At 43.9% G+C, this 144,179-nt stretch overlaps 5 protein-coding genes and 1 pseudogene across 11 annotated transcripts; 3 read left to right on the top strand and 3 right to left on the bottom strand.

The window, feature by feature from the left end:
• Positions 1 to 2,777: 2,777 nt before the first annotated feature.
• On the bottom strand, positions 2,778 to 14,992 carry LOC129851069 (transcription initiation factor TFIID subunit 4-like). 3 transcript variants are annotated; one of them, XM_055917255.1, is made up of 16 exons: positions 14,253 to 14,984; positions 13,320 to 14,123; positions 11,985 to 12,139; positions 11,703 to 11,849; positions 11,015 to 11,128; positions 10,639 to 10,761; positions 8,324 to 8,413; positions 7,987 to 8,172; positions 6,091 to 6,226; positions 5,880 to 6,000; positions 5,607 to 5,776; positions 5,282 to 5,412; positions 5,069 to 5,194; positions 4,857 to 4,913; positions 4,620 to 4,739; positions 2,778 to 4,419 (listed from the first exon to the last, which is right to left on the bottom strand). In XM_055917255.1, exons 1-16 carry the CDS (start codon positions 14,476 to 14,478, stop codon positions 4,252 to 4,254), a joined length of 2,874 nt encoding a protein of 957 aa, XP_055773230.1. In that variant the 5' UTR covers positions 14,479 to 14,984; the 3' UTR covers positions 2,778 to 4,251. The 3 variants fall into 3 exon arrangements, with proteins under 3 accessions (XP_055773230.1, XP_055773231.1, XP_055773232.1); XM_055917256.1 differs by having other exon boundaries at positions 5,889 to 6,000; positions 14,253 to 14,980; XM_055917257.1 differs by lacking the exon at positions 11,015 to 11,128 and having other exon boundaries at positions 14,253 to 14,992.
• An 11,941-nt stretch (positions 14,993 to 26,933) lies between these two features.
• On the bottom strand, positions 26,934 to 58,281 carry LOC129851068 (dysbindin-like). 2 transcript variants are annotated; one of them, XM_055917254.1, is made up of 4 exons: positions 57,908 to 58,281; positions 35,372 to 35,524; positions 33,761 to 33,904; positions 26,934 to 33,588 (listed from the first exon to the last, which is right to left on the bottom strand). In XM_055917254.1, the coding sequence occupies exons 1-4, from the start codon at positions 57,948 to 57,950 to the stop codon at positions 33,338 to 33,340; spliced, it is 591 nt and encodes a 196-aa protein (XP_055773229.1). In that variant the 5' UTR covers positions 57,951 to 58,281; the 3' UTR covers positions 26,934 to 33,337. The 2 variants fall into 2 exon arrangements, with proteins under 2 accessions (XP_055773229.1, XP_055773228.1); XM_055917253.1 differs by having other exon boundaries at positions 33,755 to 33,904; positions 57,908 to 58,276.
• Positions 58,282 to 60,415: 2,134 nt separating this feature from the next.
• Positions 60,416 to 66,875, top strand: LOC129851067 (uncharacterized). Its single transcript, XM_055917252.1, has 3 exons — positions 60,416 to 60,756; positions 62,546 to 63,802; positions 64,112 to 66,875. Exons 2-3 carry the CDS (start codon positions 62,723 to 62,725, stop codon positions 64,466 to 64,468), a joined length of 1,437 nt encoding a protein of 478 aa, XP_055773227.1. The 5' UTR covers positions 60,416 to 60,756; positions 62,546 to 62,722; the 3' UTR covers positions 64,469 to 66,875.
• Positions 66,876 to 69,600: 2,725 nt separating this feature from the next.
• LOC129834727 (bone morphogenetic protein 7-like) lies at positions 69,601 to 88,744 on the bottom strand. Of its 4 annotated transcripts, XM_055899993.1 has the most exons (8): positions 88,725 to 88,744; positions 82,146 to 82,555; positions 72,245 to 72,434; positions 71,012 to 71,160; positions 70,647 to 70,853; positions 70,384 to 70,460; positions 70,070 to 70,180; positions 69,601 to 69,817 (listed from the first exon to the last, which is right to left on the bottom strand). In XM_055899993.1, the coding sequence occupies exons 2-8, from the start codon at positions 82,543 to 82,545 to the stop codon at positions 69,668 to 69,670; spliced, it is 1,284 nt and encodes a 427-aa protein (XP_055755968.1). In that variant the 5' UTR covers positions 82,546 to 82,555; positions 88,725 to 88,744; the 3' UTR covers positions 69,601 to 69,667. The 4 variants fall into 4 exon arrangements, with proteins under 4 accessions (XP_055755968.1, XP_055755941.1, XP_055755951.1 ...); XM_055899966.1 differs by lacking the exon at positions 88,725 to 88,744 and having other exon boundaries at positions 82,146 to 82,660; XM_055899976.1 differs by lacking the exon at positions 88,725 to 88,744 and having other exon boundaries at positions 70,384 to 70,458; positions 70,657 to 70,853; positions 82,146 to 82,660.
• Positions 84,581 to 116,141, top strand: LOC129851558 (mRNA export factor-like; annotated as a pseudogene).
• Positions 116,142 to 127,215: 11,074 nt separating this feature from the next.
• Positions 127,216 to 137,069, top strand: LOC129851066 (RNA-binding protein 38-like). Its single transcript, XM_055917250.1, has 4 exons — positions 127,216 to 127,711; positions 130,100 to 130,238; positions 132,177 to 132,231; positions 136,468 to 137,069. Exons 1-4 carry the CDS (start codon positions 127,499 to 127,501, stop codon positions 136,787 to 136,789), a joined length of 729 nt encoding a protein of 242 aa, XP_055773225.1. The 5' UTR covers positions 127,216 to 127,498; the 3' UTR covers positions 136,790 to 137,069.
• The last annotated feature ends 7,110 nt before the right edge of the window (positions 137,070 to 144,179 follow it).

The raw sequence follows: 144,179 nt of genomic DNA, 5'->3' as shown, positions 1-144,179 counted from the left end.
GGCAACAACATCACCAATGGGCACAAACTCACCGTCGCTGGACCAGACAGGACTGGCAAAAAGTGCTCTTCGCTGACAAGTTGCGGTTTTGTCTCACCAGGGGTGATGGTCGGATTCACGTTTATCGTCGAAGGAATGAACGTTACACAGAGGCCTGTACTCTGGAGCGGGATCGTTTGGAGGTGGAGGGTCCGTCATGGTCTGGAGCGGTGTGTCACAGCATCATCAGCCTGCACTTGTTGTCATTGCAGACAATCTCAATGCTGTGCGTTACAGGGAAGACATCCTCCTCCCTCATGTGGTACCTTTCCTGCAGGCTCATCCTGACATGACCCTCCAGCATGGCAATGCCACCAGCCATACTGCTCGTTCTGTGCGTGATTTCTTGCAAGACAGGAATGTCAGTGTTCTGCCATGGCCAGCGAAGATCCCAGATCTCAATTCCATTGAGCACATCTGGGACCTGTTGGATCGGAGGGTGGGGGCTAGGGACATTCCCCCCAGAAATGTCCGGGAACTTGCAGGTGCCTTGGTGGAAGAGTGGGGTAACATCTCACAGCAAGAACTGGAAAATCTGGAGCAGTCCATGAGGAGGAGATGCACTGCAGTACTTAATGCAGCTGGTGGCCACACCAGATACTGACTGTTACTTTTGATTTGCCCTCCCCCCCTTTGTTCAGGAACACATTATTAAATTTCTGTTAGTCGCATGTCTGTGGAACTTGTTCAGTTTATGTCTCAGTTGTTGAATCTTGTTATGTTCATACAAATATTCGACATGTGAAGTTTGCTTAAAATAAATGCAGTTGACAGTGAGAGGATGTTTGTTTTTTTGCTGAGTTTACATTCATGATCTCTTACCCAAAAGGGCGTAAGTTCTTTTGCAGAGTAAATTATTACTTTGAGGGTAGTTTCCACATGTATCAACGAAAGTTTGACTCTCTCTTTGTCTCTCCCTCTCCCTATCTACCCCTGTCTCTTGTGTTAACCAAGCAGTCATGCTGTTGTTAGTCCACTAGGGACTTTTTCTCATGTGTTAAGTGTTTATGTTATTCTGTGTTATTATTTTGTTAGCTAGTAAATAAATAATTAAACTAATTTTGTTTAGTGCTGAATCATAAGTAAAGCTGGGGTTCTTGCGGATCCAAGGAGTATGCAACGTTCAGAATGACCCTGATATGAGGTAATGATTAAGTGACTTTTATCGATATATAACTTATATATCTTTTAGAGTTTAATTCGTGATATGGTAACTCTATATACAACTTCTTCTGTGGTGCCCCAAATTCCTAATGAGTTAATTGTTACATGATTAATTTAATTGTGTAACAATTAAACATAGTTAGCTGATTCGATAAATAACAGTCATCACATTAATGAAAGTCACGTCACGACAGCGGGTGCAGTTTCCCTATAACAAATGAGAGGTTGTAAACAAACATGTTCTTTGACACTTATCACAGGAAGCAGTGATGTCACTTCAACCCCCTTGAAGGCTCAGGGTATTTACCCACCACCTCCAGGTGCACTCACTGAGATGTCGCTAAGCAACTACAGTCCTCGTTCTGTTTCTGGCACTCAAGTGGGAGATTATGTGGACTTAACTCTGAAAGAGCAGCCATGTCATGCAGTAGAAGGGAATTACCAGGGAAAATATTGGATTGGGCTGAAGCACAAAGGGCAGGTGAGCCTGAAACACCAGAGCTGTACTCAGATGCCCTGTCTGTCTGGCACCAAGGAAGCAACCAACAATGACTCACATCCCAGCATTGAGAGCTCTGCTCACTTGAGGGAGTGCCACACACTTGTGTAAGTTATTGACACTGTATACAATCATCACTATTCAATGAAAAGATGTGTGTTGTTCAGGAATATGCTCAGCAAGAGCATCCATGAGATGATGCTTTATAGGTCACAGACACTGAGCACCGGCCTCTCCCTCTGGCTGTCTTAGATTGGAGATTGAACTGAGTAAACAGTTCAGTGATAAAGGGATAAATTAAGTCACAGCCATGCGGCTTACAATTTATAATGAAATCCACATTGAGCAGATCTTGCTCTGCTGAGGTTACCTGAAAACATACACCTGTCAATAGCTTAAGTTACTACTGCCATCTTGTGGAATTGAACAGCATGACCATTGAACAGAGTGGAAATAGAATGAATCAGTATTGAAAGCTGCAGCTGTCCATTATATGAATTGTTCTGCATGCATGTTGAAGCAGGTCACAATCAGTGTAACATCCGGCCTATGTACCAACAGACACTCCGAATGTTGTAATTGTTTTAATCCCCCAGTTGTGGTGAACGTTACTTGGCATCTGATGTAGCATCTGTTTCCAATACATCAGGCACACTATGCAGCCCATTCCTGTCTTTTAATAATAGTGGATGACTGAACCGAGCCGAACCGACACAGAACAGAATGACAGACTGGTGTGCTGCTGTGTCTGTCTGTTCTGTTGAGCTGGAGGACAGATATTGATTATGACAGATGTTGGTTTTATAGATGCTAGCAGACAGGAAATGGGTCAGGAGAATGTGAAAATGTCTCAATCCTATTGGTTCAACCAGACGATTAGGACCACCTAGATTAAAATGAGCTACATGGAAAGTCTGTACAGTATATTGACCTTGCAAAACTACAGCTCTACTACAACACTGTTCATCCAAGATCTGCAAAAACCAAATAATAATTGTATTTCATAAACTGAACATGCAGACGTCAGTGATGTAGCATTTTCCTCTAGTGCATGAATATGAAAATTTGGCAAATATTTGCACTTATATTGAAGGAGTTTATTATCTTTCAATCCTATACAAAACCATTGCAGTTAAAAAACTTTAGGTAAAATATTTACATATGAACAAGTGTCTGTGCAAAATGTACAAGAAATAAGGGAGACATGCATTGCTTCCCCCTTACTTTGATTTCTCTGTAAGAGACAAATATGGAAAGTAACATGTACCGAAAAATCTTCATCTAAAATCAAAGTGATCAGGAAAATATACCACAGAGCTCTAGCCAGGGCTGTCCAATGGGGCATCAGAACAGAAGCACAGATTATAGAACAGATAGGACAGCTTTAAAAATAATAACATCACCATTCATACATCAGAATATCATCAAGTCTAGGGTCAGAATAGAAGAATAATGCAATGATTTATAATAATTAAGTTATTTGAGAAATGGTAGAATACTACATGCAGTCCAATAAAACTAATAAAAATGAAAATTTCCTACATGCATGTGCACAGTTGTTTTGTGGTAACAAAGGGGTCTTTGAGTTTTGTCTATTTTAAAATAGTTTTTACTATTGTTGAAATCCAATAATTCATCAATGCAAATACCTAAATTTCCCAAAAATGCATATATTTTTTAAAATCATTAAAATACAATTGTAGAGACTATCAACTCATTCCCTCTAAAATACAATTTTTCACACCTTAACCCGTGCAGAAACACAGGAGATGTGATCTCAAAAAGACAAATGGAGACCGAAAAGAAAAACATGTTTGATCTGATTACAGAATATAAATACAAGACATTGAATTCAAGACAAGCTCAAACAGAGACACTAAAGAGACACATCGACTGCTTCAGATTTCAGAATGAATCACTAGATAAATTGCTTTGCTGTTCAACATTATATTAAAATATATGGCTTCTTTTGTCAGGAAGGCAAGAAGAAATCAGAAGTGTTCAAACTACTTCAGAGGCCAATAGAATACCAAAAACAAAATAAGGATAATTGTTCTTAACAAATCGCTAGAAACACTGATGATTAATTATTAAAAATATTTTTTTTCATATAAACAGAATTATAAAATGAATTGAATATGAATATTTTGTAGAATCGCACTACAAAATGGCCTTCCAAGTAAATTGTATAATAATGTGTATTAATTTATTTACAGCTTCATTAAAAGGGGATTCTAAAACAAAGTCAATAAAAAGGAAATAAAAACAGTAGAAAATGTGAGAGTTCCAGGATTGCTCTGATGGAAGGTGGAGGAGTGTAGAGAGAGCGGTCGAGCCTAGAACCAGATGAAGAGCAAAAGGACAACCAGAGTATACAGGGGAGACAAACGTTCCAGTCACTTTAGTTAGCTCCATTCACTGTGGCCTGGAGAATCTTGACATCGTTGTATTACTGTCCTCTTTATCCAATTCTAGGGTACAGCCCTATTTGAGGGAGTTGCTTTAGTGGAGGTTAGGGTGACAGCTCTCTGGTCTGGCTCTCTGGGTGTCTATTTGAGGAAGCCTTTGTAGAGGAGATGGGAGTGACTGGTGTCTCTCTCATTCTCCAAACAGAAGAGCAGGTCCCTGAGGTTGACACGCGTGATGCGCTGGCGGATAAACTGTCTGGATGCTCCTGAACTACCACTACCAGACGCAGAGGGACTGGACCCTGAGCCCTGAGAGAGAGATGGGTGAGGGAGAGTGACAGTCAGAGAACAAAAGGGAGTTTGAGGCAGAAAGTGAGAAAGTGGCAGAGAGTTGGGGGGGAGTTTGAGGGCAAAAGACAAATAAAAAAGGAAACAGAGAAGCTTGTGATTTGATTACATGAAGAAACAGCCCAAAACCACACTTTGAGAGAAGGTGGAGACCATGTTACCTCAGCTCCAGCTGCAGCGGCTGCAGCCTCCATTTTCCTCTTCTTCCTGGGGCCGATGGCTGCCAGCGCCGTCAGGTTAGCTTCCTTCTGTCTCAACTGAAACAGCTCCTGCTGCTGCATCTGGAGACAAACACATATACACGAGATAGGCCTACACAAACACACCCCTACTATGGACACTTCGGTGACACATATTTTGTCATGCCAAATTGTCATAACCCTTTCCATCCCTCTTACCTCTTTGGCCTTCTGTTTCAACCGCAGCTGCTCAGGGTCTTCTTGACGAGAACGAGACTGAAAGGACACCCATCAGAAAACAGATCGGAATGTATTAACTGGGTCTCCAGAATAAAGTCATTAATGTCCACCCTCTAACCATTAGTGGCCCTAAAAGTCTAATATAATGGGAGTGATAGTGGAATGGGTCTGTGCTGAAACAGCTCCAGTACCTTTGCTGCCTTCATCAGAATCTCTCTCTCCTGCTCCTCTTTCCTCTGTTTCTCCATCTGATCCAGCTGCTCAAAGAACTTGATCTGGGCACGCATGTCGCTCGTCTGCTCGTACCGACTGTCCTCCTATCAACACATACATTCATTCACCATAAAGTACCAGACCATAGGAACACATGCTAAAGATGCAAATATGCACAAAACTGTGCAGACCTTGAAGTTGATGTTCCTCTGCTGGGCCACCTCAGAGACTTTCTCCAACAGGTTCTGCAGCCTGGTCTGGGAGGCGTGGGACACGTAGTTTACTACCTCCGGCCCCAGATCACTCACACCAAACTTCTTACCTGAGGAGGGGAAACACTTGCAGTCAGTGAAAGCTAAGCTCAAAGGTGCATGTTTCAGTCTGTGTAACTGTGTGTGTGTGTGTGTGTGTGTGTGTGTGTGTGTGTGTGTGTGTGTGTGTGTGTGTGTGTGTGTGTGTGTGTGTGTGTGTGTGTGTGTGTGTGTGTGTGTGTGTGTGTGTGTGTGTTAGTCTCACCTATTTCCAGTATTCTTCTGGTCAGTGTGGAGGTATGGAGGAAGGCCTCGTCCTTACAGGACCGTGTCACCGCTCCCACCAGCTCGGAGTTGGTTGCCAGGATACGGGCACTCTCCTCAGACAGGTTAACCCCAGCCATAGATGCCACATCATTGATGTCATCGTCATCCCTGGACACAAAAAAAAGTCAGCCAGGCAACAGCTACAGAACATTTCAATCTTTAATTTTAGTTGTGATAATTGTCCTCCTACTGGTTTGTGGATGTGACATACATAGCTGACCTGAACGTGCCCCCAGCTTCCTTCAGCTTGTTCTTCTGAACTACAGTGGCCAGAGAGGGAGCACCAGGAGACAACTTAGATCCAGTCAACACTCCAGGCTTCACCACAGGGACTGAAAGATAGACAGGAGTGAGAAAGAGATCAGACAGATAAGATTTCTTGGTTTCTCTTTTTGTATCACATGGTCTCCTCCCCCACTCACCTGTCTGTAGCTGTTTGAGCTGCACCTGTGGCTGTCCCATCATGATGTGACTGTGGGGGGGCGGACCTCTGAGGGTCACCATGGGGGTCACCTGAAGAGGCCTTACCATTGCCCCCTGCTGCTGAGACTGGAGCACCTGATGGTTCAAGGTTAGGGGTCAATGGGGCAGTTGGAAAGATGTAGGCGGGAAATCCTTTCATATACACTATATATACACAAAAGTCTTCAAACAATTATTTCAGCCACACCCGTTGCTGACAGGTGTATATAACCGAGCACACAGCCATGCAATCTCCATAGTAACATTGGCAGTAGAATGGCCTTACTGAAGAGCTCAGTGACTTTCAATGTGGCACCATCATAGGATGCCACCTTTCCAACAAGTCAGTTGTCAAATTTCGGCCCGGCTCTAGCTGCCCTGGTCAACTGTAAGTGTTGTTATTGTAAAGTGGAAATGTCTAGGAGCAACAACGGCTCAGCCGCGAAGTGCTAAGCCACACAAGCTCACAGAACGAGACCGCCGAGTGCTGAAGCGCGTAAAAATCGTCTGTCCTTGGTTGCAACATTCACTACCAAGTACCAAACTCCCTCTGGAAGCAACGTCAGCACAATAACTGTTCGACGGGAGCTTCATGAAATGGGTTTCCATGGCCAAGCAGCCGCACACGAGCCTAAGATCACCATGCGCAATGCCAAGCTTCAGCTGGAGTGATGTAAAGCTCGCCGCGTTTGGACTCAGGAGCAGTGGAAACGCGTTCCCTGGAGTGATGAATCACGTTTCACCATCTGGCAGTCTGACGGACAAACCTGGGTTTGGCGGATGCCAGGAGAACGCTACCTGCCCCAATGCATAGTGCCAACTGTAAAGTTTGGTGGTGGAGGAATAATGGTTTGAGGCTCTTCTTCATGGCTCGGGCTAGGCCCCTTAGTTCCAGTGAAGGAAACTATTTTTTGTTTGTACTTTTTACCCCTTTTTTGTGATATCCAATTGGTAGTTACAGTCTTGTCCCATCACTGCAACAACCCTACGAAGGTCGAGAGCCATGCGTCCTCCGAAACACGACCCTGCCAAGCCGCACTGCTTCCTGACACACTGCTCACTTAACTCGGAAGCCAGCCGCACCAATGTGTTGGAAGAAATAATGTCCAGCTGGCGACAGAAGTCAGCTTGCAGGCGCCCGGGCCCGCCACAAGAAGTCGCTAGAGCGCAATGGGACAAGGAAATCCCGGGCCGGCCAAACCCTCCCCTAACCCGGACGACGCTGGGCCAATTGTGCATCGCCTAATGGGTTTCCCAGTCACTGCCGGCTATGACACAGCCTGGGATCGAACCCGGGTCTGTAGTGACGCCTCAAGCACGGCGATGCAGTGAAGGGAAATCTTAACGCTACAGCATACAATGACATTCTAGACGATTCTGTGCTTCCAACTTTGTGGCAAACAGTTTGGGGAAGGCCCTTTCCAGTTTCAGCATGATAATGTCCCCGTGCACAAAGCAAGGTCCATACAGAAATGGTTTGTCAAGATCGTTGTGGAACAACTTGACTGCCCTGCACAGAGCCCTGACCTCAACTCCATCGAACACCTTTCGGATGAATTGGAACGCCGACTGCGAACCAGGCCTAATCGCCCGACATCAGTTTCCGACCTCACTAATGCCCTTGTGGCTGAATGGAAGCAAGTCCCCGCAGCAATGTTCCAACATTAGTGGAAAGCCTTCCCAGAAGGGTGGAGGCTGTTATAGCAACAAAGTTATTGCCCATTATTTTGGAATGAGATGTTCAACGAGCAGGTGTCCACATACTTTTGTTAATGTAGTGTACTTCTAATACTAACGATTTTAATCGTTTAAGAGTATAATCTATCACTAATAATAGCAATATGGTGGTATAGTACCATTGGGGTAGTCAGCCCCTGTTTGCTGATGAGGTGTGGTCTGATGGTTGGGGCTACAGGGCGCAGGGCTGGGCTGTCCAGTACCACCATGGTGGGGGTGGTGGCAGAGGCCTGCTGCTGGAGTCCACTGTGCTGGATGAAGGCTGCTGAGTCTGGGGTGAGCTGCCGCAGGGCAGGAAGGCTCCTCTGGAGGACAGACAGACACACAGACAGAAAGGCAGATAATTTGATCATTTGGCAGAATAGTTTGGTGGGTAAGCAAACTGGTGGGTGGGTGCTGAAGACTGGGTCATAACTCGGTTTTGTTAATTCAATGGTGCGTAGGAGGATTCCTTACCTTGAGGAAAGGCACGAGGTAAGGCTGAGGTGAGGAGTTGAGCTCTCTGTATAACCTGTTGGTGAAGTCCTCCACTTCAATCTTCCCTTCCTGTTGGAAATGAGAACAGACCATCAGTTCCAAAGAAATATGCTAACTGTTAATCATCAGATTGCAATCCCTGTCTATTGTGATACTCTCAGCAGCTGACACCAACAGTCCTGATCTCTACCTGGATCCCATCAGTGGTGTGTGTGGTCTAGAGGTGGCACCACCCAGAGTAGTGTGGCGAAAAAGAATTCTGGGGCCTGTAGTTTTTTTTTCTGATCTGGTAACCTAGCCCGGTGAAACTCTAGACCTTATACGGTATAATGTGATTAATCTGTCGTAAAAAGGTTTAATATGGGCTATGATGGGACCAGAGTTTTTCTAAATCAAGTCACATGGTTTAAAAAAAAAAAATCTCCTGGTCTTAGGGAGGATGAAAACTCTGTCAAACTGCATTAACCTTGTACTTGTTCATAAGAACTATATTTTAAAGGACTAGGGGGGTTTCCTATTCAGACACCTCTTAGAAAGCAACCTATTTGGACAATACAACACACAGGGCTGAGTTTGCTTTATGTAGGTTTGCATTGTGTAGTCCTGCCCTAAGCAACTGCAGGCCTAATTAAAGATGTATTCAGTCTGTCAGCTATTGTGTTTATTGATTCATTCCAGTTAATACATTTGGATTGAAAACGTCTAGGTAAACTAGTCAGCCCAAGTTTTAATATACTGAACAAAAATATAAAAACGCAACATGCAAAAATTTCAACGATTTTACTGAGTTACAATTCATATAAGGAAATCAGTCAATTGAAATACATTCATTAGTCCCTAATCTATGGATTTCACATGACTGGGCAGGGGCGCAACATACTGTGGAGCCAGGCCCAACTAATCAGAATGAGTTTTTCCCCACAAAAGGGCTTTATTACAGACAGAAATACTCCTCAGTTTAATCAGCTGTCCAGGTGGCTGGCCTCAGATGATCCCGCAGGTGAAGAAGCCAGATGTGGAGGTCCTGGGCTGGCTGTTACACGTGGTCTGCGGCTGTGAGGCCGGTTTGACGTACTGCCAAGTTCTCTAAAACAACGTTGGAGGCAGCTTATGGTAGAGAAATTAACATTAAAATGATCTGGAAACAGCTCTGGTAGACATTACTGCAGTCAGCATGCCAATTGCACGCTCTCTCAAAACTTGAGACTGTGGCATTGTGATGTGTGACAAAACTGCTGATTTTTTGTTGTTGTCCCCTGCACAAGGTGCACCTGTGTAATGATAATGCTGTTTAATCATCTTCTTTATATGGCACACCTGTCAGTTGAATGGATTATCTTGGCAGGATAAATGCTCACTAACAGCCATGTAAACAAATGTGTGCACAAAATTTGAGAGCAATAAGCTTTTTGGAACATTTCTGGGATCTTTTTTTCACTTCATGAAACATATGACAAACACTTTACATGTTGCGTTTATATTTTTGTTCAGTATATAAACCAAATTTGATCCGATTCACAATTTCTCACAAACAAAATGGGCTACAAATTCACAACGTTACCACTTTGTTTACCCTGGCCAGAGGGACAGGGCGCATAGTAGGCAGTTGCTGTTGTTAGTAGCCTAGAGTTGATCAGACTAAAAAAATAGTATTGTTTCCATACAATACCGCATGTCAGATGGCTAATGTTTAGGTGTATAGGCTACTACATTTATGGAAGAGTTTTTTTTTTTTTTTTTTTTACCTTTATTTAACTAGGCAAATCAGTTAAGAACACATTTTTATTTACAATGACAGCCTAGGAACAGTGGGTTAACTACCTTGTTCAGGGGCAGAACAGATTTTTACCTTGTCAGCTCGAGGATTCGATCTTGCAACCTTCCTGTTACTAGTCCAATGCTCTAACCACTAGACTACCTGCCGCCCCACAGAGTTTTTGCTTGTGTCTGTCGGGAGTGATGTGTTATTACAATTACTAAATAAACACTGGATAAGTTGAGATAACACCTTAAGCTTTGTGCCCTGACCATGCAACCTGCAATTTACTTGAATCTGATTGGTCAAGACACGTTAAGAGCCTGAAGCAGCATTCCGATGTGAAGACCAGAGAAATTGTGCGCGAGTTGTCAACTCATGAGGCAAAACCGTCAAGAAAACAGCACTTAACACTTTGCATCAATATATTTTATTAAACTAAATCAAGTGGTGTGACGCTGCCACACCTGATTGAAATGTGAGGTGGCAAATGCCGCCTCGACACATGTTGTCCGGCAGCCCTGGTGTGGTCACTCACCAGGAGATCTTTGACCAGGTCTTTAACGTTGGCGGCAGTCTCTGAGGATTGCTTCCCGCTGGACGCCAGCTTGATTAATGTAGACAGGAAGTTCTTGCATTTCTTCACATTCTCCATCGTCTCCTACAGCAAAACAAACAAGGGGCAGCCTTAGAAACAGAGTCAAGCTCCTTATTTCAGGAACCATCATGGTCTCTTGCTTCATCAAAAGCCATCATATCCTTCTATCATATCCTTCTAAATTTGCAGTATTTTTATTGTGTTTACCAGAGACCATCAAAGCACTAGAAATACAGCTATGGTCTAGCAAAGGAGCATTCCCTGAACAGAGGACCTAGCCCTGACCAATGGGGGTGGGTGGAACCTAGTTCCGCACCGTTGCCAAGGTGACAGTGGTCCCGGGTGATGCGGTGACGGTCCTCTGGGTGGCCCCTGGTAGCGCTGTCCCCATAGAGGTGCCTGCAGCAGCCCCTACCACAATCATGGGACTCTGGAGGGGAAATACACACACCATCCAGGTTGTTATATTCAATGCACCATAAGGTAGATCAAATGTATGACCAAAATAGTGAGCTTTGAGGAGACACCTCATTAAAGGGGAGGAGAGCTATAGCATGGGGCTCCACACACATACTATCCAGCACTGGCCGACAGCAAACACTCTTCAGATCCCTTTAAGAGAGGACCCAGTGCATACAAGACCTGACAGAACTGAAAAGGAGTCAGAAACTGTTGGCCCGGGACAAATCAGGCATTCACTGAAACCACTGGCTGTGATAATGAGTGTGTGAGAGCCTGCACTCATAGTAGATGCACAGAAAACACACATACACTAAACTGACACACCAGGAAAGCACTCTCACACACAAAAGGAGATTCAAGCTCAAAAGAGATGCCTACGTTAGAAGCGCCCCTCGAGAGAATTTTAAAAAGGCAAGTTTCACATGACTGGTGCTGTTTCTGCCTTCTGCAAAGGCCCTACTGTATAATATAACCTACTGTGTGTATCCTACTACATCTCTCCTGCTCTGCTGTAGCCCCCCACTGCCTGTCCCCCACTGTACCTGTAGGACAGGAGGCCTCTGGAGTGTGGTGGTGACAGGAGGCTTCTGGAGTGTGGTGGTGACAGGAGCAGAGGTTGGCACAGGCGAGCCCTGCTTGATGATAGTGGTGGGAGTCACCTGCCTAGTGAGGATGGGCGTTCCAGGAGCCTGAGGAAAAGAGGAAGGTTTAAGACTAATTTATCCTGGTAGGAAATTATCTGAAAAGGGGGGTGGCTGGTGGTCTGATCTGGAGAGTACTTTTGGGGGTAGCTGGGCTGAGGTGAAAGTGTCTATTGAACAAACCTGGACTGAGGTGATCTGGAAAGGAGGAGTGCTGGTGGGGGTGGCTGGGCGGGGGGCCATGACTCCCTGGGATTGGGACTGGGACTGCATCTGAGCCAGGGTCTGCTGGTGGATCATCAACAGCTGCCCACTCTCACTACGCACCAGGACCATACCTGTGAGAGAGAGAAAAGGTCATTCGACTTCCCCTAACCGTCCTGTCACCATGTTAGATTCCCTTTATAACACTGTAATACATTTGTAACAACACTCCTCTACATCAACAGAAGAGAGATTCTGTAGAACAGGTAGTACTTGGCAGCAGTTTAGCTCCGATCCTCCCACATCTGCTAACAATTAGCCGAGAGATAGAGCGCTGGATAATGACCATAAGCACTGTGCTATTTCATGCTAATCAATCTTCCTAAAGAAGCAAGGCGAGACAAGGCAAGGCGGTAGAGTTCCATACAGACCGAGGCGGCAGTGTAAACGAGTCACGCTGTAATCTACATGGTAATGCATCGGGACACCGTGCCTCGCCACAGGGGGATCAACACTGACTACGCTATGTCTCAAGAAAAAGACTGGCTGCATTACAGGCGCAGCTGGTCCTGTATTCACAGAGAGCTCGGGACAGGACATTATACACACACTTCTTAGACAGGCTGGCACTTAGGGCAGCAACAGCCTCCACTTCTGGTGGTGCTCGTCATCATCATACAGCATACAGGTAATACAGTAGTAGTGCTCTTACCAGGCCAGAACGGTGTGCTATACTTGCACATGCCATATCCCCGTCTGCCTTCCCTTATATCTGTTGGTGTTTATGAGTGATCAAACGTTTTACTGTGTTGACTAAATGTTACATGACAGAATAAATAAAGCATAGGGATAAGAGAAAATATATTGAAAAGCTCTGAGTATTTGATTATCTACTGGCATACATCAATTTCCATTTCCTGAGTGTTAACAGGAGTTGACAGGAGTGTTAATAGTGCACAGGCAGAGAACAGCGCAGCACAGACACAACAGGAGAGTGCTTGGGAGGCACAACACCGCACTCTGCATCAATTCAATGAACAACCAAGACAGATCAGCAGGGAAAGTTCGGGATTTTCTGTGCAAATGATGAAGCAATGAACAACCAGTAAGTTTTTTACCTTTGATTGAACGGTCAACATCATCAGAGAATAATCAATGAAGCAGCAAGTATACTATTACAACACCAAGTCTGCAATATACTTCTATTTGACTGTCTTTAAAACAATGCGTAGGCATAAAATTATAAATATCAGAACAATATTATGTTTTCGTATATTACGTTTTGTATTTACTTTCAAAGAGAGACAAACGTACCTGGGGGAAGCTGGATGTTCTGAACGTTGGGCTGGTTCGGGGATGTCTGGGGGTGACGAGGCGCCAACACCTGTTGCGCGATAGAACGGCTCCCTCCCGGGCTCGCAGCCACTGTCACCGGAGTGGAAGCCCTTGGTACGCTCTGGAACGACGGGTTCGTTACAGCACAAGGAGCATTCTGTATGATTGTTTTGGGCGCCTCTGCCATGATGATGTGCGACCCCGCACTGGCAGCCACAGAGGTGGGCGACTGACCATTGTTCAGGCAATCGAAAGGCAATCCCGCATTAGGACCATTCATCGCTGTACCCGATCCCGCAGTTTGCATAGATGGCCTCACAATATGTGATATGGCAGGTCCAGTGCCCAGACTCGCAGCGTGAGACGAGGTGACAACATTCTGAGAGTTCACGAATGATGTCTGGAAGATAGTGGTGTTCAATGAAGGTGGCATTACTGCGCTCGCATGTCCTTTTGACAACCCCGGCCCGTTGTTGACAACTGTGACAGCTACCGAGGCATTGCCGCTACTCGTGCAACTATTTGACAGCGGTGTCCCAGTGAGAGAGACAGCGCTTCCTGAATTGTGACAGTTCATTAAACTGCCTCCATTCAAAGTTTGAGTTGCGGAAGAGGCTACTTTCCCTCCGTGGTTTGGGAGAGGAGTTATTATACTGGCACTGACAGCAACAGTCTTTCCTTGGCGGTGTCCTGCCGATGAGTCCGACTCACTCGATGAGGCATCCATAGCTGAACCCTGGGACCTCGTATTACTAATAATGACACCCCCTTGCACTCCAGCCCCTGTTGTGGAGCGGAAACAAGGGTGAGAGAAGGGGGTGAACAATGCTAAGTAGGTACTCACAAGATAAACTAGTGTTTGCTTTCGTTTACACTTGAAACAACAAGCAAAACAACGTTACCACAGCATACCTGCTTTTGCAACCTCTTGAGCAAGTCCCCGTTTGTTCTGCTGGACATTAGCATTAAACCCTGTCCCGGAACTGGCCATGTGTTTAGCGACTGTCTGGCTACTTGCCTCAGGGCTCTCGTGACCCGAAAGCTCGGACTCAAGAGACCCCACAAGATCACAAACTACTTTCTCGTCCACCTCAGCGTTAAAGAAAACCTCATCTAGCAAATCGGAGCCTGCCGCCATCTTCACACTACTGCAAGCTATGGAGCGTCGAAAGTGACGCGCGCAGGCGCAAAATACATGCAACGTCACCCAACAGAGATTCCAAAGTGCGGTGATTGGTCGTTTCCCGGTGATAAAGGGCGGGACAAATGGCTCCTGACTGACATTACGGAGGATGTAAGGGCTGAAACAACACTGAATAACAAGAGCTAGTGGGGAGAAAATAAACTCGATAGTACATGTTGTATGACGCGTATTTGCGATCAAATTCTAGCCAACTGATTGTGGAATTACTCTATGCTATATATTCGATGATGAAATTATGGGTAGCGACAGGATTTTAACCATACATTTAGACTAATTCCCAGATGGAGTGCATCTGGGTTCTGTGCTCTCTGGCTTCAAGATGGCTACGCTGTTTTGTTCAGCTAGTTTGGAGCGCCACTGTAAAAATGCATTTGGCCACGCCTCTTACAATACAGTTTTTGCATGCTGTCAAAACCACATGGGGGGTGTCAACACAGAGCAAACGTTGGGTTCTGTGTGAAATACATTTAAGGAATTGATCAAACTTAAGAATTTGCTGTTTTTGATAGGAAATTCCTATTGTTAGGCGTGTGTATGCCTATATATAATTTTTGTCTTATTTCAGATATCTGAACAAAAAAAACAGCTCACAGACAATGCATATCTCGGGGACAAGTAGCCTATATATATATATATATACAATTAAAACAAAAAAATAAGACTATGACAATATGTTGAAGGCTATTTCATCATTGCCTTAAAACATTTAGGACAAAGCTGCCTAGTAGTATTTTTCAAAAGCACACTTAACTGAGAATCTCCAATGAAAGTGTTTTTTTTTTTTTTGGCCAGGACTATGATTAATCGTGAAATTGTCACTGAATGTTTGTGGTTATAAACGAAGATGAGCACCAGCTACAGATTTGTTGTGGTTAATTTATCCCACAAATAGGCTTGCGTGTCTCCCCTCAAAGATGGAGAGGAGAAAATAGCGCACAAAAAAAAACATATTGAACAGATTGGTTTTTAGATGCATGAACGACTGAAAAATATATTTAACATTCCACAGTGCATAGGACACTTCATGCCCCATCAATGATAGGCCTATGTGCCATGGGTAGCCTAAATCCATATTGAGTTGTCAGAAAACGTTTAGGCTATTCCCTAAATCCAATTTAAACATGGCTCTCTAGGCCTATTAAAGGGACGTGTTGCAGTGATACGACAATCATTTAATTTGTCTTTTAGGCTATAATTTTAATAGACATGTGTCCCCCAATTGGGTTTATAATATAAAGCACCAGCTTTAACAAATTGTGCACCTGCTGATACATTCGACTTTGGTGTTTGCTTCAGGGAATGCTCAAACAAGACGGCTTGTGTTGAGAAGTAGAAATAAAAGCTACTTAACAGCAACAATGAGCACTGGATTACCTTATAATGGAAGTAAAATAAGTCTAATATCCAAGGCCTGGATTCGTTAGGAGGGCATTTTGTATTCACTCGACATGGATAACTCGACGGTGGCTTTGGCAAAGGATGAGTTTCCCTCAATTTAGGTGTTGTTTGGCAATTGGTTTTGCCCCCCGAATTTAAATGGTGCTGCACGTTTGTGAATTATTAACTCTACTTCCAAAAGCCACAATATTGTCATCTTATTTTCACAGTTAAATCATTTGGGACAGAAGGCCAGACTACAAACAGACTGGTGCCACCCAAAGATTTTATGAATACATAATTTTCAGAGGGAGTGCCATTATGGAAATAAATGTGTGTGAGCCACCTAAACCACAACAAGGTTTACCTCACTACCCAGCCATTGTACAGGTAGGAGACAAGGACCAATACATCTGCTCTGCAAAAGAAAAACATGAAATAATTGGATTCCATGCATATGATCACACAGCCTAAGACTGGTCGTTGTATGCATCAACCAATTGCTATAACATATAACATACTCTGGACGGTTCTGACTTAGAATATGTGGACAACTACAAATACCTAGGTGTCTGGATAGACTGTAAACTCTCCTTCCAGACTCACATCAAACATCGCCAATCCAAAGTTAAATCTAGAATTGGCTTCCTATTTTGCAACAAAGCATCCTTCACTCATGCTGCCAAACATACCCTCGTAAAACTGACCATCCTACCGATCCTCGACTTCGGCGATGTCATTTACAGGCCACAGTGTCTCCTGACCCCTCCTGTCTCAGCCTCCAGTATTTATGCTGCAGTAGTTTATGTGTCGGGGGGCTAGGGTTAGTTTGTTATATCTGGAGTACTTCTCCTGTCTTATCCAGTGTCCTGTGTGAATTTAAGTATGCTCTCTCTAATTACCCCCCTTTCTCTCTTTCTCTCTCTCTCTCGGAGGACCTGAGCCCTAGGACCATGCCTCAGGACTACCTGGCATGATGACTCCTTGCTGTCCCCAGTCCACCTGGCCGTGCTACTGCTCCAGTTTCAACTGTTCTGCCTGCGGCTATGGAACCCTGACCTGTTCACCGGACGTGCTACCTGTCCCAGACCTGCTGTTTTCAACTCTCTAGAGACTGCTGGAGCGGTAGAGATACTCTTAATGACGGGCTATGAAAAGCCAACTGACATTTACTCCTGAGGTGCTGACTTGCTGCATCCTCGACTACTGTGATTATTATTATCTGACCATGCCGGTCATTTATGAACATTTCAACATCTTGGCCATGTTCTGTTATAATCTCCACCCGGCACAGCCAGAAGAGGACTGGCCACCCCTCATAGCCTGGTTCCTCTCTAGGTTTCTTCCTAGGTTTTGGCCTTTCTAGGGAGTTTTTCCTAGCCACCGTGCTTCTACACCTGCATTGCTTGCTGTTTGGGGTTCTAGGCTGGGTTTCTGTACAGCACTTTGAGATATCAGGTGATGTAAGGGCTATATAAATCAATTTGATTTGATTTTATTCCCCTACTGTATTTATTCATTATTCTCCTTTTCACTCCATTATTTCTATTTTTACTTTGCACATTCTTCCACTGCAAATCTACCATTCCAGTCTTTTACTTGCTATATGGTATTTACTTTGCCACCATGGCATTTTTTTGCCTTTACCTCCCATATCTCACCTCATTTGCTCACATTGTATATAGACTTATTTTTCTACTGTATTATTTACTGTATGTTTGTTTCACTCCATGTGTAACTCTGTGTTGTTGTATGTGTCGAACTGCTTTGCTTTATTTTGGCCAGGTCGCAATTGTAAATGAGAACTTGTTCTCAACTGGCCTACCTGGTTAAATAAAGGTGAAATAAAAAAAATAAAACCTTTTTTTAACCATCTTACATATAAAACCTTATTTGTTCATCGAAAATGGTGAATAACTCACCTGTTTGGTGGTCTGTTTGGTAAGTAACAAACAGAACACTACAAAATACAAAACAACAAACGAAGTGAACAAACGAACGAAACAGTACCGTGTGGCGAACAAACACCCACAACTCAAAAGTGAAACCCAGGCTACCTAAGTATGATTCTCAATCAGGGACAACGATTGACAGCTGCCACTGATTGAGAATCATACCAGGCCGAACTCAAAACCCCAACATAGAAAAACACACATAGACTACCCACCCCAACTCACGCCCTGACCATACTAAAACAAAGAAAACACAAAAGAACTATGGTCAGAACGTGACAGTATGCCGATATACTTTACATTGTAAGAGCATGGTCTATCTCAAAAAGAAAATTCCAGTTGGTTTTTCTTTGGATTTTCTCCAACCATATCTATTGTGTTATAGTCTCCTACATCATTTTAACATTTCAACAAACTTCATAGTGTTTTCTTTCCAATGGTACCAATTATATGCATATCCTGCCTTCAGAGCCTGAGCACCAGGCAGTTTGCTTTGGGCATGTCAGTCAGGCGGAAATTGAGAAAAAAAGACAGCTGATTTTTCAAGGCAGGATACTCTGAGCGCAGCCCTATCCAGAAATCTGGCAGTGGCTTCTGATTAAATTACATTTTCATAGAACCGCTTGTTGCAATTTCGATGAGGCTCTCTTATTCAGATATTGGTAAGTGGACTGGAGGCAGGGCATGAAAGGGATAACGAATCCAGTGGTTTGTGTCATCCGTTTCTGGAAAGTACCTGCATAATTGCGCACCCAACTCTCTAAGGTGCTTCGCTATATCACGTTTGACATTGTCTGTAAGCTTGAGTTCATTTGCACACACAAAAATCATTCAATGATGGAAAGACCTATGTGTTGTCCTTGTTAATGGGGGTGGCAGGTAGTCTAGTGTTTATAGCATTGAGCTGACAAGGTAAAAATCTGTCGTTCTGCCCCTGTACAAGGCAGTTAACCCACTGTTCGCCAAGTAGGCCATCATTGTAAATAAGAATTTGTTCTTAACTGACTTGCCTAGTTAAATTAAATGCAGACAGAGAAGCGCTCCAACTTCTTAATCATAGCCTCAATTTTGTCCCACACATTGAATATAGTTTAGGAGAGTCCATGTAATCCAAGATTCAGATCATTCAGGCGAGAAAAAACATCACCCAGATAGGCCAGTCGTGTGAGAAACTTGTCATTATGCAAGCAGTCAGACAAGTGAAAATTACAGTCAGTAAAGGAAACTTTAAGCTCGTCTATCAATTTAAAAAAATGTGTCAATACTTTGCCGCTTGATAACCAGTGCACTTCTGTATGTTTTAAAAGCGTTACATGGTCGCTGCCCAGATCATTGAATAATGCAGAAAATACATGAGAGTTCAGGGGCCTTGTTTTAACAAAGTTAACCATTTTCACTGTTGTGTCCAAAATGTCTTACAAGCTGTTAGGCATTCCCTTGGCAAGAAGAGCCTCTCGGTGGATGCTGCGGTGTAACCAAGTGGCGTCTGCTTGCACACTCATTACCACTCGACTATGTCTCCATGTCACGGCTTTTGCGCTATCAGTACAGATACCAACACGTCTTGACCACCAAAGTCCATTTGATGTCACCAAACTGGCCAGTACTTAAACAATATCCTCTCCTATTGTCCTGGTTTCCAGTGGTCTGCAGAAGAGGATGTCTTCCTTAATTGACCCCCCATAAACGTAACGGATATATACCAGGAGCTCTGCCAGGCCCGCCACGTCTGTTGACTCATCCAGCTATAACGCATAGAATTCACTGGTTTGTATGCGAAGCGGTAATTGTTTCAAAACATCTTCTGCCATGTCACTGATGCGTCGTGAAACAGTGTTGTTTGATGAAGGCATTGTCTGTATAGTTAATTCTTTGGGCCTTTCCCCCCAGCATTGTCACAGCCATATCCGCGACAGCACTAAGAATGAAGTCCCCCACAATAGTATGGGGCTTGCCTGTCCTAGCCACGCGGTAGCTTGCCATAGAAGATGCTTCTAGACCCTTCTTATTAATGATATCTGTTGCTTTCATACATGTCTTACTACTCAAAAGTCATCTTAATTCTCACTCAAAAAACTCCTGTGGCTTATTTTTCAAATTGGCATGTTTTGATCTCTCAATGTCTGCGCAAGAGTGAAGGTTTCATCGAGTTCTGAGATAGTACTTTTGCACATAACACACTGTGGCTGAGGAAAGGCACTACTTCCAATATAAGTGAACCCCAAATCAATGTAGTTCTCATCATATTGCGCCTCTTCTGTGGTCCAACGTCCCTGTCTGTTTTTTGGTGCTTTCCCGGGTAATGGGGAAGTAGCTCTTCGGCTGCATCAGATTCACAAATGTCAGTGTTCATGCTAGCTGGGCTAACAACAAATGTAGAGTTACTGAGCATAGCATTGGATGTGCTCGTGGAAGCAGAACAACTTGTGTCGTCGACAGGTGCAGGTGTAGTACTGTTGGTAGTAGCAGTACTACCAGTTGAGCTGGTATGTATCTCTATGGACGCGGCGGGCCTTACTAAATGGACTGTTCTAAAATGTGAAGAAAAAATGTTTAGCCCAAAAATTACAAGTATTATTATTTTTATTTTTTTCGTGAATCATATTTTTATTTGATGTACCCCCAACGGCATTGCACCCCAATTTGGGAATCCCTAAACTTGACAGACAGACAACTTCACCGTTGTCCTTTGCTTCCACCATCACAGTGTATTTTTCTGCAGTCTGTGCACAAGTGATAAACAGAGTAAAATAGGGATTGGCCCGATGGTGGTAAAGCACCAGGTGATTTGCATACAAGAACAGTAAAATCAGATACCTCACATGTTGTTGCTCTAGTGTCATGCACAACTTACAGTGCATTCAGAAAGTATTCAGACCACTTGACTTTTTCCACATTTTGTTACGTTACGGCCTTACTCTAAAATTGATTCAATCGTTTTTTTTCCCACATCAATCTACACACAATACCCCATAATGACAAAGCAAAACAGGTTTTTAGACATTATTGCAAATGTATTAAAAAACTGAAATATGACATATCCATAAGTATTTTGACCCTTTACTCAGGACTTTGCTGAAGCACCTATGACAGCATTTACAGCCTCAAGTCTTTTGGGGTATCACGCTACAAGCTTGGCACACCTGTATTTGTGAAGTTCCTCCCATTCCTCTCTGCAGATCCTCTCAAGCCCTGTCAGGTTGGATGGGGAGCGTTGCTGCACAGTTATTTTCAGGTCTCTCCAAAGATGTTTGATCGGGTTCAAGTCCGGGCTCTGGCTAGTCCACTCAAGGACATTCAGAAACTTGTCCCGAAGCCACTCCTGCGTTGTCTTGGCTGTATGCTTAGGGTCGTTGTCCTGTTGGAAGCTGAACCTTTGCACCCAGTCTGAGGTCCTGAGCGCTCTGGAGCAGGTTTTAATCAAGGGTCTCTCTGTACTTTGCTCCATTCATCTTTGCCTCGATCCTGACCACTGCCCCAGGACCTGCCGCTGAAAAACATCCCCCCAGCATGATGCTGCCACCACCATGCTTCACCGTAGGGATGGTGCTAGGTTTCCTCCAGACGTGACGCTTGGCATTCAGGGCAAAAAGTTCGATCTTGGTATCATCAAACCAGAGAATCTTGTTTCTCATGGTCTGAGAGTCTTTAGGTGCTTTTTGGCAAACGCCAAGTGGGCTCTCATGTGCCTTTTACTGAGGAGTGGCTTCCGTCTGGCCACGCTGACATAAAGGCCTGATTGGTGGAGTGTTGCAGAGATGGTTGTCCTTCTAGAAGGTTCACCCATCTCCACAGAGGAACTCTAGAGCTCTGTCAGAGTGACTATCTGGTTCTTTGTCACCTCCCTGACCAAGGCCCTTCTCTCCCGATTTCTCAGTTTGGCCGGGCGGCCAGTTCTAGGAAGCGTCTTGGTGGTTCCAAACTTCTTCCATTTAAGAATTATTGAGGCTACTGTGTTCTTGGGGACCTTCAATGCTTTAGAAATGTTTCGTTAACCTTCCCCAGATCTGTGCCTACCGGTTTAGTATTTAGTATTTATTATGATCCCCATTAGCGGCTGCCAAGGTAGCGGGTACTCTTCCTTGGGTTCAAACAGGGTTAAAACAGTTAAAGTGGCAAGAAAAAAATATGTGAACCCTTTGGAATTACCTGTATTTCTGCATAAATTAGTCATCAAATTTGATCTGATCTTCATCTTAATCACAACAATAGACAAAAACAGTGTGCTTAAACTAATATCACACAAATTATTGTATTTTTATTTTCTATACTGAATACATAATTTAAACATTCACAGTGTAGATTGGGAAAAGTATGTGAACCCCTAGGCTAATTGCTTTTCCAAAAGCTAATTGGAGTCAGGAGTCAGCTAACCTGGAGTCCAATCAATGAGACGAGATTGGAGATGTTGGTTAGAGCTGCCCTGCCCTATAAAAAACACTCACAAAATTTGAGTTTGCTATTCACAAGAAGCATTGCCTGATGTGAACCATGCCTTGAACAAAAGAGATCTCAGAAGACCTAAGATTAAGAATAGTTTCACTTGCATAATGCTGGAAAGGGTTACATAAGTATCTCTAAAAGCCTTGATGTTCATCAGTCCATGGTAAGACAAATTGTCTATAAATGGAGAAAGTTCAGCACTGTTGCTACTCTCCCTAGGAGTGGCCGTCCTGCAACGATAACTGCAAGAGCACAGTGCAGAATGCTCAATGACGTTAAGAAGAATCCTAGAGTGTCAGATAAAGACCTACAGAAATCTCTGGAACATGCTAACATCTCTTTTGACGAGTCTACGATACGTAAAACACTAAACAAGAATGGTGTTCATGGGAGGATACCATGGAAGAAGCCACTGCTGTCCAAAAAAAACATTGCTGCACATCTGAAGTTCGCAAAAGAGCAACTGGATGTTCCACAGCGCTTCTGGCAAAATATTCTGTGAACGGAATAAACTAAAGTTGAGTTGTTTGGAAGGAACACACAACACTATGTGTGGGTAAAAAAAGGCATAGCACACCAGCATCAAAACCTCATCCCAATGGTAAAGTATGTTGGAGGGAGCATTATGGTTTGGGACTGCTTTGCTGAAAAATAAAAAATAAAAAATGGAAGAAATTCACTCAGAAAAATTAATTCCCAAGTTTATCAAGACATTTTGCATGATAATGTAAGGCTATCTGTCCACCAATTGAAGTTCAACAGAAGTTGGGTGATGCGACAGGACAACAACCCAAAACACAGAAATAAATCAACAACAGGATGGCTTCAACGGAAGAAAATATGCCTTCTGGAGTGGCCAGTCAGAGTCCTGACCTCAACCCAATTTAAGATGTTGTGGCATGACCTTGAGAACGGTTCACACCAGACATCCTAAGAATATTGCTGAACTGAAACAGTTTTGTAAAGATGAATGGTCCAAAATTCCTCCTGACTGTTGTGCAGGTCTGATCCGCAACTACAGAAAACGTTTGGTTGAGTTTATTGCTGCCAAAGGAGGGTCAACCAGTTATTAAATGCAAGGGATCACATACTTTTACCCACCCTACACTGTGAATGTTTACACAGTGTGTTCAATAAAGATATGCAAATGTGTAATTGTGTGTTATTAGTTTAAGCAGACTGTGTTTGTCTATTGTTGTGACTTAGATGAAGATCAAATAAAATGTTATGACCAATTTATGTAGAAATACAGATAATTCCAACGGGTTCACATACTTTTTCTTCCCACTGTACATCACAACAAAACACAACAGCCTACATCACAAATAAAACAATACATCTTACAAGACATTACTACATTATTACTCAAATATTACAAATGTAGAATATTAAATCCACAATACAATAATTCCACAACATTACAGCGTGTGTGTGTGTGTGTGTGTGCGTGTGTGTGTGGGTGTGTCTCTTCACTGTCCGCGTTATGCCGTGAGGTATTATTTTATCTGGGTTTTTTTCAGGCGAGAAAAAACATCACCCAGATAGGCCAGTCGTGTGAGAAACTTGTCATTATGCAAGCAGTCAGACAAGTGAAAATTACAGTCAGTAAAGGAAACTTTAAGCTCGTCTATCAATTTAAAAAAATGTGTCAATACTTTGCCGCTTGATAACCAGTGCACTTCTGTATGTTTTAAAAGCGTTACATGGTCGCTGCCCAGATCATTGAATAATGCAGAAAATACATGAGAGTTCAGGGGCCTTGTTTTAACAAAGTTAACCATTTTCACTGTTGTGTCCAAAATGTCTTACAAGCTGTTAGGCATTCCCTTGGCAAGAAGAGCCTCTCGGTGGATGCTGCGGTGTAACCAAGTGGCGTCTGCTTGCACACTCATTACCACTCGACTATGTCTCCATGTCACGGCTTTTGCGCTATCAGTACAGATACCAACACGTCTTGACCACCAAAGTCCATTTGATGTCACCAAACTGGCCAGTACTTAAACAATATCCTCTCCTATTGTCCTGGTTTCCAGTGGTCTGCAGAAGAGGATGTCTTCCTTAATTGACCCCCCATAAACGTAACGGATATATACCAGGAGCTCTGCCAGGCCCGCCACGTCTGTTGACTCATCCAGCTATAACGCATAGAATTCACTGGTTTGTATGCGAAGCGGTAATTGTTTCAAAACATCTTCTGCCATGTCACTGATGCGTCGTGAAACAGTGTTGTTTGATGAAGGCATTGTCTGTATAGTTAATTCTTTGGGCCTTTCCCCCCAGCATTGTCACAGCCATATCCGCGACAGCACTAAGAATGAAGTCCCCCACAATAGTATGGGGCTTGCCTGTCCTAGCCACGCGGTAGCTTGCCATAGAAGATGCTTCTAGACCCTTCTTATTAATGATATCTGTTGCTTTCATACATGTCTTACTACTCAAAAGTCATCTTAATTCTCACTCAAAAAACTCCTGTGGCTTATTTTTCAAATTGGCATGTTTTGATCTCTCAATGTCTGCGCAAGAGTGAAGGTTTCATCGAGTTCTGAGATAGTACTTTTGCACATAACACACTGTGGCTGAGGAAAGGCACTACTTCCAATATAAGTGAACCCCAAATCAATGTAGTTCTCATCATATTGCGCCTCTTCTGTGGTCCAACGTCCCTGTCTGTTTTTTGGTGCTTTCCCGGGTAATGGGGAAGTAGCTCTTCGGCTGCATCAGATTCACAAATGTCAGTGTTCATGCTAGCTGGGCTAACAACAAATGTAGAGTTACTGAGCATAGCATTGGATGTGCTCGTGGAAGCAGAACAACTTGTGTCGTCGACAGGTGCAGGTGTAGTACTGTTGGTAGTAGCAGTACTACCAGTTGAGCTGGTATGTATCTCTATGGACGCGGCGGGCCTTACTAAATGGACTGTTCTAAAATGTGAAGAAAAAATGTTTAGCCCAAAAATTACAAGTATTATTATTTTTATTTTTTTCGTGAATCATATTTTTATTTGATGTACCCCCAACGGCATTGCACCCCAATTTGGGAATCCCTAAACTTGACAGACAGACAACTTCACCGTTGTCCTTTGCTTCCACCATCACAGTGTATTTTTCTGCAGTCTGTGCACAAGTGATAAACAGAGTAAAATAGGGATTGGCCCGATGGTGGTAAAGCACCAGGTGATTTGCATACAAGAACAGTAAAATCAGATACCTCACATGTTGTTGCTCTAGTGTCATGCACAACTTACAGTGCATTCAGAAAGTATTCAGACCACTTGACTTTTTCCACATTTTGTTACGTTACGGCCTTACTCTAAAATTGATTCAATCGTTTTTTTTCCCACATCAATCTACACACAATACCCCATAATGACAAAGCAAAACAGGTTTTTAGACATTATTGCAAATGTATTAAAAAACTGAAATATGACATATCCATAAGTATTTTGACCCTTTACTCAGGACTTTGCTGAAGCACCTATGACAGCATTTACAGCCTCAAGTCTTTTGGGGTATCACGCTACAAGCTTGGCACACCTGTATTTGTGAAGTTCCTCCCATTCCTCTCTGCAGATCCTCTCAAGCCCTGTCAGGTTGGATGGGGAGCGTTGCTGCACAGTTATTTTCAGGTCTCTCCAAAGATGTTTGATCGGGTTCAAGTCCGGGCTCTGGCTAGTCCACTCAAGGACATTCAGAAACTTGTCCCGAAGCCACTCCTGCGTTGTCTTGGCTGTATGCTTAGGGTCGTTGTCCTGTTGGAAGCTGAACCTTTGCACCCAGTCTGAGGTCCTGAGCGCTCTGGAGCAGGTTTTAATCAAGGGTCTCTCTGTACTTTGCTCCATTCATCTTTGCCTCGATCCTGACCACTGCCCCAGGACCTGCCGCTGAAAAACATCCCCCCAGCATGATGCTGCCACCACCATGCTTCACCGTAGGGATGGTGCTAGGTTTCCTCCAGACGTGACGCTTGGCATTCAGGGCAAAAAGTTCGATCTTGGTATCATCAAACCAGAGAATCTTGTTTCTCATGGTCTGAGAGTCTTTAGGTGCTTTTTGGCAAACGCCAAGTGGGCTCTCATGTGCCTTTTACTGAGGAGTGGCTTCCGTCTGGCCACGCTGACATAAAGGCCTGATTGGTGGAGTGTTGCAGAGATGGTTGTCCTTCTAGAAGGTTCACCCATCTCCACAGAGGAACTCTAGAGCTCTGTCAGAGTGACTATCTGGTTCTTTGTCACCTCCCTGACCAAGGCCCTTCTCTCCCGATTTCTCAGTTTGGCCGGGCGGCCAGTTCTAGGAAGCGTCTTGGTGGTTCCAAACTTCTTCCATTTAAGAATTATTGAGGCTACTGTGTTCTTGGGGACCTTCAATGCTTTAGAAATGTTTCGTTAACCTTCCCCAGATCTGTGCCTACCGGTTTAGTATTTAGTATTTATTATGATCCCCATTAGCGGCTGCCAAGGTAGCGGGTACTCTTCCTTGGGTTCAAACAGGGTTAAAACAGTTAAAGTGGCAAGAAAAAAATATGTGAACCCTTTGGAATTACCTGTATTTCTGCATAAATTAGTCATCAAATTTGATCTGATCTTCATCTTAATCACAACAATAGACAAAAACAGTGTGCTTAAACTAATATCACACAAATTATTGTATTTTTATTTTCTATACTGAATACATAATTTAAACATTCACAGTGTAGATTGGGAAAAGTATGTGAACCCCTAGGCTAATTGCTTTTCCAAAAGCTAATTGGAGTCAGGAGTCAGCTAACCTGGAGTCCAATCAATGAGACGAGATTGGAGATGTTGGTTAGAGCTGCCCTGCCCTATAAAAAACACTCACAAAATTTGAGTTTGCTATTCACAAGAAGCATTGCCTGATGTGAACCATGCCTTGAACAAAAGAGATCTCAGAAGACCTAAGATTAAGAATAGTTTCACTTGCATAATGCTGGAAAGGGTTACATAAGTATCTCTAAAAGCCTTGATGTTCATCAGTCCATGGTAAGACAAATTGTCTATAAATGGAGAAAGTTCAGCACTGTTGCTACTCTCCCTAGGAGTGGCCGTCCTGCAACGATAACTGCAAGAGCACAGTGCAGAATGCTCAATGACGTTAAGAAGAATCCTAGAGTGTCAGATAAAGACCTACAGAAATCTCTGGAACATGCTAACATCTCTTTTGACGAGTCTACGATACGTAAAACACTAAACAAGAATGGTGTTCATGGGAGGATACCATGGAAGAAGCCACTGCTGTCCAAAAAAAACATTGCTGCACATCTGAAGTTCGCAAAAGAGCAACTGGATGTTCCACAGCGCTTCTGGCAAAATATTCTGTGAACGGAATAAACTAAAGTTGAGTTGTTTGGAAGGAACACACAACACTATGTGTGGGTAAAAAAAGGCATAGCACACCAGCATCAAAACCTCATCCCAATGGTAAAGTATGTTGGAGGGAGCATTATGGTTTGGGACTGCTTTGCTGAAAAATAAAAAATAAAAAATGGAAGAAATTCACTCAGAAAAATTAATTCCCAAGTTTATCAAGACATTTTGCATGATAATGTAAGGCTATCTGTCCACCAATTGAAGTTCAACAGAAGTTGGGTGATGCGACAGGACAACAACCCAAAACACAGAAATAAATCAACAACAGGATGGCTTCAACGGAAGAAAATATGCCTTCTGGAGTGGCCAGTCAGAGTCCTGACCTCAACCCAATTTAAGATGTTGTGGCATGACCTTGAGAACGGTTCACACCAGACATCCTAAGAATATTGCTGAACTGAAACAGTTTTGTAAAGATGAATGGTCCAAAATTCCTCCTGACTGTTGTGCAGGTCTGATCCGCAACTACAGAAAACGTTTGGTTGAGTTTATTGCTGCCAAAGGAGGGTCAACCAGTTATTAAATGCAAGGGATCACATACTTTTACCCACCCTACACTGTGAATGTTTACACAGTGTGTTCAATAAAGATATGCAAATGTGTAATTGTGTGTTATTAGTTTAAGCAGACTGTGTTTGTCTATTGTTGTGACTTAGATGAAGATCAAATAAAATGTTATGACCAATTTATGTAGAAATACAGATAATTCCAACGGGTTCACATACTTTTTCTTCCCACTGTACATCACAACAAAACACAACAGCCTACATCACAAATAAAACAATACATCTTACAAGACATTACTACATTATTACTCAAATATTACAAATGTAGAATATTAAATCCACAATACAATAATTCCACAACATTACAGCGTGTGTGTGTGTGTGTGTGTGCGTGTGTGTGTGGGTGTGTCTCTTCACTGTCCGCGTTATGCCGTGAGGTATTATTTTATCTGGGTTTTTTTTATCTGATTTTACTGCTAGCTTCAGATACTTAATGTGGAAGAGAGTTCCATGTAGTCATGGCTCTATGTAGTACTGTGTGTTTCCTAGAGTCTGTTCTGGGGACTGTGAAGAGACCCCTGGTGGCATGTCTTGTAGGTATCTGAGCTGCGTGTTAGCTGTTTGAACAGACAGTTCAGTGCTTTCAACACATCAATACCTCTCACAAAGACAGGTAGTGATGCTGTCAATCTCTCCTCTGCTTTGAGCCAGGAGAGATTGACATGAATCTTATTGATATTAGCCCTCCGTGTACATTTAAGGGCCAGCCGTGTTGCTCTGTTCTGGGCCAACTGTAATTTGCCTATGTTCTTCTTTGTGACACTTGACCATGTAACTGGGCAGTAGTCCAGGTGTAATAAAACTAGGGCCAGTAGGACTCGTTTAAATGACTGTGATGCCAAGAAAGCAGAGCAATGCCTTATCATGGACAGACCTCTCCCAATCTTAGCTACCACTGCATCAATAAGTTTTGACCATGACAGTTTACAGTCTAGGGTTACACTAAGCAGTTTAGTCTCCTCAACTTGTTAAATTGCCACATTATTCATTATAAGATTTAGAGGAGGTTTAAGGTTTAGTGAATGATTTGTCCCAAATACAATGATTTTAGTGTTTTATATGGTTTGAGAGCTGATTATACAGTAGACTCATAAGGTTGAACTAGACCAAATTTTGTTTTGACCAAACAGACCCCAACTCCTCATAGAGAGAACACAATAAGCATGGGGTTTCATATTATGCCCAGTTAAAGGAATAGTTCACCCAAATTTCAAAATTATACATTGGTTTACCCTGTAAACAGCCTATGGACAAGGTATGACAGCAATCCATGTTTTAGTTTAGTTTCCCTTGCATTGTTTCCACATGCTAACCTTTTAGCATTCGTGGCACAAATCCCATTCAAGTCATGGGACTGACATACTGTAATCATTTTTCGTGCATCATGTCCAAATCATCCAAAAGTATCTAAAATTGATTGTGAAGCTCAACAAAGTCAAATATAAATGATTTGAACATAATGTGTGAAAAATGCTAATATCGGTCCCATGACTTGAATTGGATTTGTGCCACAAATGCTAAAACGTTTGCATTTTAGGCGGGTGCTACACAGAGTGGAAGAGGAGAAGTCCAGTGGCTATAAGACCAGAATTGCCTTCTACAAGATCAGCAGCAGCCTGCATCATCATCTAGCATCCTCTGACCAGCTCCCTTCACTCAAGCCATGATCTGACCCTCTCCATCTTTGGAGGTTGCAGCATTCAAAGACTTGGCCTCTATTGGTTGATCTGTCAGGATATATTCCTTGTTTGTTTTTTGCTCTTGAAGAGCTTTGTGATTCTATGAAAAGCTCTATAGAAGTTTAATAAATAATAATAATAATAGTTATTATTATTAGTGGAAACAATGCCAAAAAACTAAACCAAAGCACGAATTGCTGTCATACCTTGTCCATAGGCTGCTTACAGGGTAAGGCAACCAATATGTCATTTTGTAATTTGGGTGAACCATACCTTTAACGCATCACGATTAACCATCACTATTTGTGGGAATATGGAGTTACTTTGACCTGCAGGATGGTTTAAGACAGACATCAGCAATTGGATACACCTCTCCTTTACAAGCTTTTAACTGACCCTAAAGTGTATCATGAAGATTCTGTGGTAATGGGTCCTTACTGAAAGGAGTCAGTAACACTGTAGTAAGCCTGTCCTGAACATCATAAATGAACAATGTTGTATGTTTACTTATGTGATTCATAATTCTACATTTACATTTGACATGTTAGTGTTATCCAGAGCGACTGACAGTAGAGTGCATACATAAAAATAAAAATAAAATCATAGCAAACCATTCACATCTTATAATAATATGTGGGGTCAACATTGCAGAACAGCATAGATACCCTTTCTAAATTAGAATAGTACGTAGAATACATTAAAGTTCAAGCTTCCATCAATTGTTGATTTCAAACTCTGATAAAATAAGTCTAAGAATGTGCAGAGTGTACACTTTGCTAACGGCATGTTTAGGTAATTTAAGAAATTACAAGATACCAAATCACTACCATCACTTCATAGCTCTGTAGAGATAAATATGACCGATGTCATGGTAAAGCCAGACACAACAGCTGGATGACCAACCTATGGCAAAATATGTAGAACTTCAGGAAATTTGATGTTAAACTGCAAAATGTTCTATCCGCCGATGGCAAAATGAGTAGAATTGCATGAGTTGTAAAATTGCTAAATCCTCTCTCCGCCCCATGGCCCACAAGCCACTGCGGCCCCTCATGATGAGTTCCGTTTTTTTGTGGCCCCCACACCATCAAAGTTGCCCATCCCTTTGGAAATGAAGGGGAGGAGAGAGGTTAAAGAAGGATTTTTAAGCCTTGAAACAATTGAGACATGGATTGTGTGTGCCATTCAGAAGGTGTGAATGGGCAAGGCAAAAGTGCCTTTGAATGGAGTATGGTTGTAGGTCCCAGGCACACTGGTTTTAGCGTGTCAAGAACTGCAATGCTGCTGGGATTTTCACGCTCAACGGTTTGCCGTGTGAATCATGAATGGTCCACCACCCAAAAGGACATCCAGCCAACTTGACACAACTATGGGTAGCATTGGAGTCAACATGGGCCAGCATCCCTGTGGAATGCTTATCAACACCTTGTAGAGTCCATGCCCAACGAATTGAGGCTGTTCTGAGGGCAAAAGGGGGTGCAACTCAATATTAGGAAGGTGTTCCTAATATTTTATACACTCAGTGTATTCGTTCGTTAATGGCAAAGTATTTTCTCCCACTCTTCTCTGCTGTTCCTCTCAAAATCTGTCAGGTTGGATGGGGAGCGTCGCTGCACAGCTATTTTCAGGTCTCTCCAGAGATGTTTGATCGGGTTCACGTCCGGACTCTGGCTGGTCCACACAAAGACATCCAGAAACTTGTCCCGAAGCCACTCCTACGTTGTCTTGGCTGTGTGCTTAGGGTCGTTGTCCTGTTAGAAGGTGAACCTTTCCCCAGTCTGAGGTCCTGAGTGCTCTGGAGCAAGTTTTCATCAAGGATCTCTCTGTACTTTGCACCATTCATCTTTCCCTCAATCCTGACTAGTCTCCCAGTCCCTGCCACTGAAAAACATCCCCACAACATGATGCTGCCACCACCATGCTTCACCGTAGGGATGGTGCCGGGTTTCCTCCAGACGTGACGCTTGGCACTTAAGCCAAAGAGTTCAATCTTGGTTTCATCAGACCAGAGAATCTTGTTTCTCATGGTCTGAGAGTCCTTTAGGTGCCTTTAGGCAAACTTCAAGTAGGGTGTCATGTGTCTTTTACTGAGGAGAGGCATCCGTCTCTACCATAAAGGCCTGATTGGTGAAGTGCTGCATAGATGGTTGTCCTTCTGCTTCGGGACAAGTTTCTGTTAGAGTGACCATCGGGTTCTTGGTCACCTCCCTGACCAAGGCCGTTCTCCCCCGATTGCTCAGTTTGGCTGGGTGGCAAGCTCTAGGAACAGTCTTGGTGGTTCCAAACTTTTCCATTTAAGAATGATGGAGTCCACTGTGTTCTTGGGGACCTTAAATGCTGCAGAAATGTTTTGGTGTCCTTCCCCAGATCTGTGCCTCGACACAATCCTGTCCCGGAGCTCTATGGACAATTCCTTCAACCTCATGGTTTGGTTTTTGCTCTGACATGCACTGTCAACTGTGGGGCCTTATATAGACAAGTGTGCGTTAGAAAATAATGTCCAGTCAATTTAATTTACCACAGGTAGACTCCAATCAAGTTGTGGAAACATCTCAAGGATGATCAATAGAAACAGGATGCACCTGAGTTCAATTTAGAGTCTCATAGCAAAGGGTCTGAATGCTTATGTAAATAAGGTATTTCTGTTTATTTTTTTCAGACATTCGCAAAAATTTCTAAAAAATGTTTTTCACTTTGTCATTATGGGTTATTGTGTGTAGATTGATGAAGATTTTTTTATTTAATACATTTTAGGATAAGGCTGTAACATAACAAAATGTGGAAAAAGGGAAGGGGTCTGAATTCCGAATGCACTGTATATATCAAAATGAAAGCAACACTATGCAATATGTACAATACATCCTTCGTTTTTATTTGTGGCAGGTGTTTTGGGATTGGTTCAACATTTTGGGGAAAACGGGAAATAAGGGCCAGATTGACTCAGCATTGCAGTTACTCTCTAAAGAATTTTTTTGTGTGTGTAATTGCACAATTGTAAATCCCTGTCTGTAGTACAGTAATGCTTACATGGTTGCATATTTCACAACTCTGTTATGTACATGTCCTGGCTGTGGAGTACACACAGGAATGTACTTCCTCAAATGCCCGTATCACACGTCGCCAGACCCTACTAGAATCTCAAATGAGGAAATAAAAAGAAGTATCTTGTTATCTATATACCAGAAGTATATATGGAGATAAGCAAGCTTTGAGAAGATTTGGCCTTATATTTACAGTTCAGAAAAAACTAAATGAAGAGTAAAGAAAATTATGTTGTAAGTGATAGTTGCCAGTCCATGGAACACCTCTGTGTGTGAGTGTCCCGTTTCAGTGATACTTGTCAGCACCAGTATGTCCAAAATGTTAGTGAATATTGGAAGTGAAGCAAGGCCTCTATGAAGAGAAGGTGGGCCGATCCTTCTCCTCATCTTTTTGGGTTGATCCCATCAGCAAGAGTGTGCCGACATTCACATCCTCATCATCTGATTGGACTACAGGGGTTTCCCTTCCATCCTCATTGGTGTTCTGGCTGTTGGTGGAGGAAGTGGAGGAGGTGGAGGACATGCGGGACTTCCCCACACAACCGCCTGTGTTGTGGGGAGAGCGTCCCTGGCTGATGACCTCATTGTTGTTGCCATGAACTACTGTGGGTGAAATGAAAGGGATGTTAGGCCACAGATTATCAGTGCTGCACTCTGTATTGCAGTTAATGTTGCCAGCTAGTATAGGTGAGGGACAAAGCCTAGACTCTACCAAATACTACACTATCAACACGGGACTGCCTCAGATGTGAGTCTCCCCTCCACTCACCTTTACCTGGCAGAGGGGAGGTCAGCACCCCCCCATCCCCCCCAGAGCTGAGGAAGACATCCAGGGCCTCCTGGTCAGAGATGTCCATAAGGTCCATCTGCTCCAGCATGTCCACATTCACCTCCATGGACGAGACGCTGCCAATGGGAGCTAACAACAACACAAGAGACAAACGTGGTTGATTAGAGGCATTTACTGTATGTCAGCTTCACTTCTCAAAGGAAATGTTTAGCAACATTTAGTAGGGTTGTTCCACCAATTAGATGCCTTTCGAGTAGTTTAACTTGGTGGGAAATAAACATTTTATTTAACCTGATTTTAAAATTGTCATAAAAAGCACATGTTCACTTAATGACAAACAATTTTTCCCCCATCTCAGTAGGTTAAAAAAACCTATACTATAGTAAGTGACTATTAAGTGCCAAATGAAGTAACAGGGATGACCGTAAAAGAGTAGACGACTTCATCTTAAATCATCCCCAAATACCCTTGTGACAAGAGGAATGGAAGCTTGTTGTGTGCAACAGGGATGGGTATGTAAATGCAAGCTTCACAAAACAATGTACATTGTTAAAACATTTTTAGCCTTCTATCTACGGCTAACAGGGCTGACGTGTTATGCTCGACCCTCTCAGTTTTTCACCACAAAACACCAGAAAATGTCCAAAAGGAGTAGAACCAGCTCAGCTGCTTTACACTATGATTTGACTATGAAATGTTTTTTTACCTTCAAATTAATCATCTTCAGAAATGACTTTGACAACAAAATAACTAGGGCTTTACAATGACGGTGAAAACCTGGAGAAATGTTGGGATTAAGTGGGTTAAAATCTTCCTAGAAGTCATAGAGGATGCATGTCAAAACTCTGAATTTTGGCACTTTATTAAGTCTAGTCATGTAAAAAAAAAAAAAAAAAAAAAACTGATTTATTGAATTTTCAATGTGGTCTATATTAACAGGCATTTAATTTGACATAACAGTTTTTTTTATATAATTCAGCATTTCTACGTAAAATATCAAAGGGATGCAAAAGGAACTCACTTCGTGGAACGACCCAGAAACTTTCACACGTGTGTGTGTGTGTGTGTGTGTGTGTGTGTGTGTGTGTGTGTGTGTGTGTGTGTGTGTGTGTGTGTGTGAGAGAGAGAGAGAGAGAGAGAGAGAGAGAGAGAGAGAGAGAGAGAGAGAGAGAGAGAGAGAGGAGGGAGAGAGAGAGAGAGAGAGAGAGAGAGAGAGAGAGAGAGAGAGAGAGAGAGAGAGAGAGAGAGAGAGAGAGAGAGAGAGAGAGAGAAACTGCACATAGCCATAATATGACATTTGGAATGTCTCTATTACTTTCTTACTTTTGTGAGTGTAATGTTTACTGTTAATTTTTGATTATTTATTTCACTTTAGTTTATTATCTTTTTCACTTGCTTTGACAATATAAACATGTTTCCCATGCCAAATGTTTATTATTTGAATTTAATTGAGAGAGAGAGGGAGAGAGAGAATTTGAAGGTTGTGGAGTTGAATCTAGGGTTAGGATAATGGTTGAGCTGGAGTATGGACATGAAGCTTAGATTAGGGTTAGGGTACATGTGTGCATACATGTGTGTGATGCCGATTGCACTCACGTCTCTTATAGTCATGAATATGCAGGTGGGCAGAGGACAGGTAGACGTCCACATCGTGCTGAAATACCTCTTCAAAGAAGCGCTGTCTCTCTCTCAGTTTCAGCTGCTGGGCTGAGTCCAATTCCGGGACTCTCTGAGCATGCTCTGTCTCTGCTGGAACATAGGAAAACAGAACATATCAGTCAGAAACTCTAGTCTAACAGGTCTGCAGAATCAACACTTCTCCCCAAATCTGTAACAAACAATAACCAGAAGGGGGCAACAATGAGCCATGGGAACAAGAAACTGTAATCTCAGATTCTGGGGTTGAGAATTTTAGGCTTTTCATATCCTCTTGCAGACTTGGTTTCCTTGGTATAACCAAGTGTAACAGACACTTTTAGCATCATAGCACATCTGTACAACATTTCATACTGATTCCTTACGTTGAAATATGATTGGATGATTGATCCTGTAAACCACATCATAAATGCTCTCCTTTGTTCATGAAGAATATGCAATTGACAATCCACTGGGATTCAAAAACATCAACTCCACAGCTCCATGTATTTTGATTCAATCCAGATACAGCTAATGCTTTTACTGTTGCAGGTCCATAACTTACCTGACCAGTGTGGATGGCCAGAGAGATGTAGATCAATATATACGATATTCACACTTTACCGTAGTGTACTATATTCAATCCCTCCACACCCACCAATTGCTTTGCAAAGGCCAGCTGTCAATTCCCCTAGTAGATTAATCTTGTTTAGGACAGAATGCAATCACATTTTCCACCTCATCAGAACCATTGTAATAAAGCAGAGTGCTGCTAGAGCCAGGGGAGGGGACAGCACTGAAGTGTATACACAGGGAGAGAGGAAAGAGAAATGCAAGAACCCAGAATGACCTGAAGAATGCCAGTGTGTTCTGGGCACAGAGTAAACCACCCTCCAGTTTACATCACCTTTTTATGGTGGGCTCCCTGAACACATCATGTATACAGATGTCAAGAAGTCTTCTTCCACTGTTAACATATAATTCAATCTGTAAACACACTCATTAATGGGTTAGCGATGCAATATGGAACAAGTACTGTGAGATCATAAAGTGATGGGTAGTGTCGTGTCTTGACTATCATTAATGTGTTTGACTGTTATTTTATCAAATACTTACATACCACATTCAATTGTGTAACTCTGTGTTGTTGTCTGTTCACACTGCTATGCTTTATCTTGGCCAGGTCGCAGTTGCAAATGAGAACTTGTTCTCAACTAGCCTACCTGGTTAAATAAAGGTGAAATAAAAAATAAAAAAATAAAATTGTTATGCGATTAAATTAATCATATAACAATTAGTTAAGTAGTAATCTGGGGCACCACGGGAAAAGTTATTTAACCAGTTACTGACTAAACTCTAAAGATATAAATATCTCTTACATCAGTCACAGTCAATTCATTAATTCTTATTTACCTTCCGTCTCATTCTAAATGTCACAAAGCTCTTGGATATCGGCACGAACCCTATCATAAATGATGAATCAGCAATATACATTTTTTTTTGTTTAGTTTTATTTAACCTTTATTTAACTAGGCAAGTCAGTTAAGAACAGATTCTTATTTACAATGACGTCCTACCCCGCCAAACCCGGGTGACGCTGGGCCAATTGTGCACCGCCCTATGGGACTCCCAATCACGGCCAAATGTGATGCAGCCTGGATCAAATTGGCTTAGTTATTTATTACTAACTAAATAATCACACAGAATTATATTAACACACAAACAGGATAGCTTACACATTGATTACTACCCAATGCAATGAAAAGTCCCTAGTGGACTAAAACCGATATGATGGCTTGTTACACAAAATGGAGGATTCTAAAGAGAGGAAAAGGAAGAGACAAAGGAATTCCACTAACGTACATACAGCTGATAACTATGCTCATGGAAATGCAAAAACTTTGCACATGAACGGCCGCTCATTCGAAAGAATTGCAATATACATTTTCATGTGTATGTCTTTGCTGTCTCTCTGTTGAAAATACTCGATCCATCTATGGGGAGTAAGTGGACAGAAAGTCTCGGGTTGTGTATGTCTCTGGTTGTCCAGCAGAGGTCACCATGTCTTTTGTAGTCATAGCTTCTTGGTTTCAGGTGTCTGTGAGAACGTATCTTCCAGAGGAAGTGTTCGTTAGAATGGATCTTTCAAAATACCACCTGGTGGTTTTCAGTCGAGTTTACTAGACTGAAGTACTCAAACAGCTGCAGACTGAATGTTCCTGTGTAGTCTTCTTCTTCTTCTTCTTCTTCTTCTTCGAGAGAGAGAGTTTCAGAGTTTCTAACCATTTTGTACCTTTCAGCTCACACTGTTGGCCCCGCTGGTCTTGTAGAGTCTAACCATTCGTAACGTCCAGTTCAACACCGTCCACCTGCTTGTTCTAATGTGTTAATTTTCTTAACCATTTTTTACGTATTCAGCTGGCGCTGCACGTAACTGGTCTCCATTTAAATGGCAACCATTTCAGCGTGTGGACTGCGTCCTCACTTTCTCTGGTCTAATGTAAATTTCATTAGAGAGTCCATTTATAAACTCTGGAAAAAGGGGTATTCCATGGACGCCGACATAATATCTGTGCTCACGTGGGTGTGGTCACTGACTGGTTAAAACTTTTACATGAAAAACAATTCTAATTTAGAAGGCTAACATCACATTTCATCTTCTCACAAAGAGTTTCATATTTAATCACATAAGTTCCACAACATTTAGATGTAAATCTGATAACTGGGAAATATACACATTCAGAGATACAGTTATGTTGTTATACTGTCCTTAATGAGATCCCAAAACAACAACTGATCTGACATAATTGTTCTTTCAGTACCCATTCCAACAGTTTGGTTTGAAATATAGAAATATAGTTTCATTATTCAACCTTTTGATGTTACCATTTTTGCGGGAGGAATCTCCCTATAACAAAGAGGTTTCTTTCCCCTCCTGCAAATCCCAAAGGAAAAGTTTCTACAAGGTATTTACGACCGTCATAAAACGGCCAACGTCACCCCTCTCCTCCTCTGCGGGAGAGAGGGGGAGCTGTAGAGCGGACCCACTGTAACCTGATCCTTCAGATCTTCACAGGAGAGTCATGACAGTAGCCTACACACAGCAGACTGACATAGGCTACATTGGGGCTTTCGGCACAGTTCTGTAAGTGTTAAAACATGAATTGCCCTCTCTCTCCTCTCACCACATCCATATATTGACCTCCTACTGAACAAAACTGTCTGTGGATTAGGTATAGTGAGAAGCTACAGGCAGGGATTGGGCCAGTCTGCTGTGTCAGCCCCAAACTCCCCATGGGTCCTGTGGAGCCCTCTGTCTAGTGACAAAAGGAGCTATGCCTGTCACAGCAACTCCCTGTCTCCCCCAGTCTGAAAGCCCTGTCCTGGGGCCATCCGGGAAGGGGAGAAGAGACAGCAGAGGAAAGGCTTCACCTCACCCCCCTGGGCCTGACTGTCTGTCTGCACCACTGGGCACCATTGGGAATCACTGGGCAAACACTAAGACACTGATCCATGTGGGGGACAGCCTCTGACTCCAGCTGAGCTAGACCCAAGGAAAGAAATAATAAATAACCAAAAACCCCTAAGCTAGTCTTGCCTGCTTCAAGAACAGCTAGCTAACTAACCAATAAAATACAGTGGGTGGTCCGCGCAGTTCTAACTAGGATACATAGACAAAGTTTTCCTACGGGTAATGTATGCCCAAGGGCGACTTGGCTTGGTATCCCCTTTTCCCACCAACAAACAAACAGCCATACACCACCATACTCACATGATAACAGACAATGTGAGAGGTAGGCGCAAAAACAAAAGAGAGATAGCTCCAGAGTGTTATGAGAATTTTGTTATCAATGTTCATAAACTTCAATTAATCTACTCAGTCTGCAACCCAGAGTTTGTAAGATTCTGGTTTAAATGAAACAGACAGATTCCTCAGCTTACAATAGTCAAAATGTTTATTCACGAGAACGTCCTGAAGTCCATTATACAAAGACATTCATTTTATAGCTGCGCACATACTTCCACACAAACAGTAGGTATCCTACACACATACATACACACAAACAGTAGGTGAGTTTTATCCTTCTCCAGAGTTCTCACCACTGTGTACCCAGCCGACAGTTCCATTCCCCCGAGATTAGGGAAACCCTGAGAAGTACTCTCTATGCTATCATAAGTTCCTCAGAGGCCTAGCCAGGTCGGTCCAAACACAGTTTAACTGTTCTCTGTTTTTTTCTTCGGCACACACATACAAGTTCAAATCCTAAGCTACGCCTTGCTCAGACAGTCTGTGTTTTTCCACTACACAGATACATTGTTTAACCTAATTCTGACTAAAACTACACACATCATCAGATTATAATTTTATGATTCGAATCAATTTCATACAGTTATACGGTTTCAGAGTGGAATTATTTTATCATTATCTTTCAACATATACGTTATTTTATCAAGAGACAACTGATTGGGTTTCTTTTAAACCAAGGAGATGTGATTGGGTAAGGGAAAAGGAGCAGGTGTGTCTTCAGATTGGTGACTGATTAGCGACTGATTGGCGACTGATGACTGCCACCTGTGACTAGGGCAGAAGGAGAGAAAACAAATACACACAGGATACCTGTATCCGTAACAATAACGTTGGTATTGTCTGCTCTATAAATTTCAAGTTTGAAGTCATGGAATTAGGCCATGACTGTGCTTTGTCTTGGATTCTATTGCCTTCACTCACTGTGATGATTCAGATGCATATTCTTTGAACCACCCTCATGAAGCCAACTTTACCCACGACATATCAGATCTCATTAGCTATTACAACAGCTCTGTGTATGTACATGATGTAACTCGGTACAATGAGCAACATAATTTCATCCCCCGTCACGTCTATTTTCTAACGTAACTTGCAGTGATGTAGGCAGCTATCTGACCAATTCAGCCAAATTGAGGCACGTAATAAGGCCATATAATGGCAGAGATGTCTTTCGCTCCTGAAGCACTTTCACATTTCCTTTCTTCTCTTCTCATCCCCTCTCCTCTCCCTTCTCCTCCTCTCTCATCATAATTGTTTCCATGAAGTGATTAATATCAGTCCACAATCCTTAGAACTTTTTCCATTGTCAATTCCAACTCTATTTTTTCTAAAGGACAAATCTCCCAGAGCTGCTGTTTATGTAACCAGAGAGAGTAGGATATTGTCACTGGTTACTCCCCTGCGGAAAGCAAAGCACAATGTGTGTGATTAATTTAGGATTATGTAATAAAGGTGTAAAATTGGGAGCACTGAAGCACTCTCGCCATGCCGGCTGCACTTTTCTTCAGCCTCAATCAAAGAGAGCATGTTAACTTGTGGGCCTGGGGCCACAGACAGATACAAGGACAACCCCATAGGAGAACACTTTTTGGTTTCAGGCAGAACCATTTTTGGCTCCAGGTAGAAGAACCCTTTTGGGTTCCATGTAGAACCCTCTGTGGAAAGGGTTCTACATGGAACCTAAAAGGGTTATTCAAAGGGCTCTCCTCTGGGGAGAGTGTGTAATGCATCACTGGTTTATATGGAGAACTAACTCATCATAATTGTCCTTATAAAAGCATATTGCTTTCAAAAAGAAGAACAAGAATAAGATTCAAAGCCTTGCTCACATTGCTTTCAGAGAGCATCTAAGGAGTTTTTGTCTAATGTTTTTTATTGTACAAAAACTCAAGACTGAGACAAGGCTGTCAGATAAGACTGACAGCCAAATCTGCTCAGATGGGTAAATCCCAGAGTGACCCAACTGACTCTAAAGGGCAAACTGAGCAGGGGAAAAATAGTTAAAAGTGTAAAGACCAGTCCATTAATGTCCGCTTTCCAGTCTCAATACCGTGGTGTTGGCTTCAACAAGAAGGAAAAACATACAGTATCGAACTCCTCTGAACATGGAAATCTAAATGATAAGCACAGCAGACCAACGTTGTCTGTTTTAAACCGTAGGTTTATATCTGCCTCAGGAAGACAAAACAGAAAAAGACACCAGACCGGACCTCAAGACCCCAGACACCAGACCCTGACCATGGAAATGAAAGACGCTAACGACCAAGAATGCCAACCTATCTCCTTCAAACCAACCAGATCTGCCTAATCCAGACGAAGCAGGAAGAGAGATCCAGACCGGGCCTCCACAACCTGCACACCAGATCTTGACTATGACACAGCCAATGACAAAAAATCTATGGAATGAAAATCTGGCAGATCTCTGACATCAGATCCTCCCAGTCCCGGCAGATTAAAAACTCCTGTTGAGGAGATCAGGATTCTTCTAGGCTAATCTCTAACAAAAAAATGTGCTATCTAGAACCTTAAATGGTGCTTCGGCTGTCCCCATAGGATAACCATTTTAACAACCATTTTGGTTCCAGATAGAACCCTTTCTACAGAGGGTTCTACATGGAACCCAAAAGGGTTCTACCTGGAACCAAAAAGGGTTCTGCCTGGAACCAAAAATAGTTCTCTAATGGGGACAGCTGAAGAACTCTTTCGGATCCTTTTTTCTAAGAGTGTACCTCATGGCCTCCTAGCTCCATGTCACAATGCTCACTATCTTTACTGTCATCACTATCCTCCATGCTTTACGCCAAGATCCCGTATTCTCCCAGAGTTAACTCCAACTCCAACCAACTCACAATCACGGCCTCACAGCTGCTTATCTCGCTCTTCACTATCATCATTGTGGAATAGCAAAGGTCCCCGGGAGTCTCTCGCGGACTGGCAGCTATAAGGCATGCCATCTCCATCTTCAACTCCTTCAAACGACAGGAGAACCAAGACCACTGAGGAGAAACCAGCTGTTAGCCCTGACAGTGAACATTTGGTATTTTTGTTATTTTATTAGGATCCCCATTAGCTGTTGCAAAAGCAACAGCTACTCTTGCTGGGGTCCACACAAAACATGAAACATAATACAGAATGACATAATACAGAACATCATTAGGCAAGAACAGCTCAAGGACAGAACTATATAAAAAAAATTAAAGGCACACGTAGCCTACATATCAATGCATACACACAAACTATCTAGGTCAAATAGGGGAGAGGTGTTGTGCCGTGAGTTGTTGCTTTATCTGGGGGTTTTTAAACCAGGTTTGCTGTTTCTTTGAGCAATATGAGATGGAAGGAAGTTCTATGCAATAAGGGCTCTATATAATACTGTACGTTTTCATGAATTTGTTCTGGATTTGGGGACTATGAAAAGACCCCTGGTGGCATGTCTGGTGGGATAAGTGTGTGTGTCAGAGTTGTGTGTAAGTTTACTATGCAAACAATTTGGTATTTTCAACACATTAATGTTTCTTATAAGAAGAAGAAGTGTTGCAGTCAGTCTCCCCTCAAACTTAGCCAAGAGAGACTGGCATGCATAGTATTTATATCAGCCCTCTGATTACAATAATCAAGATTAGACAAAACTAGAGCCTACAGAACTTGCTTTTTGGAGTGTGGTGTCAAAAAAGCAGAGGATCTCTTTATTACGGCTAGACCTCTCCCCATCTTTGCAACCATTGAATCTATATGTTTTGACCATGACAGTTTACAATCTAAGTTAACGCCAAGTAATTTAGTCTGCTCAACTTGTTCAACCGCCACACCATTCATTACCAGTTTCAGTTGAGGTCTAGCACTTAAGGAATGATTTGTACCAAATACAATGCTCTTAGTTTTAGAGATGTTCAGGACCAGGTTATTACTGGCCACCCATTCAAAAACAGACTGCAACTCTATGTTAAGGGTTTCAGTGACTTCATTAGCTGTGGTTGCTGATGCGTATATGGTTGAATCATCAACATACATGGACACACATGCTTTGTTTAATGCCAGTGGCAGATCATTGGTAAAAAATAGAAAAGAGTAGGGCCTAGAGAACTGCCCTGCAGTACACCACACTCTACATGTTTGACATTAGAGACGCTTCCATTAAAGAAAACCCATTGAGTTCTATTAGATACATTTGAAGTCGGAAGTTCACATACACTTTTTTCAACCACTCCACAAATGTATTGTTAACAAACTTTAGTTTTGGCAAGTCAGTTAGGACCTCTACTTTGTGCATGACACAAGTAATTTTTCCAACAAATGTTGACAGACAGATTATGTCACTTATAATTCACTATATCACAATTCCAGTGGGTCAGAAGTTTACATACACTAAGTTGACTGTGCTTTTAAACAGCTTGGAAAATTCCAGAAAATTATGTCATGGCTTTATAAGCTTCTGAAAGGCTAATTGACGTCATTTGAGTAAATTGGAGGTGTACCTGTGGATGTATTTCAAGGCCTACCTTCAAACTCAGTGCCTCTTTGCTTGACATCATGGGAAAATCAAAAGAAATCAGCCAAGACCTCAGAGAAAAAATTGTAGACCTTCACAAGTCTGGTTCATGCTTGGGAGCAATAACCAAACGCCTGAAGGTGCCACGTTCATCTGTACAAACAATAGTACGCAAGTATAAACACCATGGGACCACGCAGCCGTCATACCACTCAGGAAGGAGACGCATTCTGTCTCCTAGAGATGAACGTACTTTGGTGCGAAAAGTGCAAATCAATCCCAGAACAACAGCAAGGACCTTGTGAAGATTCTGGAGGAAACAGGTACAAAATTATCTATATCCACAGTAAAACGAGTCCTCTATCAACATAACCTGAAAGGCCGCTCAGCAAGGAAGAAGCCACTGCTCCAAAACCGCCATAAAAAAGCCAGACTTTGGGTTGCAACTACACATATGGACAAAGATCGTACTTTTTGGAGAAATGCCCTCTGGTCTGATGAAACATCAATAGAAGGAGGAGGAAAATTACGTGCATATATTGAAGCAACATCTCAAGACATCAGTCAGGAAGTTAAAGCTTGGTCGCAAATGGGTCTTCAGACCCAGGGCCCAGAGCTCAATGATGAGTTTGGAGGGTACTTTGTATCATGACACAAGGTGAGACCAAGATGCAGACACAGGAGTCAGATAGTTGGAGTCGTACAATGTTTAATAATCCAAAAGGACTATGCAAGAGAATTGTCGTAGACAGGCAAAAGGTCAAAACCAGATCAGAGTCCAGGAGGTACAGAGTGCAGAAAGGTTCGTGGTCAAGGCAGGCAGAATGGTCAGACAGGTGGGTACAGAGTTCAAAACAGGTAGGGGTCAAAACCGGGAGGACTAGAAAAAAGAAAATAGCAAAGGCAGGAGTACGGGAAAAAACGCTGGTTGACCTGGAACATATAAGAAGAACTGGCACAGAGAGACAGAAAACACAGGGATAAATACACTGTGGAAAACAAGCGACACCTGGGGGGGGTGGAGACAATAATGAGGACAGGTGAAACTGATCAGGGTGTGACAGTACCCCCCCCCTCTAGGGATGCCCCCTGGCGTCCTACCTGGGCGCATACCTGGTTGACCGAGGTGTCGGCGGTGGAAGTTGGGGATGAGGGCTGGATCCAGGATATCTCTAGCGGGAACCCAGCACATCTCCGGGCCGTAACCCTCCCAGTCAACCAGGTACTGGAAACCCCTGCCCCACGGTCAAACATCCAGGAGATGTTTCTCCTTGCTTGCACATGCTTTTTCAGTTCTGCCCAAACATTTTCTGTAGGATTGAGGTCAAGGCTTTGTGATGGCCACTCCAATACCTTGACTTTGTTGTCCTTAAGCCATTTTGCCACAACTTTGGGAGTATGCTTGGGGTCATTGTCCATTTGGAAGACCCATTTGCAACTAAGCTTTGACTTCCTGACTGATGTCTTGAGATGTTGCTTCAATATATCCACATTATTTTCCTACCTCATCATGCCATCAATTTTGTGAAGTGCACCAGTCCCTCCTGCAGCAAAGCACCTCCACAACATGATGCTGCCACCCTCGTGCTTCACGGTTGGGATGGTGTTCTTCAGCTTGCAAGCGTCCCCCTTTCTCCTCCAAACATAACGATGGTCATTATGGTCAATCAGTCTATTGTTGTTTCATCAGACCAGAGGACATTTCTTCAAAAAGTACAATATTTGTCAATATTTGTGCAGTTGCAAACCGTAGTCTGGCTTTTTTATGGCAGTTTTGGAGCAGTGGCTTCTTCCTTGCTGAGCGGCCTTTCCGGTTATGTCGATATAGTACTCGTTTTACTGTGGATATAGATACTTTTGTACCTGTTTCCTCCAGCATCTTCACAAGGTCCTTTGCTGTTGTTCTGGGATTGATTTGCAAATTTCGCACCAAAGTACGTTAAGGCATTTGGAAATTGCTCCCAAGGATGAACCAGACTTGTGGAGGTCTACAATTATTTTCTGAGGTCTTGGCTGATCTCTTTTGATTTTCCCATGATGTCAAGCAAGAGACACTGAGTTTGAAAGTAGGCCTTGAAATACATCCACAAGTGCACCTCCAATTGACTCAAATTATGTAATTTAGCCTATCAGAAGATTCTAAAGCCATGACATAATTTTCTGGAATTTTCCAAGCTGTTTAATGGCACAGTCAACTTAGTGTATGTAAACTTCTGACCCACTGGAATTGTGATACAGTGAATTATAAGTGAAATAATCTGTCTGTAAACAATTGTTGTAAAAAGTACTTGTGTCATGCACAATGTAGATGTCCTAACCGACTTACCAAAACTACAGTTTGTGAATGAGAAATTTGTGGAGTGGTTGAAAACAAGTTTTAATGACTCCAACCTAAGTGTATGTTAACTTCCAACTTCAACTGTAAGTGTATTAATGTAAGATAAGTGTTAGATATTGTTAGACAAGAAAGGCTGTCTTCTGACACAACAGCACAACAACACAAACTGTATGTTAGCTCTTAACATTTGTCCCCCCCCCCAAAAAGGCAGAAAGAAAAAGAAAACTCAATGGATCAGTGTGGCTTTACTATGTCAGGTATAGATGGCATTCAACAAGGTCACTGGAGAGGTCTGTGTGCTCAGAGCAGAGCTGACACTTGACATGCGGGGAGGGAGTGACTCCTTTTTCTCTTCTCACGGTCGTATGCAATCAGACATGCCCCCGTCTTCTCTTATTATGAGGGCAGTGTGAGAGCCATGCTGACAAAGCAAGATGCCTGCTGAAATTGAGGCCAGGCATATGAGGAATATCAAAACATGCCAGGGTATATCTTAAAATACTGGCTGCATGACTGATGTCTGAATGTGTATCACAGTAATAAAGTCTGATAACAGTACATACAGTATGTCACAGCAGTTTGAGAGAACAGCAGTTTGGTACTTTAGATCACTCAGTGTTTTCCTCGTCCTCATGTTAGTGCAATAGATCCTACAACCAGGTTGACATTGATTGATTGATGCTTGATGTATTTTCTTAAGAGGCCTGGTACCTGACTTATACATGAGCTAAAGGGAGAGTAGTTAACAATGCAAATCTTCCCATTGATTTTCCTATCCCATTTTGTTACCATCTAATCACCTTTATCAATAAGGTCTAGGGAACTCACAGCTGACCTTTTTGACCTTTGACCCGTTCCCTTTTCACAAGGGAAAAAACTGGGTCACAAAATGACAGGGTCACAATGTCTCGGATTGCTGAGATCACTTTTCCGGTCAGTTATTCTCCATTCCTTACCCAAACCCCCCACTTCACACCACAAGCCATCCAGAGTGGCAGCCAGTGGGCAACACAGAGCGGCTATTCAGGAGGGAGGAAGAAGGGAGACGCAGATGAGAGAAGACTGGGACAAAACAGATGAAAGCAGATTGTCAGAGGGCTTTAAGTTTGACCTGACTTTCTTACAGAAAAGTTTTTCCATTGTTTTTACTCACTCCCTCTCTCCCCCTCAGGGAATGAGTTGTGGGTTGGACAGAGTGTGGGATTAGGGCTCAGTACCAGCTGGACGTGTGCAATGAGTCGGACTCGAACAGAGCCGGACGTGTCAGCTTTCCCACTCTGCCTCCCCACACAAAGACAAACCCAGATCCTCCACTCTGACGGGAAAAACAGAAAAAGCCCTTTCAGACAAACACAAAAGCAGGGCTGTAAGGAAGTGGGCATGGGCCTGATTCTAAAGACATGACGCCAGTGAGAGGAAGTTATTTTACTCCATAGGCATGTCGGGAAGGTTAGAAAGGGGTACACCATGACATCATCAGCACACTGTCCTTTCCAACAGGGACCTCTCTCCCTCTCTGTATCATACTCACATTAGAGCTTAGTGCTAGTCAGATACAGAGATAGTGAGAGCTGAGGGGCTGATGGCCTCGTGACTCGAAGAGCTGGCCTCAGAACGACAAACAGTGTTTGGGAACAAAACATGGACGATTAGCTTTCTAGATGATCCAGTTGCTTTTAGGTTTTAGATCTTTCACTGGGGCTGCTGGTCTGTGGCCTCCCTACATTCCCCAGCGGAGGCAGCTCTCAACACAAAAACACTATGGGAATGGCCACTTCCTTTAGTGCAAACACTGATTATAGACTAGTTTGCCAGAGTCATTTTGAGGGAATTCTCTACCACCGAGCATAAGTGGTTTCATAAAAGTGACAGACTTAATTTCCAAAATAATGAAGTAATCCTATTTAAATAATCCTTTGGAATTGACAGTAAACTGCAAAGACACAGCCATGAAAATGTAGGTTTTCTTGCGGTGGGAGACAAAATGCAGCTCTCTCTATATATATACACGTCTCTTTGGGGGCAGAGTGAGCACTGCCTGTGCTCTCTCTCCATCTCTCTCTCTCTCTTTCACAGGATGACAACATGGCACCAGGGATCAGTGTTAGATGTTGTTCAGGATAAGAAATGAATCACCTGCTGGCACATCGCCAGGCAGTGAGACAACAGCAGGCAGTGACAGTGACTCCTGATCAGATTGATCAGGACCAACTGGACGTGACGTAATGCTGTTAGGGACTGGGGGAGATGAGACTGGTTAACCTTTACGACAGGACATGTTGCTGAGGGTGTGTGGGAGGGTATCAGGAGGGATTGTATTTCACCATGCACCATCTCACTGCTTGTTCTGGAGATGTGTTTGAGGGAAGAAGTTGGGAGGAAAAGTGGATAAAAAACTAAAAGTAGTGAAATAAAAAAGGTCAACCAAAGAGTAAAAAGTTCAATGGAAGTGCAAAGAAGGTGGGTGAAAGAAGGAATGTACATATAAAAGAGAATAAAAAAGATGAGGTGTGGAGTAAGGCAGAGCCAAGAGAAAGAATGAGTAGACAGGGAGAGCAGAGAGAAAGAATGAGTAGACAGGGAGAGCCAAGAGAAAGAATGAGTAGACATGGAGAGCAGAGAGAAAGAATGAGTAGACAGGGAGAGCCTAGAGAAATAATGAGTAGACAGATAGAGCCAAGAGAAAGAATGAGTAGACATGGAGAGCAGAGAGAAAGAATGAGTAGACAGATAGAGCCAAGAGAAAGAATGAGTAGACAGGGAGAGCCGAGAGAAAGAATGAGTAGACAGGGAAAGCCGAGAGAAAGAATGAGTAGACAGGGAGAGCCGAGAGAAAGAATGAGTAGACAGGGAGAGCCGAGAGAAAGAATGAGTAGACAGGGAGAGCCGAGAGAAAGAATGAGTAGACAGGGAGAGCCGAGAGAAAGAATGAGTAGACAGGGAAAGCCGAGAGAAAGAATGTGCCGACTCTGATTGGGGCTCATTAGCTGAGATGGATGTCTTGCTGTTTTAATAGGATGTCTTTTCCGCTGCTCTCTCATCAATTCAATTAAATTCAAGGGGCTTTATTGGCATGGGAAACATGTGTTAACATTGCCAAAGCAAGTGAGGTAGATAACATACAAAAGTGAAATAAACAATAAAAATGAACAGTAAACATTACACATACAGAAGTTTCAAAACAATAAAGACATTACAAACGGCCGATGACCTCAGGCCTTGGATATTCCAGGATGATATAGTGAAGGCTTTTTGTTCCATAAATTGTCCAATGTTGTTGGTCGTGGTTTGGCCTCAGGCCAGTAAGTGTGAGCAGAGCCTGCTGAGCATCTGGTACATGCCGTTGGCTTGGGCGAGTGTAAGAGTGGGGGTTGGGCCTGTTTTCCCGCTCACTACCTGGGCGTATGTGTGACTTCCATGTTGATGCCCTCTTTGCGGGGGTGGGGTGCATGGGGTGGGCAGGAGTGGCATAGGTCTGATCTGAGGGGGCCTAAATGGGGTGTGGGCATGGTTGATGTGGGGGAGTGTTGATTGGTTGGGGTGGGGGTGTGAATGTGTCTGGGGGTGCTGTGGTCTGGATGTAAGTCCTCTTGGCGTGGGTCCTCTATGTGTAGGTCCAGGGGGGGGGGGGGTTCTGCAGGTCTTGGAGGGTGTCTCGCTGGTCTGGGTGGGTTGTCTCTTGATCTGTTGCTCCTGTGTGAAGTGTTGGGGCTGCGTTTGAGAGCAATGTCCTTTAGAGTCCGGGCAAAGGTGGGCACTGCTGCCTTGTAGAGGTGGACCTGGTCATAGAGGCTGTTCAAGTCCAGGGTGAAGTGGTGGGCCAGGAAAACATTTGGTTTTGAGGCACAGTCACGGGAAATGCTTGCGTTTACCTGCTGTATTGTAGCTGGGTGGAAGTCTTTTCGTGGTAGCAGGGTGGAGATAACCACTTGTGCGTTGGGGAAAGTAGAAGAAGCTTTTTCCATCACTCCCTTCAGTGCTGTGGCCACCCTTTCCTGCTGTGCTCTCAGGTTGTTTGTGCCTGTGTGTATTATTATGTGGCTAGGTGAGCCTAGTTTGTCCTCAGACAGAAGGTCTAGGGCGCACTGGGTGTTTGGACACCAGAGTTTAGACACACTGTGTTTGGGAAAACGTTTTTTTTCTTCTATATATTTCCCATTTGAGTCCATAAGGAGAACAATCTGTGTCTTGTGTTTGTCCTCAGTGGGTGTGGGGGGGTTGTCAGGAGAGCTATCAGGGTGGCTGACTGGGGGGGTGCTCAGAGGGGGTGAGAGCTGCTGGGCTTGGGGTTTTTCTTTTGTCTGTTCTGCTGTGATGTCAACTCTATGGTCAGGGTCTGGTGTGGACTGTTCTGCTGTGGTGTCGAGACTTTTGTCGGGTGCTGAGGTGGGCTGTTCTGCTGGCTTCTCTGTGGGGATGGCCAGCTCTCTAGTGGGTGGTTCTCTGTCGCACGCCGTCCCCCTCAACCTCTCCTCCAGCAGTCTGATCCTCTCCTCCATCCCCCTCTCCCTCTCCTCCAGCAGTCTGATCCTCTCCTCTAGTGCTCTGTTCTGCTCCTGCTCCTGCTCCTGCTCTTTCTCCTGTTGAAGATGTCTCACCACTGTCCAGAGTGCAGATATGTCTCTCTCCACCTCCAGCACTCCGGGTCTGGTTAAGGGGGTGTTGTTGTGCTGGACTGTTGTCTGGGTCTGTGCTGACTGGAGTGTAATCACCTGCTGTTCCAGCTCAACCTGCCTTACCTCCAGCTGGGTAAATTTATCCTTCATTTCAATGAGGAAAAAGTACTCTGTACTGGGAGGTTGACTGTCTGCTGAGGGTTGTTCGTCTGTGGGGTTATATGATGAAGAGGTCTGGTCTGACCCGCTTGGGGTGGGGGTATCTTTATCAAGGGAGAGCTTCTCCTGCTGGGCTAATTATTTGATTAGGTGAAAGTCCAGCTGAAACTGTTTGGGGTTGCCCTGTACAATTACTGTTCCAGACTTATAGAGATTAATATTAGCTGACTCAGAGTCCTCGTTGTCAAGTATCCTGAGTTTCCACCCCTCGTTAACCCCCCCTCTCTTAACAAAGGGGTAGTGTGCTAATATAGCACTGTGCCATGCCAGGGGATGGTTTGTGTGGAAGATAAGGTTGCTGATGTTCCCATTTTTGTAATAGTCAGCAAAAAGTGTCTCTTGATTTTCCATAAGGAGCTTCATTTTGTGATCTTTTCTTGCCTTATCAATCTTTACATACACAGGGTACTGTATTTTAATTACCTCTGAACAGCGGGAGGCAGCTTCTAAGGCCTCTCCATTTGGTTGGGGTAGACTATTCGACTCTCCTGCCATTGTTGGCTAATGGGCTTTGACATCTCTCACTTGACACGTAAGTGCTAGTTGAAGCTGTATCAAGCTTGGCAGAATTATGTTACCATTCAGTCCTTATAGAGTAATGTCATGTATTTTTCTTCTTGGCTTTTGGAAATAAAATATAGTTTCAGACTAAACATTACTCACTCAGTTCCAGGTTGGGTGGTGTTCTCAGGAACTGTTGTTTTCCAGAGAATTTGCTGTATAGAATAATTAATTCTTGGTAGATGTGAACCTTCCAGGTGATTCCGTAATTCCGTCCAAAATCAGGTTGTAGGTTTTGAGTTTTGATTTGAAGTGAGGGTTATGTTGTAGAGGGTAGCATCCTGTATGTGTTCTTGACAAAAAATCCAAGTTTATCTAAATCTAAATCTATATTTTATTAAGAAAATGCTGAAAAATGCAGGAGCTCATCTGATCATGACCTCTGCTCTGCTCCATCTCTCTCCATCTCCATCATCAAATTCCACTTTCAACAGTCTAGTTGCTGGCAAAAGCTGGCACTATGGAGATCATCAGCTGGCCATGACTGCCTCTAGGTAACTGGAAGTTCATTGGATCAATTGTTGCAATAAGGGGGCAACATAGAAACTGCTTCAGAACAAAATCAGATTATATGAAGCCCTGTGCAATTACTTTGTTTATTGAAAGAGTTTGTCAGGTGAAGCACTGTCCCTGGCTATGTAAACTGACCAGGGTGGCAGGCAGTCCTCCCTTTCATAAAACAGATGACAACATTAACAATTATGTAGAAGATGCCTCTTGTCGTTTTTTGTTTACACCGTTTATTATTGGGCTTTTTTCTTCCTCCTGCTCTCTCTCCTGAACCTCCCATCTGGGCTTGGTTCCAATTGCGAAGAGAGTGAATTATTGATGTTGAGAGTTGAGCAGTGTGTGTGCGTGTTTGGACTGTGTGCGTGTTTGGACTGTGTGTGTGTGTGTGTGTGTGTGTGTGTGTGTGTGTGTGTGTGTGTGTGTGTGTGTGTGTGTGTGTGTGTGTGTGTGTGTGTGTGTGTGTGTGTGTGTGTGTGTGTGTGTGTGTGTGTGTGTGTGTGTGTGTTTTATTTTTATTTCACCTTTATTTAACCAGGTAAGCTAGTTGAGGACAAGTTCTAATTTACAACTGCGACCTGGCCAAGATAAAGCAAAGCAGTGCGACACAAACAACAACACAGAGTTACACATGGAATAAACAAGCGTACAGTCAATAACACAATAGAAAAAAAATTAAGTCTATATACATTGTGTGCAAATGGCATGAGGAGGTAAGGCAATAAATAGGCCATAGTAGCAAAGTAATTACAATTTATCAGATTAACACTGGCGTGATAGATGAGCAGGTGATGGTGTGTAAGTAGTGATACTGGTGTGCAAAAGAGCAGCAAAGTAAATAAAAACAGTATGGGGATGAGGTAGGTAGATTGGGTGGGCTTTTTACAGATGGACTATATACAGCTGCAGCGATCAGTTAGCTGCTCAGATAGCTGATGTTTAAAGTTAGTGAGGGAAATGTAAGTCTCCAGCTTCAGCGATTTTTGCAATTTGTTCCAGTCACTGGCAGCAGAGAATTGGAAGGAAAGGTGGCCAAAGCAGGTGTTGGCTTTGGGGATGAACATTGAGATATACCTGCTGGAGTGCGTGCTACGGGTGGGTGTTGTTATCGTGACCAGTGAGCTGAGATATGGCGGAGCTTTACCTAGTGTAGACTTATAGATGGCCTGGAGCCAGTGGGTCTGGCGACGAATATGTAGCGAGGGCCAGCCGACTAGAGCATACAGGTCGTAGTGGTGGGTGGTATAAGGCACTTTGGTAACAAAACTGATGGCACTGTGATAGACTACATCCAATTTGCTGAGTAGAGTATTGGAAGCTATTTTGTAGATGACATCGCCGAAGTCGAGGATCGGTAGGATAGTCCGTTTTACTAGGGTGTGTGTGTGTGTGTGTGTGTGTGTGTGTGTGTGTGTGTGTGTGTGTGTGTGTGTGTGTGTGTGTGTGTGTGTGTGTGTGTGTGTGTGTGTGTGTGTGTGTGTGTGTGTGTGTGTGTGTGTGTGTGTGTGATTGTTGCGTGTGTGTGTTTGGACTGTGTGTGTGTATGGGGAGCTTGCAATGGGTTGAATCACAGACTGGCACCACCACATGCCCACTCTGTAAATGCTACAATGACATCATCTCTCCTCTCCCAGCACAAACATTCACACTCCGGACTGACAATAGTGCCATTTATGGGTCAGTCAGCCTCAGTCTCCTGTGCCAGTGCCCTCTATGTGGCCCATAAGCAGACTACTCGTCCACAATGAAGCCAAGAAGCTGAAAACTGAGAGACGTCTCCATTAGACTACACTCACTCACCATGAATGAGCAGAATTTGTCTGGAGTGTTGTGAGGGAGCGGATGTACTTAAAAGCATCGAACGGGTGACACTGTTGGCCAACTGAGTTCCCTCCATCATGACTCATCATGCCCTTTGGCAACACATCAACTATCACAGTGTTCACCTTTCCTGGTGTTCCTTGAACCTCTTTGTTGCTCATCCTCTTTTTGTGATGAATAGCCCACATTGCTATTTTCAAATCAATGGAGAGCATCACTGGAATGTTTGGCTGGACACAATAGAATAGTTCTGGCCTTACACTGATCTATTCTGTTGATGTTGGTATTGCATACCACTGCTGGCTTGCTTCTGAAGCTAAGCAGGGTTGGTCCTGGTCAGTCCCTGGATGGGAGACCAGATGCTGCTGGAAGTGGTGTTGGAGGGTCAGTAGGAGGCACTCTTTCCTCTGGTCTAAAATAATATCCCAATGCCCCAGGGCAGTGATTGGGGACACTGCCCTGTGTAGGGTGCCGTCTTTCGGATGGGACGTTAAAACGGGTGTCCTGACTCTCTGAGGTCATTAAAGATCCCACGGCACTTATCGTAAGAGTAGGGGTGTTAACCCCGGTGTCCTGGCTAAATTCCCAATCTGGCCCTCAAACCATCATGGTCACCTAATAATCCCCAGTTTACAATTGGCTCATTCATCCCCCTCCTCTCCCCTGTAACTATTCCCCAGGTCGTTGCTGCAAATGAGAACCTGTTCTCAGTCAACTTACCTGGTAAAATAACGGTAAAATAAAAATAAAATAAAAATCTAGTGATGTCATGAGCCTGAGTAGTTTGGCACTATCGTCGTGGGTTCATGATGAACAACAAAGACCAGAAACCCAACCAATATGTATTTCCCATACAATACTAATGATACCTGTGATACCTGTGTTGATGTGGGAGATGTGTAAGAGCTTTGTGGGTCCAGCACATACTGACAGATTTATGAATAATGGATAATAACTGTGTTGTTTTATTTAGTGAATTACAATATGCCTGTAGGCATTAACAAGTATACCTGGTCTGAACCAGGTATAGAATGGGATGATGGGAGATTTGATCCAAACTAATTAGGAGGACTTGGTTTTAGGCCTAAGGTTTTAGATTGTGTAGATTAAAGGATCTATGTGGAAATAGATATGAACAGATGGTCATTCAAGGCCTGTAGTGTGTACACATACATACTGTACATACACAAACATGCACATATACACACACCATGGGACATTGCATGTGCACAGCATCCATGGATATTGTGTGTTCATCAAGCTGTTGGTCAGCCATGCATGGGGGAAAAACTACATTATCTACAATGCAGCTGTTGCAGTCATAAAGTAATATTAGTACAGGTGGAATAAATCCAGAGGCTTTTGTTGTGGCCACCTCTCCATCCTACAGTAGGCTGCACCACCTTATCAGAAATGTACTATGCTGTGTCTGCCTCAGTGGGAGACTGGCTTTGTTTAAAATGAGCACTCTGGCAGCAGCCATCCTGTGAGCCGCTAGCATACATGGGGAACAGATAGGAGTTCCATGCAATGATGCAGGGAGAGACACCAGTCTTATCTATATAATGGAGTTAGTCCAGTCAGAAAATGAAGGGATCTACCATGGTTGGTGAAGAGTAGAATAGCTGAATGGGATACCTGGGACACACAATGTTTGATCACCGAGCATGGTTGGCACCACAACAAAACCATGTCCGCAACAAAATAAAAAATATGTGAGAATAAGTTGTGTGTTTGCAATCAGTTATGTCTTATCTGGTGTACATTCAATACGAACTGCGCATTCACTTAATCATTCCCAGCCTGTCATTGGGCACTGGGACCGGTCAACCCACAGATAGAGGATGTCTTCTCTCTCAGTCATGGTCTGATCAAATTTAGCCACTGACTGACTGACCCTATTGTGACAAATTAAATTTCCCCTTTCTGTGTTTTTCTGTGAGAGCATCGTCTGTAGGACAGTCTGTCTGTAGCCCTATGTCACTGCAGTCAATCTATAGATACAGACACACAATCTCATTAGGAGTTAGAGATTCATGTCAGTGAAACCATTGGATGTCTTTAAGGCCCCAATCCAAAATGAGAATATACTGTATCCCTTTAAGAACCCTCAACGTCTTGAGTCAAGTCCCACTGATTACAGCATTATTATGGTACATTACTCATGGGGATGATTCACCATTCTAGTCTTTATTTGGCCAGCAAAGAACATACAGTATGTCAGCCTTAGAAACATCAACAAACACCAGGTCCTTTCCACATCGGCTGAACAGTCAAAGCAGCCAACACCGACACACACAGACGCACAAAAACACACAAACACACACATTCTTTGCTTTCAATGCACACACACACACACACACACACACACACACACACACACACACACACACACACACACACACACACACACACACACACACACACACACACACACACACACACACACACACACACACACACACACACACACACAAACACATATTATTTGGGTTGGCGCCCCCTCTTGGGTTGTGCCGTAGCGGAGATCTTTGTGGGCTATACTCGGCCTTGTCTCAGGATGGTAAATTGGTGGTTGAAGTTATCCCTGTAGTGATGTGGGGGCTGTGCTTTGGCAAAGTGGGTGGGGTTATATCCTTCCTGTTTGGCCCTGTCCGGGGGTATCATCGGATGGGGCCACAGTGTCTCCTGACCCCTCCTGTCTCAGCCTCCAGTATTTATGCTGCAGTAGTTTATGTGTCGGGGGGCTAGGGTCAGTTTGTTATATCTGGAGTACTTCTCCTGTCTTATCCGGTGTCCTGTGTGAATTTAAGTATGCTCTCTCTAATTCTCTTTTTCTCTCTTTCTTTCTTTCTCTCGGAGGACCTGAGCCCTAGGACCATGCCTCGGGACTACCTGGCATGATGACTCCTTGCTGTCCCCAGTCCACGTGGCCGTGCTGCTGCTCCAGTTTCAACTGTTCTGCCTGCGGCTATGGAACCCTGACCTGTTCACCGGACATGCTACCTGTCCCAGACCTGCTGTTTTCAACTCTCTAGAGACAGCAGGAGCGGTAAAGATACTCTTAATGACGGGCTATGAAAAGCCAACTGACATTTACTCCTGAGGTGCTGACTTGCTGCACCCTCGACAACTACTGTGATTATTATTATTTGACCCTGCTGGTAATTTATGAACATTTGAATATCTTGGCCATGTTCTGTTATAATCTCCACCCGGCACAGCCAGAAGAGGACTGGCCACCCCTCATAGCCTGGTTCCTCTCTAGGTTTCTTCCTAGGTTTTGGCCTTTCTAGGGAGTTTTTCCTAGCCACCGTGCTTCTACACCTGCATTGCTTGCTGTTTGGGGTTTTAGGCTGGGTTTCTGTACAGCACTTTGAGATATCAGCTGATGTAAGAAGGGCTATATACATAAATTTGATTTGATTCAATGCACACACACACACACACACACACACACACACACACACACACACACACACACACACAACACCACCAACAACAACATCAACAACAATAACAACAGCATGAATCAATAATCACCCATAATTACTTGAACAGGTTCTGTTGATTGTGGCTTGGTTTATGTTTCTCTTCACTAAATATTTATTAAGTTTGTCTGTCTGTAAAGCTACTACAGATACCCAAATATGGACAGGAATTTTCTCTATGTAGCGTTCTGCTCAGCAATAGGGGATTACAGTGATTGAAACTACAGATGTAGGATCTTAATTTGATCACCCTGTTGCGGGAGAACTGTCCTGCAATATAAAACCTGTAGTGTATTTGAGGTTTAAAAAGCTTCTGAAGTTTGTAATTTCAACTTTGAAATGTCAGTTTATTTTCTCCTGTGAAAAATGTATCATTCCCTACAAAACTGTCCATGAATTATAATCCACATAATAATTTACATTTCCTGTTGCTGCAGGATTATTTTCCTGCTGTAGAAAACTGGCTCACATCTGTATATAGAAAATTATTTAAAAAAACAGTACAGTACAGTACAGTACAGTACAGAATAAATGACTAAAATGATATGTAATGACTTATGGAATATTCCCATTGTGACGTAGTCTTTCCAAGTCCTACACATTCGAGTAGTTTTTAGGAGAGGTAAAGATGCTTTAAAGTTACTCACAGGGTAGACGCTTGTTGTGGAGGTTTGCCCCAGACGAGCTCATGGTGCTGGCAGCTTCGGAGAGAGCTGCAGAATCAGATGTGGTGTGCTGTTGAGGAGGACTGGAGGGTCAGGTCACACAGTCAGGCACAGAGATGAGATGGGGTGTGGAACAGTCAGCCCTCCAGAGCCTCAGCAGGACAGCTCATCTCCCTCCTTCTCTCCTGGGACAGACAGAGAGTCAAAGCACTCCCAAGAAACTCACTGGCTCTCTCAAACACACTCTCTCCTTTCTCTATGGAACAGTCCAGGACCCTTCTCTCTGAGTGGACTTACTCTATCAACTACAGTATTTGGATGAGAACAGCAGGTTAGGGCTTTGTGGAGCATACCAAATGGTCATTCACAGGGGGAGGAGCTTGGTGTGAGAGGGGTGGATAGGGGAGAGTGCAGGGTCCTTTACGTAACAGTGGAAGATACCAAGTCAGTAGACAGACACTTGCTTTTGTTATTTTTGTCATCCTCTCTCTCTCCCTCTCTCCTTTCTCCTCTGTGTCCCTCTCACTTCCAGGGTCAATTGATGTGCACAAAATGCAATGCGACAGGATACAAGATCTTCTTGCCGTTAATGGAATAATATTGATGTTATTGAACAAATCAAAATCTTTTTTTAGGCTTGCCTTTTTGAAAGAGCACACACTGTTCTTCGGAGGAACAGTCAGCGGCTTTATGTATAATTCAGTTCATGGCAAAGATTCCATTTTTCATCACAAAAATAGCATTAGAAGCCAACACTTCCAAAATAACCTAATGGGTTTAGCTAGACTGAAAACAATTTATTCTAGAAATGTATCTTTATTTTAAATAAATCTTTAGAGAAATAAAAGCTTAAAATTATACTTAACTGCTTAATTGCAGGGCAGTTTTGATAGCGTACTATACATATACCGCAATGTATCAGTAGGTATTTTAGATGTAAGGGTAGTACCGTCCCATCAAATGTATGTGTTGCCTGGGACAATACTGATTGCCTGCAAATACAGAAATAATGATCACTCAGTACAAGATTGTGTGAATATCAAAGTAATTGACACCATCTAGTGGTCAAAAGATGTGTTTGCTTTTCATTGCAACCTGAGCTGTTGAAAATAGATATTATTCTGCATTTAAATAGCTAATATGAAATGTTTTATTTGCTTGATTTGAATAGGCCTTATATAGGCCTTTAATTAGCCTTGAATTATATGGTATGTAAATGGTAATATCAATGGCGTTTCATTGTATAGGATGTTTTCCTGTGAGGTGCATTCTTTCAAATGAAAGCACACACATGCTGCCACCCAGAGAGAGACATATAGAAAGAGATGGAGAGAGGGGAAGAACATATGAATAACTATCTGTCTTTGTGGAAACCTTAACAATAACAAGTCTTGGCATCCATGCATGGGTGCAGATGTAAGCTACTGACTGCAGATGCATGTATACTCTAATGGGTGTTTGGAGGACGTGGGAGTGAGAAAATGATACGTTGATTTGTATCAACAGTGATCTTCCTAAATGTCAGAGAAGTGTTGGTTGAGGTAGTGACTCCTCCAGCTTTAACTCTTGACATGTCCTGTACTGTCTGAGAGAGTGTGTGTGGGCAGAGGAAGAATGATGTGACTCAAAATGAGAAGCTCTTTTCGCCTCTCTCTAATGTGTGTGTGTGTGGGCTTCATCATGACTGGGGTTTCACCCTGCAGAGCATGGGGCATCTGGAGCTACCTGTAAATCAGATTGCTTTCCTATAGATGGGAGATGCTTGAATCAAGGGCCCTGATCACTTTTTATTCTGTAGAATGGAAGTAGGGCTGAATAGAAATACAAAGAGAGGAGAGAAAGAAGAATAGTAAAAGAGGGAACATATCTTTTGTGTCCTGAGTTAAAAAATTATGTTTGTTCTGAATGTATATAGGTCTAAATATTGATCCTTTTAACTGCTGAATAGAAAGCAATTAAGGCTGATAATTTTCTAACTTTACTGACATTCACACTGTCTGGCATTTGGTTCAGTGGCTCAGATATGTATCCTACATATGCAGCAGTGAGAAAACTAAGAGAAGACTGTTGGTGTTCACAGTAATAGAGAAGTAATAGAGGAGTAATAGAGAAGTAATAGAGAAGTAATAGAGGAGTAATAGAGAAGTAATAGAGAAGCGGGTTGCGAGAATTCACTGTGGTCATTTTCAACAACTGAGAATTGCAATAAATGTGAAGCCAACGGAAGCATTTTCAGAATGGGATGTAATTTTCAGAATGTGTCTTCCTATAGATTCCCTAGAAGGTTGTGCATTCCAGCTGGTTGAACAGGCATGAAAGCTAAAGATGTGTAATGCCCAGAACATTCTAAGCTATAGTTTCCCGCCCTCACCACAACTGGGCAGAATTCCAAGCCCATCAGGCAGCCATACGCCTACTATCAGCTGACGAGTATCACAGCGGTCTCATGTCTAATTATACACCCAGAGAGAGGGAGGGAGGGAGAGGGAAGGAGATAGGGATGGGGAGAGAGAGAGATGGAGAGAAAGTCAGAAACCAGAGAGAAGGGTTGTGAAAGGGAAAGAAGAAGGGAGGGAGAGGGAGTCAAGACTGAGCTAGAAACAGAGAAAGAGACAGAGCAACAGAGAGGAAGTGAGGGAAGGAGGGAAGGAGAGTGCACAGCAAATCTGGTAGATATGTTGAGAGGGCTAGAGATAGTGGGGGTGTAAAAGAGAGTGGGAGGAAAAAGAGAGAGTGCGTCTGTCTGATAGACATAGTGAGGCTGTCTGGATGTTCCCATTCACTCTGCAGCATGCTGTACTAAAGACTCACACCTTAACCAGAAGAGAGAGGTAAGGCGTCAAGTGTTAAGATGTATCTTGTGAATGTGATAATATGGGTGTAAGTGTGTGGGAGGAAGGTATTCATTGCCCTTGTAGTCATTTGATATGCATGGTATTCCTTTATGTTACGGTTGAAGTGGTAAAAACTCAATAGCAATAATATTGCATCAGTGATAAAGTGCATCTAACCCATCTAGATCATTAGGGTTCACATCAGTCAGAACTTACGCAACGCGATATGACCAGTTATGTTTGGGGTGTAATTTGTAACTTGGAAATGTGTTGCTTGAGAAAAAGAGCTCTGCACATAATGATAACAATACCAAAAGAAAAGTGTGTTTCAGGACTTTCCTAGCAATTACTGTTCCACTAAAAGTAACACAATTGTTTACACACAACACACCTACACACACTGTATGAAGATTGCATTTGCATAGTCGTAGTATGACATGCACAGCAAGGTGAGGTCAATTGATACCCTTAATAGGTTATACTACCTGTCTGCTGCTCTGAGTTTTTGCCCAATGATTGGCCTCTGTCAGTACAGCCCTCTGTGTAAGGAATGTTCCTCCATTTGAGGGTGTATTCTGTCCCATTCTTATGAGGTCATCTAGTCTGTACTCACAATGGAAGGTATGATCCAAGCTATGCCTCATACTTGCAAGACATGTCTGTTAGTCAGAGTGAAAGAGCATTATTCAGCAGTCAAGGGAGCTGGTGAGTGCTCTGCGGTGGTGGGATGACACCATTCAGGCCTTGGCTTTAGCTTTGCATAAGATTGCACCGTAAAGTCTTGCTCTGTTTTCTTCTATCACTTCTCTTCAGGCTTTCGGTCAAATCATTTAAATAAACAGCATGTAGATTTGAATAGGTAAATTACTGGCAAGCGTGTGCATTATGAAATATCTTTATGGTATGAGTTGTACATAGGAAATGCAAGGTTAAGCTACATTTCTATATAAGGTCATTATTTTTATACAATATTGAGAAGTATAACAGTTTTATCTGCATGTATTTTGCTCAGATTCACATGAATACATTATGCATTTTGTTGCTGTGCTGCATAGTAGGTCAGCTACAGTGAAATTAATAAATCCTGTTGATGGTAAAATCAATGACATCCCATGTATGTTGATCATTGGGTAAGAATATGATATATTATTCAGACAAAGTAGATTCATTAAGTTTTCATGAAAATTATATTTGTCATTAGTGTTGGAAAGCACAACCCAGCACCCCTGTGCAACACCTCCCCTCATCTACACTGTTCCAACAGTATGCACAGTACTATGCTGTGTTACCATAGTAACTTCTTCCTAAGTAGATCCGGTTAAAGTTTAATGTTCTAGTGAGCCAGACTTCAGCTGTCAATCACACTCTCAATGCAAAGCAGTCTGTGGTTTGAAAGGCTCTAATTTGGAGGCAATGGAGAAATTAGTGATGAGATTTCAGGGGCATAGTCACCATCTGTAACTCCATAGGGGTCTAAGAGAGACAGGGAGAACTGGCAGAGAAAGGCTCTGTCTATCACTTATGTAGCAAATTTTAAAGAGAGAGGGAGAGTAGAGAGAAAACAAGGGATATGAGAGAGAGAGGGCGTTGTGAGAGTACGTAATGAAATATAGTTTATGAAATGCATCATCAAAAGTCACATGACTATAAGCTGAAAAGCCTATGAAATGCAAGGCTATGAAATGTATAAAAGTATCTTGGTGTACCTTCCTCTTGGGCTTTTGACATAAGGATGAGGGTTAAATTATAATTTATGTCAAACAAACACCTTCCTGTCTTTTTTCAGATTGGATCATTGAGACTGAGAACACCTTTGACCTCTCTGTCAGTGATGATTCACCAGAGAGTAACGGGATCCCTTAGGGTGCCTCTTTCACATGAAGCCTATGTGACTTAACCTCTCCACAACAACCTGTAGGCCAGGGAACTGAAGTGTCATTATATGTGACGGCTGTGTGAACCAATGAGCACCACACTAACCCCAGAGACCGGCCTAGGCAGAGAGAGTCTCCCGCCCAAGAAGAGGGACCCCAGACCAGGCCTCTCAGAGCAGCCTCCTGCTGTCACGTTCAAGGTCCCCTTTCCCTACAAGAGCTATAATGAAGTCAAGCCCTACAATGCATCTTACTCAGACCTGCTCCCTCCTACACCTGCATCTGTGCGCCCGCTATACCAGCCCTGGACCCAGTCCCCCACCACAGCCTCCACCACCAGAGTCAACCCCTATCTCCCCTCTCCTGTCAACGACAGCTATGGCTGGGCTGAGTGGAAGGAGCACTATTACAAAGGTTGGGCTGCAGTGCCTTCAGGGTGGGAAGTTCCTTACATTCTCCATCACCCCTCAGAATACCCACGCCACCCCTCTATCTGCAGACACATGGCTTTGCCTACAGAAGAGCCCAGTGGGGTGGAAGCAGGGTACAGATGGCACCTTAATAAAAAAGTGAGGGAGAAGTTAAGTCCACACACCGCACAGCAAAGCAGACAGAGCGGCCCATATATGAGAAGAAGGAAACAGGGGGGCCACCAGCCACAACCCAGCTCAGGGACAGGTTCTGCCCCACTGAACACTGCTCTATCTCCTACCGCCAACAGGAACCTACACCACCACCCTGAACTGGTATACACAAACCTCTCCACAGACCCCAAGTACCATGCTTCAGGGCAAAGTCCTTTGGAGTTTGAGGCACAATCTCCCATAAGACCATCACTTATTGATCAATCAACAGAGAAATATTGGACCATTGGAGTAACAGAAAAAATATGTGTGCCTTCACATCTCTCCTCCCATCACTCTTCCTACCCTTCCACCTCTTCTGACCAGCTGCCTTGGTTGCTCCCTCACTTTGCGGCAGGCTCTTTAATCGAGCTCAAAGACGGGCGGCTGAGGAGGGTTGAGGATTTGCAGACAGAAGACTTCCTAATCGGCGCGGAGGCTTGTCCAGAGCTGCGTCTGAGCTGCTGCACTGTGCAGCACATCTCCCCCTCCACAGCCCCCTCCCTCTCCCGCCTCCTCATCCTCCTACACGAGGAACACTCTCAGGTGAGCTGGGCCTGAGCCTACTACATCATTACATCACATGAGCTCATGTCAGTGTGTTTGTCATTGTATGCTTGTCTACTGATATTTCCATAATTTATAACATGGAATTCAATATACAAGATATCATAAATATTTGCAAATAGTATAATTCTTGATGAGTCTAACCCTAAAGAAAATGAAATACATTCCTGCAGTATGCCTCATTATGACACGACATCAATGCCATTCCCCAATTTCAGAACACTAACACAACTTTAGGAGACAAACAGAGGTACTGCATTGTAACTGTAACAGTATTTTTTCCAACAGGAGTTCCTGGATGTGTATGTGGAGTACCCGTTCTTTGTACGCGGGCGTGGCTGGTCCTCCTGCTGTCCCCAGAGAACAGCCCATCTTTGTGGCCTCCGCTGCCACCAACTTAGTGTGGGTGACGTCTGCCTGGCTCTCATACCCACATCGCCCTTCGTTCCCCCACCCACCCAACCCCAGGGTCCTGGCACCCCAGCTAGAGGGCCTAAGCCCCTGCAAACATCCTTCCCCCAGGCTCCCCTTCCCCCTGCTCCAGATAGGCCAAAAGCAGGGCAGAGAGGGGGGATGGAACCAGCACGGAAGAGGCGTTGGTCAGCCCCTGAGCTGCGTGGCCCAGGCACCAACTGCCCGTACTGATAAACACCACTACCATATGGAAACGGAGCCAGCAAAGCCTAACTTTTGTTTTATTATCTTTATCTCAACCTCACACTCTTTCCACCCCTGTCTTCGGGGCTGTCTTTGGCTCATTTCTGTTTGTCTGTTTTATATAAAGGTGAGTTATGATCAAGGAGGAAAGAAATATAGATTTGACTCTCAGGATTCTGGATCCTAAGCAGAGTACAATTGCAGGTATTGGTCTAAAAGCCATAGATTATCAGGGATGTGAGAGAATATATCAGGCACAATATATTACCTTGACCCAACTCCAGAATTGCAATTTTAAAGGTGTCACCCAATATTATTAAAACTTGAAAACATAAACACTCCTAATTTTATCAATGAGACCATTCAGGGGAAATACATGTCGTTCTATGCTACCTCTATATTAGCAACTTTAATTGACGGAACTGATTTCTGTATGTAGAACAGTGAATGTTGAAGTAGGCCCCAGTGAGTGTGAATGGCTCCCTGTGTGCTGTATAGCTGAGAGTTGTTGGCATTACATTATGCACTAGATCCCCTTCATGGTGTCCGGTCTGTTCTTTTACCTCAAATTTTGCTACGGTTTGACAATCCTTTATGTTCTGATATTCAAATTCAAATATTTCTGTTGATTAAGAATAAAACATGTTAAAGGGCTCTATTCAATCCGTATGGCAGAAATTCAGCGTTACAGCATGATAAACATTTCAAATGGATTGTTCTGCGGAAGCAGAGACTGTATTCACGGTAAATGCTGCATACAGTGCGCTCCAAATGTATTAGGACAGCGACACAATTTTTGTTGTTTTGGCTCTGTATTCTAGCACTTTGGATTTGAAACTGTCAGCTTTAATTTGAGGGTATTTCCATTCATATCTGGTGAACCATTAAGAGATTACAGTGCTTTTTGTACATAGTCCCCCATTTTAAGGGACCAAAATTATCGTCCAAATTCACTTACACAGTATGTGTATTAAAGTAGTAAAAAGTGAAGTATTTGGTCCCGTATTCATAGAACACAATGACTACATCAAGCTTGTTACTCTGCAAATTTGTTGAATGCATTTCCTGTTTGTTTTGATTGTGTTTTAGATTAGTTTGTGACCAATAGAAATGAATGGTAAATAATGTATTGTGTCATTTTGGAGTAACTTTTATTGTAAATAAGAATAGAGTATTTTCTAAACACTTCTAAATTAATGTGGATGCTACCATGACTACGGATAATCCTGAATGAATCGTGAATAATGATGAGTGAGAAAGTAACGGACGCACAAATATCATACCCTCCTCCCCCCCAAAAATGCTAATCTGCCGTTATTGTAATTGTGAGGTTAGCATATCTTGGGGGTATGACATTTCTAGCACACAATCTGTAACGCTTCGGCAATACAGACTGAATAGAGCCCTAAAGTAGGCTACATTTACTATATTTTACCTCACCAGCTGACGTTTACAATATTTATATACATATGCTTATTGAGCCTATGATAGATTATACATAAACCATCAACGTCTTCAGTTACCATATTTTGGTTGTGTGAGAAAATGCTTTTCTGGCCAAGTGATATAAATGTATTACATCTGCTATGTCTATGAGAGTTTCTGTGCAATTTGTTGCTGTAATCTGACATTTAGTTTTTACAGAAAATATGGCCTCGATCGCCCACCTGCAGGTCTGGAAGGACATCAAAAGGAAGCTGGAACAGAATGATAGCTCAGAGTTCTCTTGTGGGCAAAACCAATGGCATCTCTGGGACCACATGCCTTTCTTGTGCTGTGCAGAGCTTGGTGATATATGTCTGTGCCACCTCCTCCAGGAAACTCAACCCAAAAGGGCATATTCTATCAATCCCACACAGTCTCGTATTAACCGTCAGCTCTGCCATCTCTCACAGCAGCAGCCTCTGAATCTGCACACAGACAGTCTTACACCTGACCTCTGCTCCGCAAAATACATCATCACCTACATGCTGTTAAAAGGAAAAACAGACAGCCATTTTGTTCTCATCGAAATCAAAGTAAAACCAGCTGTTTGTGGAAAAAATTAACTATGCTGTAAAAAAGCAACGTGTCAAAGTAAACCCATTTCAGAGACTGTCTAATGCAATCAGATGCAGCAGTTTTATCCAGCAATTGTTTTACACAGAGGCGCTGGGTACACACAGCAGAACTGTCCAAACAGGATTTATCTTTTTCAAAGGCACATCTTAAAATGTCTACTCATGGATAAACAAGCAATTGCTAAATTCTTAATTCTGCTCCGTTTTGGAGCATCTTTAGCATTTCATTTGAGTCTCATACCTCTATCCAGGGGGCTATCTTTTTGTATTCATCAATACTTTCCTTTCTTTGTTCACTTAAGTAAAATGAGATTATAAATAAATGGATGACAGTTCAGTGTCTGTGATGTTTCATTCCTCCACGGTACTGACTGTGAATTATATTGTGGTCTCTAGATGAGTAGCCTTGTACCTATCTTTAATGCACCATGTAGTGGAGACAATCCAGATGCCAAAGATCTTCTTCGTAGTTGGGCTAGAGCAGTATGTCTCTACTGCTAGGGCAGTATGTCTCTACTGCTAGGGCAGTATGTCTACTGCTAGAGCAGTATGTCTCTACTGATATGGCAGTATGTCTCTACTGCTAGGGCAGTATGTCTCTAATGCTAGGGCAGTATGCCTCTACTGCTAGGGCAGTATGTCTACTGCTAGGGCAGTATGTCTCTACTGCTAGGGCAGTATGTCTACTGCTAGGGCAGTATGTCTCTACTGATATGGCAGTATGTCTCTACTGCTAGGGCAGTATGTCTCTAATGCTAGGGTAGTATGCCTCTACTGCTAGGGCAGTATGTCTACTGCTAGGGCAGTATGTCTCTACTGCTAGGGCAGTATGTCTACTGCTAGGGCAGTATGTCTCTACTGCTAGGGCAGTATGTCTCTAATGCTAGGGCAGTATGTCTACTGCTAGGGCAGTATGTCTCTACTGCTAGGGCAGTATGTCTACTGCTAGGGCAGTATGTCTCTACTGCTAGGGCAGTATGTCTACTGCTAGGGCAGTATGTCTCTACTGCTAGGGCAGTATGTCTCTACTGCTAGGGCAGTATGTCTCTACTGCTAGGGCAGTATGTCTACTGCTAGAGCAGTATGTCTCTACTGCTAGGGCTGTATGTCTCTACTGCTAGGGCAGTATGTCTCTAATGCTAGGGCAGTATGCCTCTACTGCTAGGGCAGTATGTCTACTGCTAGGGAAGTATGTCTCTACTGCTAGCGCAGTATGTCTACTGCTAGGGCAGTATGTCTCTACTGCTAGGGCAGTATGTCTCTAATGCTAGGGCAGTATGTCTACTGCTAGGGCAGTATGTCTCTACTGCTAGGGCAGTATGTCTCTAATGCTAGGGCAGTATGTCTCTACTGCTAGGGCAGTATGTCTACTGCTAGGGCAGAGTGTCTCTACTGCTAGGGCAGTATGTCTACTGCTAGGGCAGTATGTCTCTAATGCTAGGGCAGTAAATCTCTACTGCTAGGGCAGTATGTCTCTAATGCTAGGGCAGTATGTCTCTACTGCTAGGGCAGTATGTCTACTGCTAGGGCAGTATGTCTCTACTGCTAGGGCAGTATGTCTACTGCTAGGGAAGTATGTCTCTAATGCTAGGGCAGTATGTCTCTACTGCTAGGGCAGTATGTCTCTAATGCTAGGGCAGTATGTCTCTACTGCTAGGGCAGTATGTCTACTGCTAGGGCAGTATGTCTCTACTGCTAGGGCAGTATGTCTACTGCTAGGGCAGTATGTCTCTACTGCTAGGGAAGTATGTCTACTGCTAGGGAAGTATGTCTCTACTGCTAGGGCAGTATGTCTCTACTGCTAGAGCAGTATGTCTCTACTGCTAGAGCAGTATGCCTCTACTGCTAGGGCAGTATGCCTCTACTGCTAGAGCAGTATGCCTCTACTGCTAGAGCAGTATGTCTCTAGCAGCATAATCCCCATTTCCTCCTCTTCCTCATCTTCATCCACTAGTCCCAGTGTATCCTGAGAAGGGGAAGTCTAATGGCGGTCAGTGACAGCCATGTCTCTATGTCTCTAATGCTAGGGCAGTATGCCTCTACTGCTAGGGCAGTATGTCTACTGCTAGGGCAGTATGTCTCTACTGCTAGGGCAGTATGTCTACTGCTAGGGCAGTATGTCTCTACTGCTAGGGCAGTATGTCTACTGCTAGGGCAGTATGTCTCTACTGCTAGGGCAGTATGTCTACTGCTAGGGCAGTATGTCTCTACTGCTAGGGCAGTATGTCTACTGCTAGGGCAGTATGTCTCTACTGCTAGGGCAGTATGTCTCTAATGCTAGGGCAGTATGTCTCTACTGCTAGGGCAGTATGTCTACTGCTAGGGCAGTATGTCTCTACTGCTAGGGCAGTATGTCTACTGCTAGGGCAGTATGTCTCTACTGCTAGGGCAGTATGTCTACTGCTAGGGCAGTATGTCTCTAATGCTAGGGCAGTATGTCTCTACTGCTAGGGCAGTATGTCTACTGCTAGGGCAGTATGTCTCTAATGCTAGGGCAGTATGTCTCTACTGCTAGGGCAATATGTCTACTGCTAGGGCAGTATGTCTCTACTGCTAGGGCAGTATGTCTACTGCTAGGGCAGTATGTCTCTAATGCTAGGGCAGTATGTCTCTACTGCTAGGGCAGTATGTCTACTGCTAGGGCAGTATGTCTCTAATGCTAGGGCAGTATGTCTCTAATGCTAGGGCAGTATGTCTCTACTGCTAGGGCAGTATGTCTACTGCTAGGGCAGTATGTCTCTACTGCTAGGGCAGTATGTCTCTAATGCTAGGGCAGTATGTCTCTACTGCTAGGGCAGTATGTCTACTGCTAGGGCAGTATGTCTCTACTGCTAGGGCAGTATGTCTACTGCTAGGGCAGTATGTCTCTACTGCTAGGGAAGTATGTCTACTGCTAGAGCAGTATGTCTCTACTGCTAGAGCAGTATGTCTCTACTGCTAGAGCAGTATGTCTCTACTGCTAGAGCAGTATGCCTCTACTGCTAGGGCAGTATGCCTCTACTGCTAGAGCAGTATGCCTCTACTGCTAGAGCAGTATGTCTCTAGCAGCATAATCCCCATTTCCTCCTCTTCCTCATCTTCCTCCACTAGCCCCAGTGTATCCTGAGAAGGGGAAGTCTAATGGCGGTCAGTGACAGCCGCAGGCTCTGACCACCATGTTCCGGTACTTCTTCAGAATGACATTGGAGCTGTCGTCAAAGTAGAGGACTGAGATGCCGTGGAGCTGGGTGGGGGCACAGCAGGGTCTGGGCACTGTCTCTGAGTTTATGAAGTGGACCTGAGGGGGGGGGGGGGGGGGGGTAGAATAAAGCACTGTTATTAGAAATATTCAAGTGTGGGGTAAAATGTGCATTGATACTTTAGCAGTTTTCTTTACAGGATGCAGGACATCAAAGAGTGCTTTGATAAAACATTTAAAAAATTCAAATAATTTACCATTTAAAGTAAAGACTCTACAGTGAAACCCTGAGAAAATGCCATATTCAACCCCCTCAGAAATGTATTATATGAAAGATATAAATATTCTTGCCAGAGTCTGCACAATGGCATGATTGGTAGCATTCATGTAGGAGTTGAGGGGAAAAGCGCATTCGCCCTGGCAGTAGTACGCTGCATAGCCCTCTGGTGCAATGATCCAGTCCTGAGGGGACAATTGAAAAAATGAATTTCTCATAACAACATCCAACAAATGGGAGATGAAGATAATGTCAGATTGAATCTATTCAAGTCATACTCCTATCTAAGTGGGTGAATAAAAAAGAAGAGGGGGTGCTCAGATCATTACAGTACAGAACAGAGATATCAGGACCTGGTGTGACATAAGGAGTCGTCATATTACTGTACCTGCCATCCCAGATCTCTGAAGCTGACATACAGCTCATGCTTCTTACAGCCCTGTTTGGGGTCTGTGCTGATGGTCTCTGAATACAAAGGGGGAAATTAACAGCATACAGATTAATCAGCACAATCAACTGTCATCACTGTCACTTAAACACTATATAATAGATGTATTCCTAGTTAAATATTATTCATAGCCTGAATATGAAGTTTACAAGTTTATAAAATGTTGACTGGCTCATTAACCTCCAAGTGGGTAATTTGTGTACCTGCTGCAGCCTCAGCAACCTTCAGTGCGTCCTGGGCATTCCTGGGGTTTTTAGAGCGGTTGGGGTTGCGCCCCTTGTGGCCTTGGGCAGAGCGGACGCTGCGGGGGCGAACCTCAGTTCCCTTAAAGAAGGCCACCATAAAGGGCTGCTTGTCCTGTAGCCCACTGCCCCACACCAGCCCTACTAGCCTGGGGTTCACACTCTGACCTGTAGAGGGAGACAGAAATACATGCACATGTCAGTCCAGGGTACATGTTGATATTTTTAAATTCAATGTTATGTGGTGAGTGTACCAGCCCTAGAGATCTATCTCTGTTGGACCAGCGGCCATTCAGTACTCTTATAACTCTATGACAGTGACTCACCGTCCATGCTCTCTAGAGCCAGCTGCAGGCCCAGGTTCTGGTCCAGGTTCACCACCCACTGGTTACTGGTGGCTGTGATGTCAAACACCAGCCAGCCTTCCTCTATAGCCCACACTACACGCGTGTCCAGCAGGAACAGGTCCTCCTCACTGAGGGGCACATTGACTACAAACATTAGATACACAGCACATAAAGTCTCAGTTAGATACACAACAAAGAGTTACAGACCTAGGAAGTGTGTTCTTCTAAATTCTAACATTAGTTGCCACAAGTCTGGATAAACGTATATAGCCTTGCCACTTCACATTGCATTTCAAACCATTCTCCTCAGTGGCAGTTTGGGTTGCTGCTATGTAGTGCAGTATGTAAAAGTAAAGTAGTTATATAAAAGTTGATAGATAGCTGATACATATTCCAATAAATAGCAGAGACAGAAGAGATTAGCCACCCAGAGAGAACCCAGGATACAGTAAATCCAAAACAAGAGATGACATGCAGTGTCGATCTAACCTCACCGATAGCCATTATTAAAAGAGGTATCTTTATCACAGATGAGAATTCCCAGACTGATTGAAGCAGATATCACAGCTCTGGGGCAGATCTCACAGACAATGGATTTGCTTACAGATTGAGTTTCAGGCCCCCAGGCCCACAACACAGACTATTTATTTTTCTTGTCGCCTTGTTGTCTGTATGGAAGGCATGTGTGTCTCTGAATGACAATGGTGTTGTTCTTAGCACCGACATAGCCTCACTGTCACCTCTGTGGAACAGGCCATGCCTATACATGACTGGGCTCTGATGTCACCTAGTAGGACAAGCTGTGTGTGTGTGTGTGTGTGTGTGTGTGTGTGTGTGTGTGTGTGTGTGTGTGTGTGTGTGTGTGTGTGTGTGTGTGTGTGTGTGTGTGTGTGTGTGTGTGTGTGTGTGTGTGTGTGTGTGTGTGTGTGTGTGTGTGTGTGTGTGTGTGTGTTTTTCCTAGGTGGACAAATCAAACTGTTGTTCACTACAATCAAAACGCGTAGTGTGACCAAGAAGAGAGGGGTTGGGTGGAGGGAGGAGAGGGTTGCTAGGTATTAGAAAAGGAGGATTAAGTGAATGATGGCGGTGTGGGGAGTGAGGGTGGTGTTTGAGGGGGTGTTCTATATGGTCAAGGTGGGTCTCTGCAGTTTTAGGGAGTGGTATAGTGTTTTATAAGGCCACACACACAAAGATTAATGGAAGAGGTGTCACCTGTCAGGGGGCACCTGTAGCACCTGGTACACGCTCACATGGAAGGTCTCATTCTCATAGTGTTCTCCGATGTAGTCCTTGTAGATTCTGAACTCTGCAGCGGAGACAGCTTCCCCCTCTGGGATATGGGACAAGTCAAAGCGGAAATCCCTGTTGTGCCGAGAAGACGGGACGTTCTGATCCAGCTCAACTGTTGAGAGGGGATAGTGGGAGAAAAGAGGTTACTCACTACCCATACCAACTTATCCCGGATCAGCTTTTTCCAACAGCTAACCTCACCCATTAAAAGCTGCACAACTAACACAACGAACACTGACCCTGGAGGGTTAAAGGCACATCCCTTTTCTCCCCATATTCCCTGGTCTGTTGAAACAGTGGGGGGTGCATGTGTACCAACACACTCAGTGCTGTGAATACACTCCGATCAGCAGCCAGGTGGTGGTTTAATTCTGCCAAAGAAAGTTGCTGAATCAAAGTCTTCTGATCCACATTGCTCCGTCCACATCTCAGAAGCACTGTGTCAAAAATAGGAAACTCCTGCTTCCATGAGAGAGCTGATTGATCTTAACATCAGTCTGCATAAGGCGCCAATGGGGGGGGGGGGGGGGGGGGTTTAAATTACACACGTGCTGACCACAAGAAAAGCCCCGTCAAAGCGATGCCAGAAAAACCACAGCAGCCTATCCAATGCCCATACATACATCCTGAAGAAACACTATGGTCCTAATGTCATAATCCTCAAAATGTTATCCATGATCAACCATAGGAGAATACATTTAACCACTATACATGAAGTACTATATTCTGGAGGGGAATGATAATAGAATATTTATGTGAATGGTCTTTCTGAGAGTAGGCTAGGCCTGATATCAGTCCCCCAACTGAGATCAACGGTGTCCCACCCTGCCCTGAAACAGCTGAGCCACTCCCAGAGTTTCCACAATAATGGTGGTGGGGCAGAGCCAAAGATTTCCTGAAGGTTTCCAGCGCTGTGTTTTTACAGCGTTACCCAATGTGTTTGTCCTTGGAAAGCTTAGTGGAGGTCTCTTGAGCAACGGGGGACTTCCCACACTGGAGGTGTGCAGAGTGGAGCGATGATTACCCATCTTAAACACATCCTGCACACTAGCAGCCCCCGTGACATCATAAGTCTGTCTCACTGGTGCCTTGGTATTGTTTCAGTACCGAATAACACACACACACACACACACACACAACTTAATGCAGCACACATGCACCCAGGCCTTAAAGCCCAGAAAACAACTTTTAACCACACACACACCGTAAAGAGCATTCTGAACCATGCTAGTCATTTGTTAAACGATGGAAAGAAACCAGGACGTTTTTATGAAGGCAATAATTGCTCGTAAGGTCTTGGTGTGTTGACGTTAGGGACCATTAGCTCCAGAGATCAGCCCTCAGATATGCAAACTTCTCTTTGTGAGGCATTTCAACACTTTTCTTAGTTCATGACACAGGGTTCAACGTGCGGCGCTGGCGTGGCACAATCAATAGCCTGTTTGTTTATAATGAATCATTTTCAGCTGCCAATCAAAATGTATGGGTGAAGTTTATGAATATCTTACATCAGAGGCAAAACTAAAACCTAGAAAATCTACTTGGTATAAAATAAAGTCAGCTGGAACACAATGAAAATGCCTAATGAAAAAAACACTTTCTTAATCAGATGTCTAAAATAACCCATTTCACAGCACCTATCCGGTGGTGTATGTGACAATAAAACATTTGATTTTTGACTTTTTTAACCTCTCCAACTACCCTGTCTTAGGTTCCATTAAAAATGTCTATATGCAAGTATGACGAAATTCAGTGGCTTATGTTCCAAGACCCTATTTCTGAGATCAGATTATTTTATTCACGAAACAGGCTTTGTTAAACAAACCTTACACCTTGCTTAGCATTTCAGTTGAAACCGCGTCTTAGAAAAAAAGGAAACCATCTTTAAAGAAGGGATTAAAAAATGATTAGAGGAATTATACAATTTTGAGTATCAAGAACAAATACCCTGCATGAGCCGCTTATTTCCTCCCCAAATCAGATTACTATGACAGTCAGCTTTCAATTTAGCCTGTTGGGTTCACAAACCTGTTACAAGGCAAACTTTGACCATACAGCACCATCTTCTTAATTTAATTTCACATGGAGCAATGTGAAAGATAACTGATAAGCCTGTCTCTTATTCCCATATGCGGCAGGTGTGTTCTCATGGAAGCAAGAACATCCCAAAGACATCTGTGTCAGCCTATGGCAGAGTCCCAACAAGAGGACCTAGCAGTACAGGAATGCAGGTCAACTAAGTCCAACCAGGAACCAGGCAGTCAGGTTATAGTCAGATTGCTTCAGCAGTGTAAAGTCAGAGCTCTCCACTCCACAGTATGGCTAAAGCTCCATTATAACAACACAGATGTGCAGGCAAGCTACAGATGTGTGCGGTCAAACTGCAGCTGTATAGTCAGATGTGTTGCATAGTCATGGACATGAAATGAATACATATTGATAGTGGGCAGACTGGATGGTGGTTGGGGATTCTAACAGTCCTGACTCTATGTGGGGAAATGGTATATATACACACAAAGCAAATGAGTAAAAAACGGATACCCTACAGCAGTTTCATTTCAATATATTAAATTCACTTAGGGGAAAGAAGAAAAAATATGTCTACCATTCCACAAGAACAGGGCATGGGAAGCCAAAGCTTTTTCCACCGTTAATTAGTTTAGGAAATGAAGGAAGCAAGACTAATAAAACTGAACTGATTCCATCATTTCCGAGATGCGTCAACATTGGCCACCTAAAAACCTGCACATTGAGAGAGGGGGTAGAAAAGTTATCTTTCCCTCACTGGAAGCTGCGGTCTATCGAGGGGAAATTACCTTATCGAGTTTGGCTTTAAGTTATCACTCCAGAGGTCGACCGATTAGGATTTTTCAAGGCCGATACCGATACCGATTATTGGAGGACCAAATAAAGCCAATACCGATTAATCGGCCGATTTTTTTAATGTATTTATTTATTTGTAATAATGACAATTACAACAATACTGAATGAACACTTTTAGTTTAACTTAATATAATACATCAATAAAATCAATTTAGCCTCAAATAAATAATCAAACATGTTCAATTTGGTTTAAATAATGCAAAAACAAAGTGTGGAGAAGAAAGTAAAAATGCAATATGTGCCATGTAAAAAAGCTAACGTTTACATTCCTTGCTCAGAACATGAGAACATATGAAAGCTGATGGTTCCTTTTAACATGAGTCTTCAATATTCCCAGGTAAGGACTTTTAGGTTGTAGTTATTATAGGACTGGGAGGCGCACTGGAGGCCTGGTGCGTGGAGCCGGCACAGGTGGCACCGAACTGGTGACACGCACTTCAGGGCGAGTGCAGGGAACTGGCACAGGACGTACCGGACTGGGGAGGCGCACTGGCGGCCTGGTGCGTGGAGCCGGCACAGGTGGCACCGGACTGGTGACACGCACTTCAGGGCGAGTGCGGGGAGCTGGCACAGGATGTACCGGACTGGGGAGGCGCACTGGAGGCCTGGTGCATGGAGCTGGCACAGGTGGCACCGGACTGGTGACACTCACTTCAGGTCGAGTGCGGGGAACTGGCACAGAACGTACCAGACTGGGGAGGTGCACTGGCGGCCTGGTGAGTGGAGCCGGCACAGGTGGCACCGGACTGGTGACACACACTTCAGCGTGAGTGCGGGGAGCTGACACAGGACGTACCGGACTGGGGATGCGCACTGGCGGCCTGGTGCGTGGAGCCAGCACAGGTGGCACCGGACTGTTGACACGCACTTCAGGAAGGGTGCGGGGAGCTGGCACAGGACGTACCGGACTGGGAAGGCGCACTGGAGGCCAGATGCGTGAAGCCGGCACAGACTTCACCAGACTGCTGACAGGCTCTTCAGGTCGAATGTTGAGCAGAACACACTTGACAAACATCTCTCTCCTCTCTCTCTCCCCCAACTCTCCATCGCCTCCCTGACGGTCTCTGGCTCTTCCTTCTGCTCAGCCGCCAGCTCCATGTTCCCCCCCCCCCCAAAAAGAATCTTGGGGTTTCTGTGGCAGCGGACTGAAGACACGCTCCTCATGGCGAGTGCGAGGAACCAGCAGAGGACATACCGGGCTGGGAAGGCGCACTGGTGGCCTGGTGCATGGAGCCGGCACAGATGGCACCGGACTGATGACACGCTCTTCAGCACGCCTGCGCTGTAGCCTACTCCTTGCCTCCACCTCTCTCCGGTATCCCCCATTGAATTCATCCACCGTCTGCCATTCGGGCTCTGGCACTCCCCGCTGCTCAGTCGACCACCCCATGTGCCTCCCCCCAACAAAAATCGTGGGGTTTCTGTGGCCGCGGCTCCCGGCGTCGTCGTTGTCCTTCCTGATCTTTATGCGACTCCCGCCAAGAAAGGGTCTCGCATCCACTCCTAATCTCCTCCCAGGACCAACTCACCTTCTCCTCCTTGGCACGCTGCTTGGTCCTTGCTTGGTGGGATATTCTGTCACGATCGTGATGAAAAACGGACCAAGGCGCAGCGTGATTATAGTTCCACATCTTTATTGAAGTGAAACTTCTACAAAACAATAAAACAACAACGAAACATGAAAGTAGTGGTGCTACATGCACATACACAAAACAATATCCCACAAAGCAGGTGGGAGAAAGGGCTTCCTAAATATGATCCCCAATTAGAGGCAACGATTACCAGCTGCCTCTAATTGGGAACCCTACAAGTCACCAACATAGAAAATAAATGACTAGAACATATACCTTTCATATACCTTTGACTATTGGATGTTCTTATAGGCACTTTAGTATTGCCAGTGTAACAGTATAGCTTCCGTCCCTCTCCTCGCCCCTACCTGGGCTCGAACCAGGAACACATCGACAACAGCTACCCTCGAAGCATCGTTACCCATCGCTCCACAAAAGCCGCGGCCCTTGCAGAGCAAGGGGAACAACGACTTCAAGGTCTCAGAGCGAGTGACGTCACCGATTGAAACGATATTAGCGCGCACCCCACTAACTAGCTCCGGAGTTGATAGGCTTGAAGTCATAAACAGCTCAATGCTTGAAGCACAGTGAAGAGCTGCTGGCAAACGCACGAAAGTGCTGTTTGAATGAATGCTAACGAGCCTGCTGCTGCCTACCACCGCTCAGTCAGACTGCTCTATCAAATATCAAATCATATACTTATTTATAACATAATAACACACAGAAAAACTAGCCTTAGGTCATTAATATAGTAAAATCCGGAAACTATCACTTGGAAAAGATACGTTTATTCTTTCAGTGAAATACGGAACCGTTCCGTATTTTATCTAACGGGTGGCATAAATAAGTCTAAATATTCCTGTTACATTGCACAACCTTCAATGTTATGTCATAATTACGTAAAATTCTGGCAAATTAGTTCGCAACGAGCCAGCCAGGCGGCCTAAACTGTTGCATATACCCTGACTCTGCATGCAATGAACACAAGAGAAGTGACACAATTTCCCTAGTTTAATATTGCCTGCTAACCTGGATTTCTTTCAACTAAATATGCAGGTTTAATCAAATATACGTCTGTGTATTGATTTTAAGAAAGGCGTTGATGTTTATGGTTAGGTACATTCGTGCAACGATTGTGCTTTTTTCGCAAATGTGCTTTTGTTAAATTATCCCCCGTTTGGCAAAGTTGGCTGTCTTTGTTAGGAATAAACAGTCTTCACACAGTTCGCAACGAGCCAGGCGGCCCAAACTGCTGCATATAACCTGACTCTGTTGCACAGAACGCAAGAGAAGTGACACAATTTCCCTAGTTAAAAGAAATTCATGTTAGCAGGCAATATTAACTAAATATGCAGGTTTAAAAATATATACTTGTGTATTGATTTTAAGAAAGGCGTTGATGTTTATGGTTAGGTACACATTGGTGCAAAGACAGTGCTTTTTTCGCGAATGTGCTTGTTAAATCACCCATTTGGCGAAGTAGGCTATGATTCAATGATAAATTAACAGGCAAAATTAACATTGATTATATGCAACGCAGGACAAGCTAGATAAACTAGTAATATCATCAACCATGTGTAGTTAACTAGTGATTATGTTAAGATTGATTGTTTTTTATAATATACGTTTAATGCTAGCTAGCACCTTACCTTGGCTCCTTGCAGCACTTGCATAACAGGTAGTCAGCCTGCCTGTCACGCCCTGACCTTAGAGAGCCTTTTTATTTCTCTATTTGTTTAGGTCAGGGTGTGATTTGGGTGGGCATTCTAGTTTTCTATTTATTTGTTGGCCGGGTATGGTTCCCAATCAGAGGCAGCTGTCTATCGTTATCTCTGATTGGGAATCATACTTAGGCAGCCTGTTTTCCACCCTAGTTTGTGGGACGGTGTTTTTGCACAGTAGCTGTTTAGCCCTGCAGAACTTTACATTCGTTTATCCTTTGTGTTTTTTTTGGTGTTCAGTAAAGTACGATGAACACTTTCCACGCTGCGCTTTGGTCTCATTCCGAAGACGGATGTAACACTGCCACTCAGTCTCCTCGTGGAGTGCAATGTAATCGGCCATGATCGGTGTCCAAAAATGCTGATTACCGGTTGTTATGAAAACTTGAAATCGGCCCTAATTAATCGCCAATTCCGATTAATCTGTCGATCTCTACCAGGGACCTCCAGGACTGGCTTTTTACAACATGGTGTAACCCACAGCTGGAAACAGACTGCAAATCAAATGGAGAGAGGGGCCATGGGTTTATGAGAGGAACGGGAACCCTGCATCCTTCTCATTCTTTCTCTTTTCTCTGCACTTTATATGCACTTACTTCTTCCCCCTTTCTCTATCCCGGTCACTCCACCCTGCATCACATACATGCAGACATGTATGTGATGTATGTTATCTCAGTTCACTGGTCACGATGGCTACACCCACCCGTAGCACGCGCTCCAGCAGGTGTATCTCACTGATCATCCCTAAAGCCAAAACCTCATTTGGACGCCTTTCCTTCCAGTTCTCTGCTGCCTGCGACTGGAACCAATTGCAAAAATCTCTGAAGTTGGAGACTTTTATCTCCCTCAACAACTTTAAAAATCTGCTATCCGAGCAGCTAACCGATCCTGCAGCTGTACATAGTCCATCTGTAAACTACCCACCCAATTTACCTACCTCACCCCCCATACTGCTTTTATTTATTTACTTTTCTGCTCTTTTGCACACCAGTATCTCTTCTTGCACATGATCATCTGATGATTTATCACTCCAGTGTTAATCTGCTAAATTGTAATTACTCGATTTATTGCCTACCTCATGCCTTTTGCACACATTGTATATAGATTCTCTTTTTTTCTACCATGTTATTGACTTGTTTATTGTTTACTCCATGTGTAACTCTGTGTTATTGTCTGTTCACACTGTTATGCTTTATCTTGGCCAGGTCGCAGTTGCAAATGAGAACTTGTTCTCAACTAGCCTACCTGGTTAAATAAAGGTGAAATAAAATAAAATAAAAAGACATAGACTGATGAATGGGATAGGAAGGTTAAAAGTGCCAAATCTATTCCTGATGATAAATTGAGAACCTTACACACACACACAATAGGCCATGAAGCCCAACCTGTATCCCTCCTGTAAGCCCTGAGGCAGGACAACGAAGGGGAAAGGGTTGACTTTGGATGAAAAGCCCCAGCCGGATGGGAGCCACAGTCACCACACTGTCTGCTGTTTCACCATAGTGATATTAGACCCGCGATGAGATCTCCAAAGGAAACAAAAGCAGGATTTGGGTTTTATAAACGCAATAATGTCCAAGGAAGCCCCCCCTACTCCTCCCACCCTACCCCCCTTGATTTACGCCCACACACACACACACACACACACACACACACACACACACACACACACACACACACACACACACACACACACACACACACACACACACACACACACACACACACACACACACACACACACACACACAGCCAGCTTAGATGCAGTACCTGCGACCAAAAACACTAAGGTAACCTGCCTAAATGACTACCAACCTGTGGCACTCACGTCTGCAGCCATCAAGTGCTTTGAAAGGCTGGTCATGGCTCACATCACGACTCCAACACCATCAAGTTTGCCGATGACACAACAGTGGTAGGCCTGATCGCAGAAAACGATGAGACAGCCTATAGGGAGGAGGTCAGAGACCTGGCCGTGTGGTGCCTGGACAACAACCTCTCCCTCAACGTGATAACGACAAAGGGGATGATTGTGGACTACAGGAAAAGGAGGTACGAGCACACCCCCATTCTCATCGATGGGGCTGTAGTAGAGCAGGTTGAGAGCTTCAAGTTCCCTGGTGTCCACATCACCAACAAACTATCATGGTCCAAACACACTTAGACAGTCGTGAAGAGGGCACGACAAAGCCTATTCCCCCTCAGGAGACTGAAAAGATTTGGTATCCTCAAAAGGTTCTACAGCTACACCATCGAGAGCATCCCGACTGGTTGCATCACTGCCTGGTATGGCAACTGCTCAGCCTCCGACCGCAAGGCACTGCAGAGGGTAGTGCGTACGGCTCAGTACATCACTGGGGCCAAGGTCCTGCCATCCAGGACCTCTATACCAGGCGTTGTCAGAGGAAGGCCCTAAAAATTGTCACTGGCTCCAGCCACCGTTGTCATAGACTGTTCTCTCTGCTACCGCACGGCAAGCGGTACCGGAGCCCCAAGTCTAGGTCCAAAAGGCTTCTTAACAGCTTCTACACATCTATGCTAAACAACGCCTTGCTAAAGCCAGTCTCCCAGAGCACTGACGGGATTCAGGGGAAATCAGATACAGCCATGTTATCATAACATTTACAACTCAGAAGGCAGAACAGTCTTATCTAAAGAGAACGTTACCATAAGCCTCCACGTTTAGAAGCTGCACACAAATGGAACGTCACTCACACACAAACACTTAGCTCATGCACTCGGTTCAACAGTATAGTTATTTCTGCAAAGTGCTCACAAACAACAAAATGGCAATAGAAGAAAGCTTTCACCCTTTAATACTTATATCAACAGGTAAACTGGGAGTAAGCCTGCTTTCTACAGTCAACTCCTGTGATTTAAGGCAAGGTTAAGCCAGAGAGACTGACTCCTAACTTGAGCATCTACTGGATCCCCAGCAGTGCTCTGTCTGATCAGCACAACACAACCACCCTTCACCTTGCCTGACCTCTGCTCTCCTGGTCAGTATTCCTACAGACCAGACAGGTCCAAAAAGAAACCATGGTAGGAAGTTTTGTTAAAAAACTGGAAAACAATGTTTTTCACTGAGTAGAAGGCTACCCTACACTCTAAAGAAAAAATATCACCTAGAACCTAAAACAGTTATTTGGCTGTCCCATAGTAGTTTGGTTACAGGTAGAACGTTTTGGCTTCCATGTAAAACCCTTTCCACAGAGAGTTCTACGTGGAACCCAAAAGGGTTCTCCTATGGGGATGGCCAGAAAACCATTTTTTCTGCGATTGTATGAGCAATTGAGACACTGAATGAGTCAAAGTAAGCATAATGAGTGTATTAGCATTACAGTGCAGTGTCAGATAAATCAGGGTAAACCTAAACAAGCAGCTGTTTAATTATTGTGTTTAGGTCATGTTCATGTGAGATGTGTTGAGAAAAAACGATTTAGAAGTTATTGTAAGATAAGAGCGCTTCTGTGTAATACTGGGTCATCGTTTGCGCAAAGGTGAAATAAACTTTTTTTGCTTTTAAAAATAAAGTGAGCAATCATGAAATATATTTTTTATATCATGTAGGCTTAACAATAACTTATCAATTAATATCCATCGAAATTAATGGATACGTCTCTGGATATGGTGATAAGGAGGACATACCAAGATTGACAAAGCTCATCACCATGTCCGCGTCATTGAGGAAAATACTGTTTTGCTGGGTCACCATCTGGGGCCCCTGGGTCATTAAAACGGGCTTATAATACGAAAAGCTTGCTGGCTGTTGTCCGTCCGTGGAAATAGCATTGTACAAATCCAGCATGAACATCGGGGCAGCGTTTTGTTTGGTGTAGATGTGCGGCCGGGGCCGGTGGGGCAGCCCCAGGATGGAGAGGATTTCCCGCTGCATCTCCCGGAGCTCCTGGCTCCTCAGACTCCGCTGGATGAAGCTGACGTGAACCTCGTTATCAAGAGTGATGTTAGAAAAAGTTGTCTCAGCCAAAATACAATAACCCCACGCAAGAAGCAGCGCCGAAGCTCGTTGACGCAATAAAGTCACCATTTTCAAATTAATGCGTGTAATGAATTGATTGATACAAAGATAGAGATATCTAAAATTACTGGCACAAGTCCTCATGCATTGGAGAGCGAGCTTCAACCCCGATAGCCTACTTTAGAAGCTGAATCAAACATCAGCCAAGCATCATCAGCTTTGGTGCGCACCGTAATGTCAGGCAAGGCTCCCCTCCTGCCACCGGACTATACTGAGTTGCAGTATCTGAGGGGAGGGGTCGGTGGGTTTGGCATGGGATTTCCCTATGGCGGCGGTGGGGGGGGGGGGGGGGGGGGGGGGGGGTCGACGACATTTGAGAACATTTTTGCACCTCTATCTTGATAATAGAATAATGGGTGGGGACAAATTTACCCGCGATAACCGTTTAAAACCTTTAGTGTCCTATCAAACCTTTGTTTGGACATGATTATAACACGTGCAACAGTTGATACATTTTTGGAATTATGACTAGCAGCCTAACTCAAACAAGAAGTCAGTCGTTTAAACTACTGAAGTAAAAATACTTTAAAGTACTACTTAATTCGTTTTTTGGGGGTATCTGTACTTTACTTTACTATTTATATTTTGGCAACTTTTACTTCACTACATTCCTAAAGAAAATATGTACTTTTTACTCCATACATTTTCCGACACCCAAAAGTACCCCTTACAGTTTGACAGGAAAATGACTTTAATGGGTGACTTTCACTTTTACTTGAGTCATTTTCTATTAAGGTATCTTTACTTTTACTCAAGTATGACAATTGAGTACTTTTTCCACCACTGAAATTGTGCACCTGGTAAACTTGCAGGCTGGTGTGCAAACAGTGTATCATTATCACTAGAGGTTTATCTACTTTAAGCCTTTCATATAGAGAATATTTAAGTGTTCTTATAGCTCCCTTTACAAAAAAAGATTGCAGAGTGCAGTTTAACTGCAGTACAATGGATGGTAAGGGATACTGGACATGGGAGGAGATCCTGGCTGGAAAGGATCGCCTTCCATGGGAGCAGCTGGAGGCAGCAAGGGAGGAACAACGACGACACCGAGTTTCACAACCAAGACGCAAGCACGAGAGGCAGCCCCCCCCCCCCCCCCCCCCCCCAAAAAAATGTGGGGGGCACACGGGGTGGTTGGCAGAGCCAGGTTTCAGACCAGAGCCAACACCCCGCACTCGCTTTAAGAAGCGTGTGACCATCCAGGTACCATGTTGTGCGGTGATACGCACTGTGTCTCCAGTGTGCATTCACAGCCCGGTGCGCTCGGAGTCAGCTCTCCGCACTTGCCGTGCGAAAATTAGCATCCAGCCAGGACTGGTTGTGCCGGCTCAGCGCTCCTGGTCTCCAGTACGCCTCCTCGGACCAGGATATCCTACGCTGGCTCTACGCGCTGTATCCCCAGTGCGCCTTCACAGTCCAGTACGTCCTGTGCCTCCTCCCCACACTCGCCCTGAGTTGCGTGTCATCAGCCCGGTGCCACCTGTATCGGTTCCACGCATCAGGCCTCCAGTGTGCCTCCACAGTCCAGTACGTCCTGTGCCTCCTCCCCGCACTCGCCCTGAGGTGCTTGTCATCAGCCCGGTGCCACCTGTACCGGTCCCACGCATCAGGCCTCCAGTGCGCCAACACAATCCAGAGCTTCCGGCGACAGTTCCCAGTCGAGAGCTTCCGGCGACAGTTCCCAGTCCAGAGCTTCCGGCGACAGGTCCCAGACCAGAGCGCCCGGCAACAGTTTCCAGTCCGGAGCTTCCGGCGACAGTTCCCAGTCCGGAGCTTCCGGCGACAGTTCCCAGTCCGGAGCTTCCGGCGACAGTTCCCAGTCCGGAGCTTCCGGCGACGTTTCACAGTCCGGAACCACCAACGACGGTCCACGATCCGGAACCTCCTGAGACGGTCCGCGGTCCGGAGCATCCTGCGACGGTCTGCGGTCCGGAGCCTCCAGCGACAGCCAGAACCTCCAGCGGGGGTTCTCAGTCCGGAGCATCCGGCGACAATTCACGGTCCGGTTCCTCCGGCAACGATTCACGGCCCGGAGTCCCCGGCGATGAACTACGGCCCGGAGTCCCCGGCGACGATCCACGGTCCGGTTCCTGCGGCAACGACCCACGGTCCGGAGCTTCCGGGGACGATCCCCGCACCGGAGCCACCATGGAGGAAGATGTATGTGCGAGCGGAGTGGGTACTTCGCCCCGCACCGGCGCTTCCCCCAACGGTAGATGCCCACCCGGACCCTCCCCTATTGAGTCAGGTTTTGCGGTCGGAGTCCGCACCTTTGGGGAGGGGTACTGTCACGCCCTGACCATAGAGAGCTTTTTATTCTCTATGTTGGTTGGGTCGGGATGTGACTAGGGTGGGTTATCTAGGTGTTTGTGTGTCTATGTTGGCCTGTTATGGTTCCCAATCAGAGGCAGCTGTTTATCGTTGTCTCTGATTGGGGATCATATTTAGTCAGCAATTTCCCCTTTGTGCTTTGTGGGATCTTGTCTATGGATAGTTGCATGTCACCACTATTATTAGCTTCACGTTTCGTTTGGTAGTTTGTTGTTTTTGTTCAGGGTTCATTTATTAAAGGAAAATATATGCCTACCACGCTGCACCTTGGTCCATCCATAATGACGAACGTGATACTTATTTACAATGACGGCCTACTGGGGAACAGTGGGATAACAGCCTTGTTCAGCAGCAGAACGAAAGATTCTTACCTTGTCACCTCGGGGATTCGATCCATCAACCTTTCGGTTACTGGCCCAATGCTCTAACCACAAGGCTACCTGCCGCACCTGCCGCCCTTTTCAGCCTATGATATCAATAAATCACAAATCCCAATAGTATTTTTCTTGGGCACGAGCAGCCCGATTCTGCATTACTCATTGTCACATGAGTGTTCCCATTACTCCCCTGTGGTCAATCAAAAGGTAATGGGGGATAATCCCCCTAATCCGTCGTTCACACCAGCAGACACCTTTGAACTTTAACAATGAGTCAGGGTCCTCCCTTGCTGTGTGTGAGTGATCAACAGCAGCACTGTGGAGACACATGACAAGGGAGGTGCTAATGTTGCCGCTGAATTACAGGACAAGGTGCGAAGTACCCCACAGCAAGGGGTTGTTTGTGTGGGAGGAGGGTGTGGAGAGGCTGAGAACCTGTGGCAATATCCCAACCAGACAAAGCACACACATAGCCTTACAGACACCCACACTCACACACTCATCTTTTCTATTGTTCAGGTTTTTAATAAATGGGACTGCAGATTGATTTGAATGTAGTGGCACTGTACGTAACTTCTGAAAATCCACAGCGGAGAAAGAAAAATCCTAATTTGCAGTCCTTGAGCCACTGAACTGAAACTACCTCCTGGCTATAAACATTGTGTTATTCTAATGAAGTTCTATTCAAGTAACATGCATACATACTTTCACACCCAAAATAGCAAAAATAACTATGCAAAGGTACGTGTGTGGTGTATGTTGAGAGACCTCATGTCAAGAACAAAGCCAGTTGTTACCCACATCCAGCTGCCTCAGTCCAAATCATGTCTCAGTCAGAAGTTGTGTCTCATGAATTCGGGGTGGAAATAATCCCTTATTCACATGGCTGGATTAATCTAAAGGAAAATATCAAAAGACATGGTTTTCACATGTGACCAAACTCATATCTTGCACTATGACAAACAAAACTTCTCATTGGGTGTCATTGCTTGCATTTAAATAGTTTCAGTTCTATTAGTTTCAGGTGCTTCTACACCTGCATTGCTTGCTGCTTGGGGTTTTAGGCTGAGTTTCTGTACAGCACTTGGAGTTATCAGCTGATGTAAGAAGGGCTATATAAATACATTTGATGTATTTTGGTTTTATTAATTTCTAAACAACTTCCCACTCTGCACACACTGGTTCAATCAAATACTGTTTCCATGTAATTTTAATGAAATTACGTTGAACCAACGTTGAATTGACTTCTGTGCCCAGTGGGTTCTAACTACCACACATTCAGACATTTTAATTTGGGTTATAATTCAACCACTTTATGTTTTGTTAGAGGCTGCTGTGGAAGTTTTATATTTTATAGCTGCTGAGAACAACCATGGAAAACAAAATTTGCTAAACTCAGACTGCAGCATCTGCAGCATTCAGTGTTACATACACAGCCACATGCTGCCCTCTTGTGAATCAATGTGGTAATCGGGCATGTGAACCGAGACTACAGTAGTATATTTCTTTCCTCCTCACTGATCTAATAAAAAAGTTGTATATGCTCAATATTTGGACCGGATAATAGTCCATGACTAAGAAGAAGGTCAGGTCAGCTCAACAATGTTGCTTATTATAATTTGCCACAATACTGTACATGGTCCTGAAAGTTTTCATTTTAAATTAGACAGGAATTGATGTGGTTAAGGCAACAGTGGCTAATGAAAATGTTTCATTGTGTTACCGCCACTCATTGTGTATCCATTACTACTTTTATTATTATGTGTTTTACTTTTCTATTCTTTCTCTATTTTCTTTCTGTCTGCATTCTTTCTGCATTGTTGGGAAGGGCCCATAAGTAAGCATTTCACTCCTAATCTACACCTGTTATTTACAAAGCATGTGACGAATACAATTTGATTAGATTTTTTTATCGTTATTATATATCGTTATATTTTTATAGTTGATTTAAAATAAAGTTCAACTTTGTAATCTTGTGTAGGTTTTTGCAATGCGCTCCCTACGAGAGTGAACTAGACAGTAGACTATTCAAATTAATGGGTTAATTTACAATAATTAACATTTGGTGAATAACATTTGAACACGACTGTTTGAATATTCTAGTTATTCAATTGATAATTGACCATTAGGAATGAGCTCGTAGCACAGAATCAAATCCGATGCATTCGCATGGACCAGGGCCCGTTTTCCCAAAACCATACTAATTAAGGCCAGGTTTATCGTAAAAACATTCATAGGAGCATCATTAAATCTCTACGCTGTTTCCCCAAACTATTGTTACTAAAGTTGCACTTGAAAATCCTTGATATTTACCGAATGCCTCAGACCATTTGTAGAACAGCTAAGTGCGTTGTTACATAACGTTTTTCCCCTCCAAGTCACTTTATACACAGAAGATCTCTGTTAAACATAGAATCAAGATGTTTTCCTGCCTCTCTGTGACCTCAGATAATTTCAGAACGAAATTGACTACAAATCAAATTTAAATAAATGTGTCACATGCTTTGTAAACAACAGGGGAAATGTTTACTTACGGGTCCTTTTCCTACAGTGCAGAGTTAAAGATAGAGATAAAAAAAATATATAGAAATAGTGAAGAATAAATACACAGTGAATAACAATAAGGAGTAAAAATAACACGGCTATATACAGGGAGGACCAGTACCAAGTCAATGTGCAGGGGTATTTATTTTTTTAGGCAAGTCATTTAAGTACAAATTCTTATTTACAATGACAGCCTAGGAACAGCGGGTTAACTGCCTTGTTCAGGGGAAGAATGACAGATTTTTACCTTGTCAGCTCGGGGATTCGATCTAGCAACCTTTCGGTTACTGGCCCAATGCTCTAACCACTATGCTACCTGCCGAGGTAGCTATGAAAATATAGGTAGGGGTAAAGTGACTAAGCAACAGGATAGACACTAGACAGTTACAACAGTGTATGTGGTGAATGTGAATGTGAAAGTGAAAGTGTGTGTGTGTGTGTGTGTGTGTGTGTGTGTGTGTGTGTGTGTGTGTGTGTGTGTGTGTGTGTGTGTGTGTGTGTGTGTGTGTGTGTGTGTGTGTGTGTGTGTGTGTGTGTGTGTGTGTATGTGTGTGTGTGTGTGTGTGCGTGCGTGCGTGCGTGCGTGCGTGCGTGTGTGTGTGTGTGTGTGTAAGTATGAATGAGTGTGTGAGCTTTGAGTCATCAGGAACAGCTGGTGGTCTCATGCATGGTTCAGTGTTGCTTCCCCGAAGTGAGCATACTGCAGAAGGCATCTGTTAGGCTTGTGTCGCTGGGCAGCTCGCAGCTGAGGTTCCCTTTGTAATCCGTGATTTTTTGCCAGCCCTGCCACTTCTGTCGAGCGACGTCGTAGTAGGATGCGATCTTAGTCCTGTATTGATGCTTAGCCTGCTTGATGACTTGTCGGAGGTTGCAGTGGGATTTTTTACAAGTGTCTGGATCAGTGTCCCGCTCCTTGCAAGCGGCAGTTCTAGCCTTTAGCTCAATGCGGATGTTGCCTGTACTTTACCCCATGGCTTCTTGCTGGGATATGTACATACGGACACTGTGGGGATGACGACTTTGATGAATTTATTAATGAAGCCAGTGACTGATGTGGTAAACTCCTCAATGTTATCAGATGAATCCCAGAACACATTCCAGTCTGTGCTAATGAAACGGTCCGCTTCATCAGACTACTTCCGTATTGAGCACATCACTGGTACTTCCTGTTTGAGTTTTTGCTTGTAAGCAGGAGGTGTTATGGTCTTATTTGCCAAAGGGAGGGCAAGGTAGAGCCTTGAATGCGTTTCTGTTTGTGGAGTAAAGGTGATGTAGAGTTTTGTCGCCTCTAGGTGCACAGGTGACATGCGGGTAAAAATGAAGGTAAAACGGATTTCAGTTTCCCTGCATAGAAATCACCAGCCACGAGAAACGATCCCTCTGAATGTGCATTTTCTTGTTTGCTTATGGCCCTATACAGCTCATTGAGTGCGGTCTTAGTGCCAGCATTGATTTATCATATTACGGAATTTTTCCATTGGTGCTATGCTTGGTTAGCCAGGTCCCAGATCTGTTTGCGCTATCATGTCAACTCCTTGTAATATTTGGAGTGACAAGGAGTGCCATGATGGCACAGTCATGAATCCAAATATTTAGTTGGGGTTGTTTACTTTATTTGTGTCAGTATTTGTTTAAATGTGATACCCATTATGAGAATAAACAGAGGAGGAGATGATGTGCTCTTGTCAGTCATTTAAATATTTGTGCTTCTACTTGAATAAATATGAGATACAGTTGAAGTCGGAAATTGACATACATTTAGGTTGGAGTCATTAAAACTCGTTTTTCAACCACTCCACAAATTTCTTGTTAACAAAATATAGTTTTGGTAAGTCGGTTAGGACATCTACTTTGTGCATGACACAAGTATTTTTCCAATAATTGTTTACAGACAGATTATTTCAATTATAATTTACTGTATCACAATTCCAGTAGGTCAGAAGTTTACATAGAGAAGCCACTTCTCCAAAACCGCCATAAAAAAGCCAGACTACGGCTGGCAACTGCGCATGGGGACAAAGATCAAACTTTTTGGAGAAATGTCCTCTGGTCTGATGAAAGAAAAATAGAACTGCTTGGCCATAATGACCATCGTTATGTTTGGAGGAAAAATGGGTCGCTTGCAAGCCAAAGAACACCATCCCAACCGTGAAGCACGGGGGTGGCAGCATAATTTTGTGGGGGTGCTTTGCTGCAGGAGGGACTGGTGCACTTCACAAAATAGATGGCATTATGAGGGAGGAAAATTATGTCGATATATTGAAGCAACCTTTCAAGACATCAGTCAGGAAGTTAAAGCTTGATCGCAAATTGGTCTTCCAAATGGACAATGTCCCCAAGCATACTTCCAAAGTTGTGGTAAAATGGCTTAAGGACAACAAAGTCAAGGTATTGGAGTGGCCATCACAAATCCCTGACTTCAATCCCATAGAAAATTTGTGGGCAGAACTGAAAAAGTGTGTGCGAGCAAGGAGGCCTACAAACCTGACTAAGTTACACCAGCTCTGTCAGGAGGAATGGGCCAAAATTCACCCAACTTATTGTGAGAAGCTTGTGGAAGGCTACCCAAAACTTTTGATCCAAGTTAAACAATTTAAAGGCGACGCTACCAAATACTAATTGTGTTTATGTAAACTTCTGACCCACTGGGAATGTGATGAAAGAAATAAAAGTGGAAATAAATAATTCTCTGCTATTATTCTGACATTTCACATTCTTAAAATAAAGTGGTGATCCTAACTGACCTAAGACAAGGAAATTTTACAAGGATTAAATGTCAGGAATTGTGAAAAACTGAGTTTAAATGTATTTGGCTAAGCTGTGTTTGGCTAACTTCCGACTTCAACTGTATTCACAACATGCTCGTCAAGCATCTCGTTCCAAAATCATGGGCATTAATTTGGAGTTGGTCCCCCCTTTACTGCTATAACAGCCTCCACTCTTCTGGGAAGGCTTTCCACTAGATGTTGGAACATTGCTGCGCGGACTTGCTTCCATTTAGCCACAAGCATTAGTGAGGTCGGGCACTGATGTTGTGCAATGAAGCCTGGCTCACAGTCGGCGTTCCAATTCATCCCAAAGGTGTTTGATGGGGTTGAAGTCAGGGCTCTGTGCAGGCCAGTCAAGTTCTTCCACACCGATCTTGAATAACAATTTCTGTATGGATCTCGCTTTGTGCACGGGGGAATTGTCAATCTGAAACAGGAAAGGGCCTTCATCAAACTGTTGCCACAAAGTTGGAAGAACAGAATCATCTAGAATGTCATTGTATACTGTAGTGTTAAGATTTCCCGTCACTGGAACTAAGGGACCAACCCAATACCATGAAAAACAGCCCCAGACCATTATTCCTCCTCCACCAAACTTCACAGTTGGCACTATGCATTGGGGCAGGTAGCGTTCTCCTGGCATCCGCCAAACCCATATTAGTCCGTCGGACTGCCAGATGGTGAAGCGTGATTTATCACTCCAGAGAACGCGTTTCCACTGCTCCAGAGTCCAATGGTGGCAAGCTTTACACAACTCCAGCCGACGCTTGGCATTGCGCATGGTGATCTTAGGCTTGTGTGAGGCTGCTTGGCCATGGAAACCCATTTCATGAAGCTCCCTACAAACAGTTATTGTGCTGACGTTGCTTCCAGGGGCAGTTTGGAACTCGGTCATGAGTGTTGTAATCGAGGTCGAGGACGGACGATTTTTGCTCACTACGCACTTCAGCACTCGGCGGTCCCGTTCTGTGAGCTTGTGTGGCCTACCACTTCGCGGCTGAACCGTTGTTGCTCCTAGACATTTCCACTTCCAATTCACATAGTGGTATTTGCCTTAGCAATCTCACTGGAATAAAGACTTCCTCCATTCCTGTCATTAATGAAAAACATTTTAATAATACTTAGATACCCATAGACATCCAGTCATTGCGCTAATGCTAGTTAGAAATTGCGCTAGAGCAAGTTGGCAACTTCCTTAAAACTGCACGCAGAGACATCAAATTAGTATCCACAAGTTCATCTGACTCTGGGGAAGTAAATAAAGAGCCTCATTGACAAAATGCCCATGTATCCCTTTAATGTTATATCCCTCACTTCCAAGGCAGTCATAGTCAATGAAATAATAACTGATCATGAACTCGATGTGAGTGGCCTGACTGAAACATGACTTGAGCCTGATGAATTTACTGCACTAAAAGAGGTCTCTCCTCCTGGTTACACTAATTACCATATGTCCCACAAATCCCACAAAGGCGGATGTGTTGCTAATATTTATGACAGCAAATTAAAATTTTACGAGAAAAATAATTACTGCATTTTCGTCTTTTGAGGTTCTAGTCATGAAATCTATGCAGCTTATCAATCGCTTTTTATAGCTACTGTTTACAAGCCTCCTGGGCCGTATACAGCGTTCCTCACTGAGTTCCCTGAATCTATTGGACCTCATAGTATGGCATTTTTGGTTACTTCAATATTCACATGGAGAAGTCCCAAAGATCCAACATTTCTCAGGACCTACGCATTACCACAGTCATATCCTGGATCTAGTTTTGTGCCATGGAATAGATATTGTGGATCTAAATGTTTTTCCTCATAATACTGGACTATTGGACCACTATCTTATTACCTTTGCAATCGCAACAAATAATTCAGTTAGACTCCAACCAAGGATTGTCAAAAGCTGTGCTATAAATTCTTGAACAACCCAAAGATTCATAGATGCCCTTACAGACTCCCTCCACCTACCCAAGGACTTCAAAGTACAAAAATCAGTTATCCACCTAACCAAGGATTTAAAACTTACGTAATACCATAGATGTAGTCACACCGCTCAAAGCAAAAAGCTAACAAAAAAATTGTCACAAGAGACTAGCTCCCTGGTATGCAGAAAATAACTGAGACATGAAGCAAGCTTCCAGATTTTTTTTACGGAAATGTCACGCCACCAGATTGGAAGTCTTCCGACTAGCTTGGAAAGACAGTACCCGTGCAATATTGAAAAGCCCTCACTGCTGCTCGATCAGCCTACTTTTCCAACCTGATTGATGAGAATAAAAACAATCCAATATTTATTTTTGATACTGTCATGAAGTTACATTCCCAAGCAGCATTCCACAAGTGAAGAGGGCCTTCACTTCAGCAGTGATGAATTCATGAAATTCTTCAACGAAAAGATCATGATCAAACAAATTACGGACTCCTCTTTGAATATGCGTATTTCTCCAAAACTCAGTTGTCCCGAGTCTGCACAGAACTGCCAGGACAACAGATCAATGGAGACACTAGAGTTTTTTAATCCTGTATCTTTTGACACATTCACTAAAATAGTTATAGCCTCTAAACCTTCCAGCTGTCTACTGGACCCTATTCCAACTAAACTACTAAAATAGCTACTTCCTGTGCTTGTTCCTCCTATGTTGAACAAAATTCACTTCTTGTCAATAGGGGGGCGCTGTTTTCACTTTGGGAAAAATTATGCCCAAATTGAACGGCCTCGTACTCTGTTCTAGATCATACAATATGCATATTATTACTACTATTGGATAGAAAACACTCAGAAGTTTCTAAAACGGTTTGAATTATATCTGTGAGTAAAACAGAACTCATTTGGCAGCAAACTGCCATACAGGAAGTGAAAAATCTGAAAATGAGGCTCTGTTTCAGGGCCTGCCTATTCAACTGGCTTTTATTTATCGATATGTATGCACTTCATACGCCTTCCACTAGATGTCAACAGGCAGTGGAAGGTTGAATGGGGTGTCTAGCTTGATCTGAGGACGAATAAGAGCTTTTGGAGTGAGAGGTCCGGTATTTTCTTTGTCTTCGACGGCGCGCGGGGGACCTCGACATTGTCTTCTGAAAAGCGTTCGGTATACGTGGCGAATATCTCCGGCTCTGATTTTATTTGATACATATGAGAAAACATCATAAAGTAGGTTTTTTCAACCGAGTTTTATCAGTTTATTTGGAATTTTCCGTTCTTTGCGCCAAGAGATGATGGGAATGTTCGCGCCACAATGCTAGCCAAGGTTGCTAATTCGACAGAAGAAATGGACATTCTAAAACCAAACAACGATTTATTCTGGAAATAGGACTCCTTGTACAACATTCTGATGGAAGCTCAGCAAAAGTAAAACAACATTTATGATGTTATTTCGTATTTCTGTGTAATATGTTGATGCCTATTCTCCACCGTGTTGGTGAGCGCTGTCTCACAACAACCCAAGCTGTATGTTGTGGTAAAGTTATTTTTAAAAATCTAACACAGCGGTTGCATTAAGAACCAGTGTATCTTTCATTTGCCATACAACAAGTATTTTTATGTAAAGTTTATGATGAGTTCTTTGGTCAGATTAGGTGAGTGTCCAAAATATCTCCGGACATTCTGGGGAATTGTTGCTACGTATTCACAATGTATAACCACGATTTGCAGCTCTAAATATGCACATTTTCGAACAAAACATAAATGTATTGTATAACATGATGTTATAAGACTGTCATCTGATGAAGTTGTCCAAAGGTTAGTGATTAATTTTATATCTATTGCTGGTTTTTGCGAAAGCTACCTTTCGGTGAATAAATGCCTTTGTGTGTTTGGCTATTGTGGTAAGCTAATATAATTCTATATTGTGTTTTCGCTGTAAAACACTTAAGAAATCGGAAATATTGTCTGGATTCATAAGATGTTTATCTTTCATTTGCTGTAAACCATGTATTTTTCATAAATGTTTTATGATGAGTATTTCTGTCTTTCACGTTGCTCTCTGTAAAAATTCTGGCTGCTTTGGTGCTATTTTTGATGGTGGCTGCAATGTAAAACTATGATTTAAACCTCAAATATGCACATTTTCGAACAAAACATAAATGTATTGTATAACATGTTATAAGACTGTCATCTGATGAAGTTGTTCAAGGTTAGTGATTAATTTTATCTCTATTTTGTCGGTTTTGTGAAAGCTACCTATGCGGTGGAAACATGGTGAAAATATGCGGTTGTGTGTTTGGCTATTGTGGTTAGCTAATAGAAAAACATTGTGTTTTCGCTGTAAAACATTTAAAAAATCGGAAATGGTGGCTGGATTCACAAGATGTTTATCTTTCATTTGCTGTATTGGACTTGTGATTTCATGAAAATTATATGATATGATATCCCTGTCCCGTTAGGCTAGGCTATGCTAGTCAGCTTTTTTGATGAGGAGGATCCCGGATCCAGGAGGGGGATGAAGTAGAGTTTAACTGCTCCCTATTCTCCGGATGTGTACCAAACTCACTAAAAGTGTCAGTAAAAGTCACTAAAAGTGACGTCATCTAAAAGTCACTAAAAGTGACGTCACCCCCCCCCCCCCCCCCCCCCCCCCCTCCCACACCCCCTTGGGTTGTGCCGTGGCGGAGATCTTTGTGGGCTATACTCGGCCTTGTCTCAGGATGGTAAGTTGGTGGTTGAAGATATCCGTCTAGTGGTGTGGGGGCTGTGCGTGGGGGGGGTTATATCCTTCCTGTTTGGCCCTGTCCGGGGGTATCATCGGATGGGGCCACAGTGTCTCCTGACTCCTCCTGTCTCAGTCTCCAGTATTTATGCTGCAGTAGTTTATGTGTCGGGGGGCTAGGATCAGTTTGTTATATCTGGAGTACTTCTCCTGTCTTATCCGGTGTCCTGTGTGAATTTAAGTATGCTCTCTCTAATTCTCTCTTTCTCTCTTTCTTTCTCTCTCTCGGAGGACCTGAGCCCTAGGACCATGCCTCAGGACGACCTGGGATGATGACTCCTTGCTGTCCCCAGTCCACCTGGCCGTGATGCTGCTCCAGTTTAAACTGTTCTGCCTGTGGCTATGGAACCCTGACCTGTTCACCGGACGTGCTACCTGTCCCAGGCCTGCTGTTTTCAACTCTCTAGAGACCGCAGGAGCGGTAGAGATACTCTTAATGATCGGCTATGAAAAGCCAACTGACATTTACTTCTGAGGTGCTGACTTGCTGTACCCTCGACAACTACTGTGATTATTATTATCTGACCATGCTTGTCATTTATGAACATTTCAACATCTTGGCCATGTTCTGTTATAATCTCCACCCGGCACAGCCAGAAGAGGACTGGCCACCCCTCATAGCCTGGTTCCTCTCTAGGTTTCTTCCTAGGTTTTGGCCTTTCTAGGGAGTTTTTCCTAGCCACCGTGCTTCTACACCTGCATTGCTTGCTGTTTGGGGTTTTAGGCTGGGTTTCTGTACAGCACTTTGAGATATCAGCTGATGTACGAAGGGCTATATAAATACATTTGATTTGATTTGATTTGAGTAATTAAAATCTAATGAAAAGGCCAAACCTTGACTACAAAAAAAGAAAACAATAAAAAAAAATCTTTATTCTACAAATATGAAAAGAAATACAAATAAAAATGTATATATCAACTCTCCCATTCCTCTCAACATTTAAAAAAAATCTGTTGCCAAGCAACTCACTGCCTTCCTGAAGATAAATCATGTACAATCATGCACTGACTTGATCTTCCTGTCTGGTACTACATCATTTTCCATATAAGCAGAATATGTTCTAATACCACTCAAATTATTGAAATTACAGGCTAAGAATGGACAGAGTGTCACGGCCGTCGTCTAGGTGGAAATGACCGGACCAAGGTGCAGCGTGGTAAGAGTACATTTAATTTTATTTAGAATGTCGCCAACAAAACAAGAAACAAAGAAACGACCATGAAGCTTGCGAGGGCTATAGTGCCACTAACAAAGTCAACTACCCACAAACACCAAAGGAAAAAAGGCTGGACTGGACTGGGGACCCTCGGACTGGGGACCCTCGTTGCAGGCTCCGGACTTGAGACCCTCGTTGCAGGCTCCGGACTGGAGACCGTCGCTGCAGGCTTCGTGCCATGGATCGTTGCTGGAGGCGTTGTGCCATGGATCACCTCTGGAGGCTTTGTGCCGTGGATCACCACTGGCGGCTTCGTGCTGTGGATCATCACTGGAGGCTTCGTGCCATGGATCACCACTGGAGGCTTCGTGCCATGGATCATCACCTGAGGCTTCGTGCCATGGATCATCACTGGAGGCTTCGTGCCATGGATCACCACTGGAGGCTTCGTGCCATGGATCACCTCTGGAGGCTTCGTGCCGTGGATCACCACTGGAGGCTTCGTGCTGTGGATCATCACTGGAGGCTTCGTGCCATGGATCATCACTGAAGGCTTCGTGCCATGGATCATCAACTGAGGCTTCGTGCCATGGATCATCACTGGAGGCTTCGTGCCATGGATCATCACTGGAGGCTTCGTGCAATGGATCATCACTGGAGGCTTCTTGCCATGGATCATCACTGGAGGCTTCGTGTCATGGATCATCACTGGAGTGAGGAGACATCTAGGCAGCCTGGTGCGTGGAGCTGCCACAGGGCTTACCAGGCTGGGGAGACATACAGGAGGCCTGGTTCTGGGAGCAGGCACAGGACTCACCAGGCTGGGGAGACATACTGGAGGCTTGGTTCTTGGAGTAGGCACCGGATACACTGGGCCGTGGAGGCGCACTGGAGGTCTCAAGCGTAGAGCCTGCACAACCCGTCCTGGCTGGATGGATACCTTAGCCCGGCAAAGGCAGGACGCTGGCACAGGATGCACTGGGCTGTGCAGACGCACCGGAGACACAGCGTGCAGAGCCGGCGCAGGATATCCTGGGCCGTAGAGACGCACTGGCGGCCAGATGCGCTGAGCCGGCACCTTCCGTCCTGGCTGGATGCCCACTCTAGCCCGGCCGATGCGGGGAGCTGGAATGTAGCGCACCGGGCTGTGAACGCGCACTGGAGACACCGTGCGCTCCACCGCATTACACGGTGCCTGACCAGGTCTCCAACCTGACTCAGCCAATCTCCTTGCGTGTGCCCCCCCCCCCCCCCCCCCCCCCCCCCCAAAAAAAAAAAACATTGGGAGCGGCCTCCCGGTCTTTGATGCCAGCCGTGACCCTGTGTATTCCTGGGCCCTTTTGCTAGCTGCCTCCGCTTTCCTCCCTGCTTCCACCTGCTCCCAGGGCAGGTGATCCTTCTCCGCCAGGATCTCCTCCCACGTCCAGGATCCTTTCCCATTCAAAATATCCTCCCACGTCCAGTCCTCCTTACCACACTGCTTGGTCTGTTTGTGGTGGGTAGTTCTGTCACGGCCGTCGTCTAGGTAGAAATGACCGGACCAAGGTGCAGCGTGGTGAGTGTACATTTTATTTTATTTAGAATGTCGCCAACAAAACAAGAAACAAAGAAACGACCGTGAAGCTTACGAGGGCTATAGTGCCACTAACAAAGTCAACTACCCACAAACACCAAAGGAAAAAAGGTTGCCTAAGTCCCTGTCCCTGATTGAGAACCATACCCGGCCAAAACATAGAAATCCAAAACATAGAAATAAAGAAACTAGAATGCCCACCCTAGTCACACCCTGGCCTAACCAAAATAGAGAATGAAAGCCTCTCTATGGCCAGGGCGTGACACAGAGAGATAGGCCTATATGTTCCTCTTATCATATTTCTCCAATGTCAAATCCGTGTGTCTGTTTACAATGAAACTGTCCCTGTTTGCAATAATTAAGACATTATTAGGAATCTGAGTATGGTACTTTCAAAAGCTAGGCCTACACCCTAAACAGTAGGCCGACCGACGCAGAAAAATGTAAGCTATAGCTGCCGGCTACTCTTCTTCTGTGGGTTAACTCAACAAGAGAAGGTCACAAGTGTTTCCCTAAAAGCTGTCTGTATCACGTTTAAGGTATGACCCAGATGCAGACAGTGTTGAAGAAACAAACTTTTATTTCTAAAACAGGGGCAGGCAAACGAAACGTAAAAGTCAGGCAGGGGTCAACAATCCAGAGAGGGTGCAAAGGGACCAGAACGGCAGGCAGTCTCATGGTCAGGGCAGGCAAGGGTCAATAATCCAGTAAGGTGGGGTAATGTACAAAACGGTAGGCAGGCTCAGGGTCAAGACATGGCAGAAAGTCAAAACCCGGAAAGGGCTAGAAAACAGGAGCAAGAAACAGGCAGGAGCAGGGTGTAACGGGTGTCGTCGTCTGAAGAGGAAGAATCGGACCAAAGCACTGCGTGGTAAGTGTTCATGACTTTTATTGAACTGAACACTGGAACAAAATAACAAAGAGAATAAACGAAACCGAAACAGTCCTGTCAGGTGCAGAAAACACTAAACAGAAAATAACTACCCACAAAGCATCGGTGGGGAAAAGCTACCTAAGTATGGTTCCCAATCAGAGACAACGATAGACAGCTGTCTGAGAACCATACCCGGCCAAAACAAAGAAATACAAAACATAGAAAAAGGAACATAGAATGCCCACCCAAATCACACCCTGACCAAACCAAAATAGAGACTTAAAAAGCTCTCTACGGTCAGGGCGTGACAGTACCCCCCTCCCCCCCAAAGATGCGGACTCCGGCCGCAAAACCTGAACCTATAGGGGAGGGTCTGGGTGGGCATTTCTCTGCAGTGGCGGCTCTGGTCCGGGACGTAGACCCCGCTCCCCCCCTGGCTTGGCCCACTTAGGAGGCGCCCACTTAGGAGGGGGACCCTCGCCGCCGACCCCAGACTGGGCGCCCTCGTAGCGGGCCCCGGACCGAGCGCCCTCGTTGCGGGCCCCGGACTGGGCACCCTCGTTGCGGGCCCCGGACTGGGCACCCTCGTTGCGGGGCCCGGACTAGAGGGCGATTCAGAAGGCTCCGGACTGGAGGGCGACTCGGAAGGCTCGGACTGAAGGGCGATTCGGAAGGCTCCGGACTGCGAAATAATTACAAGTTAGCAATTAAACACCGGAGTGATAGATGTGAAGAAGATGAATGTGCAAGTAGAGATACTGGGGTAAAAAAAGGAGCAAAAAAAAGAAATAACAATATGGGGATGAGGTAGTTGGATTGGCTATTTACAGATGGGCTATGTACAGGTGCAATGATCTGTAAGCTGCTCTGACAGCTGATGCTTAAAGTTAGTGAGGGAGATATGAGTCTTCAGCTTCAGTGATTTTTGCAATTCGTTCCAGTCATTGGCAGCAGAGAACTGTAAGTAAAGGTGGCCAAATGAGGAATTGGCTTTGGGGGTGACCAGTGAAATATACCCGCTGGAGTGTGTGCTACTGGTGGGTGCTGCTATGGTGAACAGTGAGCTGAGATAAGAATGGGGCATGCTTATTTAGGATGGTGAGGAAAACACTTTTTAAGAATAACCAGGCATCGTATACTGACAGAATGAGGTCAATATCCTTCCAGGATACCCGGGCCAGGTCGATTAAAAAGGCCTGCTCGCTGAAGTGTTTTAGGGAGCGTTTGACAGTGATGAGGGGTGGTCGTTTGACCGCAGACCCATTACGGACGCAGGCAATGATCGCTGAGATCGCTGAGATCCTGGTTGAAGACAGAATGATATCTATGAGGGTGCCCGTGTTTACGGATTTGGGGTTTTATCTGGTAGGTTCATTGATCATTTGTGTGAGATTGAGGGCATCTAGCCTAGACTGTAGGACGGCCAGGGTGTTACGCAAGTCTCAGTTTAGGTCACCTAACAGTACCAGCTCTGAAGATAGATGGGGGGCAATCAATTCGCATATGGTGTCCAGGGCACAGCTGGTGGCTGAAGGTGGTCTACAATAAGCGGCAACGGTGAAAGACTTGTTTTTGAAAAGGTGGATTTTTAAAAGTAGAAGTTCGAATTGTTTGGTTATAGACCTGGATAGTATGACAGAACTCTGCAGGCTATCTCTGCAGTAGATTTCCCCCTTTGGCAGTTCTATCTTGTCGGAAAATGTTATTGCTAGCGATGGAAATTTCTGGATTTTTGGTGGCCTTCCTAAGCCAGGATTCAGACACGGCTAGGACATCCAGGTTGGCAGAGTGTGCTAAAGCAGTGAATAAAACAAACTTAGGGGGGAGGCTTCTAATGTTAACATGCATGAAACCAAGGCTTATATGGTTACAGAAGTCAACAAATGAGAGCGCCTGGGAATGGGAGTAGAGCTAGGCGCTGCAGGGCCTGCATAAACCTCTACATCACCAGAGGAACAGAGGAGGAGTAGGATAAGGGTACGGCTAAAGGCTCTAAGAACTGTTCGTCTAGTGCGTTCAGAACAGAGAGTAAAAGGAGCAGGTGTCTGGGCGCGGAAGAATAGATTCAAGGCATAATGTATATACAAGGGTATGGTAGGATGTGAATACAGTGGAGGTAAACCTAGGCATTGAGTGACAATGAGAGATGTTTTGTCTCTAGAGACACCATTTAAACCAGGTGAGGTCACCACGTGTGTGGGAGGGGGAACAATAGGGCTAGCTAAGGCATATTGAGCAGGGCTGACTGGAGGCTCTACAGTGAACTAAGACAATAATCACTAACCAAACAGCAATGGACAAGGCATATTGACATTAGGGAGAGGCATGCGTAGCCGAGTGATCATAGGGTCCAGTGAGTAGCTAGGCGAACTGGAGACACGGCGATTCAGACAGTTAGCGGGCCGGGGCTAGCAGACTAGCAGAACGGCCTTAGGGGGACGTCGCAACGGAAGAGTCTGTTGTAGCCCCCTCGGACGGTTACGTCGGCAGACCAGTCGTGATGGATCGGCAGGGCTCCGTGTAGGCAGTAAAAGGGTCCAGGCCAATTGGCAAAATGGGTATTGTAGCCCAAGAAATTGACTGATGGATCTCTTCAGCTAGCCGGGAGGTGGACCTAGCTCGGGGCTAGCTCCAGGTAACTGGTGCTTGCTTCGGGACAGAGACGTTAGCCAGGAGTAGCCACTCGGATAGCAGCTAGCTAGCTGCGATGATCTGGTGTAAAGGTTCAGCGATTGCGGTAGGAATCCGGAGATGTGGAGATGTTGTAGAGGGACATGTTCTAGACAGCTAGCGGGCCGCGGCTAGCAGGCTAGCAGATGGGCATTCAGGGGACGTCACGACGGAGGAGCTTGTTGAAACCTTTCGGGCGGATTACGTCAGTAGACCAGTCGTGATGGATCGGTGGGGCTCCTTGTCGGCAGTAAAAGCGGCCCAGGCCAAATAGGTATTGTAGCCCAAGGAGTTGCTGAGGAACCTCTTCAGCTAGCCGGGAGATGGGCCTAGCACGAGGCTAGCTCCAGGCTAACTGGTGCTTGCTTCGGGACAGAGACGTTAGCCAGGAGTAGCCACTCGGATAGCAGCTAGCTAGCTGTGATGATCCAGGTGAAAAGGTTCAGAGCTTGCGGTAGGAATTCGGAGATGAGGAGATGTTGTAGAGAAAAAGCAGTCTGATATGCTCTTGGATGAATCGCGCTGTGCAGACTGGCAGGGGTTGACCGGGCTGAGGTTAGCTGATGACCGCTAGCAGTGGCTAACTGACTACTAGCTAGTAGCTAGTTAGCTGGCTAGCTTCTGTTGGGGGTTCCGGTTCTAAAGTATAGAAAATAGCAGATCCATACCACATTGGGTGAGGCGGGTTGGAGGAGAGTATGTTGAAATTGAGGTTAAAAATATTAAAAATATATACAAAATATATACGAAGGGAAAAAAAGATTTATAAATGGGACACGACAAGACAACGACAAAGACGTCTGACTGCTACGCCATCTTGGATTACCAGGACATGTACTCAGAGCATGCACTGACCAACTGGCAAGTGTCTACACTGAGTCTGTAATACCTGCATGTTTCAAGCAGACCACCATAGTCCCTGTAGCACTCACGTCTGTAGCCATGAAGTGCTTTGAAAGTTAACACCATCATCCCAGACCCTCTCGAATTCACATACCGCGCCACCAGATCCACAGATGACGCAATCTCTATTGCACTCCACACTGCCCTTTCCCACCTGTACAAAAGAAACACATACTTGAGAATGCTATTCATTGACTAAGCTCAGCGTTCAACACCATAGTGCCCTCAACACTCCTCCCTAAGCTAAGGACCCAGGGACTAAACACCTCCCTCTGCAACTGGATCCTGGTTTTCCTGATGGGCTGCTATGGTGGTAAGGGAAGGCAACTGCACGACTCTAACACCATCGTTATGTTTGCCGACGATACAGCGGTGGTAGGCCTGATCGCCGACAACAATGAGACAGCCAATAGGGAGGAGGCCAGAGACCTGGCAGTGTGGTGCCAGGACAACAACCTCTCCCTTAACGTGACCAAGACAAAAGGAGATGATCGTGGACTACAGGAAAATGACCCTATTCACATCAGCGGGGCTGTAGTGGAGCAGGTTGAGAGCTTCAAGTTCCCTGGTGACCACTTCATCCAAACACATCAAGACAGTCGTGAAGAGGGCATAACAACACCTATTCCCCCACAGGATACGGAAAATATTTGGAATGGGTTCTCAGATCCTCATAAAGTTATACAGCTGCACCATCGAGAGCATCCTGACTGGTTCCATCACCGCTGATATGGAAACTGTTCTGCATCCGACAGCAAGGCTCTACAGAGGGTAGTGAGTACCGCCCAGTACACCACTCAGGCCAAGCTTCCTGCCATCCAGGACCTCTGTACCGGTACCCCCTGTATATAGCCCCGCTATTGTTGTTTACTGCTGCTCTTTATTTACTTGTTATTCTCATCTCTTACTTGTTTTAGGTATTTCTTAAAACTGCATTGTTGGTTTAGGGCTTGTAAGTAAGCATTTCACTGTAATGTCTACACCTGTTTTTTTTCAGAACATGTGACAAATACATTTTGATTTGATTTGATATACTAAGCGGTGTCAGAGGAAGGCCCTAAAAATTGTCGAAGACTCCAGCCACCCTAGTGATAGATTGTTTTCTCTGCTACCACATGGCAAACGGTACCGGATCGCCAAGTCTCAGCTCAGCTTCTACCCCCAAACCATAAGACTGCTGAACAGTTAATCAAATGACTACCCAGCCTATTTGCATTGGCCACAATTTTTTTTACGCTGCTGCTATTAGCTGTTTATTACCTATGCATAGTCCCTTCACCCCTACCTACATGTACGTATTACCTCAATTACCAACACTAACCTGTACCCCCGCACATTGACTCACTACCGGTACCCCCTGTATATAGCCTCATTATTGTTATTCTATTGTGTTACTATCTTTTTACTTTCGTTTATTTAGTAAATATTTTCTTAACTCTTAATTTTCTTAAAACTGCATTGTTGGTTAAGGCCTGTAAGTAAACATTTCACGGTAAGGTGTTGTATTCGGCGCAAGTGACAAATAAGATTTGATTTGATAAATACCAGACCAGCCCAGTACAACTCACCCCAGCTTGTCTGAGTTTGACCTAATAGTGTGAATCAGGCAATAGTGTGTTCCTCAAGGCATGGTCACACCATAATCAAATCAAGTTTATTTTATATAGCCCTTCGTACATCAGCTAATATCTCGAAGTGCTGTACAGAAACCCAGCCTAAAACCCCAAACAGCAAGCAATGCAGGTGTAGAAGCACGGTGGCTAGGAAAAACTCCCTAGATAGGCCAAAACCTAGGAAGAAACCTAGGGAGGAACCAGGCTATGAGGGGTGGCCAGTCCTCTTCTGGCTGTGCCGGGTGGAGATTATAACAGAACATGGCCAAGATGTTCAAAATGTTCATAAATGACAAGCATGGTCAAATAATAATCAGGAATAAATGTCAGTTGGCTTTTCATAGCCGATCATTAAGAGTTGAAAACAGCAGGTCTGGGACAGGTAGGGGTTCCATAACCGCAGGCAGAACAGTTGAAACTGGAACAGCAGCAAGGCCAGGTGGACTGGGGACAGCAAGGAGTCATCATGCCTGGTAGTCCTGACGTATGGTCCTAGGGCTCAGGTCCTCCGAGAGAGAAAGAAAGAGAGAAGGAGAGAATTAGAGAGAGCCAAGATGTTCAAAATGTTCATAAATGACAAGCATGGTCAAATAATAATCAGGAATAAATGTCAGTTGGCTTTTCATAGCCGATCATTAAGAGTTGAAAACAGCAGGTCTGGGACAGGTAGGGGTTCCATAACCGCAGACAGAACAGTTGAAACTGGAACAGCAGCAAGGCCAGGTGGACTGAGGACAGCATACCCGGTAGTCCTGACGTATGGTCCTAGGGCTCAGGTCCTCCGAGAGAGAGAAAGAAAGAGAGAAGGAGAGAATTAGAGAGAGCACACTTAAATTCACACAGGACACTGGATAAGACAGGAGAAGTACTCCAGATATAACCAACTGACCCTAGCCCCCCGACACAAACTACTGCAGCATAAATACTGGAGGCTGAGACAGGAGGGGTCAGGAGACACTGTGGCCCCTTCCGATGATACCCCCGGACAGGGCCAAACAGGAAGGATATAACCCCACCCACTTTGCCAAAGCACAGCCCCCGCACCACTAGAGGGATATCTTCAACCACCAACTTACAATCCTGAGACAAGGCCGAGTATAGCCCACAAAGATCTCCACCACAGCACAAACCAAGGGGGGGGGGGGCGCCAACCCATAGACTTATGGGTCACATCATTGAGTATTAGCACACACAAATCAGCAAAAATACACTCCCAGTCAAAAAGTATTTTTCTTTATTTTTACTATTTTCTACATTGTAGAATAATAGTTAAGACATTAGAACTATGAAATAACAAATAGGGAATCATGTAGTAACCAAAAATGTGTTGAACAAATCAAAATATATTTTATATTTTATATATCATCCTTTGCCTTGATGACAGCTTTGCACACGCTTGGCATTCTCTCAACCAGCTTCACCTGGAATGCTTTTCCAACAGTATTGAAGGAGTTCCCACATATGCTGAGCACTTGTTGGCTGCTTTTCCTTCACTCTGCGGGTCAGACTCATCCCAAATCATCTCAATTTGGTTGAGGTCGGGGGATTGTGGAGGCCAGGTCATCTGATGCAGCACTCCATCACTCTACTTCTTGGTAGAATAGCCCTTACAGCCTGGAGGTGTGTTGGGTCATTGTCCTTTTGAAAAATAAATGATTGTCCCACTAAGCGCAAATCAGATGGGATGGCGTATCGCTGCATAATGCTGTGATAGCCATGCTGGTTAAATGTGCCTTGAATTCTAAATAAATCACAGACAGTGTCACCAGCAAAGCAAACCACACCATAACACCTCTTCCATGCTTTACAGTGGGAAATACGCATGAAGAGATCATCCGTCTCACAAAGACACTGTGGTTGGAACTAAAAATCTCCAATTTAGACTCCAGACCAAAGAACAAATTTACACCGGTCTAATGTCCATTGCTCATGCTTCTTGGCCCAAGCAAGTCTCTTCTTATTATTGTTGTCCTTTAGTAGTGTCTTCACTATTATTTTACAATGTAGAAAATAGTATAAATAAAGAAAAACCCTTGAAGGAATAGGTGTTCTAAAACTTTTGACCGATAGTGTATATCCAATCGAGGCTTACCTGTGCATGTTTGGATGGCACCAGTTCATAAACTACATCCTGAGTCAACTACATAAAAGCAGTCCTCTGTAAAATTCTCAGAGCCCAATATTGAATGTCTACCCAGAGACCAAGAGGCATCTTTTCCCATGTTGGAGATCCACTGCGCCAAAGTCTCTGCATCATCATGGGGAACCGTTTGAGCATATAATGAGTTGTATTACTGCAACACCTTTCAGCCAGCTGCAGATCGGTTTCAATGGAACAATTTGGTATGTCAACCTAACCTCAACAACAGAGGAATTACTCACAGAAGTGTCAACAGGATAAAATAAGAAAAATAAATGAAATAAAATATGGTACTTGCAATTGGAATGTTATGCTGCTGCCATTGTACCTTGCTGCAATGTGATACTTAAAAGTTGACATCCTCCGGGTCTGTGTCTTTCTCTGTCTCTGCAATGAATGTGAAGATTACAAGGCTGGTTGGTGCTGGTTTATATGGTGTTCTGGATCTAGAAAGGTGGGTGTCTTTCTATTGGTTGCTTCTGTCCTCTTTGTCATTCATCTATCAGAATATGAAGCCATCTAACAAAGCAGGTAATTGAAAGTTGTGACACCATTGCTTGATCAATGCCATCAATGCTGAGGAGGGTGATACCTCAAGACAAAGGGTTGCTTCATGTGCTTGTGGGAAATGGGAAACTGGGAAGTGGGAAGTCGTAAGTCCGACATGAATGTGTTCATTTGCCTTTGAAGTCGGGAACAATTCTTCAACCAGTAAGATTGTAGTTAGCTTGATAAGCTAGCTAAAATGGCTAATAATAAAGTTAGTTAGCTTGCTTAACATTGACATATGCCAAACTAGCTACATTCTCCATATTGATAACATTGTAATTGTCAAAAAATGGATTTGTTGTCGTCTTTTTGTTGAAAAGGTAAAAGATCAGTGGTGAAACGTCACAACTTGGCAACTCAGGTAACAACAGTTTCCCACTAATAATTCCGACTTGGAGGGTCGTTCAAGTGAAATTTCCCACTGGGAACTAGCAGCTTGCGATAACTCTGATAGCATGTGAACGCGGCAAAAAAGCAGCGGGGAAACATGTTGCATTATAATATTAATTGAAGCACATTACTTCCCTTTTGATCTTGATTCACATGTGAAATGGGCAAGCTAGAGCAAGTTTATCGCCTCAGTTTCTCTTTAGATGTGCACCTTGAGAGTTTTGTATTCTGAGATCCCATGCTGAGAAAAGTTGTTATTCTATGTTACTTCTGTAAAAGTATGTTGTGGGTGTGCAGGCTTCCCAAAACCCACCCATATCAGTAATATTACTGAAATTACAGTCATATTAAATTGAAATTAATAGAATGTAATCCTCAACACAACACCATGTTAGTAGTGTCAGGTAATTTGGGAAAATTCTGAAAACATTAAAAGCCAAGTAGTCTACACTGTCAGTCAGATTTCCAATCAGAAGTTTGTATCATTGCATGCAGTTTCCATTTTAAATTATAAGAAATAATATTGATAATTTGATAGTATGGGGACATTGCAAAACAAAATTATTTAAATTTCTATGAAAAATACAACATGCAAAACCTTACATCATTTGTCTGTGACAGTTGAAGTTGAGTACTGGCACAGGTGGGTTTTGACTACATGGGATGCAGCTAATGTCAGAAGTGTCTTTTCGTATCAGGTTAGCATCGTTAGGTTAAGGTTCAGAAAAGCTAAAATACAAAAATTCTCCCAGACATGACTCGGACAGGCAACTTTTGATGTCACTTTGACTTAGCTGCATCCCTTCTAACCATGACCACACAGGTGACACATTTCCATAGCATGGCTATTAGCCATCCATCTATTGTTGTGAAATATATCTATATGGGGTCATGTAAATTAGTTAAATCATAGGGTGTCAGGTAAAATCTTCCTAGTGTAGATAGGTAAGAAAGGTGTTCACCGTAGCTGGTGCTAGCGCTTTTGATTCAGTAACGTTACTTGTTAGTATCATCAAATAGACCATGGAAGATTATCAATTGGACAGAAGTCCGTCATCTCAACTCCTCCATCCTCCTCGGTGGCCCAGAAACCGCTAAGTGGTTGAGGGATTGAGGAGAGTGTCAATTCGTTAGTAGGTGAACAAAGAAGTCTGCTCCCCTCCTCGATTACCTACTTCGACAGAGGATGCACAAGGGTAACCTCACACGGAAGTGTTTTAAAATCCGCCACACCCCCTTTGACTCAGCTGTTTTCTCTAAGAAAAAAGCATGCACACAGTTAAATACAATATGCTACTTATCCTTTTATCTATAAAATGTCTTGCACAACTAGCTACATTTGTTTTTATCACTTTACACATTTATTCTGGGATTCCACCCCTCAGGGATTCTTAAAAGACAAGACAATCTCAACTATTGTTTCACAAATATTTTGAAGTACATATATTTTTTCTTCAGAAAATGCAACTAACTCGTTAGCATTTTGGCATGTTTTCTAGATTCAGAACATAAAACAACAGTTATAAAACAAACATCTAGCATAGCAGATACTTCAATAATTTAACCATATTTTGCAGAAGATTGATTTAAATATTTTTTCGGAATATTAACAACAACAACAAAATATTTTATGGGGGTTAGCATCAGTGACAGAGTTGACAACAGATAGGCCTACTCAAAAACAAACATATTTTAGCCTCTAAAAATACATGTTCAATACAAACATTTGTCAAATATAGAGAATTATTAATTTGAAAATCCCCAATAAAAACATAAACATTCAATATAATCTATCAGCACTCTGACGGAGTTGACGTTAGACAAAAATCTGACGGTGTTTATGTTTTATGGAGTTGCCACATTTTTCTTCTTCATTCAAGTGGTATACACAGTAGCAATTTAGTTTTTCCTCAGTTGCTTTAATAAGACTTTAAAACCTAATTAAAATAAACATATTTGACAATTCATATTCTATCTTAATCTATCAGGGAGCTGGAGTTTACAGTTTATGGTTGTGGCCATGGTGATATATTGTTTATTTAAATCTATCAAAAGTAAAGGACTTTACAGACCATGAAGAAGAGGTCCTTATGGTATAGCTGAATTGGCCAAATCTCCAGACAATTTTTTTAGGAATCACAGTGTTAATATAAATATTCTTTAAAGTCAGAGGGCTATTGCAACAATCTACATAAGATCCTTTTTCAGTTACTATAAATATTGCAAGTTTTTAGAATTTGAAACACTTTTTTGGAGAGTTTGAAATTAGGATCCTTTACTCTAGCGAGTAATTACTCACGCTTTCCCCGGCGTGGTTTTGGGTCGACCACTGGAATCAGTTTAAATGCCCTGGGTGGTACGAACAAAGGATCCGCTTCGGGGAAGTCATATTCCTGGTCGTAATGCTGGTAGTGCTGGTGAGTTACCGCCTCTCTGATATCCAATAGTTCTGCCCGGCTGTATGTAATAACACATAACATTTTCTGAGCTAACAATGTAAGAAATAATACATTAAAAAAACTAAATATGGCAAAGTTTCATAAGAACTAGAAGCGAGGCAGCCCTCTCTGTCGACATCATCTTTTCAATTATTTTAAATTCTAGCTGCATTATCTCTGCTACAGGACGTTGAGGTCACCTCGCCACCTGATGACAGCATCAGCTGCATGGCTTTCATTCCGCCCACCATGCCAGGAAACTTCCACATTCAAGGATCCTGGGCCAATGACGTGAGTGATTGTCACTATAAGTTGAATCAGGTTGGAAGTAGTCCTGGTTTGGAACAACAGTATGCACATCACATCTATAGCTCTCCAGAACCATGGTTGGTGACTGCTGTCTTAATTGCTCTCTGTGTGCCCTAACCAAAGGTGCAGTGCTGGGAGGTGCAGGACAATGTGCAGACCATCCCTAATACCCTGACTACACCGCTCGCGTCACGTGCGTGAGCGTTGCAAAATAAACATATATTTTATTCAATTATTGCACCCACACTGCTCGCGCACGCCAACGAGCGTCTGCGTTGCCAAGGGCTAAAATAGAAGTTATTCCTATTTCTGACGCAGATCGCGCTCCAAGTCCTGCCTCTCCAATCTCCTCATTGGTTTATAGAAGCAGGTACCCACGTGCCTTCTCCTCATTGGTTATACCCACGTGGGTGATTGAAAGACAAACTGTTTTGCCGGTTGTCGAGGTAATACTATGAAAGTGTAGATGCCAATCACCATAAAAGTTCAAAGATGGAAAAGCCTGGAAGGAGGAGAGATGACTAGAAACGATTCGGTTGACCCTTTTATGTGTGGATTAATTGTCAGAATAGAGGACCTTGTGCATTTCAGGTAAAATTACAACTCAATGTTTATATCCCAGGACAAATTAGCTAGCAACAGAAAGCTAGCTAAATAGGACAAATTAGCTAGCAAGTGCAAGCTAACTAGCTAAATTGCCATACATGTTTAATGCTTTTTGACCTGTCCCCAAATTAATGTCATTGGTTCAAAGTTTGTTTTGATATTTTAACCTGCATGTCGCGTTTGGTGTAGGGGGACAAAATAAATGTATGCACGATAGCGTGCAAAGGCGCATGCACGCAGCGTGCGAAGGCGCATGCACGGTTTGGGTTTCGTGGCCCAGCAGATGCACACTGGTCATGTACTGGACATTTGCTGGAGTGATGTAAGCCTGGCATAACACAGTAGAACTGCACGCACAGAGAATTATGAACATACTATTGCTCACACAGCTACTGCCTTAAAACTACAATACATTTAAGATGCTGGATGAGGAATGAGAAACAATGCTATGTCGGTGTCTTGGAAATGGGAATATAAAATACCTGGATTCCAGGGTCTGATTATACACTTTTCTGTTTAAACAGGATGGAAGCAAAGTCTTGTCGGATTCCTGTGACAACACAGCTAAGATGTGGGACCTGAACAGAAAGCAGGTTGCACAGGTAACAACCTCCTCTCTCTTTTCAACCACATTGCCCTAACAGACTAATAACATAAGGATGATGATAAAATGATCTTGATGAAAACCCACGTTTACCTCCTAGCACGATGGCACTGGATAAAAACTCCTAACTACAGCTGTATTATGACGGGCAGCTGGGACAAAACACTGAAGACCGTCATTCTAAACATTTGAGAATCGTCATCTCTCAGAATGTTATAAAATGCACTTTCGAAGTCATTGGTTCTAATTACAAAAGGAGGATGTTAGATGTGATGACCTCCTTCCCTCATCTCTTTGTCCCCCCCTCAGTTCTAGGACACATGCTCCCCCAATCCCATAATGTCTCTGCAGATACCAGAGAGAAGCTAGTGTGCATATGTGGTGTACCCCATAGCAGTGCTGGCCATAGCAGAGAGAGGCCTTCCCTTTCATTTTCTCTTAATCACATATTGTTTCTCTCTCTCTCTCTGTATAATGTTCATCTTAACATCATCCTGAGCATTTGCAGCCTCGGTTCTTCATGAATGTCCTCTGAATTCCCTTGTTGAACTTTCTCTACAGCATCGCTGTGTGGAAATATTTAAGGACCAGCAGGCTTTACACAGGCTTTGCACTGGGGGTCGCATGGCTATCCGCTACATTAACCCCCCAAACCTGTGTGACCACATAGAAGGCTCAAGTTTTGGAATTCAAAGTCCCAGTAAGATTATTGAATTGTGATGTACCTGTCTATGGGTTTTTTGTTGCAGAGCCAAGGACAACTTTATTTAAGTGTCACAGGTCCAATGGCACCAACACTGCTACCCCACGACCCTGTTACTGGAGAGCTACCTTCCTGTAGGTTTTCACTCCAACCCCATTTGTAACTAACCTGATTCAGAGTATCAACCAGGTAATTATTAGAATCTGGTGTGCTAGATTACAGTTGGACCGAAAACCTACAGGACGGTATCTCTCCAGGAACAGGGTTGACGAGACCTGCTGTATATACTGTATGTTGCCTTGTCTTTATTCAGTAATGCAATGGTGCCTTTCTTTACATGAGTAGTTGTCAATTAGTCTCAAACTAAACAATGTAGCATTGATCTCTCTCCCTACCATATTTTCTATATCTTTCTCTCTCTCTCTTAACCCCCCCCCCTCTCTCTTGCTCTCCCCCCGTTTCTCCCCCTCTACCTCACTCTCTCAGGTGAATGCTATCTCCTTCCACCCTGTCCACGGTACAATATCCACTTTGGGACCTGACAGACGCTTCAGCTTCTGGGACAAAGATGCCCGCACCAAGTTAAAGACCTCAGAGCAGCTGGACCATCCAATCACCACTTGCTGCTTCCACAACAACGGCAAAATATTAGTTGTTGATTTCACTAAAATAATAAATCTACTGTATGCCTATTGTATTGTCTTATACCCGTTTGTGTTAGCACTCTAATGCAGTCAGTTGCTAACTCATGTCATCTCTGAACACCCAGGAGCATGAGTACTACAATCCCCAGAAAAATAACTACATTTTCCTGCCGAATGCTGCTGAGGTAAGAGATATGGTGAGCGAGGGACAGTTGTTGTCTGTAACCTCAGAGACAATGTCGCCTGATGGGGCTGCCCCCCTTCCTCAGTGCTGTTGTGACACTCGCTGGGACCTTCATCAGCATCCCATGGTTGTTCGAATGCAGGGAGGCAGGCTGTCACTAGTTTTGCTCTGTTAAAAGTAGTGTGATAGAGGTTTTCAGTGCTGCTGTGTAGTGCTAAGTTTGAGGTTGCATGTGTACTGACTTGAAGTCAGGCTGTCAGTTTTGGTTTAACCTATGCTTTGCATATAGGCTCCCTTAGCCCATGAAGGGTCAGTGATTTCCTAGAATGGAGAAGGCTCGATTTGAGAACTGAATTTGTAGGAAAAAGAAGGATTTTCAGTGCCTTTCTAAACACCTGGACCTATGGTGGTGGTGTTGCATACTGAGCATGGACCAATCAGAGGAGACTACCCACCCAGTATTGATGACAGCTGTGTGACTATTTTTTTTTATTTCACCTTTATTTAACCAGGAAGGCCAGTTGAGAACAAGTTCTCATTTACAACTGCGACCTGGCCAAGATAAAGCAAAGCAGTGCGACACAAACAACAACACACAGAGTCAATAACGCAATAGAACAAAAGGTCTATATACAGTGTGTGTAAATGGCGTGAGTAGGTAAGGCAATAAATAGGCCATAGTAGCAAAGTAATTACAATTTAGCAAATTTACACTGGAGTGATAGATGTGCAGATGAGGATGTGTAAGTAGAAATACTGGTGTGTGTAACGCCTGTCGTCGGAATGAGTGGACCAAAGCGCAGCGTGAAAAGTGTTCATGATTTTATTTATTATCAAAAAACACTCGAACAAAGTAACACAACGAAAGCGAACAGTCCTGTCAGGTAACAGAGACTAAACAGAAAATAACTACCCACAAAACACAGGTGGGAAAAAGGCTGCCTAAGTATGATTCCCAATCAGAGACAACGATAGACAGCTGCCTCTGATTGGGAACCACACTCGGCCAAAAACAAAGAAATAGAAAACATAGAAATAAAGAAACTAGAATGCCCACCCTAGTCACACCCTGGCCTAACCAAAATAGAGAATAAAAGCCTCTCTATGGCCAGGGCGTGACAGTGTGCAAAAGAGCAAAAAAAGTAAATAAAAACAATATGGGGATGAGGTAGGTAGTTGGATGGGCTATTTACAGATGGGCTGTGTACAGCTGCAGAGATCGGTAAGTTGCTCAGATAGCTGATGCTTAAAGTTAGTGAGGGAGATATAAGTCTCCAACTTCAGCGATTTTTGCAATTCGCTCCAGTCATTGGCAGCAGAGAACTGGAAGGAAAGGCGGCTAAAGGTGGTGTTGGCTTTGGGGATGACCAGAGAGATATACCTGCTGGAGCGCGTGCTACGGGTGGGTGTTGTTATGGTGACCAGTGAGCTGAGATAAGGCAGAGCTTTACCTAGCAAAGACTTATAGATGACCTGGAGCCAGTAGGTCTGGTGACGAATATGTAGCGAGTGCCAACCGACAAGAGCATACAGGTCGCAGTGGTGGGTGGTAGATGGGGCTTTGGTGACAAAACGGATGGCAATGTGATAGACTGCATCCAGTTTGCTGAGTAGAGTGTTGGAGGCTATTTTGTAAATGACATCGCCGAAGTTGAGGATCGGTAGGATGGTCAGTTTTACGAGGGTATCTTTGGCAGCGTGAGTGAAGGAGATTTTGTTTTGAAATAGGAAGTAGATTCTAGATTTAATTTTGGATTGGAGATGTTTAAAAACCTCTTTGAGCTAGGTGGGACGCTAACGCCCTGTTTATCAAACGTGTTGGAAAAACTTGTTAAAAATCAACTGACTGACTTTCTGTAGTATTCTCTTGGGTATGCAATCTGGTTCCCGCTCAGGTCATGGATGTGTCACTGCAACCTTAACGGTCCTCAATGATGCCACCATTGCCCTTGATTCTAAGCAATATTGTGCTGCTATTTGTATTGATTTGGCCAAAGCTTTTGATATGGTAGAGCATTCCATTCTTGTGGGCCGGCTAAGGAGTGTTGGTGTCTCTGAGGGGTCTTTGGCCTGGTTTGCTGACTACCTCTCTCAAAGAGTGCAGTATATAAAGTCAGAACATCTGCGTTCTCAGCCACTGCCTGTTAACAAGGGAGTACCCCAAGGCTCAATCCTAGGCCCCACGCTCTTCTCAATTTGCATCAACAACATAGCTCAGGCAGTAGGAAGCTCTCTCATCCATTTATATGCAGATGATACAGTCTTATACTCAGCTGGCCCCACCCCGGATTTTGTGTTAAATGCTCTACAACAAAGCTTTCTTAGTGTCCAACAAGCTTTCTCTACCCTTAATTAAACTTGTTCTGAACACCTCCAAAACAACGGTCATGTGGTTTGGTAAGAAGAATGCCCCTCTTCCCACAGGTGTTATTACTACCTCTGAGGGTTTAGAGCTTGACATAATCACCTAATACAAGTACTTGGTAGTATGGCTAGACGGTGCACTGTCCTTCTCTCAGCACATATCAAAGCTGCAGGCTAAAGTTACATCTAAACTTGGTTTCCTTTATCGTAACCGCTCCTCTTTCACCCAAGCTGACAAACTAACCCTGATTAAGATGACCATCCTACCCATGCTGATTACGGAGACATACTTTATCGATCGGCAGGTAAAGGTGCTCTCAAGCGGCTAGATGTTCTTTACCATTTGGGCATCATATTTGCCACCAATGCTCCTTATAGGACACATCGCTGCACTCTATACTCTTCTGTAAACTGGTCATCTCTGTATACCCGTCGCAAGACCCACTGGTTGATGCTTATTTATAAAACCCTCTTATGCCTCACTCACCCGTATCTGAGATATCTACTGCAGCCCTCATTCTCCACATACAACATCCGTTCTGCCAGTCAAATTATGTTAAAGGTCCCCAAAGCACACACATCCCTAGGTCGCTCCTCTTTTCAGTTCGCTGCAGCTAGCGATTGGAACGAGCTGCAACAAACACTCAAACTGACAGTTTTATCAGTTTGACCTTTGTGCTGATGACTTTGCCCAATAACCATTTTGCCCAAATACCATGTTTTTGTGCTGCTACCATCTTGTGTTGCTACCATGTTGTTGTCATGTTGTGTTGCTACCATGCTGTGCTGTCGTGTTTTGCTGTTATTTTGTTGTTTTAGGTCTCTCTTTATGTAGTGTTGTGTCTCTCTTGTTGTGATGTATGTTTTCCGATATTTATATTGTATTTTTTTTAAATAAAAAATAAATCCCAGGCCCCTGTCCCCGCAGGAGGCCTTTTGCCTTTTCATAGACAGTCATTGTACATAAGAATTTGTTCTTAACTGACTTGCCTAGTTAAAAAAAGGTTAAATACAAATAATTTAAAAAACTGGAACAAACATGACCATGATGCTCTTTTATGTCTGTGCTTTAATCTACGTGGCCACTAGGTGGAGTGTTCTGCCTTTGTGCCTGTGGTGATCCAGACAGAGACAAAGAAAGGTTGGGAGGTCATTTGAGGATCAAATTAGTGGTTTGATTCATCAGGTGAGTGCTTTGAGTGGTAAAGAAGCCTGGGATTGAGGGTTTATCAGTTGAATATGAATCAGGGGTGGTGGGGAGCTATAAAGGCCATGTGTGAAAGATGGACTGGTCATGGTGAAGGTGTGAATGAAATGCATTTTATTGTGGTCATTAGAGTGTTACCTCACTGCCGGCCAGGGCCTAGGTACTTAGCAGATGTGCACCAATGCACCAAGGTTGGGAAGTTACAGTGTTACTGTCCACTGGCTCCTCACAAACTGTTGTGTGCTTGCATCAAAAAGGCTTTGGGCATTAAAACAAACCAATGTTTTCAGCCACACAGGCCACAATCCATCATTTGGAACTCGTAGGCATAAGAATATGTACTGATGTATATAATGGTGTTACTGATTGATACTACTGAATGTAAATGTAACATAAAAATGGAGATGTAACATGTTTGGATGTGGGCCTAGAGTAATGGGTCTCTTTCTCTCAGTGTGGTGTCAAGTAGGATCTTATTTGGTTCTGTTGTTCTTATTTTACGTGTGGAGTTCAGACCTTGAGCTGTCTATTGATGTTCTGTATTATGTCATGTTCTATGTTTTGTGTGGACGTTTGAACCCAGGAAGAGTAGCTGCGGTGTCAGCAACAGCTAATTGGGATCCTAATAAAACACAACAAAAATACTAGACCCCAACATTTCATTACCCTCTCCACGCCATCTTTTCATAAATCCATGTGATTGTCATTGTGTCAATTATTCATAGGAGTCAATAAGCTGTACCATGCTCCTGTAGTAATTAGAGGTGCTATAAATATACTGGCAAAGTCATGTTTTATTCAGGGGTAAAGGTAGTGACCCACACTCATTCCAATTGTACTTGCACTGGCATGTTCTCCGGACCCTAGTCAGCCCTAACTGATGTTTGTTCCTCTGTACAATCAAACAATCAATTATATTATATTGGAGTCAGGATTCTCTCAATGGTGCAGCTGTAGAACCTTTTGAGGATCTGAGGACCCGTGACAAATCTTTTCAGTCTCCTGAGGGGGAATAGGTTTTGTCGTGCCCTCTTCACAACTGTCTTGGTGTCGCTTGAAACATGTTAGTTTGTTGGACACCAAGGAACTTGTCTTGTTGTCCTGGCACCACACGGCCACGTCACTGACCTCCCTATAGGCTGTCTCGTCGTTGTCGTGATCAGGCCTATCACTGTTGTTTCATTGGCAAACTTAATGGTGGTGTTGGAGTGGTGCCTGGTCATGCAGTTATGAGTGAACAGGGAGTACAGGAGGGGACTCTGCACGCACCCCTGAGGGGCCCCCGTGTTGAGGATCAGCATGGTGGATGTGGTGTTACCTACCCTTACCACCTGGGGAAAGCCCATCAGGAAGTCCAGGATCCAGTTGCAGAATGAGGTGTTTAGTCCCAGGGTCCTTAGCTTAGTGATGAGCCTTGAGGGCCCCAAACAAAACCACATTTGGAAGGTAAAAAACAAATCTGAACCAATCACAGGCGTCTATATTTCATAAGTTTGGACAGTACAGTACACTACAGTACAGCACAGTACAGTAGAGCACAGAGTAGAGTACAGTACAGTAAAGAACAGTACAGTGGGGTACAGTACAAAATAGTACATTGTACTGTACTTTACTCTACTGTGCTCTACTGTCACAGATGGGCAGTATTTCTGTTACATGTATTTGAAATATGTCTTTCAATTACATTTGACTATTTTGTATGACACTGGGCTGAACTGCACTCCAATGTATTTTGTAAGAAGATACTTTAAATAGCTGTAATTTGTATTTTCAAAATACAGAATATATTTTTTATACCATTTTTATTTATAGCGGTTCACAATTTCATGGCCCCCTTTCACCCTACATTGGTATCAGAAGTCTGATGGCACTATTGTTTAATAAGAGTGTCTGCTAAGTGAACTGGATGTTTATTTAAAAATGAACAATTCCAAAGCATGCTGAGTATTATTCTAATTAGTTCAGTCCCGAAATAAGGACAATAATAATATACAATGTGCTTTGCATTTCATTTTGGTGTGTTCATTTTCACATACAGTACCAGTCAAAATTTTGGACGCACCTACTCAGGTTTTTCTTTATTTTTACTGATTTCTACATTTTAGAATAAAAGTGAAGACATCAAATCTATGAAATAACACATGGAATCATGTAACCAAAAAAGTGTTAAACAAATCAAAATATATTTTACATATGAGATTCTTCAAAGTAGCCATCCTTTGCCTTGATGACAGCTTTGGACACTATTTGCATTCTCTCAACCAGCTTCATGAGGTAGTCACCTGGAATGCATTTCAATTAACAGGTGTGCCTTGTTAAAAGTTCATTTGTGGAATTTCTTTCCTTCTTAATGTGTTTGAGCCAATCAGTTGTGTTGTGACAATGTAGGGTTGGTATACAGAAGATAGCCCTATTTGGTAAAAGACCAAGTCCATATTATGGCAAGAACAGCTCAAATATGCAAAGAGAAACAACAGTCCATCATTACTTTAAGACATGAAGGTCAGTCAAGACAGAAAATTTCTTCAAGTGCAGTCGCAAAAACCATCAAGTGCTATGATGAAACTGGCTCTCATGAGGACTGCCACAGGAAAGTACAGCAGAGGTAACCCAGAGTTACCTCTGCTGCAGAGGATAAGTTCATTAGAGTTACCAGCCTCAGAAATTGCACCCCAAATAAATGAGTTCAAGTAACAGACACATCTCAACATCAACTGTTTAGAGGAGACTGCATGAATCAGGTCTTCATGGTCGAATTGCTACAAAGAAACCACTACTAAAGGACACCAATAATAAGAAGAAACTTGCTTGAGCCAAGAAACACGATCAATGGACATTAGACAGGTGGAAATCTGTCCTTTGTTCTGATTAGTCCAAATGTGAGATGTTTGGTTCCAACCGCTGTGTCTTTGTGAGATGCAGAGTAGGTGAACAGAGGATCTCCACATGTGTGGTTCCCACCATGAAGCATGGAGGAGGAGATGTGATGGTGTGGGGGTGCTTTGCTGGTGAAACTGTCAGTGATTTATTTAGAATTCAAGGCACACTTAACCAGCATGTCTACCACAGCGTTCTGCAGTGATACGCCATCCCATCTGGTTTGCGCTAAGTGGGACTATCATTTGTTTTTCAAAAGGACAATGACCCAACACACCTCCAGGCTGTGTAAGGGCGATTTGACCAAGAAGGAGAGTGATTGAGTGCTGCATCAAATGACCTGTCCTCCACAATCACCCAACCTCAACCCAATTGAGATTGTTTGGGATGAGTTGCACCGCAGAGTGAAGCAAAAGCCCCTTCAAGACTAATGGAAAAGCATTCCAGGTGATCTGGTTGAGTGAATACCAAGAGTGTGCAAAGCCATTATCAGGGCAAAGGGTGGCTACTTTGAAGAATCTAAAATAGAATATATATTTGTTTAATACTTTTTTGGTTACTACATCATTCCATATGTGTTATTTCATAGTTTTGATGTCTTCACTATTATTCTACAATGTAGAAAATAACAACAACATACAACATTCATAGCAAGTAAAATGTTTAGGTAACCTTTACTGAGAATGTTGTTGCTGTCTGGGCCGGCTACTTGCAAATATATTTTTGTATTTAATTGTTTTTATACAATTATTTTAATTATATACATTACAAAATATAAGTATTTTGTCATTTATTCTGATATATTGATCTTTGTAGTATTTTGACATTTTGCCCATCTCTATTTACTGTACTCTACTGTATTGTACTATACACCACTGTACTGTTCTCTGCTGTGCTGTACGGTGCTGTCCAAACTTGTGAAACCGGGGTTCTATGTTTGGGCCAAAGTTTAACCTATTGCTACTGAAGTGTAAAATGTGGCTTAAAGGCTTTCATTATTGTTGTATACTAACCTTGAAATTCATGTAATTCATAGCCTATGAACATAGGTGGAAATCCCAGGGGGGATGGGGGACACATGACCCCCCCATCCTGGTATAAATATGATTTGCCCTCCCCCCAATATATCACTGTAAACATAACTATGTCATTTCAATAATATTAACAATACGCATTGAAAGCACTTGTGCTGATTATAGACACTTTATAGTGCCCCTTCCCAGCAGTCGCACATGATGCAGGTACAGTGCATGTGTGGGAATCTGACAGAGTCTGTCGTTGGTGGCTGACCTCCAATAAGTAGTTCAAACAAAGGATATATTCGATATTTCTTTACTTCTACCACTCAATACAATAAAACACATGTATTGCCGTCAGTAGTCATCATTTTCGCTGCATTGAATTACAGGGCACTCTTTATGTTTGCTAGCGGTTAGCTGACGTTTGCTAGCTAGCTACAGTAACATCAACCAGTGTTTGCAGCTGTTTGAATTCGAGTCAATTAGAGAAGCTAGCAATGCAATGTAGTGTTCCTTAGCTCGCAAGGTAACAGAGTGTTCGTGTCTACCATCTGAAAGGCACTCAATGCATGTAGCTAACGTGAGGTTAATCAAGTCAATCGCACCATAGCGATTTCGTTTTATGTTGGCAGGGTTCACATACACAATAGCTGAATTTGCAGAGCTAGCGATCAAACCGATGGAACAAACTAAAGCAAACATTAGCTAGCAAGCTAACTAGCACCTATTCCATTTATGTGGCGTTGTCAAAGTGTCACGTTCCTGACCTGTTTTCTTTTGTCTTGTATTTATGTAGTTGGTCAGGGCGTGAGTTGGGTGGGTTTGTCTATGTGTGATTTTCTATGTTGGGATGTTTGTGTTCGGCCGGGTATGATTCTCAATCAGAAGCAGCTGTCAATCGTTGTCCCTGATTGAGAATCCTACCTAGGCAGCTTGGGTTTCACGTGTGTTTTGTGGGTGTTTGTTTCCGTGTTTGTATTTGTGCCACACGGGACTGTTGTCGGTTGTTATTTTAGTTTCATGTTAGTGTTCAGTTTCAAGTTAATAAAGTATCATGAGCACTACCCACTCTGCGTGTTGGTCCGATCCATGCTCCTCCTCGTCTGAGGTGGAGAACGACTATGACGACCGTTACACAAAGATGGAATCTTTGCTATCATCAGTTTATTCCAAGATCAGCATGCAGCTGTAGTGCTTCGAAGTCCCTGTGATAAGGTTAGCGATAAACTGAACTCCAAACTGAACAGAACTACACTCTCTTCTACCATTGTCTTAAATATCTTTAATGGTCTCGTTGCAAAAGATAAATTGTTGCTGGGGGACTTTAAAGCACCTGTGTGCCGATATTGGAGTAAACTGACGATAGCAAAGATTATAGCAAACACCATAGAAGCGGAATTGGTGCTCGCTAGCTCTGCAAATTCAGCTATTGTGGGAAGCCAGCCAATATAAAACTAAAACATAAACTATATTAAAATTACAAAAGGTTGCAGCTTACGTTGTGTAAATGGTGAACTGTCAACCCCTGGTAGATCGAAGCCCATTACAGAATGATAGAAGATAATAGATGATAGAAGCCCATCTCCTACTGTAAATAACCTGCACATTGTGTGTGTGTGTGTGTGTGTGTGTGTGTGTGTGTGTGTGTGTGTGTGTGTGTGTGTGTGTGTGTGTGTGTGTGTGTGTGTGTGTGTGTGTGTGTGTGTGTGTGTGTGTGTGTGGCCAGCCAGCCAGGTAGAAAAATGGCAGAAAAAAATTAAAAAGACAGACATCAGAGCATTTTTCAGTACACCAAAATGCAAAGTAAGAACCCTAGTAGCCTAATATCTCAAAGACTAGTTGATAAAATGTTCATAAGAAAGAAGTGAAATGCTAATGGAAATGTTTCATAATAATGTCATTAGGCAGAGCAGGCAACAAATGGCACACAGACAGCAGAGCTGGGGACAGATAGGCAGGGACAGACTTGAATTTTCGGCGCCGACAGAGATGGCCGCCTCGCTTCGCGTTCCTAGGAAACTATGCAGTATTTTGTTTTTTTACGTGTTATTTCTTACATTGGTACCCCAGGTAATCTTAGGTTTTATTATATACAGTCGGGAGGAACTACTGGACATAAGAGCAACGTCAACTCACCATCATTACGACCAGGAATACGACTTTCCCGAAGCGGATCCTCTGTTTTGGCCACCACCCACGACAATGGATCGGATCCCAGCCGGCGAACCAAAACAATGTCACCTTAAAAGGGGCAGACGAAGCGGTCTTCTGGTCCGGCTCCGGAGACGGGCACATCGCGCACCGCTCCCGAGCATACTACTCGCCAATGTCCAGTCTCTTGACAACAAGGTTGATGAAATCCGAGCAAGGGTTGCCTTCCAGAGAGACATAAGAGACTGTAACGTTCTTTGCTTCTTTGGAAACATGGCTCACTCGAGACACGCTATCGGAGTCGGTACAGCCAGATGGTTTCTTCACGCATCGCGCCGACAGAAACAAGCATCTTTCTGGTAAGAAGAGGGGCGGGTGGGTATGCCTTATGATTAACGAGACGTGGTGTGATCATAACAACATACAGGAAATCAAGTCCTTCTGTTCACCTGACTTAGAGTTCCTCACAATGAAATGCGACCCCATTATCTACCAAGAAAATTCTCTTAAGTTATAATCACAGCCGCATATATTCCCCCCCAAGCAGACACATCGATGGCCCTGAACGAACTTTATTTGACTCTATGTAAACTGGAAACCACATGTCCTGAGGCTGCATTCATTTTAGCTGGGGATTTTAACAAGGCTAATCTGAAAACAAGACTCCCTAAATTCTATCAGCATATCGATTGTGCTACCAGGGCTGGTAAAACCCTAGATCATTGTTATTCTAACTTCCACGACGCATATAAGGCCCTCCCCCGCCCTCCTTTTGGAAAAGCTGACCACGACTCCATTTTGTTGCTCCCAGCCTATAGACAGAGACTAAAACAGCTCCCGCGCTCAGGTCTGTTCAACGCTGGTCCAACCAATCTGATTCCACGCTTCAAGATTGCTTCGATCACATGGATTGGGATATGTTCCGCACTGCGTCAAACAACAACATTGACGAATACGCTGATTCGGTGAGCGAGTTTATTAGCAAGTGCATCGGCGATGTCGTACCCACAGGAACTATTAAAACATTCCCAAACCAGAAACCGTGGATTGATGGCAGCATTCGCGTGAAACTGAAAGCGCGAACCATTGCTTTTAACCAGGGCAAGGTGACCGGAAACATGACCGAATACAAACAGTGTAGCTATTCCCTCCGCAAGGCAATCAAACAAGCTAAGCGTCATTATAGAGACAAAGTAGAGTCGCAATTGAACGGCTCAGACACAAGAGGTGTGTGGCAGGGTCTACAGTCAATCACGGATTACAAAAAGAAAACCAGCCCCGTCGCGGACCAGGATGTCTTGCTCTCAGACAGACTAAACAACTTCTTTGCTCACTTTGAGGACAAAGACACGGCAAAGTTTTAAGTACGTTTTAAGTTCCTCGGCGTACACATCACGGACAAACTGAATTGGTCAACCCACACAGACAGCGTGGTGAAGAAGGCGCAGCAGCGCCTCTTCAACCTCAGGAAGCTGAAGAAATTCGGCTTGTCACCAAAAGCACTCACAAACGTTTACAGATGCACAATCGAGAGCGTCCTGTCGGGCTGTATCACCACCTGGCACGGCAACTGCTCCGCCCACAACTGTAAGGCTCTCCAGAGGGTAATGAGGTCTGCACAACGCATCACCGGGAGCAAACTACCTGCCCTCCAGGACAACAACATCACCCAATGTCACAGGAAGGCCATAAAGATCATCAAGGACAACCACCCGAGCCACTGCCTGTTCGCCCCGCTATCATCGAGAAGGCGAGGTCAGTACAGGTGCATCAAAGCAGGGACCGAGAGACTGAAAAACAGCTTCTATCTCAAGGCCATCAGACTGTTAAACAGCCACCACTAACATTGAGTGGCTGCTGCCAACATACTGACTCAACTCCAGCCACTTTAATAATGGAAAAATTGATGTAAAAAATGTATCACTAGCCACTTTAAACAATGCCACTTAATATAATGTTTACAAACCCTACATTACTCATCTCATATCTATATACTGTACTCTATACCATCTACTGCATCTTGCCATCTTTATGTAATAAATGTATCACTAGCCATTTTAAACAATGCCACTTTTATATGTTTACATACCCTACATTACTCATCTCATATGTATATACTGTACTCTATACCATCTACTGCATCTTGCCTATGCCGTTCTGTACCATCACTCATTCATATATTTTTATGTATATATTCTTCATGCCCTTTACACTTGTGTGTATAAGGTAGTTGTTGTGAAATTGTTAGGTTAGATTACTCGTTGGTTATTACTGCATTGTCGGAACTAGAAGCACAAGCATTTCGCTACACTCGCATTAACATCTGCTAACCATGTGTATGTGATAAATAAAATTTGATTTGATTTGATTTAACTGGCAGAGACAGGGAGTCTCAGGTAAGTTTGTTGAGTCTTAGTTTGGCAACATTATGAAAGGTTCTCTCTTTTTTATACTTGTAAAATATGGACATAATTGGACAATGCAATGGATACCCCCACTCTCAACTTAACCTGGTGACTGAACCAAGATTTGTTTAAGGCAATGGTATTGCTGTTATGATTAATTGTGTAGTTTTGGGTACCGGTAGTTATGATTATGGCAAACATCTTATTTATTTTCTATGAGACAGACTGTGAGTCAGTGAGGATGGTGAAAGGAAAAGAGCCACAGCAGAAGAAAACTCAGACTGTCTCTGGTATGCAGGCTGCAGTCGAGTGTGTGTGGTCATCTCTTAGGGGCAAGAGAAATGACGAAAGCTACCTTGCACTGTATGAGAAAGCAACAACATTGATTGACTACATTAAATCCATTGAATCCATTGAGACACACTCAAGACGATTTGCTGGCAAAGCAGTGGATCACTATAGGGCAGAATTTTTTAAAGTGTTGGATGGTGTGGAGGTTCAGTTTAGCGACTGTTTTGACCAGGACAGTCTAAGCATCCTGCAAAAATTGGAAAGAGCGCTTCTCACGGGGGAGTTGGATGAGTATCTAGATCAGTACCCTGAGCTGAACATAGATTCTCTTTCAGTGCAGTTGCCTCTCTTTCACAAAAAAATACCCCTGTAGCAGCAGTGGAGAGGCAGCAGAGGTCCTCAGGAGGCTTCCAGTGGAGGTGCGGGGATTGTTTGACCAAGTTGAGGTGCTGATCAGAATTTTGTTTGTGGTGCCAGTGTCTTCATGTGAGGCTGAGAGGAGTTTCAGTGCACTCCACAGATTGAAGACTTGGCTACGGGCTAGCATGGGCCAAGAGAGACTGAACGGCATAGTTGTCTGTAATGTACATAAAGTCAGTCTGGACAGTCTAAAGAGGGAAAATATCTGCCAGCAATTTGTTAGATCCATTGAAACCCGCAAACATATGTTCGGTTCTTTTGTTCAGTAGTGTGTATAGCAGTGGTTCTCAACTTGTCTGGGGTACTGGAACCCCAACATATTTTGAGGCAAGGCAGGCAAGGTTTTGAGCAGTCCTCAGGGACCCCCACCCCCTCTATATTATATGTAAAGTTACTGGAAACCTTGTGGTACTGAATACGTTCATTACACTTTTTGATTTCACGGACCCCTTGCAATTACACCAGGGACCACTAGGGGTCCACGGACCCCTGTTTGAGAACCCTGCTGTATAGTATGATATATGTTCTTTTGTTTAGTCGTTTTCAGTTTTTAGTACATGACAGTACACTTACTAATTATTTATTTTATGTTATTTTATTTCAAACTGCTTACTTTGTGTGACATACTTGTCCATAGCTGTTGTTTGAAGAGTTGAGACACTGACTGAACACTAAATAAGTATTTTAGAAGGATATTTTGTTTGATTTATTTGTGTTATTCACTGAAGTAGTTATTTTGCTTTTAGAACTGTACTTATTTTGAGCTTTTTGTTATTGTAAAGCTATCGTAACAGACTCAGGCCAGTGGTACATATTTAATGACTATATACATGTATCAGAAAAAGTAAAATAATAAGGTCAATTTAATACGGAGAGCAACTTTGTGATGGTTCTCAATGGAGATTATTTTAGATGAGATCGCACCATGCTCATTGTATTTACGATAACTGCACCCATACACAGTGTACAGTAGTACCCTTGCCACCTACTGGATTTTCTTGGTATTGCTGGTTCTTGGTATACCTGCATACATACTGGACTGATAAGGACTGATAAGGAACACTGCTATAACTATTAGTAGTAGTAGTATCATAATGATTTAAACAATTGAACAATTTGGGACAACCCAATTTGGGACAACCCTTCAGTTAACTAATATCAAATATCCAGTAGTAGTAATTATGATTCCTCAATATACATTTAACATATTACAACGTATGCTATGTGTTATAGCACTACTTTTGGTGTCCCCCTCAGGAATTGCTCTTGAGAAAATGTCATGCAATTGTCCCCTCCAAAGTTGATATCAGATTTTTCGGCCATTCCTGTAATGGAATGACGTGTTTGCAAACCGTTATCTTGCGACCTAACTGGGGATTGCCCAAGCAATGAATATGCGGCATTTATGACTATATGAAAAGTATCTAGATTCTAGAATGACACGAGTAACTGTTATACTGTGTGTACATAATACATGCGTTTCAGCAAGCCTATTGTTGAGCATTTAAAATCATTATCACATGCGCCACGTAATTATAGAAAATGTCACCATTGTTTCAAATTGAAGGTATCTTACAGTTGAGTTAAAGGCCTAGTTGTTTCCTTATTACTACAAGAGTGATACAATGTAACATGTGCGCGAGGCGCGCTTTCTGACCGTGCAGTAGTGACTTGTCCTTGTGTAGTAAAGGGCAAAAGCAGGTGCAAGAAGAACGCGTGGGGTCGGGCGAATGGGAGGGCTTGACTACATAAGAAAAAAAATTGTCATCCTGAATCATTGCCTATAGGCCAGAAATATAAAATGGGCGTGATCAGGCTTGGCGAGTATAAAATCTCTCCCGGAAATTTTTTTCAGTAGCGGCAAGTGAAGCAAACAAGTTAAAGGCGTAGAAGAACAGGGTGTATAATTGCAAGCAATGTACTGAAATACAGATGTAACCCAGTGAACTAGGTAACAAGAAGTTTAAAGACTGAATCACGGAAGGAGAAACAAGCGAGGACAGACGCCTGTTGCCTATTTGAAGACATCGCTTGAACCGAACAGCTGCGTAGTCCTTTAATGCTGGACAAATATCAATAGTTGGTTAACCAACTACCTTTTAACTATTCACTAGTCTTTAACCAATTTTTCTTACCGGTTCGCCAATGCTTTTGCACCAGTTCATGAACGGAGGCCTGGAAGTGATGCATTCTACAGCAATTCAAAAAGACACTACTTTTACAAAAATTTTCGTTGGTGGTTTGCCCTACCACACTAACGATGCTTCCTTAAGAAAGTATTTTGAGGCCTTCGGCGACATCGACGAGGCGGTGGTGATAACGGACAGACAGACGGGGAAATCCAGAGGATATGGCTTTGTAAGTAACATTCTGACACTTGTCGGTATTGCAATTAGCCTACATCTTGCACTGGCAGCACGTGCTTCATACCAATGCATTAATTTGAGAATAATTCTCAATAGGCCACCCTAGAAATTGAGTTGCCTATAAGATTAATGGTTGGTATAGCCTATTTGTTTTATGTGCTGTTGTCTCTGGACACATGCACTCCACGTTTCCTCCCACCACCAAGTTATTGTTCCATGTAACTGATTTATTTGCCTAGAGGAAAACAAGAATACTTGATGCTGCGCCAAGTGTCTTTTTAATTAGAAATATTCCATGCAGAATAAAATGCTGTCGCCAAAGTTGCGCTTTGCGTATTGCGGTCATTCAAACGCATGTCAAACTATTCCTTTCCTATAATGTGCTGCTTAAACACAAATGCAGTATTTATTTATTTTTGCCGTTTTTGCCTGTATCACCGCTTTAATCAGGATGAGGGATCACATTAGTTGACGGATAAAATTATATCTCCACATGTCTGTCCCTCTGCCTACCCCCGAACGAACACACCGCATGCCGTCTCCCCACCAACCCCTCAGCGCTGGCCCATGAACGACCTAGCCTGTATCGCTTATGAGCGCAAGGGCACTCACGGAAGTGCGAGCTGCTGTCCTCGGTTGCTTTATATGGTAATTTTGGCGCGGTAGGGACGCTCCAAGACCCTCCTCCCATTGTAAAGAACCGAAGCACTCAGGCTTTACAAGTGGTGTTTATAGAATAATAACTGCTGTGTGAGTCGTTCTTTTGTATCCCAAGATGGACTGCTGTTCACTGCCTGAGTACAGATCCCGAACCATGACACACACACACCTCACCTCCCCTTGTTGTGTTAGCAACTGTCAGAGATGAAAGTTTGGTGCACTTCCCCCTCCAGTGTGTCAACGTTCCCTATTTTATTTTATTTTATTTCACCTTTATTTAACCAGGTAGGCTAGCCAAGATGGCTGAGACAAAGCAAAGCAGTTCGACACATACAACAACAGTTACACATGGAATTAACAAACATACAGTCAATAATGCACTACAAAAAGTCTATATACAGTGTGTGCAAGGGAGTGGCAAAGTAATTACAATATACCAATTAAACACTGGAGTGATAGATGTGCAAGTAGAGACGATGGGGTGCAAAGTAGCAAGATAAATAAATACAGTATGGGGATGAGGTAGTTGGATGGGCTATTTACAGATGGGCTGTGTACAGGTGGTGCAGTGATCTGTGAGCTACTCTGACAGCTGGTGCTTAAAGCTAGTGAGGGAGATATGAGTCTCCATCTTCAATCACCACAGAGGGGTTTAACAAAGTATGTATGATGCAGATAAAAATAAACCCACCTCATAGTTACAATGAACAGGAACAGCAGAAGAAATGCAAATATTTACCACAAACTTGGAGATGTGTATCAGCATTTAACAGGCCAAAGATGGAATGGAAAACTGGTGTCTCCAATAGAGGCTGTGTTTACTCCTCATCCAGTTTAAAACTGAAAGACAATGGTACTCTGTTTACACATCAGTGGTGACCAAAAAAACAGTGGGGCTCAGTCATAAACGGTTACTGCTGCTGAGTGTCTGGTGTTTCAGGTCTGACTGGCTCGGGCATATGAGGGTGTTCCAGGTTGGGAAAGAGGTGTTTGCCACCTTGCATGCAGCAGAGGGCAAAAAACCACCCAGCTGTGTTTTCCCAACAGGGATAACTCGATAATCCTGTTGCTCACTGCTTCAGTAGCAGGAGGAGAAAACGGCTCCAAAGCCAGGCTTACCTTTAAACACACTCCAAAGGTGGATTAGTAGACCCCCTTCAATAGAATGCGTGTTGACAACGCATGGAGTGGGCTTAGAACGTCTTCTCTAGTCTAGAGGTACGCTTCCCTCAACAGGCTAGAATAGATTTTTAACTCGGATAAAACCAAATATGTAGTCATCTGAGATCTTGAGTTGGCAGAAGACCAAGACAATCAAAGCAGACTGATGCTGTCTAATGCCTTCAAAGGAGAGGAAGGGAGGGGTAGATTCTAACAATCTCCTTATTCTCTATTGCCTAATTGGATAAGCCCTTGTTATTCCTTACTGATTCATATTTCAGCAGACCTCTCTGTCTTAGCTGCTGACCAAGTGTTCTGGGTCTTTTCTAAGTGATAATAACTGTGCTTTGTGTGCAGTTTCCTCCTCTGTTCAGAAAGGGGAATTTAAGTGGTGGAAGGTGGACAGGGTGATTTCTGTGATGGCAGACCAGTAGGGGTTGTTCTGCTTGTAGGGTTAGGGTGGCCCTAACCGTGAAATACTTTTTCATAGCTTGGATGCCATATATTTTATATATATTTTTAGTATTGCTAATATTTTCAACGTCTGATTATGTGTCAGGTGACAATGCTAGATCAGGGTGCAGCAGAGAGGGCCTGTAAAGACCCCAACCCCATCATCGACGGGCGCAAGGCCAACGTAAACCTGGCTTACATAGGCGCCAAGCCCCGCGGTATGCAGATAGGTGAGCCGACCAGGGGTGAGTACAACCGCCGGATGCACCAACACTACACTTGTCACACACCATATTGGCATGCTTTAGACAAATGTTTGCTGGTAAATGGTCATTCAGAAATACCATATGCTACTCATGCCACATTGTACAGAAATGTACAAAAATTTAAATTCATCTGGATTAACTTTCTTGCTCTATATACAGTTGAAGTCGGAAGTTTACATACACCTTAACCAAATACATTTAAACTCAGTTTTTCACAATTCCGGACATTTAATCCTAGTAAAAATTATCTTAGGTCAGTTAGGATCACCACTTTATTTTAAGAATGTGTAATGTCTGAATAATAGTGATTTATTTCAGCTTTTATTATTTTCATCACATCCCCAGTGGGTCAGAAGTTTACATACACTCAATTACTATTTGGTAGCATTGCTTTTAAATTGTTTAACCTGGGTCAAACATTTTGAGTAGCCTACCACAAGCTTCCCTCGATAAGTTGGGTGAATTTTGGCCCATTCCTCCTGACAGAGCTGGTGTAACTGGGTCAGGTTTGTAGGCCTCCTTGCTCGCACACACTCACAAATGTTATATGGGATTGAGGTCAGGGCTTTGTAATGGCCACTCCAATTCCTTGACTTTGTTGTCCTTAAGCCATTTTGCCACAACTTTGGAAGTATGCTTGGGGTCATTGTCCATTTGGAAGACCCATTTGCGACCAAGCTTTAACTTCCTGACTGATGTCTTGAGATGCTGCTTCAATATATCCACATTTTCCTTCCACATAATTTTCCTAGTTCATGATGCCATCTATTTTGTGAAGTGCACCAGTCCCTCCTGCAGCAAAGCACCCCCACAACATGATGCTGCCACCCCCGTGCTTCACGGTTGGAATGGTGTTCTTCGGCTTGCAAGCATCCCCCTTTCTCCTCCAAACATAACGATGGCCAAGCAGTTCTATTTTTGTTTCATTAGACCAGGGGACATTTCTCCAAAAAGTACTATCTTTGTCCCCATGTGCAGTTGCAAACCATAGTCTGGCTTTTTTATGGCGGTTTGGAGCAGTGGCTTCTTCCTTGCTGAGCGGCCTTTCCAGTTATGTCGATTTATAGGACTCGTTTTACTGTGGATAAAGATACTTTTGTACCATCTTCACAAGGTCTTCTGCTGTTCTGGGATTGATTTGCACTTTTCGCACCAAGGAGACAGAACGCATCTCCTTCCTGAGTGTTATGATGGCTACGTGGTCCCATGGTGTGCATACTTGCATACTATTGTTTGTACAGATGAACGTGGTTCCTTCAGGCATTTGTGGTTCCTTCAGGCATTTGGAAATTGCTCCCAAGGATGAACCAGACTTGTGGAGGTCTACATTTATTTTCTGAGCTCTTGGCGGATTTCTTTTGATTTGTCCATGATATCAAGCAAAGAGGCACTGAGTTTGAAGGTAGGCCTTGAAATACATCCACAGATACAACTCCAATTGACTCAAATTATGTCAATTAGCTTATCAGAAGCTTCTAAAGCTATGACAATTTCCTGGCATTTTCCAAGCTGTTTAAAGGCACAGTCAACTTAGTGTATGTAAACTTCTGACCCACTGGAATTGTGATACAGTGAATTATAAGTGCAATCTGTCTAAACAATTGCTGGGAAAGTTACGTGTGTCATGCACAAAGTAATGTCCTAACTGAGTTGCCAAAACTATAGTTTGTTAACAGGAAATTTGTGGAGTGATTGAAAAATGAGTTTTAATGACTCCTTTTAGGTGTATGTAAACTTCCGACTTCAACTGTATATATTAGGGGGCTGGGTAATTGTGAGGGGGGGAAAGTCACCCGTGTAATTTGCCATCACTGCACGTGTTCTATATCATTAGTATGTTGCTTGAGTTAGACACTACTCTTGTCTCGCTGCCTCCTATGCATTGCAAATGTCTGAGTTGTTTTCTCGGTCTTCCAGGCATATCCATTGGAGTGCAGCCTATTCACCCAGCGCTCATCCAGAGGCAGTATGGGTGAGTGAGTGGGCACTCTTTCTTTGTGCCCTATATACCACAGTATTGCATCTTCTGAATTACACATACTTCTGCCAAATAAAGGTCTCTTGTTTAATGTGCATGTCATTTTCCTCTGACATGCACATCTATGTGAGCGTTCTACAGATGTTGGACAATTTCACTTTTTTGTTTTCATATGGTTGTATCATGGTACATTACATGGACATATGTGAATCTTAACCCCCTCTTTAGACCCTTAAGTTTCTACTTGGTTTAGTGGGCTCTCTCACTGAGAAAGGCTCCATGGCAGTGTCTGTCTGTGTTGGAGAAACAGCCTTGAGGCCAGTCTGTGACGGGTGTCCTGGACACTCACTCCGCTGGGCATTTAATGGCCATGTCACTGAAATGGGTTAGACACCACTGCCCCCACCCCTCAAGTCCTAGCTTTGATTTAATTACTGTAAGCCAGAGGTCCAAGCCCTTACATGCATGTAATAATATAAGATCGTGTCCATGGACTTTGGGTCCTTAGAATCCCCCTCTGTTCATGTGCTTGTTGCTTAGTAACGGGCAGGGCAGAGCCCTCCCCAGGGGAGCGTGCTCTGTGGGCATGTCTAACAGGTGTTGGCTCTTATTACAGCCTTTTACACCCCCTAATCCCCTGTGATTGACTGCAGCCCCAGCGATTGGGAGAGATCATAGATCTATATGGGCTGGTGACAGACACAAGCTGCTCCAAGATGGAGAGCACACGCTTGTTCTTTCAGCCTTCCGCACAGACCCTTCAACTGCAGGTGGTAGAATGGTTGGGTATGATTGAGTATTTATGTAGGCCAGCCTGGACTGTAGCATAGTGCTCCTCTTCCTCTTTGTCAGCAGATTGACTGGGTAGCTGGTAGGGTTGGGGCTCGCACACATCACACTGAATGTGAATGTTCGTCTGTCGAGCATTCAGCGCGCTGCGATTTAGAAACCACCTGCTGTAGATGTCTGACTGTTACATGTAAAATTGGTGCACACTCGGTACTATGTACAGCAAACGCTGTTGGTGTCTGAGCCCCTTACCAAGGCCAGGGACTACTTCTCTCCTTCACTTTCCGATAGTCTACTTGTCCTCCCCTCTCTCTTGCCTGTGGAGGAAAAGGAAACAGGGTTCTGTTTGAACACCGTTTCTGCTGGGTGTCGGTACGACACTGAATTTACACCCCTGATGAGACTGGGGGAGGGAATAGGGTCTGTAGATTGGAGTGAGGGGTTTGGGGAAGGCAATGTTGCCTCAAACATAGTTAACGGCACTGAGAGAATTTCAGGTCTGCTGAGCACAAACTTCACGGTTGTAAAAATTCTGTGCAACTTCCAGCATGCGGTTACAGTGAACACTGATGTTGTACCAGCTTTAAGTTAGTTTCAGACAGTGGTCAAGTAGGCTACTGTGGTAATTTGATCATAATGTAGGCCTCTCAGTGGCCTACAACAAAATCTCTTGCATAGTTTGTTTGGTTTCATTATGTTGCTAATATTGTTTATTCTATCGCAATTCTCACCGTAAAAGGAAATGGTGATAGTGCTAACTAAGGGGGAAAACTCTGAAATTCATTCAACTTTCTAATCTCGTGATTCTCTGCGCACGCTGATATTTCTTCTGCTCAGCAGTCCCAGGGAACATTAAGGGAGGGGGGGCGGGGCAATGGCTTTCTCTGAAGAGGCATTGTGCTTAATGAAGCTGTGCTTTCACCAGGCGCCAAACCTCCTGCAGCTTTCGCACTTTTTTTCTTAAAATATTCATGATTGCTTTTCTATATTATATTGTACTTCCGGGTCAGAATTTGGGATGCCATAAGGACCTTTTGTAGAATTTGCTTTAACCTGTAGCCTTTTGTTCTGGTTTGTGGCGAGGATACAAGTGGAAAATTAGCCTCTGCATATGTAAGTAGGAACTACTTATTGGCCGTCGATTTATTTTCCGTCAACGGCTCCTTTTGCTGTTTTATCCAGTCGTTTAACCACAAACGTATAGCTACATTTAGCTTGACTTGATGAAGACCTTCAATTTGTTCACCATGACTTAAATGTGATGCTAGAGGAACTCTGTCTGCTTGGGGTGTCAGTCCACGTCCCTACCATCCGCCGAGTGGTACGTGTCACACCCGCTGGCCGTCATCCAAAAAAACAGCTGACCTCTGATCCCTCTGTCCCCCATACCCCCACAGGCCCTGTGACGTTAGGTTAGAGCTCACTGCTCTGTTCTGCTTCCCTGTTTCATATCCTCTTATCTCCCTTTTCTATCTGCTGCACTTCTCATCCTCTTAGTTGTATTTATTAACTTTTTTATCAAGACGATTGCAGCGTTGACCCATATTTTGTTGTACTTCCTACTAATGTGCCTCAAAGTTCAACCAGAGGTCAGAGCTAGAGTCCTATGGCCACACTATTACAAGGCCACAAAGAGGCTCATCTGTATGTGAATCTGTGTATGCCTGTCTGGGGGGGGGGGGGGGGTCTGAATGGTTCTTTGTGAGTAATTGACCGTTAGAGGGGTAGACGGTGCGAATCAACCTTCTCTGCTCCCTCTGCCACGGGCTCCTGATTCCAATTACCTTCATCTATAGCGATCATATACTTAGTGTTAGTGTATACCACTCAGTGGGCAACAGTGTCCTAACTATTCCATGCCTACCTACACAAATACTTGCTATGTGAGTGGACCCAGGCAACAGACTGCTGTATCATATCAGCATAATCTTAGCCACTAGCTTCACTCTCACCATATGATGGAGCCATCTCGTGCTGCGTCTCCAATATAGTATTAACGAGGAATCTGATAATGAATGCATGTTATTGTTAACCCCCACTATCCTCCCCAACCCCCTCATGGTTGCTCTGTACTCCCAGCTGACCAGTATGCCGGAGGGGGGAGTGAAGATACCCGAGGTGCAGGCTTCGTGCTGCCTTGTTTTGAGGCTCCCAGGAGGAGGTTAGCAGGCATCTGTGACTGATCCCGCCCCTCTCTGGTGCCAGCAATGGCTTGAGAGTGCAGCAATGGATTGGAGTGCCAGGTTATGCTGATTAGTGCCTGGCTTTCCTATTATGGCATGGTTTGGGGTTTGCAGTGGTGACTTCTGTTTAACGTTCCAGTGTGGGGTTTAGGGGTGTGGTATGTGTTAGGCAGGTTGCAATTGGATTTTATGCGAAGGTCCTGTCACCCCTTACCCCTGCACTCTCCCTTTTTGCTGTGTTTGAGTTGACACCAATAGTCTTCCATCACTTCATTCCCTTGTCTTCTGTCATGGCCATTGATCTGAATGGAAACTGGAAAACACAACATGGTGGTAACCCATCTGGTCCTTTCACCCATCAGTGGCCGTGAAGTTGGCGACAAGGAAAGGAGGCCATCAGAGTATTGAAACCCAGCTGAGAAGTGTTGATTTTGTCTGCTGTGACTTCAATGCCTTGATGTTCTTTCACCGAACTTACTGCCCTTTCCTACCAGACACTCCGTGTGAGAGGGGTGACAAAGTTCCTCTTGCTCTCCTGAGCTCTGTTTTTGGTTCATGTGTGGTGTTTACAGTGAGTGGAGTTTGTTCCCCTCCAGCTGCAGTATTAAGGGTGGGGGGGGGGGGGTCTCTAAATGGCACCAGTTTTGCAGTGGGGAGGTCCCTAGCTCTTCCTCTGCCATCAGACTGGGGAGAATGAGCTGTCCCCATACTCCATAACACTAATCACTAGTGCGAGAGTGCTTTGAACACAGCACACCCAACTGGCTAGCAACCTGCCTTGATAAGCCCTCTACCACTGATATCCAATGTAACTTCCGCACAAAACAGGAACCACAACTCTGCTACTGTCATCACACTTCCTGTGTGTACTCAGCGAGTGAAGCGCAGCAGCTGTTAAAACACTCTGTCTGGGCTTGAAATCCTGCTAGTAACGGCTCTCCCGCCCACCACCATACCCCCCCCCCCCCCCCTTCTCTCTGGGGGCCCTACCTAACAGGTTCTGTAGGTTTTCAGCTGATGAGAGATGTTGATCTCTTCTCCCTAACTCGCGCTTTGTCACATTTCGTGGATGGTGTGGCATCTGGCTAGTTTCTTGCCCACCACCACTACTGTGGATACACTACACAGCACAACTCTAATGTATATTCAAGACCTGCTAACCCTACTGGAGAATGTAAATGACAGAATCCAGTCCTTGGCTTTCTTTACTCCTGTTCATTGTGTTTTCCATGTAACTTGTGTCCTGTTTGTTCTCTAGGTTGGCCCAGCAGTATGTGTACCCCCAGGCCTACCTTCAGCCCAGCCTGGTGCTCCCTTCTCAGGTGTCCTCCATCAGCTCCCCCTACCTGGACTACAGTGCTGCTTACACCCAGTACGCCCAGACCGCCTTCGAGCATTACCCCTACGCCGCCTCCCCAGGGTTCCTGGGCTATGGCTATGCCCCCAGCCCTGCCACTGCCCCCTCCCAGGCCTCCGCCCCAGCCACTGTTCACCAGACCCTCCCCACAGGGGCAGGCCCAGCACCCACCTTCCTGCAGTACGCCCCCCAGCAGCACGTTCAGCCAGACCGCATGCAGTGAGGAGAGTCCTATAGGCCTGGGGCGTCACCCTGGACTGCCACAGCCAGGGCTTTCAGGGAATGGGCTGAGGGACTATTGCACGGTACCATCAGGATGAGCCCCCTCATTGGTCTTGGGAGGGTTTTGATGACCGGATGGGAGGCTAGAATAAAATGTGTGGTCACTGAGGGCTTCCAGATGCAGACACTTGATTTATTTTATTTTATTACCGTCTATCTTTATTGTATCAGTGTTAGTATCATATTATCAATGTAATTATTATTATTCCCCCCCCCCCCCCCCCCCCAAAAAAAACGCTACATGCTTGTATTTGAAGAGAGCAGAAGGGGGACTTACCTGGACATTGACCCCTCACCCCCCTCGTCTTTGCCAGGGCATGGGTTAAGTGAATGCACTGCTGCTTGGATACAGTGGTTGGGCATTGGGTGAGGCTCAGTGCCAACTGTTTCCATCCACACCAGAGGCGAGGACTCAGCCGTCTGGTACACCCCCAGTGTTACTGGTCCTACACCATGGGTGGTCACGGTTCTCTCTGGGCCTTTCAGAGGTCATCAAGGACTAAATGGAGAGTGGAGATTCTGGGATCCCCCCCCCCTTCTCTGAGACTGTGAAATTGTTAAGTCAGGACTATTTCTTTTTTATTAAAGAGGCCTTAACTCCTGTTTTTACAAACACTTCCTTTTAACCCCTTAACTCAGAGCTAACTGGGAGAGTCCTCACTCATTTCCGCATGGCCTGGGCTCTTCATATTTATACCAGACACTCTTGTAGTCTATTGGCTCACTTTGTCTTGATTGTTGGAGACCGAAGTAGATAATCATATGCAGTAAGTGGGAGGGGTCAAAGAGCATTGAGCGTTGACGTGCAAGGTAGCTGACACCGATAACCACTACCTGTTTATTTTGTCTAACTGTTACTCTAAAATTGTCAAATGTTGATCTCTCAAAGGACATTCATGTACAGTATTTTTAAATGTTTCCATTATCAAGTACATTTATTATACTATATTTATGTTTAGGTATTTATAGGAAATTCTAAGTTAATTGTTTTTTGTAACTTGGTCTAAATAGTTGCAGCACTGAAGTCCTATAACTTGGTAAGTGTATGTGCAAATCCACAAATGTGTCTTTATTCATTTGATGGACATTTTTGTTTTCCATTTTTCCTGGGAACCCATTGGGTTTTGCTGGCTGGGATCAGACTCTGTTACTTTCTGTTACGTTCAGAAAAAATGTCATTTCCAGTCCCTTCAAAGAAGCCATACCAAAAAATCTTGAAAAATAAAGAATTTGTATTTATAAAATAAAGTCTTGACTCATTTCCTGATCTGAGATTTACTTGCAACATTTTCAAACTTGATACCTTCATGAAGAGCAGAACATTTACAAATTCTTTGCCATATTCTCTCCATGGATGCATAAAGAAATTGGGTTCTTAATCTCTAGGTTGGACTCCTTAAGTCACTTCTAATGTGTACTAAGAGCTTCAAACTAGTTCCTGTTGGTGTGAGGGGGTTCAGTATCTAATGTGTGTGTGATGTGGTTGTTATCCCAGTCCCAGTTCTGTACTGTCTGCTTTGTTGGGGGTCAGGAGCAGGAGGCACATGCTTTATCAGCCCTCAACACTACAACCTGCCAGGGGCACGGGGTGTTCCCAGACCCAACACAAACATTGTTGCTGGGGAGATGAGAAACTTCACTGTAGAACCGGGAGGGGTTTGGTATGTGGTTTAAAGCACTTTGTTAGCTGTCAAATATAAAAGGTTTATTTGTTTGGTTTCTGCATATCGTGAGGCCTTAACACGGAGGTGTTTTATTGTACCCACAGACTGTGTAAAGTACAAGGTTGTGAAGCAGCACTGGCATGGCTTATGAAGGTATATCTGAGGAAGGACCATGTGTATATTTAAAGCGTGCAGAGGGATACCAGATGGCTTTCTTGCAGTATGCTGGGCATTTTAACAGTACTGATTCATACATAATATTTAAATAAGCAATCTGCAGTAATGGAATAGATGTCTCAGGGGTTACAGTTACATTGTTGAATCGTTCTAGGTGTTTATGGCCAGTGTGTGGTCTGAGGTGACATTACTGTGTTGGAGAGCACTGAGTTAGTGCTGTGAATGTATGGATGTCTCATTGTTTTCCCTATCTCTCCTCCCAATCGTCTGGCTCCCTCACTCTCTCCTCAGTTTCTTATTGTTGCTCTCCATTTTCATTCTCAGCCTTCGAACTCTCCATCTCTCTCCCTCCCTATCTCTCCTTCCTATTGCCTCTGTTTTTCCTCATCACACTGTGGTTCTTACTCTCCCTCTCATTCTTACCCTTTGTCTTTCACCTTCTCACTGAATCATAAGGGGAGAACAGAGCCGAGTGTCAGGTTGATGAACGAGGTCATACAGGCCCAGAGGAGCATGTTTTGCTGAGTCACCATCAGGCCTCGAATACACACACATTCTACAGTGCAGGCTGCTCTGCACACTCAAACCTAACTCCACACGTTCTACTCTGAGTCGTGCTCCCCTCTGACGTCAAGGGATTCCTCAGAACTGTCATAACTCAGTCCTGTCTTATCAGCCCCCAGCTACACTTTCATCATACCTCCGAATTAAAGGACTTTTTCCACTTGGCTCAGTTACCCCCTCACTTCACCCCTCTTGGTTTCACTATGTGTTGATCTTTCATGTTGAGGTGAATTTCCACAACATCCCTCAAGACACCTTCTATAACTCTCTGTAATGCGTCTTGCAAGTTTTTTTGGGGGTAGAAAGGAAAACGGAAAACTAGCTGCTATTGCCAGAGGTTTGGTCTATTAACTAATTCACGGCGAAAACTCCATCCCAACAAAAAAGGCTGAAATTTCAGGCGGCCTTTTCAAACAGCTCTTATACTCGAAGGGCATTATCATAATGTTCACAATTTCACAGTATTATTCCAACCTCATAGTGGGAAAATATATATAAACATAGGAAAATCAAGTTTTTGACTGGGCTTTTAAGAGTAAGAGACGTACACTGAGTGTACAAAACACTCAGTGTACGTGTGTACACTACGTGTGTACAATATTAGGAACACCTTCCTAATATTGAGTTGCACACCACCACCCCTTGCTTTTGCCCTCAGAACAGTCTTCATTAGTCTGGGAATTAACTACAAGATGTCGAAAGCGTTCCACAGGGTTGCTGGCTTTTGTTGACTCCAGTGCTTCCCACAGTCATGTCAAGTTGGCTGGATGTTCTTTGGGTGGTGGTCCATTGTTGATACACATAATAAACTTGTCTCCTCCCCCATCTACACTGGTTGAAGTGGATTTAACAAGTGACATCAATAAGGGATCATAGCTTTCACCTGGATTCACCTGGTCAGTCTGTCATGGAGAGAGCAGGTGTTCATAAAGTTTTATACACTCAGTGTACAGTATTCTGTTAAATACATTTTTATTAACTGTCTTCATGACGGAACAGTATGGATTGAAGGAAACTCCTTTGCAAAACACCAACAGGAAAATGTGTACATTCTGGTACATCCTACTGGAATGTTGTGCAATGTTACAATATTAAAATGACCCATCTACTCCAACTCTGTATTCTGTTTCTTCTGTAAACCCACCTCCCCCAAACAAAAATTCAGCTTCTCTGGCCCTCTGTCCATCTCTCCACCCAGCTGTATCTGTGGTCCTTTTTTGATAGTCTGAAGTGGTCCTTCTATGGCCTGGGTAATATCAGCAGCCATTTCAGATAGGGTCAGCTCTATATTTACCCACCCTCTTAGAGGGAGCTGAGTATTCAGCCCTGACCTGTGTCATCTTCCCGTGCCGGCTCAGAGAGATTACATGGATATGTCTGGAGTGGGGTAGAGTGTTGGGGATAGGTATGTGGAACATATACGGATGGGGCAGAGGGCTGATATGTGGTACGGTATTGGGAACAGGGGATAGGGATGGGGGCATATAGGGAGAGGGTAGCCAGGCAGGGGGTTGTTGGGAAGGCAGAGAGGTTTGATGTCCCTGTGAGCAGCCTGCTTTCATGGACATAATCTAGAAAGAAGAGGATAGGTTGCTATGGAGAGGGGGCTGCAGAGCGTTAAGTGGGAAGGTGGCGGGTTATTGTGTGTTCCCAAAAAACAGGCTTGCTCCCTATCAGTTGGTCTAATGGACCTCTGTGTGATTCTCACACTCAGAGCCATTAAAAGGCATGGGTGGGTGGTGATAATGAAGACAGTTACTATCCAGAGTATCTATAGCAGGCTGATACTGTCAGTCATGTGCATTAATGGCTGTTAAACTAAATGGCAGTGGAGGTTGGTTAATTGGTGTTTGTGTGTTTGCAGGGTGTTTGCTAGGTCATGCGTGTTTTATTCTAGATCCATGATGCACTGGGACATATTCATTATCTTGGTGCTAATTACAGACTGTTGCTTGCACGGATTGCACGGATTAAATACGAATTTACAGCAAGTGTGAGCGAGAGCAATGAAATATATTTCTGTGTGTGTGTGACAGAGAGTGAGAGAGGTAGTGTGTGTGTGTGCTCTCCATCACCCTTGTGGTGGAGTCTGTGTTATACTCTCTCTCTCCCTTCAGGTCCTCCATGTCTTCAGGCCTGTAATTTGATCTGAGTTTGTCTCACTCAGTTAGAGCTTGGGGATGGCAGGCAGGATCAGTGAGTAATCATTTTCTCAGTCTCCAGAAGACAGACAGACAGGCCAGGCCTGGCGAAGAATGCAAAACCCTCTTATCTCCATATCTTTCCCCTGTCCACTACTCTGTTTACACCACGCCAGCCTATATGCACTGTTCACCTGCCCTAAATGGTTCACACTCACTCACTCACTTCTCAGCTATACATGCTCTCACTCTTCAGCAATGCACACAAACACTCTCTCAGTAGAATGGACTGAGCACACATACTTTCCCCAGCGATGTGTGGTAGGGGCCAGCCTGCTAACATACAGGTGGTATCAAATAGCGACATGGTGAGGGGAGATGAGAGGTGAAAGGTTAGCGTGAGGAGGGATGAGAAGAGAAGGGTGAGGTGAGGTGGGGTGTGTGGTTGTGTGAACGTTTATGATAGGTTTGAGTTGGGGGGGAGGGAGGAAGGGTGAGTAGAGGGGGCGTGAGGAAGGGTTAGGGTGAGTAGGGGTGAGAGTAAAGAGTGAGGGGGAGGCTTGAAGGTTAGGGTGAGGGGGGATGCACTGATACTGTTAGTTTCGCTTTTAACAAACTGGAAAAGGGGATACCTAGTCAGTTATACAACTGAATGCATTCAACTGAAATGTGTCTTCCGCATTTAACACAACCCCTCTGAATCAGAGAACACGTGTCTCTCTGCTTCTTCCTAACCCTCGTTCCCCACCCCCACCCCAAACATGACACTCTACTGCTAAAGATCAAACCATACCGTGCCACACACTCACAATGTGAGAGGGCGCTCGCGTGTTCTCTCCACAGGGGGGTTTCCTTGATTTTAAGCTAGATTTCCTTATCTCTAGTCAGCATGCATACACCCAGGGCTGGGCCCCTGCCCTAACCCGCAGCAGCGCGCCAGAGAGAGCTACTGTTTGCAGGGAGAGGAGAAGAGAGGAGAGGCTCTGTGGCTGGACTTACAGAGACAGAGAGGCCTGAAAGCCTGATGCCTTCTGACAGCTGAGCTTCCTCATTCAGTGTGTCATTCACAGCCGCAAACAGGGATGTGTGCCCACACACACACACACTCGACACACACACTCACAAGCATAAATGTACTCATACAGGCAGACACCCCAACACATCCACAAACACACATAAAAAGAAAATGCACATACACTCAGACATATACACACTTGCTCTGTCTCACAAACACACTTTGACATTGACTCTGACTGGCTATGCTGTGGAGTTGTTAGTGTGGAAGGGAATGGCTGTTTATGTAATGGTGAGTCTCTGTTATCTGCTCTGCATGGATGTTATTCAGCCTCCCAGGGCCGGCCTTTGAAGCATTCTAACTGATCTTGTTTCAGACGGCCAGTACAATACCATCATGAGGTGTGTGAGTGTGTGTGTGGGTGTGTGTGTGGGTGTGTGCATGTGAATGTGTGCATGTTCGTGTATGCGGACGTGTTCCACTGGGCACAGACATCAGTTCAACGTCTAGTTTTGATTTACATTTGTTTGAGTAGTCAACTAACACAAATTCAACGTGAAATCAACAACAATTGTCACTATGTCATTGGATTTAGGTAAAAAGTTGGGTAATAAAAAAGACGAAATTCCTTTATGTTGACTTTTTTTAAATCCAATCAGTTTTCCAAGTTGATTCACATTGAGTTTTTTGTTAAAATGACTTGGAAACAGAGATGATTCAACCTGTTTTTGCCCAGTGGGGCGTGTGGGAGGCTCCACAATCAGTTCCCCTCCATGTTTGAAGGCTCTACAGTATTTGTGTTCTCATAAGGGCCATTGTGTGTGGCCACTCCACAGGAGAGAGCAGGCAACAGCTGTAAGGGGGATGTTAAACACACAATGACGCATTTGCTCTCCCTCTGTCCATCCGTGACTTCTGAATCTTGGCCCTCTGCTGTCGTTGTTGTCATATGGAGACAGCTGTAGAGATGGCCTGTTGTTAACTAACACCCTTGGAAACAGCATGAAGAGTTGTATTTTGTGAGTTAGGTAAGGTTGGTACCTATCAGCCATATTGCATCTGTGTTAGTTTGTAAAGGCATGTATATGAATATCTGTTTCACTATGTAAGTGTCAATATGTCTCTCTGTGTGTGTGTGTGTGTGTGTGTGTGTGTGTGTGTGTGTGTGTGTGTGTGTGTGTGTGTGTGTGTGTGTGTGTGTGTGTGTGTGTGTGTGTGTGTGTGTGTGTGTGTGTGTGTGTGTGTGTGTGTGTGTGTGTGTGTGTGTGTGTGTGTGTGTGTGTGTGTGTGTGTGTGTGTTTATTTCATCCTGCTGATAAGCGAGGAGGCACTTGTGTTGTTAATGATGATTGAGATAACACTGTCTGGTGCGACAGAGCAGCTGCATGCTGACAGTGGCACCATGCTACAGCTGGCTGAGGAAAACGGGGCAGTCAATTACTGATCAAAGTGACTGAGAGACAGGAACAGTGTGAAGATGCAAGGGGGGTTATAGACTAAATCTAGTCTCTCTCACCTGTTTTGTGCAACTATCTCAAGAACTCTGTGTTATAAGTGAGATTTGTCCATTTAGATTCAATCTCAAGAGATTCTACTAGGGGAAAGTCAAAGTGACCTCAACTGAGGGAGGCAGGGAGAAAGAAACCAATAAGGAGAAAGGGGACAAAGGTGTTTTGGTCATAAAAATTAGATAAGAAAGGATCAAACATGACTATAGAATCAAAGATACTTGGTCAGTATTCATGGACAGAAGTTCATCTGAAGGCCACC

The sequence above is a fragment of the Salvelinus fontinalis genome, chromosome 3, assembly GCF_029448725.1.
Source record: "Salvelinus fontinalis isolate EN_2023a chromosome 3, ASM2944872v1, whole genome shotgun sequence".
Classification (NCBI taxonomy): Eukaryota; Metazoa; Chordata; class Actinopteri; order Salmoniformes; family Salmonidae; genus Salvelinus; species Salvelinus fontinalis.
The sequence above is the reverse complement of the archived record's forward strand: the minus strand, read 5'-3'. Positions and strand labels throughout refer to the sequence as shown.

Bases quoted from the DNA above. Each gene is read 5' to 3' on its own strand.
- LOC129851066 (XM_055917250.1), top strand. From the start codon at position 127,499: ATGCTTTTGCACCAGTTCATGAACGGAGGCCTGGAAGTGATGCATTCT. The intron at 127,712-130,099 runs GTAAGTAACATT...ATTATGTGTCAG, and splicing joins AATCCAGAGGATATGGCTTT to GTGACAATGCTAGATCAGGG. The intron at 130,239-132,176 runs GTGAGTACAACC...TCGGTCTTCCAG, and splicing joins GATAGGTGAGCCGACCAGGG to GCATATCCATTGGAGTGCAG.
- LOC129851067 (XM_055917252.1), top strand. From the start codon at position 62,723: ATGAGCACCACACTAACCCCAGAGACCGGCCTAGGCAGAGAGAGTCTC. The intron at 63,803-64,111 runs GTGAGCTGGGCC...TTTTTCCAACAG, and splicing joins TACACGAGGAACACTCTCAG to GAGTTCCTGGATGTGTATGT.
- LOC129851068 (XM_055917253.1), bottom strand. From the start codon at position 57,950: ATGAGCTCGTCTGGGGCAAACCTCCACAACAAGCGTCTACCCT. The intron at 35,525-57,907 runs GTGAGTAACTTT...CCTATGTTCCAG, and splicing joins CCACAACAAGCGTCTACCCT to CAGAGACAGAGCATGCTCAG. The intron at 33,905-35,371 runs GTGAGTGCAATC...TGTTGTTGTTAG, and splicing joins TATTCATGACTATAAGAGAC to CTCCCATTGGCAGCGTCTCG.
- LOC129834727 (XM_055899966.1), bottom strand. From the start codon at position 82,620: ATGAGGACTTGTGCCAGTAATTTTAGATATCTCTATCTTTGTATCAAT. The intron at 72,435-82,145 runs GTATGTCCTCCT...CCCTCTCAACAG, and splicing joins GATGAGCTTTGTCAATCTTG to TTGAGCTGGATCAGAACGTC. The intron at 70,854-71,011 runs GTGAGTCACTGT...CTCCCTCTACAG, and splicing joins GGCTCTAGAGAGCATGGACG to GTCAGAGTGTGAACCCCAGG.
- LOC129851069 (XM_055917255.1), bottom strand. From the start codon at position 14,478: ATGGCGGCAGGCTCCGATTTGCTAGATGAGGTTTTCTTTAACGCTGAG. The intron at 12,140-13,319 runs GTACGTTTGTCT...TCTCTCTCACAG, and splicing joins GAACATCCAGCTTCCCCCAG to GTATGGTCCTGGTGCGTAGT. The intron at 8,173-8,323 runs GTAAGGAATCCT...TCTGTCCTCCAG, and splicing joins ACCTCGTGCCTTTCCTCAAG to AGGAGCCTTCCTGCCCTGCG.